The 129,729-nt window shown below is 43.8% G+C and overlaps 8 protein-coding genes across 10 annotated transcripts in view; 4 read left to right on the top strand and 4 right to left on the bottom strand.

Annotated features, from left to right (window-relative positions):
* Positions 1–9,188: 9,188 nt before the first annotated feature.
* Positions 9,189–52,937, top strand: ift140 (intraflagellar transport 140 homolog (Chlamydomonas)). 3 transcript variants are annotated; one of them, XM_041877306.2, is made up of 31 exons: positions 9,189–9,336; positions 9,879–10,044; positions 10,445–10,666; positions 15,489–15,610; positions 16,846–16,988; positions 17,277–17,452; positions 17,528–17,619; positions 17,973–18,079; positions 18,397–18,536; positions 18,829–19,032; positions 19,916–19,988; positions 20,144–20,235; positions 20,734–20,861; positions 21,131–21,248; positions 21,426–21,547; positions 21,634–21,763; positions 22,733–22,864; positions 23,502–23,537; positions 24,405–24,655; positions 44,170–44,347; positions 44,731–44,921; positions 46,761–46,856; positions 47,034–47,166; positions 47,340–47,483; positions 47,728–47,856; positions 48,101–48,283; positions 49,964–50,170; positions 50,615–50,827; positions 51,089–51,255; positions 51,529–51,670; positions 51,883–52,937. In XM_041877306.2, exons 2-31 carry the CDS (start codon positions 9,898–9,900, stop codon positions 52,093–52,095), a joined length of 4,431 nt encoding a protein of 1,476 aa, XP_041733240.2. In that variant the 5' UTR covers positions 9,189–9,336; positions 9,879–9,897; the 3' UTR covers positions 52,096–52,937. The 3 variants fall into 3 exon arrangements, with proteins under 3 accessions (XP_041733240.2, XP_041733223.2, XP_041733232.2); XM_041877289.2 differs by having other exon boundaries at positions 17,277–17,619; XM_041877298.2 differs by lacking the exon at positions 23,502–23,537 and having other exon boundaries at positions 17,277–17,619.
* On the bottom strand, positions 29,450–30,572 carry LOC121567348 (trichohyalin-like). The gene is made up of 2 exons (XM_041877332.1): positions 30,265–30,572; positions 29,450–30,113 (listed from the first exon to the last, which is right to left on the bottom strand). Exons 1-2 carry the CDS (start codon positions 30,523–30,525, stop codon positions 29,547–29,549), a joined length of 828 nt encoding a protein of 275 aa, XP_041733266.1. The 5' UTR covers positions 30,526–30,572; the 3' UTR covers positions 29,450–29,546.
* Positions 34,497–42,702, bottom strand: tmem204 (transmembrane protein 204). Its single transcript, XM_041877345.2, has 3 exons — positions 41,685–42,702; positions 40,820–40,975; positions 34,497–35,086 (listed from the first exon to the last, which is right to left on the bottom strand). The coding sequence occupies exons 1-3, from the start codon at positions 41,977–41,979 to the stop codon at positions 34,842–34,844; spliced, it is 696 nt and encodes a 231-aa protein (XP_041733279.1). The 5' UTR covers positions 41,980–42,702; the 3' UTR covers positions 34,497–34,841.
* A 149-nt stretch (positions 52,938–53,086) lies between the features above and the next one.
* LOC121567359 (dynein light chain Tctex-type protein 2) lies at positions 53,087–53,728 on the bottom strand. The gene has a single exon (XM_041877358.2). It carries the CDS (start codon positions 53,604–53,606, stop codon positions 53,100–53,102), a length of 507 nt encoding a protein of 168 aa, XP_041733292.1. The 5' UTR covers positions 53,607–53,728; the 3' UTR covers positions 53,087–53,099.
* Positions 53,729–53,926: 198 nt separating this feature from the next.
* On the top strand, positions 53,927–66,944 carry ccdc78 (coiled-coil domain containing 78). The gene is made up of 14 exons (XM_041877320.2): positions 53,927–54,082; positions 54,301–54,432; positions 54,551–54,637; positions 54,795–55,166; positions 55,365–55,415; positions 59,344–59,432; positions 59,844–59,922; positions 60,067–60,192; positions 60,436–60,641; positions 65,327–65,501; positions 65,764–65,807; positions 65,894–65,975; positions 66,145–66,245; positions 66,510–66,944. Exons 1-14 carry the CDS (start codon positions 54,011–54,013, stop codon positions 66,649–66,651), a joined length of 1,758 nt encoding a protein of 585 aa, XP_041733254.1. The 5' UTR covers positions 53,927–54,010; the 3' UTR covers positions 66,652–66,944.
* Positions 66,945–69,048: 2,104 nt separating this feature from the next.
* On the top strand, positions 69,049–69,920 carry LOC121584923 (butyrophilin-like protein 1). The gene is made up of 3 exons (XM_041901184.1): positions 69,049–69,197; positions 69,383–69,409; positions 69,589–69,920. The coding sequence occupies exons 2-3, from the start codon at positions 69,388–69,390 to the stop codon at positions 69,918–69,920; spliced, it is 354 nt and encodes a 117-aa protein (XP_041757118.1). The 5' UTR covers positions 69,049–69,197; positions 69,383–69,387.
* An 11,496-nt stretch (positions 69,921–81,416) lies between these two features.
* Positions 81,417–83,898, top strand: LOC121582406 (GTPase IMAP family member 9-like). Its single transcript, XM_041898165.1, has 3 exons — positions 81,417–81,516; positions 81,807–81,881; positions 81,978–83,898. The coding sequence occupies exons 2-3, from the start codon at positions 81,809–81,811 to the stop codon at positions 83,276–83,278; spliced, it is 1,374 nt and encodes a 457-aa protein (XP_041754099.1). The 5' UTR covers positions 81,417–81,516; positions 81,807–81,808; the 3' UTR covers positions 83,279–83,898.
* A 43,426-nt stretch (positions 83,899–127,324) lies between these two features.
* The window catches only part of metrn (meteorin, glial cell differentiation regulator), a 10,997-nt gene continuing 8,592 nt past the window's right edge, over positions 127,325–129,729 (bottom strand). The window contains exon 4 of the mRNA XM_041877276.2: positions 127,325–129,729. This exon is cut by the window's right edge and continues 807 nt beyond it. The gene's annotated coding sequence lies outside the window, so the exon portion shown is untranslated.

The raw sequence follows: 129,729 nt of genomic DNA, 5'->3' as shown, positions 1-129,729 counted from the left end.
TGTGTCACATGATCTGTCACATGATCTCAGTATATATACACCTGTTCTGAAAGGCCCCAGAGTCTGCAACACCACTAAGCAAGAGATCCTTATGGTTCATGTCTACCTGTTTATGGTAATGATGATACTAATGGTCCAACCTGTTGTGCTGTTGACAGATGTAGCTGAAGGGGACCCTGATGCAGACTGCAGAAACCTGGCCGTGCAGAGCCTGGTGCTACTGAATTGGACCCTGCAGCACTGGGCCTGCAGTCATGATCACAACATGATGATACACAGTGGACCTTGGAAGTCCTATCCCTCTGGTGTATAAAGAGCAACAGCCAGTGTATTGGTTGTCACTGACGGTGTACCGGTAGTGACTGCCTTAGGACACTGGTTGTGAGAGGACTACAAATGATGCTTGCCACCAGAAACTGGCTGACAGAGGGCACGAGGATGTTACGGATCCTGGATCCTGGACACTGAAGGATGTCCTTTCAGTTAGAGCTGCAGGTGCTGCTGGCCCACCATATCCTGGAACGAATGAATGCATGCCAAGCCAAAGGAAAGAGGTGTGTGTGTGTGTGTGTGTGTGTGTGTGTGTGTGTGTGTGTGTGTGTGTGTGTGTGTGTGTGTGTAAAGGACATGTATTAAAATGTTTGTGTGGAGGATTACTTTTTTCTCTCTTTCCTGCACAGGAACATCCCTCTGTATTGTAGGCGTTTGTTTACACAGGAAGTCCTGTCAATTATGTTTCCTTATACATGTGTACAACATGCATCCTTACCCCGGAGAAAGACCATGCATGATGTGGACATATTTGTGTACCTCAACAAGAGATTTTTTGGAAGATTAATCTCTGCTGCCTGAAAAGGCAGTATCTTCCATACATGTATCAAAAAAAGAGAAAGCACTAGCTCAGTTGCATGGGTGCCACTATGTTTCTGTTCTCATGTTTGCTGTGACAATGAGTGTCAAGTAGTTGGCAAGACCGCACAAACAGATCTGGGACCAGGCTAGGTAAATTGCTCCTGGCTTCTTTATGTTTCAGGACCATGTAGGGCAGGGGTGTCAAACTCATTTTAGCTCAGGGGCCACATGGAGGAAAATCTATTCCCAAGTGGGCCGGACCGGTAAAATCATGGTATATATAACTTAAAAACAACAACTTCAGATATTTTTCTTTGTTTTAATACTATCAACATAAAACATAAAGCTGGAGCCTGAGGACAGTGTGTCCAAAATAGTACAAGCACAACATCACTATTAATCATAAAACACCTGAAGTTTATTTGAAAATTCTAAAGAAAAAGAACACACAAACACACAATGCCTCAGTGATTCACATAACTGTTTCACAGATCACAGAACTATATCAGGGTGTCATTTCTCAGGCAGAAATGTAGATACAAATAATGAAATCCTGTTCCCCAAACAAGTGCAAGAACCACAGAGTCAAGAATAGGTTAAATATACAAATAAAATAAAATCAATTAAAAACAATAACACATCAACATAAAAACATATAAACATAAAGCTGGAGCCTGAGGACAGTGTGTCCAAAAGCACAACATCACTATTAATCATAAAACACCTCAAGTTATTTGAAATTCTGAGGACAAACAACACACAAACACACAATGCCTCAGTGATTCACAGAAGTATATCACAGATCACAGAACTATATCAGGGTGTCTCATGCAGCACTTTAAGTGGGGTTGCATAGTTTATTTGACTCCTGATACCTGGCATCTTTTAGCTTTCACCAGCGCATCAATATCAGGCGTCACATCCTGAGTGGCAGCCAACTTCAGGATGTGATTCAAGTGCTTGTGCGTGAGCCTTGAGCGCAGCTTTGTTTTATTCATGACGTTATCCATCTTTAATGACTTGCAACACAAAGCCTCCTGGTGCAAAATACAGTGAAAAGTCCAAAAATCACGTCCTCCATTTGCAGATTGCACTTTCTCTCTGAACTTTGTCACAACGCCTGCTTTTTTCCCGATAATTGAGGGCGCACCATCTGTAGCCAGGCTGACAGCGCGGGACCAGTCCACTCCGACCCTGTCCAGCGCGCCGACAAGTGCAGTGAAAATATCAGCTGCTGTCGTTGTATCTGTCATCGGTACCAACTCCACGAACTCCTCGGTGACGGTCAATGTGTCATCAACTCCGCGGATGAAAATGGCCAGTTGTGCAACATCTGTAATGTCCGTGCTTTCATCAATTGCAACCGAAAACGCAATACATGACTTTACTTTTTGCTTCAACTGGCTGTCCAAATCCACTGAAAGATCGGAAATCCTGTCTGCAACTGTGTTTCTTGTCAGGCTGATATTTGCAAAAGCCTGGTGCTTTTCAGGGCACACAATCTCTGCTGCCTTCATCATGCATGTTTTTACAAATTCACCCTCACTAAATGGTTTTGAAGCCACTGCGATTTCATTAGCAATGAGGTAGCTAGCTTTCACTGCAGCGTCACTGATGTCTCGGCTGTGAGTAAACACAGACTACTGTTTCTTCAGACCCACCAACAGTTCATTCACCTCCTCTCTTCTCCGCTGTCCTTGAAAGTTGTCATATTTGTCGGCATGAAGACTCACATAGTGGCGACGAAGGTTATATTCTTTCAGCACTGCAACATGCTGTGAACACACCAAACATACAGCTTTCCCATTCAATTCCGTGAATAAATAGAAGGATGACAATTTTTCTTGGAACACTCTGCACTCTGCGTCCACTTTTCTCTTTTTTGACAGAGACATATTGGGGCAATGAGGGTGCCAAAGCACATAATGTTAAAAGTAGAAGCCGTAATAAATATCGCGGGCAAAACAAAGTAGCTCATCCGGACTGGCTGCACTTGCTTGACCTATTTGCTCTGCCCCGGTATAAACAGTTTGCTTGCTTAACACAATTGCTATTGCGCCATCCAGTGGACACAATTGGAACAGCAGTTTATTTTATTGAAAAATTGCAGCTCATTTTTATACTTTACAAAATCATCTCGCGGGCCGGATTAAACCCGTTTGCGGGCCTGATCCGGCCCGCGGGCCGGACGTTTGACACCCCTGATCTAAACCATGGTTTTTGGGGTCAAGTTTAAGAAGCTCCTTTAGCATCTCAGACTCAGTGACCGCCTGCGGGGAGAAACTTTGTAGCGGGGCAGGGGAAAAAGAGGGAGGAGCATCGGGGCTAGTCACATTAGAAGGGCTGGGACATGAGGAAATGTTGGACGGGCAAGGAGGCATGGCTGAGTCAAAAGGAATCCTGACTTAATGAAGTGGTGATTAAAGAGCTCAGCGATGCACTCCTTGTCAGTAACAACCACATCATCAACATTAAGGGACATGGGTAGCTGTGAGGGGGAAGATTTATTCTCCAGATCTTTCACCGTTTTCCAGAACTTCTTGGGGTTAGACCCACAGCGAGAGAACTGCTCCTTAAAGTAATTAACTTTAGCCTTCCGGATAGCCTGTGCACTTATTTCTCATTTGCCTGAACAAGAGCCAGTCAGCCTGAGTATGCGTGTGCTGAGCCTTTCACCAAATGGAATTCTTGAGGTGGAGTAACTCTGCCAGATCACGGTCGAACTGAAGTTTATTTAGTGCTTTATCCGGGTAGCCGGATAGTAGAGCATTGCAATAGTCTAATCTAAAAGTGACAAAACCCAAAAAGCTGCCCTTTAAATATTATTGATTGGCCTCCTGAGTGGTGCAGCGGTCTAAGGCACTGCATCGCAGTGCTTGAGGCGTCACTACAGACCTGGGTTCGATCCCAGGCTGTGTCACAACCGACCGGGAGTCCCATAGGGCGGCCCGTTGGGGTGTTGCAGCAATGAGACAAGATCGTAATTGATGATAGAGATGGCGTCGGAGAAGATGGCTGCCGTTTTACAGCCCTCTAACCAATTGTACTATTATGTGTGTTTTTTCACGTTATTTGTAATTTATTCTGTACATAATGTTTCTGCCATCGTCTCTTATAACCAAAAAGAGCTTCTGGATATCAGGACAGCGATTACTCACCTCGTATTGGATGAAGATTTTTTCTTCAACGAGTCGGACGCGAAGGATATCCTACGGACACCCGACAAGGCTCAAATCCCTGTCATTCGCAGGAGAAAGAGCCGGAGATATCGTGGACGTAGGTCGGGGTGCCTTGTAAGGATCCGACGGCGAGCGAGTAAACTGCCTCTTCCATCAATCCTATTAGCCAATGTTCAATCATTTGAAAATAAATTAGATGACCTACGATTACTGTTATCCTACCAACGGGACATTAAAAACTGTAATATCTTATGTTTCACCGAGTCGTGGCTGAATGACGACATGGACAACATACAGCTGATGGGATATACGCTACATCGGCTGACTCCGGTAAGACAAGGGGTGGCGGTCTGTGTATATTTGTAAACAACAGCTGGTGCACAAAATCAAATACTAAGGAAGTCTCGAGGTTTTGCTTGCCTGAGGTAGAGTATCTTATGATAAGCTGTAGACCACACTATTTACCAAGAGAGTTTTCATCTATATTTTTCATAGCTGTCTATTTACCACCACAAACCAATGCTGGCATTAAGATTGCACTCAACGAGCTGTATAAGGCCATAAGTAAACAGGAAAATGCTCATCCAGAGGCAGTGCTCCTAGTGGCCGAGGACTTTAATGCAGGGAAACTTAAATCCATTCTACCTCATTTCTACCAGCATGTTAAATGTGCAACTAGAGGAAAAAAAACTTTAGACCACCTTTACTCCACGCACAGAAACGCATAGAAAGCTCTCCCTCGCCCTCCATTTGGCAAATCTGACCATAACTCTATCCTCCTGATTCCTGCTTATAAGCAAAAACTAAAGCAGGAAGCACCAGTGACTCGGTTAATAAAAAAGTGGTCAGATGACGCAGATGCTAAGCTACAGGACTGTTTTGCTAGCACAGACTGGAACATGTTCCGGGATTCTTCAGATAGCATTGAGGAGTACACCACATCAGTCACTGGCTTCATCAATAAGTGCATCGATGACGTCGTCCCCACAGTGACCGTACGTACATACCCCAACCAGAAGCCATGGATTACAGGCAACATCCGCACTGAGCTAAAGGGTAGAGCTGCCACTTTCAAGGAACGGGACTCTAACCCGGACGCTTATAAGAAATCCCGCTATGCCCTCCGACGAACCATCAAACAGGCAAAGAGTCAATACAGGACTAAGACTGAATCTCACTACACCGGCTCTGACGCTCGTCGGATGTGGCAGGGCTTGAAAACTATTACAGACTACGAAGGGAAGCACAGCCGCAAGCTGCCCAATGACACAAGCCTACCAGACGAGCTAAACCACTTCTATGCTCGCTTCGAGGCAAGCAACACTGAAGCATGCATGAGAGCACCAGCTGTTCCGGATGACTATGTGATCACGGTCTCTGTAGCCGATGTAAGTAAGACTTTTAAGCAGGTCAACATTCACAAGGCCGCAGGGCCCGACGGATTACCAGGACGTGTACTCCGAACATGTGCTGACCAACTGGCAAGTGTCTTCACTGACATTTTCAACATGTCCCTGACTGAGTCTGAAATACCAACATGTTTCAAGCAGACCACCATAGTCCCTGTGCCCAAGGACACTAAGATAACCTGCCTAAATGACTACCGACCCGTAGCACTGACGTCTGTAGCCATGAAGTGCTTTGAAAGGCTGGTCATGGCTCACATCAACACCATTATCCCAGAAACCCTAGACCCACTCCAATTTGCATACCGCCCCAACAGATCCACAGATGATGCAATCTCTATTGCACTCCACACTGCCCTTTCCCACCTGGACAAGAGGAACACCTAAGTGAGAATGCTATTCATTGACTACAGCTCAGCATTCAACACCATAGTGCCCTCAAAGCTCATCACTAAGCTAAGGATCCTGGGACTAAACACCTCCCTCTGCAACTGGATCCTGAACTTCCTGACGGGCCGCCCCCAGGTGGTAAGGGTAGGTAACAACACATCTGCCACGCTGATCCTCAACACGGGGGCCCCTCAGGGGTGCGTGATGAGTCCCCTCCTGTACTCCCTGTTCACCTATGACTGCATGGCCAGGCACGACTCCAACACCATCATTACGCTTGCCGACGACACAACAGTAGTAGGCCTGATCACCGACAACGATGAGACAGCCTATAGGGAGGAGGTCAGAGACCTGGCCGTGTGGTGCCAGGATAACAACCTCTCCCTCAACGTGACTAAGACAATGGAGATGATTGTGAACTACTTGTTCTCAACTAGCTTACCTGGTTAAATAAAGGTGAAATAAAACAAAATAAAAAACAGGGAAGAAAAGAGGACTGAGCACGCCCCCATTCTCATCGACAGGGCTGTAGTGGAACAGGTTGAGAGCTTCAAGTTCCTTGGTGTCCACATCACCAACGAACTATCATGGTCCAAACAAACCATGACAGTTGTGAAGAGGGCACGACAAAGCCTATTCCACCTCAGGAGACTGAAAAGATTTGGCATGGGTCCTCAGATCTTCAAAAAGATCTACAGCTGCACCATTGAGAGCATCTGACTGGTTGCATCACCGCCTGGTATGGCAACTGCTCGGCCTCCGACCGCAAGGCACTACAGAGGGTAGTGCGTACGGCCCAGTACATCACTGGGGCCAAGCTTCCTGCCATCCAGGACCTCTATACCAGGCGGTGTCAGAGGAAGGCCCTCAATACTGTCAAAGACTCCAGCCACCCTAGTCATAGACTGTTCTCTCTGCTACCGCACGGCAAGCGGTACCGGAGCGCCAAGTCTAGGTCCAAAAGGCTTCTCAACAGCTTCTACCCCCAAGCCATAAGACTCCTGAACAGCTAATCATGGCTACCCAGACTATTTGCACTGCCCCCCCACCCCATCTTTTTACGCTGCTGCTACTCTGTTAATTATTTATGCATAATCACTTTAACTCTACCCACATGTACATATTACCTCAACTATCTCAACCACCTCAACTAGCCGGTGCCCCTGCACATTGACTCTGCACCGGTACCCCCCTGTATATAGCCTCCTTACTGTTATTTTATTTTATTTCTGCTCTTTTTTTCTCAACACTTTTTTGTTGTTGTTGTTTTATTTTACTTTTTTATAAAACAATTAATGCATTGTTGGTTAAGGGCTGTAAGTAAGCATTTCACGGTAATTGTATTCGGCGAATGTGGCAAATAAAATTTGATTTGATTTGATATCACAAAATTAGGGACAAAAAGGGGGTAAAATACAACAACACAAAGATAAAACAATTATTGATATGTTCGTCAAAAGAGGTCGTCAAAAGAGAGATCAGGGTCCAGAGTAACATCACAGTTTTATTTGAGACGACTGTACAACCATCAAGATTAATTGTCAGATCAAACAGCAGATCTCTTTGTTTCTTGGGACCTAGAACTAGCATCTCTGTAAAATTGTATTTTACTGCTGCTCTTTAATTATTTTTTACTATACATTTTTTACTTAACACTTTTTTTTCTTCTTAAAACTGCATTGTTGGTTAAGGGCTTTTTTTTCTCTTCTTAAAACTGCATTGTTGGTTAAGGGCTTGTAAGTAAGCATTTCACTGTAAGTTCTACACCTGTTGTATTCGGCGCATGTGGCAAATCGAATTTGATTTGATTTGATTTGATTTGTTTTGTCCGAGTTTAAAAGTAAAACATTTGCCGCCATTCCACTTCCTTATGTCTGGATCACAGGCTTCCAGGGTAGGCAATTTTGGGGCTTCACCATGTTTCATCGAAATGTACAGCTGTGTGTCCTCCGCATATTAGTGAAAGTTGACATTGTTTTTCCGAATGACATCACAAAGAGGTAGAATATATAGTGAAAAAATATTGGTCCTAAAATGGACCCTTGAGGAACACCAAAACTTACAATTGATATGTCAGAGGACAAACCATCCACAAAGACAAACTGAAATCTTTCCGACAGATAAGATCTAAACCAGGAAATAACTTGTACGTGTAGACCAATTAGGGTTTCCAATCTCTCCAACATTTTGAGAGGAATGGGAAATTTGACATAGGCCGATTGTTTTTTTATTTTGGGGGGGGTCAAGGTTTGGCTTTTTCAGGATTTATTAGAGCCACTTTTAGTGTGTTTGGTACACATCCGGAGGAGATTGTCGAGTCACGTCGACAATCTACTGGAAAATCCTTTTCAAACCTTGTAATATGAAGATTATTATAGATTAAAAGATGTATCGGTGCTCATCGGCCATTGGACATAAACATTACACAACAAGTTGGAAATCGCAAATTCAACAATGAGTGGTTTGGAAGGAATCAGTGTCTAACTGCAAGCGTTGCAAAGCAATCACTAGCCTGCTATTCAGTGGACAGGGTGTGTGGTCCAAATCTGGGTTTAAGGGTCTCTTTTCCAAGCTTAAAAGGATAAACATTCACATGCAACACCATGGGCCATAAAAGGTTGAATGCATTGGCCATGCTGTCAATCTATGAATGAACTGTTTCGCTGCCAGACAAGGCTCCACTGATTGCCAGGTGTAGCGGTGGTAAGGATTCACTCCATGGTGCTGAAAAGACAGCTTCATGTAGGCCCTAACAGTTTGTGGGCACCGTTTGTCACCGTTATAGTGCAATTAATGTATTGTCTAGCATTGTGTTGTGTAGTGGCTTTGCTGGCATGCATCCAAAAAAAAGTTGAGTTTTCCCCACCAAGATTTACATGCTAAAATCGCCACTGTGTTCAACATAGGAGCAACAAGCACAGGAAGTAGCTCTTTCAGTAGTTTAGGTGGAATAGGGTCCAGTAGGCAGTTGGACCCTATTCCACAGAGCTGTAATCAAACCTGTAAAAAGGTTGTGAGACACATTTGATAACTGAGATTTGCTCTCTGTAATTTCTGTAACTCCTCCTTGAACTGTATGACATAGATGGGGAGAGATTTTGTGAAAGGGTTAGAAAGGCTGGACGGGGTTGGGGTTTGGGTTTGGGTGGTGTAGTGTAGTGGGGGGGGGAAACGGGAGGGAAGTGGTGTCTAGGGCTCTATTTCACTTTCTGAGAGGAACAGGACTAATGAAGATAATTGAATGTAGGTAGGCGGTGACTGGCCTCATATACCAGTACAGTAGGTGGCGGTGTATGCGCCTTAAACTTTGGATGCGATCTGCCAACCCAATATCAAATAAGAAGAAGAACTCTTCTTTGCCCACCCTTTCCGTTGAGGTTGTCGGGGTAACTAGAAGGGACGCTTTTTCACACGGCAGCAGAGCAAAACCACAAAACTGGACTTTTGCCATTTATGTTGTTACGACCATTTTTTTTTTGACTGCACATAGCTAGAAGAAAGCTTTTCAGGTAACTTCTCCATTCTCAGCATTTGGAACTATAAATCCCTCGTAAATTGTAGCAAACCGTTTTAATGCTAACGGGTGCTAACCATGGCATGTAATTTTTTGCAACAGGCCCCAATGGATTAACGTTATTTTACGGTAACTAGCTAATGCTAGCTAGCTGGTAGCCAATGTTGAGTTAGCATGGCGAAGTTACCAAGTTAGCTAGCTTGTCTTTTGCTATAAGCTTTGTCCAATAAATATCCACGTAACATTCACAATTAACTAGGGGACCCAGTTGTTGAATTAGCAGCTAGCTAAGTTGGCTAACGCTAGCTACCCAAATGTCAAGGTGATCATTCCAGCAGTTTCTAGCTAGTGAACGTTAGCTACCTAATTTGCTTGACAGCAGCAGTAGCTAATCTGTTGCTTGTTTATCTGATCAAGTCACTTGATGCAACACATAACTTACACTGTAAAATATAATGTTTCTTGGGACCCCCCTCATCATCATCATCCATTCCTCCTCCTAATGTACCTCTTCCTCTTCTTCTGCCTCCTCTACAGATCAGGAGGCACCGGGGACATGGCGGTGTACTTTGATCACCATATCGAGGCCCCTGAATCTAGCGGGGCCCCCTCTCAGGTGGCATGGCATCCCACTCAGCCTGTACTAGCAGTGGCCTCCAACAGCCCCACCACCGGGGGCAACATCGACCTCTACCTCCAACAGGTGAGCCCCTCACTACAGATAGTCAGAGTTGCACCCATCCTGTCCTCAATCTGCAATTGATCAAATTACGCTGTAGTATGAAAAATGTATACACTCACTAACTGTAAGTCGCTCTGGATAAGAGCGTCTGCTAAATGACTAAAATGTCTAAAATGTAGACTGACTGAATTGCCACAACAGACATCAGTCTATAGCTTCATGTTCATCAATTGCAGAGGGGAAATATAAACCCACTGCACTTTACCTTTTGAAAACTGTTTAACCCCAATAAACACTTGAAGAGTGGAAGGTCCTTGTCCTCCGTTGATGTTGGGTCATGGGCCTTTTCACTGCTTTGATGTAGACAAGTATGGAACTGCTACTAATACATTGATTGAACTGCTCTCCTGTCATCATGTAGGGGGAGCACGTAGGGAGCTGCCACGTGGACCGTCCCTTCCAGCCCACGGTGCTGCGTTGGCACCCCACTAAACCTCTGCTGGCTCTGGGCTGGGAGACAGGCGAGGTGCTGCTGCTCACACACCCCTCTGGGGAGCAGACGCCGCTGCCCGCCACACACACCGCCTGCATCACCCTGCTGGAGTGGAGCAGCTCCGGCAGCCGCCTGGTCACTGGGGATCAGGTGAGTGCGTGTGAACACACAGACAAGCAGACACACACACACAAACCACACACACACACACAGACTACTAAAGCATTTGATACACACGCTAGAATATCCAAAGTAGTGGAGATATTTTCATAGTCTCCTCAGTCTTTGGGTGATTCCGTGTAAAAGTAAACCTGAGTATGCACAAATATAGTTAGTCATTTCCAAAGAAACCACGTTCATAATTATCCCTAAGGTCTATATGTTGAAGTGCAGGCTTTATTTGACAAGTTTAAGGAAATTGCATGAATTTTGATACTTTTCAGTCAATCATATTTCATGGCTCTTACAAAGCTCACAGAGCTTGTTTTTACACTAACAGCTATTATAGTTACACAGATTAGATGTTAATGAAGCAATACAGACCACATTTAAGTGTCTTGAGTTTAGTTTGCGTGTTCTATAGTCTTGTAAAGATTGGAGGGTGACTGAGACAGGCAATGTAACATCCATAATGTTTTTAGGAAAAGTGTTTGTAAAACATGCACCTTACTTTGGATCATCTTAAAACTTTCTCTGTAATGCTAACTTACATTAAGGTTTTATATGGTCTATAATTGGTTTCTCTCTTTTCATTGTCAGTATCCTTTTTCAGCATTATGATATCTGTAACATCCATAACGGTTGTGGATGTGATGGATATTGATGTATTTTTTTTAGCTTTAGAAGCTTGTGCATTCACCACATTTGTGTGCTTGTTCTGGAATGTATTCTTCAGACTTTCCCTAAAGCAATTGTTGCATTTTTGAGAATGATGTGTTCTAGCTACGATTCTTTTGGAAAATACATTCGTGGTCAAAAGTTTTGAGAATGACACAAATACTAATCTTCACAAAGTCTGCTGCCTCAGTTTTGATGATGGCAATTTGCATATACTCCAGAATGTCATGAAGAGTGATCAGATGAATTGCTATTAATTGCAAAGTCCCTCTTTGCCATGAAAATAAACGTAATCCCCCAAAAACATTTCCACTGCATTTCAGCCCTGCCATAAACGGACCAGCTGCCATCATGTCAGTGATTCTCTCATTAACACAGGTGAGAGTGTTGACGAGGACAAGGCTGGAGATCACTCTGTCATGCTGATTGAGTTAGAATAACAGACTGGAAGCTTTAAAAGGAGGGTGGTGCTTGAAATCATTGTTCTTCCTCTGTTAACCATGGTTACCTGCAAGGAAACACGTGCCTTCATCATTGCTTTGCACAAAAAGGGCTTCACAGGCAAGGATATTGCTGCTAGTAAGATTGCACCTAAATCAACCATTTATCGGATCATCAAGAACTTCAAGGAGAGAGGTTCAATTGTTGTGAAGAAGGCGTCAGGGCGCCCAATAAAGTTCTGCAAGCGCCAGGACCGTCTCCTAAAGTTGATTCAGCTGCGGGATCGGGGCACCACCAGTGCAGAGCTTGCTCAGGAATGGCAGCAGGCAGGTGTGAGTGCATCTGCACGCACAGTGAGGCGAATACTTTTGGAGGATGGCCTCGTGTCAAGAAGGGCAGCAAAGAAGCCACTTCTCTCCAGGAAAAACATCAGGGACAGACTGATATTCTGAAAAAGGTACAGGGATTTATTTATTTATTTTTTATTTCACCTTTATTTAACCAGGTAAGCCAGTTGAGAACAAGTTCTCATTTACAACTGCGACCTGGCCAAGATAAAGCAAAGCAGTGCGATAAAAACAACAACACAGAGTTACATATGGGGTAAAACAAAACAAAGTCAAAAATACAACAGAAATGGACTGCTGAGGACTGGGGAAAGTCATTTTCTCTGCTGAATCCCCTTTCCGATTGTTTGGGGCATCCGGAAAACACCTTGTCCGGAGAAGACAAGGTGAGCGCTACCATCAGTCCTGTGTCATGCCAACAGTAAAGCATCCTGAGACCATTCATGTGTGGGATTGCTTCTCAGCCAAGGGAGTGGGCTCACTCACAATTTTGCCTAAGAACACAGCCATGAATAAAGAATGGTAGCAACACATCCTCCGAGAGCAACTTCTCCCAACCATCCAAGAACAGTTTGGTGACGACCAATGCCTTTTCCAGCATGATGGAGCGCCTTGCCATAAGGCAAAAGTGATAACTAAGTGGCTCGGGGAACAAAACATCGACATTTTGGGTCCATGTCCAGGAAACTCCCCAGACCTTAATCCCATTGAGAACTTGTGGTTGATCCTCAAGAGGTGGGTGGACAAACAAAAACCCACAAATTCTGACAAACTCCAAGCATTGATTATGCAAGAATGGGCTGCCATCAGTCAGGATGTGGTCCAGAAGTTAATTGACAGCATGCCAGGGCGGATTGCAGAGGTCTTGAAAAAGAAGGGTCAACACTGCAAAAATGGACTCTTTGCATAAACTTAATGTAATTGTCAATAAAAGCCTTTGACACTTATGGAATGCTTGTAATTATACTTCAGTATACCATAGTAACATCTGACAAAAATACAGTGGGGAAAAAAAGTATTTAGTCAGCCACCAATTGTGCAAGTTCTCCCACTTAAAAATATGAGAGAGGCCTGTAATTTTCATCATAGGTACACGTCAACTATGACAGACAAAATGAGGGGAAAAAAATCCAGAAAATCATATTGTAGGATTTTTAATGAATTTATTAGCAAATTATGGTGGAAAATAAGTATTTGGTCAATAACAAGTCTTCACAAGGTTTTCACAAACTGTTGCTGGTATTTTGGCCCATTCCTCCATGCAGATCTCCTCTAGAGCAGTGATGTTTTGGGGCTGTCGCTGGGCAACACAGACTTTCAACTCCCTCCAAAGATTTTCTATGGGGTTGAGATCTGGAGACTGGCTAGGCCACTCCAGGACCTTGAAATGTTTCTTACGAAGCCACTCCTTCGTTGCCCGGGCGGTGTGTTTGGGATCATTGTCATGCTGAAAGACCCAGCCACATTTCATCTTCAATGCCCTTGCTGATGGAAGGAGGTTTTCACTCAAAATCTCACGATACATGGCCCCATTCATTATTTCCTTTACACGGATCAGTCGTCCTGGTCCCTTTGCAGAAAAACAGCCCCAAAGCATGATGTTTCCACCCCCATGCTTCACAGTAGGTATGGTGTTCTTTGGATGCAACTCAGCATTCTTTGTCCTCCAAACACTGACCTTCATCTGACCATATGACATTCTCCCAATCCTCTTCTGGATCATCCAAATGCACTCTAGCAAACTTCAGACGGGCCTGGACATGTACTGGCTTAAGCAGGGGGACACGTCTGGCACTGCAGGATTTGAGTCCCTGGCGGCGTAGTGTGTTACTGATAGTAGGCTTTGTTACTTTGGTCCCAGCTCTCTGCAGGTCATTCACTAGGTCCCCGTGTGGTTCTGGGATTTTTGCTCACCGTTCTTGTGATCATTTTGACCCCACAGGGTGAGATCTTGCGTGGAGCCCCAGATCGAGGGAGATTATCAGTGGTCTTGTATGTCTTCCATTTCTTAATAATTGCTCCCACAGTTGATTTCTTCAAACCAAGCTGCTTACCTATTGCAGATTCAGTCTTCCCAGCCTGGTGCAGGTCTACAATTTTGTTTCTGGTGTCCTTTGACAGCTCTTTGGTCTTGGCCATAGTGGAGTTTGGAGTGTGACTGTTTGAGGTTGTGGACAGGTGTCTTTTATACTGATAACAAGTTCAAACAGGTGCCATTAATACAGGGAACGAGTGGAGGACAGAGGAGCCTCTTAAAGAAGAAGTTACAGGTCTGTGAGAGCCAGAAATCTTGCTTGTTTGTAGTTGACCAAATACTTAATTTCCACCATAATGTGATTTTCTGGATTTTTTTCCCTCATTTTGTCTGTCATAGTTGACGTGTACCTATGATGAAAATTACAGGCCTCTCTCATCTTTTTAAGTGGGAGAACTTGCACAATTGGTGGCTGACTAAATACTTTTTCCCCCCACTGTATCTCATAACACTGAAGCAGCAAACTTTGTGAAGACCAATACTTGTGTCATTCTCAAAACTTTTGACCACGACTGTATATGCTGAAATGCATTTCTCATACATGGTAGTACTGTTTTTTAGATAGAAAGATGAGATGAGTTTAGTCCTGGAGTGTCTTTTTCAATTGAAAGCCCATCTATTGGTACTATAGGCACATGTATATTGTCTCATTTGCATATTTAGTTACAATATTTCAGGAACAATTTTATACAGAAAAATCGGTGTCTAAATTCAAATGGCACAGGTTAATTTTGATATATAAAGATATAAACATTACTTATTAGGGTGTGGTGCCTGCCCTTGTATATTATTCAGGCTACCTGTAATTATGCAGTCATAAGGCTTCTTCTGACATTTTAAAAACCTTCCAAATGACAACAAATGTATTATGATAGATTTTAACATCTATTTCAGACACTAAATCCATAACGGAGGGTATCACATCCATAAGTAGGTTTTCCTCTAAACTAATAAAGGAAATGACAGTCTTTTCAAAATTATGTTTTTTGTGTTCAGCCAAGTGTTTCCTTCGAAATGGCAATCCATGTTTTGACTTAAGACTTATGCTTGTCCATTTCATGTAACATCCATAACGCTTCTTATTTTTTTTATTTCTTCAACGTCAGTATTTACAAGTCTGCTTTTGGGGGTATACACTCCCCCCCCCCGAAGGGGTACTATAGACACACACATCAAAAGTTTCATTTACATTTTGTTTGTCCATTCTGTGAGACATTTAAAGTTGTGATTTTTCTTGCAAATGTAATGTCCATAACGCTGGAATCGGCCATTGGGCGTGTGTGTGTGAATGAACTGTCGTTGCTCCGTGTAGATGGGAGTTCTGGCGTTATGGAAGGTGGACGCCCGAGGAAGACTACAGGGAAATCACATAGTGAAGCATGACTACACCAAGCCCTTAACCTACTGTATCTTCAGACCAGCACCCCCGGGAGAGTGAGTTACTAGAACCCTATAAGGACCCCAAAAGGTTCTGAGTCAGAGCAGGCTATTGTTCTGCATAAGCTCTTGACAAAGAGATGCCTCAATTGATATACTGCAGGGGTCCCCAATTACATTAACCTGCGGGCAGATTCTTTTCTTGAGTGGATGGACGGGGGACCGGAACATAGTTATAAATAATTTGTACACTGCAAATTGACAACAAGAAGCCCAAACAGATATAGTATTTGACAAAAACAGAATCATTTCAAACCTTGATTACATTGGGATACAATCACATATGCCTCTATATTTATGCGTGGGAATATATTTCCTAAATGAAAATCACTTTGAGCTTAGTTCCTGGTGATTTAACAGTCCTTTATGTCCAACAATGAAAATTATATATAAAGTTTTTATTTTATTGCTCAGAAAACTTGGATGGCCAAATAAAATCAGCATTTGGCCCGCTGGCCGCCTATTGGGGATCCCTGATATACTGTATGTGGATAAATATTTTAGAGTCCAGGTTTTATGCAACTATTCAATGTTATTTTTAGCTAGGACAACAAATTGTATCCATATTATCACTGTTGTGAAGTTATCTTTGGTTGTAAATCAATGGCACTGACACTGTCTCGCCCTGCTATTAAGCATATAAATGCCAAGTGTAAGTTAAGCCAGGAACTGTCTCCCAAATTGTTGGTCGGGACCCAAACCCATTGGTGCGTTGCAGTTGTTTCTCTTGGGTCTTGCTCAAGACTGGGTCCTGGCTAGAAAAATGGTTTGGTCATTCACTGGGTCAGAAAGAGTAACATTTGAAAGACCTTAGCTGTGCTATTTTGCCAACTCCTATGGCCATTGTCAAATCGTATCAAATTTTATTTGCCACATGCGCCGAATACAACAGGTGTAGACCTTACAGTGAAATGCATACTTACAAGCCCTTAACCAACAATGCAGTTTTAAGAAAAAAAGTTAAGTAAAAATAGATAAGTAAAAAATAACTAAAGAGCAGCAGTAAAATAAAATAACAGTAGGGAGGCTATATAGAGGGGGTACCGGTACAGAGTCAATGTGCGGGGGCACCGGTTAGTCATTGTTTGGCGTAACAATGACCATAGGAGTTGGCAAGACCGCACAAACAGATCTGGGATTCAGGCTAGGGTCAGTGTCACAATGCATAGTTTGGAAACCGTTCTACTAAGCTCCTGTCCCAGTGTATAATGCTAACTGTGGTTGGTTCCAAGGGATGTGGCGATGCTGGCGCGGGCGGCAGTGGGCGGGGACGAGAGTGCCCTGGACATGTTCAACTGGAGGAAGGCTGGGAATGGAGCGCCGCTCAAGATGGGCCCTCAGGAGGGACTGGTGTTCTACGTCAGCACGGCAGACGGTTAGACGCTCTCAAACTCTGTGTTTTTACCTGCGTTGTTCCCCTACGTGTGTGTGTGTGTGTTTGTGTGTGTGTGTGTGTGTGTGTGTGTGTGTGTGTGTGTGTGTGTGTGTGAGACCTCTCGCCTCTGGGCCTGTAGAGAAATTCCTCCAAACCAGACCCTCAACGGTTAGAGTGTGTTTAGCTTTGGTGCACTGCCCTGTGTAATTAAGTGAAATCTGAAGCAGTACTGTCACTGTGCGAGCATAGGTGTGTGTGTTTGAGTGTGTGTATTGACTCTGTGTCCAGGCAAGGTGCACTGTGTGGATGAGCATGGCAGGAGTAGCCCAGTGCTCAGTGTGGACGGCTCCATCCAGAAACTCTTCTATCTGAAGAGGAGAGAAGTCCTGGCCGTTGTCACGGAAACCCTTATGCTGTCGCAGTACACTCTGGGACCTGAGGGGGGAGCCCATGAGCTCATGAAGGTACAGTGTCACTGTCAGTTGAATTCAAGTTTGTGTACGTGTGTGACTCTGTGTTTATATGTTCTGTTGTCGCAGGTGAAGCTGAGTGGAAAAAGTGGCCAAAGTGCAGATATCGTTTCAACAGAGACAGGCCTCCTCATCACAGCTACAGGGGAACCGGTCATCAGGTCAGACACACACAAACACACACCAACACACACAAGTAAGCATTTCATGGTAAGGTCTACACATGTTGTATTCGGCACATATGACAAATACAATTTGATTAGATTTGACTATCCTTGTGGGGACCAAACAATTGATTCCCATTAATAATCCTATTTTCCTTAACCGTAACTTTAACTCCTAAACCTAACCCCTAACCCGAATTCTAACCCTAACCCCTAAGCCTAAAATAGCAATTTTCCTTGTAGGGACCAGTGAAATGTCCCCACTTCTGGTCCCCACAAGGATAGTAAAACCAAACACACAAACACACACACACACACTGACTGTGGAGCTGACATACATTGTGTTGTAGGCTCTGGGACTTGGAGAGAGATGACAACTATGTGCTTTCTCTGGATGAGAGCCGGGGCTTTGAGAAAGGAGAGGTGTTGAACTGTGTCTCCTACTGCACAGCCAAAGGTAGGAATGAACAATGGTGTGCTATGGTAGACTTATGTTAAATGGATTACTATTACACAGTATACATCCACTAACCTAGTCCCAGATCTGTTTGTGTTAGCTTGCCAGCAACTCCTATGGTCATTGTCTCCAGTGCACACTGTTTATGACAATGACCACCATAGGAATCGGCAAGATGGAACAAAATTGATCTGGGACCAGGCTATGCATTCACCGCTCTAATAGGCAATTCTTTAAAAAAAATGATATTTAGGCATAGAAATGGTCGTATTTGTATTGTTTCAAGATGTTGCCCTCACTCCCCTGCGTCTTCCCAGAGATCCTAGCTGCAGGCACCAACAGGGGACGTATAGCTCTGTGGAGGATGGTGAGCCAGCCCAACACCAGGACAGACACCAAAGCCCAGTGGAAACTACAGACACCCACGGAGATCGAGGGCAATGTCACCCAGCTCCAGGTATACTACAGTACTACATTATACTGTATTGACACTTGGCGACGACACAGACACAGAGTATTATATCCTCGTCCATCACCTCTCCATCACCTTGTTTTGACAGATCCGATCAAGATTAGTTTACAATGCGCTTTTTTGTTTGTCGACACCTAAACCATTGGATTTCACTGATTGTGGCTACAATACGATCACCGGACTCATAGACAGAGTGCAGTTATATTAGTCAGTGACTATGTTATTACAGTTTTACAATAATGTGTTGTCTGAATGCAATTGTCTTGTGTGTTTCCAGTGGGGCTCCAACCTGAACCTGCTGGCGGCCAACAGTGTGACCACAGTGCTGATCCTCTGTGAGCACGTCATGTCTGCCCACTTCGGCCAGCAGGTGGCAGCGGTGCAGCTGACCCCCTCTCAGCTCAGCCTTACAATGTTCAACACCAACTCCCACCTCACCCTGCGCTCCGACATGCACATCAAGGGCGTCTGCGTCACCAAGGTAACCAGCCCAAAAATGTGTCCCGTGAGCCGTCACCAAGGTAACGAGCTAAAAATGTGCCCTGCTCACCAACTGTGTATGTCTAGCTCAGCGTTTCCAAACTAGGGGTCGCGACCCCATGTGGGCTCGCCTGATTTGAAAATGGGGTCGCGAGAGAAACAAAAAATTATTATATAGAGCTTAGTTCATAGAACCGGGGTTACGTCAGTAACCTCCGGTAGCCGCTAGATGCGGTTGTAATAAACAGAGCCGTTTCTGTTTTCTTTCTACAAATGTGACTATCTTTTATGACCCCATCACTGAAGGAAAAGACTCTCAGGAATACGTATGCGTCTTCTGTTTCCCTCTACAACGCCCACAAGCTGCGCGGGACTTATTAGAACAGAGTGTTCAAGACCAGGCACTAAATCAGACGGGGAGGGAAAGAACCTCAATGAAGATGTTATTTTCTACACAGAAGAGCATACAAAATTATTACCTGATGATCTTCTGAACTTCCAAATACCTTTCTGATGCATTTCAGTCACTTCAAACCATACTTCCTTCAGATTTGAAGTAATGTCAAAAGTACTGTCAGACTGATTTGTTATAGACTGTCATAGCCCCAATTAAAGAAGTGAACATTGGCTGTTGATTACATCACTTTTTTTTACATGGTGGGGTCACGAAAAATGGGGTCACGGGCCAAAAAAGTTTGGGAACCCCTGGTTTAGCTTGACTTAGGAGGCTATCAAATAATTAGTTTTCTGCTCAATGTGACAGTTTTACTGTGTCCGTCTCACACAAGCAGGTGTGTTATCTAAGGAGTATTTGAGGTGTGTTGAGTGGTCTCTTACCATGACTGAGATATTAGGCATCTGATGTTTACGTGATGTGTGTTCAGGACACAGTCACAGTGTGGAACGGGAAGCAGGTCACTGTGTACGAAACCTCAGGGACAACTCTACGCAACACAGGTAAAGTGGCTACACAGCTAAACAGTGACAACAGTACACACCAGCATGGCACTGCATAACACTGTCATAAGCATTGCGTTAAGACCGATGCTTAGTGTTATTAAGCCCTGTGTGAATCCTCCTGTCCCTTCCCCTCCTCTCCTGCTCGTCCCCAGGCTCTTTCCAGTGTGAGTCCCAGGTCTTAGCTGTGCATGATGAGAATATCTACACTGTGGAGCCCAATAGGGTCCAGGTCCGCACACCACAGGTCAGTCCCCTACCTAGAACCCTCTGCCTATCCACACTCACGCAGGCGCAGATACATACAGACGCATGCACGCGCGGACACACAATCAGTATGCATACTGCCTCATACGGCTTCAAGGCTCCTGTCAAATCTATTTCAGTGTTCTTTTTTTGTCTGTATCCTACAGATGTAGGATCTTAATTTTTTGGTAGTTTGCTACAGCAGGCAAATAATCCTGCAGCAACAGGAAATGTAAATTATTATGTGGATTATAATTACTGGACATTTTTTAGGGGTTGATACATTTTTCGTTAGGACAAATTGGTGAAAATTACTACTTTAGAAGACTTTTTAAACCTCAAATACACTACAAGTTTGCATTTCCTGTTGTGCAGGAAAATTCTCAGCGACAAAAGGGTGATCAAATGAAGATCCTACTCTGTATATTATAGATAAGCATTGTGTGTCTTTTGTCTATTGTAAATAAGCAGTGTGTATCTCTCTGACTCTGTCTCCCAGGGCACAGTGAAGCAGCTACTAGCCTTCTCTGAGGCAGAGGGCAACCCTGTGCTGCTCAGTGTATGTCAGGGCTATCTGGTGGTGGGAACAGACACAGCTCACATCAAGGTCTTTGACCTCACCCGCAGGTATACACAAAAACATATAAAAACCCTGATACCTCCGCTCAATTTACATGACTTGTAATGCCACTTTTTCAAATAAGTATCGTTAGCCAGTAAGTGAATGAGCGAGGCCAATTTTGTTTGGTTTTGCAGGTCTCAATTGTGTTGTGTTGCTTTACATAGCTAGCGAAAGACTAACCCCTTTCATTGCATATTGCAGCACAATTTTCAGGGGTCATTGCATACGTCATTGTATAGACTGTATATACGTCTGTTACTGTATGTGTGTATAGAGAAGCCAAGGCCCACTGCAGTGCTAAGAACCTAGTGGACCTGACCCCAAATCTGGGAGCCCTGAGATCGGTCAAGTGTAACGCCAACGGCAACCAAGTCAGCATCCTGGTCACTCTGGTGAGTGGACACTGAGAGACACAGAACCTTGACTTTATTCGGAAGGATCTCATAGATAAACTTTGCTCTTGTTATTTGCAATGAAGTTATTTTAATTACTACACTTCCAACTCTGTTAAATTATATTTCTACCAAGTTGTTCATTGTCTTGTTGCTGATTTTATTTATCTCTCTAAGGTGAATGGGAGACCTGACCACAGAATGTACTTCTATGACGTAGAGATGGACACACTCTCTCACTTTGACTTCTTCACTGGCAGACCGCCTAGTGGCATCTCACAGGCCGACGACACAGAAAGGTGTGTGTGTGTGTACATTCTTTTGACTGTGTGTGTTCCTTTGACTGTGTTTGTGTTTTCTGACTGTGTGTGGGTGTGTGTTCCAGACGGCCAATGACAGAGCTGAGCGAGAGATGTCCTGTGTCTCATTTCTGGGACGAGAACGAGCCTCGTCTGTTTGTGTGTGAGACGGTACTGGTCAACTCTGACTCTCCCCAAATGGACCATCTGGACAGGGTAGGGGTTGCGTCATTGTGCTACTTCTCACCAAACAAAAATGTTACGTACTGTAATGTACAATCACATTGACAAGATTTGACAACAAATAATTTATTATAGGCCTGTTTTCAGAATGAATTGCGATAAAGATAGTGCTCTATTTTGTTAATATCAATTTCAATAACTATTTTGTTTATCGGTAATATCATACATGTCACATGTATACAATACCAGTGTTTCCCCTATATTCATTATTTTTCCTTTGTCATTTTTCTTCTCAATGTTTTTTATTTTTATATATTTTTCTGCGGAGACCAACTTTTAAAGGGATAGTGCGAGATTTTGGCAATTAAGACCTTTTTGTACTTACCCAGTCAGATGAACCCATGGATACCATTTTTATGTGTCTGCGTGCAGTTTGAAGAAAGTTGCTAACTAGAGTTAGCTCAATTGCTAACTAGCATTAGTTAGCAAGGGCTCGCAAAACTACCTTCAACTTCCTTTAAACTGCACACAGAGACATAAACATGGTATTCATGAGTTAATCTGACTCTGGGTAGAAAAAGGGCTTAATTGCCAAAATCTCGTCGCACCATCCCTTTAAGATCAGAGTGACAAGTTACAGCGTATATTCTAGCAAACAGAGCGAGCAGTGGCGCGAATGAGAGCCACGAGCTCTCAGCCACCGCTTGCTCCTCATCATCTCCCTACAGTGCAGTGGCACGCATCAGTTAAATTTAACATGGTGTCAACATAATTACATATTCATGCATTTTAGAATAGAATGTCCTTTTTAAAAAGTCACCAGGAGTGACCTTCTCACAATCATTCTACAAAACCCCCTGAGACCCCCACCCCCTCCCTTTCCCACTGCTGCTGAAAAGAATCCTAGGGGAAACACTGAATACATATTAAGTGTGGATGTGTTCTGAGTCCGCTGTGCTATGACCTATGTAACCTATAGCATGTATTTGCTGTCTCCTGCAGGTGGATGTGCTCGTGGTGACGTTTTTCTGCACTCAGGAACATGGGCTCCTCCTGCAGGACTCTTACCCCAAACCAGCCGGCCTGCAGGCGCTACTGGCCCTGGACGTTCCCTACTACTACTTCACCTGTAAGGTAGGGACAATGACCAATGTACAGTACATTACCTGCAGGGTAGTGAATGGTATCCCTTTACTTAAGGTGAGGCCATTCGTTACTGTATGTCTACTCTTTTGTGTACTCATTTTCTAATTTACAAGGGATGTACTGTTCAAATTATTCATTATGTCATCATGATTTTCAGTAGGACTACAGATGTAGGATCTTAATTTGAGCCAGTTTGCTACAGCAGGAAATAAATCATGTAGCAACAGGAAATGTGAATTATTATATGGATTATAATTCATGGACATTTTTTGTAGTGGTTGATACATTTTACTTTACGGCAAATCAAGTCTGAAATTCTAAATGGAAATTGCAAACTTTAGAAGCCTTTTTAAACCTGCTGTGCAGGCAAATTCTCATCAACAAAAGAGTGATCAAATTAAGATCCTACATCTGTAAATTACTTGTAAGGTAGGGTTGCTCTCTTGCTTCTCTTCCACATCCTGTCCCTCAGAGGTTATTTTCACAAAACTCTGTTGGTCTTTCTCTTCATTTTACCTAATCTTTGCTTGATCTCTTCCTCCCTCTCTTTCTTGAGTGTATGTGAATTTGTCATATTTCATGTGCATGTCTGTCTGTGTTTGTGCTTGGCTTCCATTCACACCAGCTGTTGTTTCGGAGGGGTGGTATCTCTTTACCAGAAGTAAGTATCTACTGCTTCTTCAGTTAGTCAGTGCTTCAAATCTCCTCGGCTTTTCCATAGTCCTGTCCTCTTTTCCTAGGCTAGTGGCATTGTAAAACCTCCATTGGGTTATAATGATTAACAGAACAATGTAATCTAGACCGTTCAAAGTTAAATATGTTTTTACATAGGAAGAATGCACCACAGTATTCAGATGCATAAGTTAGATGTGTAGGGTCCATGTTTTGTAGCTTGTACCATAGAATGACATATAAAATTTAATAGGATATCTGTGGCTTATACACCCTACTCCACTGGTTGGATAGGGTCAATGTCTTCTTAGATGTCTATTTCCACTGCTTTTGTTGCCTGTCTTGTCTGTGTCTCCCTACTAGCCTTAGGTCTCATATCCGAGGACGTTTCCTTTCATTGAGCCTAATCTTTCTATGATAAAGGACTGAGTGCCGCTACAATAGGTGTGTGTGTGTGTGTGTGTGTGTGTGTGTGTGTGTGCGCGTGTCATTTTCCCTTCCTAATCAAGCAGCCTATGTATAATCGAGTCGGCTGCCAGTATTGAACTTTATCACGCTATAATAGAAAAATGCTTCAAGAGACAGATTCTATCTCTGGAGAAAATAAAGTGTTTCCCGAAAGAATATCTTACCCCACTCCAACAATTATGTTGAATTTCGACAATGACACATGGTGTAGTTATACATTAGTATTGTTTGTGTGGGGAATTTTCATATTCAGGTGTGAAGTGTTTGAAACAGAGATGAGGTTGGACAAATCAATGCATTAGGGAACTAGAGCCCATGGAAGCATAACACAACATTTCTGAAGTCACATTGTATTGAAATAGCTAATACTAATCTCATCAACACCCAGCCTGGTGAGAGGGATCCAGAGGCGGAGGAGGCCCCAGCTCCAGACCCCACCCAATCTCCATCCCTGGCCCAGGCCTCAGCCCCGGCCCCGGCTGCCCAGTCCCCCCACATGGTGTCCAGACGAGCCCTCCGGGACTTTCAGGGCCTGGAGAACTGTGAAAAGGCCACCCGCGATGCCATGCTCAACTTCAGCTTCTACCTGACCATCGGTAACATGGACGAGGCCTTCAAGTCCATCAAGCTCATCAAGAGGTAAGAGAACTTGGATAGGCCTAGTTTTAACACTCGCCGACTGATAACTCATCAAGAAGTTAAAAGCAAACCTCCCGAGTGGCGCAGCGGTCTAAGGCACTACAGACCCGGGTTCGATCCCGGGCTGTGTCGCAGCCGGCCGCGACCGGGAGACCCATGAGGCGGCGCACAATTGGCCCAGCGTCGCCCGGGTGAGGGGAGGGTTTGGCTGGCCGGGATGTCCTTGTCCCATCGCACTCTAGTGGCACATGCACGCTGACTTCAGTCGCCAGTTGTACAGTGTTTCCTCCGACACATTGGTGCGGCTTGCTTCCGGGTTAAGCGAGCAATGTGTTAAGAAGCAGTGCGGCTTGGCAGGGTCGTGTTTCGGAGGATGCATGGCTCTCGACCTTCGCCTCTTCCGAGTCTGTACCAATTGGATATCACAAAATTGGGGAGAAAAGGGGTACAAGGTAACAAAAAAAAGTATAATTTAAAAGTAAGATATGTTTACTGTGCGCTGTCTGTGCGGAGAATACAGTATTTAACAGCTGACGGCTTTCTTCAATCATATGCATCACACTGAGTCCAGTAGTGCAGTATGTGTGACGTCTATGTGATTGTATCGGAGTGTGTCTGCACATATGTGTGTGTGTGTGTGTGTACGCCTTAGCTAACGCCCAACGCCTTTGCTTCGCACAATCAGTGGGCAGTGGGGTAGACGTGCAGAATGGCATGCCTGCAGCCGTGCACCATCCATTTGCCACCACTTCCTATCATCATTTCATGGTTCCTGCCCACTCCAGGGCCCCATTAACAGCCAGTAATTGCTAAGCACATCCCAGTTCAAAGGCTTCAGGAAAGGCTATTGGGATGGTATTGTTAGTGTGGCCTTGATTCCTCTCAGGCCCTCTTTCTGAGGGTTTGCAATGGGAGACTTCATTGTGACAGGTTCTTTAGACGAACGCAGAGAATTAGCATTGTTGCCATTTTCTTTTGATCACCCCTTACATAACCCTTTCAACTGTAGTGGTCAAACATGGATGGCCTCAGGGTTAAGATGTTTTATGTGGGCTGGTTGTAGAACTATATCACAATTTTAGCGCAATGGTTCTTAAACTTTTTCAGCTCGAGAGCCAAATGAAAAATGGACCATCCTCCCGTGACCCAAATTGTCCGACCCACCTCTCACATGCCCAGGGCCCAGTTTAAGAAACCCTGCTGTAAAGGAAAGATTCTTGAGTAATGCTCTTTGCTGTTTGAGTGGAAAAACAGACACAATTATTGCTTTGATATAATCAGCAGAGAAAATCCATTGGAAATGAGAGATGGCTAGTGTACGTGTAGCCTAAGCAGGGGGGTTTGACGGAGACAGGAGTGTGTTTTAAAACAAGGATGCTGTGATATGATCTGATTTCGAGGAACAAACCGTTTTCTGCTTATGGTAGCGTAGTATGAAGGGGATTTTTAATCACAGGACATGATTTAGGATGTTTTGTGTGTGTGTGTGTGTGTGTGTGTGTGTGTGTGTGTGTGTGTGTGTACTGTACGTTATGGTGAGGGGATGTGCTTCTCTAAACACACTGTGTCACACAAATCCCTTGTCCTTGTTTGGATCTAAGAGTGCCCTTTCCAGTCATTCAGCCAACCAGAGAAATAGGTCAGAGAGGGGATGTGAGTGTGTGTGACAAAGGGTGTCACCTCAAAGTAGCCTGGATGTCATGTATAGACGAATACGTGACTGGACACTCAATCCTAAATTCCCCAGAAGTAATGCTTTGAGCACGTACAAACATACGCAAATATGTCTGAAAATACAAACAAAAGGGGAAAATAGCCTATCCTAGCTAGCCGGATATCACACTATGTTTAATAGGTTGATGACAGCTTTAGTAAGTTCCACAGTGACAGTTATTTTTTACTGCCAATTCCTTTTTCAAAGCAGTCATTTTAGTCAGTGTTTTCGATTTCCGCTTATCCCCACCAACAGGATGATGCGCTTCTTGTTCTATGTGTGACCAATAACATTTACATCTCTTCTGTCTATCTGCTGGGGCTTGTTGCCATGGAAACGTCCTTTGAACTGCCAAAACATTAATAAACGGAGGGACCCGCATACTGTGCATGTGAACTCCCAGCAGCACTTTACTGATAGACCTATCTCTAAATATAGATGTACAGTGGGGGAAAAAAGTATTTAGTCAGCCACCAATTGTGCAAGTTCTCCCACTTAAAAAGATGAGAGAGGCCTGTAATTTTCATCATAGGTACACGTCAACTATGACAGACAAATTGAGAAAAAAATATCCAGAAAATCACATTGTAGGATTTTTAATGAATTTATTTGCAAATTATGGTGGAAAATAAGTATTTGGTCACTTACAAACAAGCAAGATTTCTGGCTCTCACAGACCTGTAACTTCTTCTTTAAGAGGCTCCTCTGTCCTCCTCTCGTTACCTGTATTAATGGCACCTGTTTGAACTTGTTATCAGTATAAAAGACACCTGTCCACAACCTCAAACAGTCACACTCCAAACTCCACTATGGCCAAGACCAAAGAGCTGTCAAAGGACACCAGAAACAAAATTGTAGACCTGCACCAGGCTGGGAAGACTGAATCTGCAATAGGTAAGCAGCTTGGTTTGAAGAAATCAACTGTGGGAGCAATTATTAAGAAATGGAAGACATACAAGACCACTGATAATCTCCCTCGATCTGGGGCTCCACGCAAGATCTCACCCCGTGGGGTCAAAATGATCACAAGAACGGTGAGCAAAAATCCCAGAACCACACAGGGGGACCTAGTGAATGACCTGCAGAGAGCTGGGACCAAAGTAACAAAGCCTACCATCAGTAACACACTACGCCGCCAGGGACTCAAATCCTGCAGTGCAAGACGTGTCCCCCTGCTTAAGCCAGTACATGTCCAGGCCCGTCTGAAGTTTTCTAGAGTACATTTGGATGATCCAGAAGAGGATTGGGAGAATGTCATATGGTCAGATGAAACCAAAATAGAACTCAACTCAACTCGTCGTGTTTGGAGGACAAAGAATGCTGAGTTGCATCCAAAGAACACCATACCTACTGTGAAGCATGGGGGTGGAAACATCATGCTTTAGGGCTGTTTTTCTGCAAAGGGACCAGGACGACTGATCCGTTTAAAGGAAAGAATGAATGGGGCCATGTATCGTGAGATTTTGAGTGAAAACCTCCTTCCATCAGCAAGGGCATTGAAGATGAAATGTGGCTGGGTCTTTCAGCATGACAATGATCCCAAACACACCGCCCGGGCAACGAAGGAGTGGCTTTGTAAGAAGCATTTCAAGGTCATGGAGTGGCCTAGCCAGTCTCCAGATCTCAACCCCATAGAAAATCTTTGGAGGGAGTTGAAAGTCCGTGTTGCCCAGCGACAGCCCCAAAACATCACTGCTCTAGAGGAGATATGCATGGAGGAATGGGCCAAAATACCAGCAACAGTGTTTGAAAACCTTGTGAAGACTTACAGAAAACGTTTGACCTGTGTCATTGCCAACAAAGGGTATATAACAAAGTTTTGAGAAACTTTTGTTATTGACCAAATACTTATTTTCCACCATAATTTGCAAATAAATTCATAAAAAATCCTACAATGTGATTTTCTGGAATTTTTTTCCTCATTTTGTCTGTCATAGTTGATGTGTACCTATGATGAAAATTACAGGCCTCTCTCATCTTTTTAAGTGGGAGAACTTGCACAATTGGTGGCTGACTAAATACTTTTTTCCCCCACTGTATATGGTTTGATACTACCAACTGTAATCTTAGTCCAAATGCAAAGTGAGCCCTACAGCTCATGAAGCTCTTATAGCTAATGAGATCTGTTGTATAAGTCTTGCTCCAATGCAAATTTAAAGTTGATAAGACTCAACCACAACCTAATATTTATAGTCTAAAACAAAACGAATATCTCTTAACATGCTGCCGCTCTCTTTGAGACATACTGAAGGAGACATACTGAAGCAGTATGTCGGAAACAGTATGTCAGATACAGTGTGGAATGTCTCTGCTCAGTCCAGACCCCCAGTGATATTTCCTGTCATTCATGTTGTCCTTGACTCCAGGTGACACGCTACAGGGCTATCGCTCCATGTGAATACAAGCCTTCACTTAACAAAATGTCCTTTACCATCGGCCATTTATATACAGGGGTAATGCTTAATCTTCATCAATTTCCAAGTCAGACAAAACACTTAAGGAAGTCTCCAGAAGTACAGCTAGACTGATGTATTATGGCAATGGTCAACAGTACAGCGACTATTGTAGTGAAGTCACTTCTGGCGAGTTTTGTACTGTATCTGTGAGAGAAAAGTACAGTAGTCTAACAGTATTTAATAGGTCACACAATATGTCTTAGTATTTTGACAATGCTTATCAGTGCTATCTAAATTTATAGGCTATTTCTTAGTGACACCTCCAAATCATTTTACCCTTCCATATAAGCTTAATTTAGGGGCAACTGTCTCAATATGTAGAAATGTCACTAGATTATAGCAAACACGTTGTTATAGATCAGGAGGAACACTGCATAACATATGCTCATTATTTTGCTTTTACAATGTGTTATGTTCATTGTTCATCAGTAAGCCTTGATGTATTTGTCAGTTGTTTTATATAACCCAGTAACTTAAAGTATTTTCTAACCATTATCCTCCCTCATAGAATTTAATCAAAGTATATGTTTGATGAAATGATGCAAGAACCACCACAAACAGGTACAGGCGGCTTGTATACTTTTAGTTAAACAAAATATGTATTTATTTGCAAACAATCGACGGCAAAGGAATAATGTGGCACTTCCTCTTTTCATCACTTCACTTCTCTTATCGTCAATTCTCGTCTCTGCTCTTCTCTTGAATCTTCTGAGCAAGAACATCACCTGAAGCAGCTGGATTTCTTCTCGGTCTTCTTCTCTTTGGTCACCTCCTCCAAGACCACCTCCTTCTCCTTTTTAGTGTCCCCCTTCAAGACCACCTGCACCTCCTCCTTGGTCTCCTCCTCCAAGATCACCTCCTTCTCCTCCTTGGTCTCCTCCTCCAAGATCACCTCCTTCTCCTCCTTGGTCTTCTCCTCCAGGACCACCTGCACCTTCTCATGCTCCAGGCTGGCATAGTGCTCCTGGTATCCCTGGATAAGCCACTGTGCCTCTTCCTCCTCCACCTTCCAGCGAAGACTCTCCAGGGTGGCTTGCAGCCTCTGGGCTTGGTCAAACACCTCATCCCCCTTGGGCCGCAGCTCCTCTGTCTTATCAATGATTTTCGTCAGTGAGCCAGTGCATTGGTTCAGCCTCTCCTCCTTAGCCAGGAGAATGTTCTCCAGCTTGGGCAGGCTGTCTTGGTTCTCGCGGACCCACTCCTCTGCCCTCTGAACAGCCCTCTCCTCCCTCAGCACCTCAGTGTGGAGCTGGTAGCACTTTATCTTCAGCTCGGCATTCTCCTTCTCCTGAGAGAACAGGAAAACAAGAGCAATATAATGAGACGGATAATCCATTTAGAGATGTGGGAGACGTATTGCAGTAACTATATTTATAAATTTAAGAAGATGCATCAGAATCACACTTCAGTCATATCCAACAAGTATCATGTGTTCTTACCTGGGCGCAGATCCTCAGGTACATGTTGTACAGAATCATGACAAAGGTGTCGTCCATTCCAGGGCCAGCTGTAGAAGCAGCCTCTGGGGCAGCAATGGCTGGTGGTCTTCTGCGAGTCATTCGGGGTATGACCATGGCAGGGGTGGCCACAGCCAGGGCAGTGAAGCCAGGGGGTGGGCGGCAAGGTGTGGCAGGGGCAGCAGTCATTTTACACGTTTTCACTGACAGCTTTTGCTTTGACAGCTGAGTGGTTGACTTCATAGGTTGAACCAAAACAAACCAATCGAACCAAAACAAAACAAAATGTCATTCTTTGACCAAAATTATCTGTCGTCATGGATAGTTGGCAATGCTAGGCAACATAGAATTTTGATAGAAAGCAGACTTAAGTTGGGGTCTGCTGATGACTTACATTGAAAAATCGAATCTCCCTGCTGTCATATCTAACACCAACTTCAATTAAACTCTAAATTATGGTTTGTGGGGTTTGCATGGGTTTTTCACTTGTGTAAAATATTGTGTTGCCACAAATTAATATATATACAGTGGGGAGAACAAGTATTTGATACACTGCCGATTTTGCAGGTTTTCCTACTTACAAAGCATGTAGAGGTCTGTAATTTTTATCATAGGTACACTTCAACTGTGAGGGACGGAATCTAAAACAAAAATCCAGAAAATCACATTGTATGATTTTTAAGTAATTAATTTGCAATTTTATTGCATGACATAAGTATTTGATACATCAGAAAAGCAGAACTTAATATTTGGTACAGAAACCTTTGTTTGCAATTACAGAGATCATATGTTTCCTGTAGGTCTTGATCAGGTTTGCACACACTGCAGCAGGGATTTTGGCCCACTCCTCCATACAGACCTTCTCCAGATCCTTCAGGTTTCGGGGCTGTCGCTGGGCAATACAGACTTTCAGCTCCCTCCAAAGATATTCTATTGGGTTCAGGTCTGGAGACTGGCTAGGCCACTCCAGGACCTTGAGATGCTTCTTACGGAGCCACTCCTTAGTTGCCCTGGCTGTGCGTTTCGGGTCGTTGTCATGCTGGAAGACCCAGCCACGACCCATCTTCAATGCTCTTACTGAGGGAAGGAGGTTGTTGGCCAAGATCTCGCGATACATGGCCCCATCCATCCTCCCCTCAATACGGTGCAGTCGTCCTGTCCCCTTTGCAGAAAAGCATCCCCAAAGAATGATGTTTCCACCTCCATGCTTCACGGTTGGGATGGTGTTCTTGGGGTTGTACTCATCCTTTTTCTTCTTCCAAACACGGTGAGTGGAGTTTAGACCAAAAAGCTCTATTTTTGTCTCATCAGACCACATGACCTTCTCCCATTCCTCCTCTGGATCATCCAGATGGTCATTGGCAAACTTCAGACGGGCCTGGACATGCGCTGGCTTGAGCAGGGGGACCTTGCGTGCGTTGCAGGATTTTAATCCATGACGGCGTAGTGTGTTACTAATGGTTTTCTTTGAGACTGTGGTCCCAGCTCTCTTCAGGTCATTGACCAGGTCCTGCCATGTAGTTCTGGGCTGATCCCTCACCTTCCTCATGATCATTGATGCCCCACGAGGTGAGATCTTGCATGGAGCCCCAGACCGAGGGTGATTGACCGTCATCTTGAACTTCCATTTTCTAATAATTGCGCCAACAGTTGTTGCCTTCTCACCAAGCTGCTTGCCTATTGTCCTGTAGCCCATCCCAGCCTTGTGCAGGTCTACAATTGTATCCCTGATGTCCTTACACAGCTCTCTGGTCTTGGCCATTGTGGAGAGGTTGGAGTCTGTTTGATTGAGTGTGTGGACAGGTGTCTTTTATACAGGTAATGAGTTCAAACAGGTGCAGTTAATACAGGTAATGAGTGGAGAACAGGAGGGCTTCTTAAAGAAAAACTAACAGGTCTGTGAGAGCCGGAATTCTTACTGGTTGGTAGGTGATCAAATACTTATGTCATGCAATAAAATGCAAATTAATTACTTAAAAATCATACAATGTGATTTTCTGGATTTTTGTTTTAGATTCCGTCTCTCACAGTTGAAGTGTACCTATGATAAAAATTACAGACCTCTACATGCTTTGTAAGTAGGAAAACATGCAAAATCGGCAGTGTATTAAATACTTGTTCTCCCCACTGTATATATATACACACAGTATATAAGAATCTTAGACATCACACACAATACAACAGTAATTTAAAAAGACAATACCACACATTATTATAACATTTGTATTATTTATTATTATTTTCATGCACACTCACTGTCTGGCTTGAAAGTGACAACTCCACGAACAGCTGATTTCCTTTCAGCAGTATGATATAATTGCAATATCATATCAATAGTTTAATACACCTGTATAAAATTAATTTAAGTACATGTACCACAAGCGAGCAGATTATCTAATGTTTATGGTATTTACTGTATGTCTGTTGGGCAAATCTGAAATCATCCATGTCCTGAGGTCTGAAGATCTGAAAATAGTCTTATTTTAAGACAATTTGCCATTAAACAACCTTCGGTGATTTGGATAGAATGAATTAATGTGCAATGTTGTGCATACATACACCTCACTTGACAACATTGAGTTCTCAAGATAAATGTAGAAATATGGTACCAAATAGTCAACATTTAAGGATACTTTGGATGGATTGGATGGGGTTAACACATTTTGAAGTCGATGCTGAGTTGTAACCTAAATCGCTTTTAATATTAAGAATAATATAAACAATATGCAGGAAGTATATGTTATTACATGCTGTAAGTGCACATAGAACAAAACATGTCAAGATCCAGCTTGATCTTTTCCTAAACAGGGCGTTTTCAAACAAACCTTCAAGCACACTTTGGAGTAATTGGCTTACTACAACATGTCTACTAAAAGACAAATTCAATACAGCTCAGTGTTTCCCCCAGGAGTGTTTTCAGCAGTGGTGGCAGAGTTACCTGTTTTTTTATGATTTTATTTAATTATAATATAATTTTTGAAGTGGCGGCCACGATTTAGCAGCGGCGGTGCACTGCATATAGGGGAAACACTGCAGTTTATGGTTTTTAAAACTGACTTACATACACTATATATACAAAAGTATGAGGACACCCCTTCAAATTAGTGGATTCGGCTATTTCAGCCACACCTGTTGCCAACAATTGTATAAAATCGAGCACACAATCATGCAATACACAAACATCGGCAGTAGAATGGCCTTACTGAAGAGCTCAGTGACTTTCATCGTGGCACCGTCATAGGATGCCACCTTTCCAACAAGTCAGTTTGTCAAATATTTGCCCCGCTAGAGCTGCCTCGGTCAACTGTAAGTGCTGTTATTGTGAAGTGGAAACGTCTAGGAGCAACAACGGCTCAGCTGCGAAGTGGTAGGCCACACAAGCTCACAGAACGGGACCGCCGAGTGCTGAAGCACGTAGCGTGTAAAAATCGTCTGTCCTCGGTTGCAACACTCACTACCGAGTTCCAAACTGCCTCTGGAAGCAACGTCAGCACAATAACTGTTTTTGTATGGAGCTTCATGAAATGGGTTTCCATGGCCGAGTAGCCGCACACAAGCCTAAGATCAACATGCGCAATGCCAAGTGTCGGCTGGACTGGTGTAAAGCTCGCCGCTATTGGACACTGGAGCAGTGGAAATGCATTCTCTGGAGTGATGAATCACGCTTCACCATCTGGCAGTCCGACGGACGAATCTGGATCTGGATTTGGCAGATGCCAGGAAAACGCTACCTGCCCCAATGCATAGTGTCAACTGTAAAGTTTGGTGGAGGAGGAATAATGGTCTGGGGCTGTTTTTCATGGTTCGGGCTAAGCCCCTTAGTTCCAGTGAATGGACATTTTTACGATACAGCATACAATGACATTCTAGACAATTCTGTGCTTCCAGCTTTGTGGCAACAGTTTGGGGAAGGCCCTTTCCTGTTTCAGCATGTCAATGCCCCCGTGCACAAAGCGAGGTCCATACAGAAATGGTTTTTCGAGATCGGTGTGGAAGAACTTGACTAGCCTGCACAGAGCCCTGACCTCAACTCCATCGAACAACTTTGGGATGAATTGGAACGCCAATTGCGAGCCAGGCCTAATGGCCCAACCTCACTAATGCTCTTGTAGCTGAATGGAAGCAAGTCCCTGCAGCAATGTTCCAACATCTAGTGGAAAGCCTTCCCAGAAGAGTGGAGGCTGTTATAGCAGCAAAGGAAGGACCAACTCCATATTAATGCCCATGATTTTGGAATGAGATGTTCGACGAGCAGGTGTCCAAATACTTTTGGCCATGTAGTGTATCACGCATAATTTTTTGGACATTTAGAGATGTGTTAGCTGGATGTTTTATGGAGCGTTACTCAGTCCAGTGCAACATTTGAGTTCCATAAGTCATTGTACATGATAGCCATCAAGTGAGAGCAGTGAAAGCATGTTAGTTCAGCACTGGTAGAGCTACGACAAAACAAGTGTCTTCTGTAGAGTAATTTATTGAGGCACCTGTTCGGGTGAGAATATGCAGAGACTGTCAGAGCATTGTCTATTCTTCACCCTGTTAGGTTCAAGAGTCCGGGTTCAGCAGGGCGACTCCACATAGTCGTTGTCGAGGCGTGGGTGGAAGTTCGACGCCAGCGAGCGGCTGATGACAATGACGCGGGGTGTGAGGCAGTCGTCGCGGCGATGCAGGATGTTCCAGATGAGCATGGCAGCGGCCAGTGTGGCCAATAAGCAGGCGGCGATGTCCACGTAGCACGAGTAGGACAGGTGTGTGTACGGACCGATCCGGTAGAACGTCACCAAGCCGATCACCAGCACAAAACCTGGGGAGGGAGAGAGTTAGGGAAGGGTTAATTCAATGAGGCCTTAGTCATTCAAACCAGAGATTCCCAAATCTCTGAATTTCGTTCTTCATCTCAAACAATTTAATCAATTGAATTTCTTTAACGGTGACATTGATGGAGAGGGGCGGTAGAATATCATAATCTCACTGTTGCCAACTCCACTAAAATCCTCACGATTCGTTCTAGTCAAGTTAAGCAGTCACAAGTAGAGGGGCAATAAAAATCTATGGGGGATAATCAGTTGCTGGGATGAATAAAGGAAGCCACATGACCCTTGGTCCCAATTATATCCAGTATGGCCACATAATAGTAGGAACATTTTATACAGGTAGATCATGCGGCATATTGGCCTGCTGTGCTTAGAAATTCTCCCAGAGCCTTTCAGCCCAGAAGGAGCTCTGCTTGTGGTCTTTGAATTCTAAAGGTTTCCTCTCTGGGAGGACTACTGAGATTTCAACATCAAAGGACACACGCAAGGAAATATCACCGTCATTCTTCTCAGAAAAGCTATCCAAATCAGTTTGAAAGCCTTTCTAATGTATTATTGATGTAACGTTAAAACATATTGTTGTAGCCTACGTCACCATGATCAGGGAAGATGATCAAAAAGAGAGAAATGTTCAACATGAGTCATTTATATCACTGTTCATCAACAAACTTTCATCAAGATACAGTCTGCATTAGGGGAAACAGCGGCACTGTTCGCCTAATACAGTCTTTGTTGTTTGCAGTAACTTCTTTGTTGTTGTATTATCCCAAACGGACATGGCAGTTTCACCAGTTAAGTATTTCAGCTTTATGGTTTGAATATGAATTGGTGAAAAAACCAAGGTGGGGAATTTACCCATGTTCCCCCAACCAACCCTGTCCCCCCACAAAGTATGATGACAACATTTGATTTGTAACCGAAATGAACTATCACCCACAATGGATTGATCACTAGCCTAGATCTCAAAGAGGAACTCAATTTCCCAGACTTAAGTGATGACTGGAGCCAGTCAATAGTTCAACAATAACACTCGTTTGGGAGCATGTCCGATCAACAGTTGGTATAAATAAAGGGACCAAAAATACTTGCTGGAAAAGGGGATGTTGGTCCATTAGGATATGAAACAGTCAGTTTCCTGTGGCAGGCCAGTAAGCCAGTGACAATGCTGGACAAGCGTTATTTAAATGTTGTGTGAGAGTTTGGCTGTATATGTCTCTCTCTGTATGGGTGATTCCGATCCATAAGCCTGTCTTTGTTTATGGGAGTTTGTCGGTAAGTAATTGTATATGCCTGTGTGTGATTTAAATGTGTGTGTGTGTGTTCCTTATGTGTCTGCATTTGAGTATGTAACTTGCGTGCAAGTGTTTGTCTGTCCAGATGTGTGTGTTTAACCTGCTTGACTCATTTTCTAAAAAATCATAAAGGATCTCTCCTCCCCAGTCCCCGGGCTTCAGGCTATGTGAGCTGTGTGAACAGCTTTTTTTTGGCACAGTCTAATCTGTCGGGCTTCCTTCCTATTTTTTCTCTTTCCATCCTTCCTTCCTTCCCTTCTCGCCACACCCCCCGCTTCAGGTTAGCGAATGGGGATGTTTGACACAGTCAGGCAGTCAACGACCTTTCTGAAAGACACTGACTGAACCCATTCTTATCTCATTGTAATAAAACTAGGTCCTGGAAATTCACTGAGTTTACTGCTTACTGCTTGTCCTTCCAATTAATCTATTATCATTCTTAAACTAGGACAACTAGTAGTCATATCATACCTGAATGACTTAGCACTATTCAATTAATAGAGAATGATTGGTATGACAACCAGCCCACTAAATGCCCTCAGCTTAATCCGCGGTGCACTCAACTGTGCTGTGAAGTCACCCACAAGCCTAAGAGGTCCCGGCGTTCAAATTCCTTGACTTTTTAAGCCTATCGCGTTTGGCTTGCGTTTCTCTTCCTCCAGAAAGAAGCACATATTTCCCTTGGTATTGTTCTTTTTGGAGATGCAATTGCCCCGTTGGGGCGGCAGGTAGCTTAGTGGTTAAGAGCGTTGTGCCAGTAACCGAAAGGTCGCTGGTTCTAATCCCCGAGCCGACTAGGTGAAAAATCTGTCAATGTGCCCTTGAGCAAGGCACTTAACCCTAATTGCTCCTGTAAGTCGCTCTGGATAAGAGCGTCTGCTAAATGACTAAAATGTAAATGTAAATGTGTAGGGGAGACACAATAGCCAAGGCCACAGTTTGGGTGTGGTGCCAGTTGTGCCCACTGCACATTCCCCCCAATAGCAGTGTAAACTGTGGATGTGCATCTCAAACCCACATGAATCTCTAACCCTTTATCTTTGATCCTCTGATCCTCACTCAGAGCTCTCTCCATTCCGTCGCACATTCCTGAGCCTGTCAGTCTCAGGGGTTGAAAACAGGCCAGTGTTACTCTCAGCCACAGCTCAGACCTGCTGCTGAAACCAGTGTTGAGATATCACTGAATGGAATTAGATATTGTTATGATAATATAATATAATAATAAATGTGTGATCCCACTGTCTGCATGTGATAGCTGAGGTGTTTGGCACATCCCGAAAATGAAAACAGAGCATTCTTTCCCGAGAAAGACTGGCTGCTCGTAAAAAATAACTCCCATTCACAGCGGAGAGAGAGTGGGAGAGAGAGGCCCATTCACTGGCTCTCAGTGGGGGAGGAGAGGAACTGCTGAGCGGTGGAGGTCTACATAACTGTCTTGAACTCAGGAAATGGGCCTAGATTAAGTGAAGGCAATGGGGATGATGGGAAATCACTAAGTCTGCTGGTTTTCAATATATTATAAATAATGTCAAGATTTTTTTCAAGTGGTGGAGATGAAGATTATGAATTGCCTGGCTGGGCTGTGGGACAGTGGATGTGCATTGATTATTGAAATGTACCTGTTAACAGACATTGCTCGTGGGTTATTGTGAATAACTAACAGGTAACAACCAATCAGCATCCAGGATCCAAAACATCTGTTTTATAATATACTGTAGGCTAGTCTTGCCTTCACTGTCAAGATCTGTCAAATCAGGTCTTGGCTCTGGCTGTTTGTATTTCCATATAGTCTCTTATTTCATAGTCAATATAGTAAGCCAATGAGAAGCCTTGGGACACTGATACCTAGGAACCATTGTTATCTCTACTGCCTTGAAGTCCTCACCAAGTCATCTATATTCTGCTCACTCTTGTTGACCAAATATGGTGAAGTCTTCATATAGTGGCATATGAGTACAAAGAATAATGCAATTTTTCCAGCTGCGGGTATTTTTATCTGGGGGAAGTAGGTGTGTATGTGTCTCTCACTCATTAGTCATGTCCCTATTCTTACTAATGTCAACATGTGGGTTTATAATAGACGGGCAGTTATTTTTTTTTAACAGCTGAAAACAGCTACCGACAACCGCCCTAAATATCCATCCATACCTAATTATTCTGCCGTTGTATTAACATCTCACACATTGATGAGACAAGTCCTTCTGTGCCAAACAATAGTTTGGCTCGGCACGTTCTTTTGGAAGGGGAATCAGGGATGATTTGGGTGGGTCCCAGCGATGCGGGCCGAAGAAGCTAGCATTTTATCTCATGTCGAGGGAGCGGACCCTTTATTTGCCCCTGTTCCAGGACATTCTTTAAACAAGGGCATAAAAGCTAGGCCAAGCTTATCTGGACAGCAGCTCTTCCCACCCTACAGCGATGTGTATAAAAGGACGTTTTTGTACCGACCAACCCAATACATGCGCACACGCACACACTCAGTCCCTGTCGAACTGTCTTTTGCGTACGCTCCCTTCTCTTTCCTCCTCTGCTAAGGGTTTGCATAACAGGTAGTCGCAGGCATTTCCTTGTCCTGAGCAGGGATATCCTGGCGCCCGACAGTCGCTCCCTGGCTCGCTGCAGCTCCGGCCGGCCCCCCAGCCCGCACCGACCGCCTGCTATATTTAACCATCAGACCCTTGAATGCTGCCCCCGCTGTGCCACAATACTGACCAGGCCTGACATCCCTAAACAACAAGATGTGAGCCCAATACAACGTGACAACGTCACCACCCCCCCCCAACATGGGCACTGGGAAAGGGCCATGCCTACACTACCACACAGCCCTCTGGGATGGATGGCGGGAGGGAGGGAGGGAGGTGGTCTTGGTCTGCCCTCACCCCCCTCTTCCTCTCCTTTCCATTGCTATTCCTGGTTGTCCTTCTCTTTAATTGACTTTTCAAGAAAATTACATCTTGGAACGATAACGGCTGATCCTTGTTTTGGTTTTTAGTTTGTTTAGTCTCTAGATTTGTTTATGTTTTTTGTCCTCTAGCCAAGCCTCAAAGCTCCACGGGTTTCTCTTATGTGTTGCACTGGGTAACGAGGGAATTTTGTTTCTTAGCAACACACTGTGAACATTTTTAGATCTGAGGAACGTTCAGAAAAATCCTGAAGTGATGAACACTATTGAACATTTCAAAGTTGAACTCAAGAGTTAGACACTTGCTCGTTCACTTTAGATTCCCCTGTAGTCTCACTTTCTATCTGGTAGTGCATTGGTGTCTTGCTTTGGGCAGTAGGTGTTTTAAAGTGTGGTTGCCTAACTCAGGGGTTTTCAAACTACGGTACTGCAAGGGGTCCGTCAATTATTATTATACTTTTTTTGGGGGGGGTTTATGTGAAAAATAATTATTTTATGAATATCGCTAGCTGCAACAGAATACCATTGTGGATACAATTTTTATGTCTCTGTGTCCATGCCAAAATCTTGAACTATAGAAAACTCTTAGGCGGGCTGTCTAAGTAGGAATTTTCAGGGTTGAAAAACTGTTTCGGTGTCAACTTAAATGACCAAAACCAGATAGACAGCATGCAGAAAAGATATTGAACTATAACCATTTTTTTAAATAATTCCATCCTTGAGAACTAACAAACAAATATAAACTAGACAATCAGGGAGAATCGAACATTTAAAAATCCGGCATTCAGAGCACATGCCCATTTGATTTTGTTATAATGTTTGAGCAGAGGAACACAGCATTAACCATGGCAAAATGCACAGAATTGCAGGAAATAAGCTTTAAAACTGCAAAATCATTCCATGTGAAAATGAAACAAAAATGTCCATGCATGTTCTATTTCACAGAAAGATCCTTTGAAAAATGATTTTTGACATTGCCTGTGTTTATCATTTGTCTTTTTATTTTCACATAAAATGACCGACTACTTGGCCATCTGCAGTGTTCATGTCCAGGCTTTGTAAGTTTCCGTTTTTTTATCTATTGTAGGTGTTGGACAGCCTGCCACATCTGGTTGCTTGTATTTGTGCACCATCTCAGAGCCACAGATATACATAGAGTATACACTAATCTAGACCAGTGTTTCTCAACCTCTTTTTTTTACAAGGGACTGGCAAGCTAGGGTCCTTTCTGCCTCCTTGAATGACCTCTTACAGTACAACTAGTACCTGACAACTGACAAAATCATATACAGCTAACCATCTCCTAGACCGCAAACCATCATCCCAAGGACCAGTGGCGGTCCGTGAACCAGAGGTTGCAGACACTGGGGTAGGCTACATGTAGCTATAAACACCCTGCCCCATGTTCTGTGGTCAGTGTATTAAAGCCACATTCTTGGATTCGTTATTCTTCAAGAATCAATGACTAAATATAAAACATTTAACAGATTCCCAGACTGTAGCTCTAACTAGGTTGGTGTGGTACTCACTGGCCAGCTGGAACAGTGCGGCGATGGCCTCCTCCCACCACTGGGAGTCCTGGGTGATGAAGGGCAGCTCCATCAGGCCCAGCAGGAAGATGAGCTGCCCGGCCGTCAGCGCCACCGTAGCCATCAGGTTACACGCTCGCATCATGTCAAACTGCACTGATGGGCAGAGAGAGGGGGATACTTTTCTAGGATGATCTCTCTGGCCAAGACGTCAGGTTAACAGTATGTTTACGGACATATTGATACATTGTTATTGATGGATCCATATGAATTGTGCAGATTTTCATCTCAAACTATAGACAAAGACACCTTTTTTTATTTTATTTTATTTTTTTACTTCTGCTTGAACCAATCGTAGTCTACTTGACCAAGTCACTGTGATGACCTGTTGATTTCAGATTGCTGTGTGTCATACTATGATATCAAATGTAAGGCTGTTGTCATAACCTGACATAACCAGTCACTCAAGCCTTGATAGTAAGAATTTGAACTGTCCTTTTTTTATCAGTGTCCTTATCAGTGTATGTTATAAATCAGTCCAATACAGCCCAGGCGGCCATCTCTTCTCACTGATTGAGATTGACTGTTTCTGGTTTGTATGCATCACATTCGTCAACTGTCAACAACTGGGTTTAACATCTTGCTGTGTCTGGTTTGGCAATATACATGATCATTGTTGATCTCCATGCACAAAAAAACGTTATTGCATCGTCAACGATCTGCTGGTCTGAGCTTCATTCCCAGGGCACCTACCTTTTTATATTGCATTGTTCCTAGTTTCTGAACTAGACCTATGTAAAAAAATTATAATAATAATAATCATAATGAGCTAACATTTAAGAAACAGACACGTCATTCCACTTACATTTGACGGTGCTGCGGGACTCCTGGTAGCCTGCATACTCCGAGCCCCAGCCCAAGCCCTCACACGGCCTCTGAGTCCCCTGACCTCTCCTATTGGACCCCCCATCCCCAGGTTCATCCCGGCCACTCTCTCCTCCAGTCATGACGGGACACATCCTCCACAGCCCCACGCTGCGCTTGCGTCCATCCTCCAGGGCCTGCAGCACCCAGCTGGGGGTGAAGGCCGCCACGTTGTTGAGGACCAGGGACAGCAGGGCCACCGCCACTGCTGCCGCCACCAGCCGCTGCACGGCCATGTGCCGCTGCCCGCCTGCCACCTCTCCCTCCCCCACCTCCCTCTCCTCGTCCCTCTGCTCCTCTCCTGCGCTGCCCTGCCTCTCCTGGGCAGCAACACCAGCGGTGCTCGGGGCCCCCCCCTGCTCTCCTCCTCTTCTACTGCCAGTCAGCTAGCGGCTAATGCTAACCCCAGGCAGTAACACTGCTGAAGAAAAACAGGAATGTGTTGTTAGCTCAGCATATTGTTGTGTTGTTAGCTCAGCTCATGTTGTTAGCTTAATCCTCATTGAGGTTTTGGGGGTGGAGGTCAGTTGGTTTAGCTTTCCTCCTCGGAGTCCACGGTGGGCAGGCGTGGGTTAATCCGACCGACATCGAGGTCCATTCCACTGGCTTTAGTGACTGGCTGCAGCTTGGCTCTCGCTCTCGAACCTCGCTCCACTATTGTCTCTTCAACCGTCTTTTTTCCACTGCTTTTGTTACCCCTTTTCTCTCCTCGTCTGATTTGTACTTGCAGCACTCCTCTCCGTTGGTTCTCTGCAGCTGTTTCAAGCTTCTCTCTTCTCTGTGTAGGCGTCTGCCCCCCCCAGTTTCTTTCTTTCTTCTTCTGTGTTTTTTTTTCTCTTCAAACTCTCCAAACAAGGGCTTTGTCAACTGGAAGAGTCTTCTTCCCTAGTCTTCTTCTGACCCTCTCTCTCTCTCTCTCGCTCTCTCTCTCTCTCTCTCTCTCTCGCTCTCTCTCTCTCGCTCTCTCTCTCGCTCTCTCTCTGTCTCTGTCTCTGTCTCTGTCTCTGTCTCTGTCTCTGTCTCTGTCTCTGTCTCTGTCTCTGTCTCTCTCTCTGTCTCTCTCTCTCTGTCTCTCTCTCTCGGGTGGGCGATATTAGTCTGTGGCTGCAACAGGTTTGACCAGACAACTCCCTCCCTCCCTCTGTGTGTGAGAATGTGCGCTCCTGAGACCCACTCAGAGACGACGAATGGGAGTGTTTTCAGCCCTAAGAGCCTAAGGGGAATTCTAGCTGCTGCAGCTCCTCTTCTCTCTGTGTGTGTGTGTGTGTGCTACAATTACAAACACACTGGCCCCCACTGTCCGACCAGCAACAGGATGCGTTTCCTGAGAGGAAAAAGGTCGGAGGGGGGCAAAAGGCAGACTCTGTCCTTCTTTCTCCCAAACCCTGTCTCTCTCTGTCGCCAAACCCTAAGGGTTCCGATTAGTTCTTTTCTGGCTCTGAAACATCTGTGTAAGATGTGTATTCAGAGACTGATAGATCCGTGGGGATTTGAGGGTCTGTGTTTGTATGGTCTGTGACCATAGAAAGCAGACTTTTGCCTGCCAGTGCAGTGCTATATAACATGGGTCTCTGCAAGGCAAGCTTGGCCTCCTTTCTCCCCGCCAGTGAGTCCCAGGGCCCCTAAAAATTCAGGGAATTTCCTGTTGCCTAACTTTAATAAACAGCCCACATCTGTATCAGCTAAAGAGAGAAGATGGAGGGAGGGAGAGGGGGGACAAAAATGTGTGTGTGAGAGCGAGTTGAGTTGGAGCTCCCTGCAACCATTCTCCTATGCGCAATCCCCCGTAAAAAGCATACCTCCCTGGTTTGGCCTCCTGCCCTGAGCTGGTTCTGGATTCCCACACACAGAATACTGCTGTCTGTGATTACATGTTAACGTGTTAAAGGGGTTTAGAAGAAATGTAGAGGAGTTGATTGGATTAGATGTTGAAATTGGAGCATGGGCAGTGTACATGAAGACTAGCTTCTCTTGTGCCAGACATCAATGGCTAACCTGCATATGCAAGAAATGAAATGGCTATAACAAATACTTTCAACTTTTTACTGAATGTCCTTGAATCACAAAGGAAGTGTTTTACAATGTTTTATTTTCTCCTATGCTAATCGAGTGCTTTTCCATTCTCCCTATTGCATTATGGATTCTGATCTTATCTTAGTCATACAATATACTTTATTAAACAAAATGTGTCGCTATCTTGTCTGTGAGAAACACACACACACACACACATATCTTATACGTAATATATGCCATTTAGCAGACGGTTTTATCCAAAGCGACTTACAGTTATGCTTGCATACATTTTACATATGGGTGGTCCCGGGAATCGAACCCACCATCTTGGCGTTACAAGCAGCATGCTCTACCAACTGAGCTACAAAGGACCACATACTCAAACAAAATGTCTCTCTCCTCTCTCTCTGCAGTGAGGCAGTATGGGAGAACATGGCGAGGATGTGTGTGAAGAACCGGCGTCTGGACGTGGCACGGGTGTGTCTGGGCAACATGGGTAATGCCAGGGCGGCGCGGGCACTACGGGAGGCCGAGGCCGAGCCTGAACTGGAGGCCAGGGTAGCAGTACTGGCCCTGCAACTGGGCATGCTGGTAAGGAAGCCAACCAAGCTGTAGGTGATCATAAAAGATAATGGTGGCTTCACTTCACTTTCAATTAGTTTCCTTAGCCAGGTATTGTCATACTTGGTACATAGAGTAAAATAATGGTACATTATAGGTTGTTCAATTCTATCATTACCACATATAGCCACCTAGTACCAGTAGAATTACCTATGTGATTACCCTGTAGTAGTGTAGTTAGTAAGTATGTGCTATTATGGAGTAGTTACCACTTTTGTCTTAGTCATTAGTAGTGTATCTGTCCATACTAACACACTACATGTGTACTGTATGTAAAGTCATCATTACAGAATAACTTCTTGCCCAGGGATAATTCCCCTAATCTTAAGTGTTACTTTTCAATTGGTCCACAGGAGGATGCAGAGAAGCTGTATAAGAGCTGTGGGCGCTTCGACCTCCTGAACAAGTTCTACCAGGCATCAGGCCAGTGGCAGCAGGCCGTGGAGACAGCAGAGACCCACGACCGTATCCACCTCAGGACCAGCTACTACAGCTATGCCAAATACCTGGAGGCCATCGGAGACAAGAGCATGGCCCTCGTGTTGTAAGAGCCAGCTTAGCACTGATGCTATGACTGTTAACATTTGATATGTTAGCATTTAATTTGACACTTAGCATTTGATACAAGCAGCAAATCGGTGCTGGTTCTACAGTGCATTATCATTTTCACTTGAACCTTGTTCTTGTGTATAAAGAATATACGAAATGCATGGTACTGTATGGGTAGATGTATCAAGGCAATAACAGCCTATTGTTGTACTAGATATACAGTGCATCCGGAAAGTATTCAGACCCCTTGACTTTTTCCACATTTTGTTATGTTACAGCCTTATTCTAAAATCTAAACAGGTTTTTAGAAATTTTGGCAAATGTATTAAAAATAAAAAACAGAAATACCTTATTTACATAAGTATTCAGACCGTTTGCTATGAGACTCGAAATTGAGCTCAGGTGCATCCTGTTTCCATTGATCATCCTTGAGATGTTTCTGCAACTTGATTGGAGTCCACCTGTGGTAAATTGAAGTGATTGGACATGACTTGGAAAGGCACACACCTGTCTATATAAGGTCCCACAGTTGACAATGCATGTCAAAGCAAAAACCAAGCCATGAGGTTGAAGGAATTGTCCGTAGAGCTCTGAGACAGGATTGTGTCGAGGCACAGATCTGGTAAGGGTACCAAAAAAATTCTGCAGCATGGAAGGTCCCCAAGAACACAGTGGCCTCCATTATTCTTAAATAGAAGAAGTTTGGAACCACCAAGACTCTTACTAGAGCTGGCCGACCGGCCAGACTGAGCAATTGGAGGAGAGGGGCCTTGGTCAGGGAGGTGACCAAGAACCCGATGGTCACTCTGACAGAGCTCCAGAGTTCCTCTGTGGAGATGGGAGAACCTTCCAGAAGGACAACCATCTCTGCAGCACTCCACCAATCAGGCCTTTATGGTAGAGTGGCCAGACAGAAGCCACTCCTCAGTAAAAGGCACATGACAGCCCGCTTGGAGTTTGCCAAAAGGCACCTAAAGAGACTCAGACCATGAGAAACAGGATTCGCTGGTCTGATGAAACCAAGATTGAACTTTTTGGCCTGAATGCCAAGCGTCACGTCTGGAGGAAACCTGGCACCATCCCTACGGTGAAGCATGGTGGTGGCAGCATCATGCTGTGGGGATGTTTTTCAGCGGCAGGGACTGGGAGACTAGTCAGGACCGAGGGAAAGATTAATGGGGGAAAGATTAATGGAGAAAAGTACAGAGAGATCCTTGATGAAAACCTGCTCCAGAGCACTCAGGACCTCAGACTGGGGTGAAGGTTCACCTTCCAACAGCACAACGGCCCTAAGCACACAGCCAATACAACGCAGGAGTGGCTTCGGGAAAAGTCTCTGAATGTCCTTGAGTGGCCCAGCCAGATCCCGGACTTGAACCCAATCGATTATCTCTGGATAGACCTGAAAATAGCTGTGCAGCAACGCTCCCCATCCAACCTGACAGAGCTTGAGAGGATCTGCAGAGAAGAATGGGAGAAACTCCCCAAATACAGGTGTGCCAAGATTGTAGAGTCATACCCAAGAAGACTCGAGTCTGTAATCGCTGCCAAAGGTGCTTCAACAAAGTACTGAGTAAAGGGTCTGAATAGGTATGTAAATGTGATATATCCGTTTTGTATTTGTAATACATTTGCTAACATTTCTAAAAACCTGTTTTTGCTTTGTCATTAGGGGGTATTGTGTGTAGATTGATGAGGAAAGAAATCTATTCAATCCATTTTAGAATAAGGCTGCAACGTAACAAAATGTGGAAAAAGTAAAGGGGTCTGAATACTTTCTGAATGCACTGTACCCTCAGCTGTGTAATTCCTCACAGTTTTCTGTCTGTTTTAGCTATGAGAGGTCTGACACACACCGGTTCGAGGTACCCAGGATGCTGCTAGATGATGCACTGTCTCTGGAGATTTACGTCAACAAAATGAAGGACAAGTAAGTCTGGGAATGGTGGAATTAGTTTTATTCTGTCCTCAACCCAGACTCAATCTACTACTGATTCTAGACTTTTAATTATTTAAAGTGTATTCAGTTTAAAAAATAAATAAATACAGACAAATGAACATTGTTGAGAGTTGAGTATTTGACATGCAGTTTTCTCTGTTGACCCAGAAACATCTATAAGTGGTGGGCTCAGTACCTGGAGAGCCAGTCAGACATGGAGTCAGCACTACGCTACTACGAATACGCACAGGACTTCCTCTCTCTGGTCCGCGTGCACTGCTACCTGGGGAACATTCAGAAGGTAACACACATTTGTATCAGGGGGGAACATTTATGACGTAGCACACATTTGTGGCAATGAAACGTTTTGAGAAAGGAACTGTTTCTACTCATAAGGAATGTTAAATACCTAAATATGAAAACACAACCTAACCATGAGGTAAATATCCAATGAGAATACTGTATATTTCACAGGCGTCGGAGATAGCCAATGAGACAGGGAACCGTGCTGCCTCGTACCACCTAGCCCGGCAGTATGAGAGTCAGGAGGAGATCAAACAGTCTGTCCACTTCTACACACGAGCCCAGGCCTACAACAATGCCATCCGCCTCTGCAAGGTAACAAATGGACCTCAACCACAATTGAGACTTTCTCCATTCAAATGTGTCCCACTGGCCATAGCAATACATTAATTACCTACCTATCTATAATTATTATATGAAAGATTTATTACAGACTGAGCATATTGTTTCTTATTTATTTCAGAATGCTGTTTGCATTATTGAGGCTATGGATGCGGTTATAATCCAGTGCTGTATTGTCTGTGGGCCATGGATGACTTGTGTTGTGTTTTGTGTTCAGGAGAATGGTCTGGACGACCAGCTGATGAACCTGGCCCTCCTCAGTAACCCAGAGGACATGATGGAGGCTGCTTGTTATTACGAGGAGAAGGGTTCTCATATGGACCGTGCTGTCGTGCTCTACCACAAGGTTAGTATTATACCTCAGACCTCCCTGTTCTTCCCCAATGGCTTATATACATACAGTAGGAAGTAATGCATTCTAAATTGTGCCACAAGGGGGCATTAGCTCACTGATATTTGTATAGGAACGCATTGGCTTCCGAGTCCTTTGATGCTACGGTATGCTCACAAACCCACACACTTGCACACATGATAATACTGTCTCTGATGTTTCTCTTACACGTGGATCTCTGTCTCTCTATTTTTCTCAGGCTGGTCATTTCTCCAAGGCTTTGGAGCTGGCCTTTGCTACAGAGCAGTTCTCTGCACTGCAGCTCATAGCAGAGGACCTGGATGAGACATCTGACCCGGCCCTGCTGTCCCGCTGCTCAGCCTTCTTCATCAAACATGGCCAGTATGAGAAGGCTGTGGAGCTGCTTGTGGCTGCCAAGAAGGTACTTTACCTCATGTCCTCCTGACCTGAAGTGTCCAGGGGGCTGCTTTGGATATCTTCTAAACCACGCTCGGGTCGTTACACCAATTCGGGGCCTTTTGTGTAACTTGGTCCCCAAAAAAGTTTGATTTCACTTAATTTTTACATTCTGTCATGAAGAGCAAATGTTCAACTTCATAAAAAAATATATTTAAAAAATCTCACGAGGTTAAATAAAAGAATTACAATAGTAGTAAGTGCCTATTGAGTGCCAAATAAAGTAACAGGGTTGACCCTAACAGGGTTGACGATTTGTTCTTAAATAAGCCATAAATCCCCATGTGACAGGGGGAATGGAAGCTTGTTGTGTGCAACAGGGATTGGCAAATGAATGCAAGTTTCACAAAAAAAATGAAATCGTTAAAACATTTCTAGCCAGTCTATCAATTGGTAACAGGGTTGCCGTGTTATGCTCGACCCGCTCAGTTTTCCACTACAAAACACCAGAAAATTGCCAAAAAGAGTAGAACCAGCTCACCTGCTTTTACTCTATGATTTTACTATTGGATGTACAATGTTTCTTTAGAATATTTTTTTTTTAAAGGACTAGTTTCACCACATTCAAACGAGAGTTCAGTTTACGTAACAGGGTTGACTTTAAAATGGGGGACAGACGTAAATGAATCGCTAATCACATGAAATAAATAATAATCTTCAGAAATGACTTTGTCAAAGCAACAAAATAACTAGGGCTTTACAATGATGGTGAAACTTGGAGAAATGTGGGGATTAAGTGGGTTAAAATCTTCCTAGAAGTGACACAGGCATGTCAAAAAGCTGAATTTTGGCACTTTAGCAAGCCTTTAGTCATATAAAATATCAGATTAATTGAATTCTCCATGTGGTCTATATTAAAGGGCACTTCATTTAATATAACAGGCAAATTCAATATTGGTGCACAATTTCTACTTAACCCCCTAAAGTCGATTGACGCACCCGTGTAACATAATAAAAAATCCCCATCAAAATGTAATTTTTTTTTGCCTTGGATGTGTCTCAATCCATCGGATCCGCCGATGTCGCACTTCCACAACTACGGTGAAAGGTGGCAGAGCTAGAGCGGTGTTTGTCAGACCATGAGACATCCCGAAAATCGATCTTCTCACGAAAACGTCTGTAGCGTCTGAACGGTTTGGCCTAGAAACTATTATGGAAAGGGGAGACTCTCACAAACACGATGGTGCTCTCCGTTTTGCTCTACGACCCCTACAAGTGTTAGGGGACTCGTCTGAAGGTTACCGGTACCGGTTTTAAGAAATGAATGGAAGTATGACGGTCGTTTTGTGCCTACCTAAAAAAAGGGGTTAAATATGTGTAAAAAAAAAATATATATATAATATATTCCCTGACCTTTCTTATATCGACTATATGGACAAATACTTCAAAACATTGTTTCTTATGTTGTTGTTTTTTTACGTTTAAAATAATAATAATACAAATGTATATATTCCTAAAGGGGTCCTACAATTCTAAATCAAATAGTAAATGATCCATAGTATGACCATCTTAAAACAATTCCATATGTCAGCTTAGAACCCCCCGCTCACATATCATGCACATAACTGGTGTGTGTGTGTGTGTGTGTGTGCGAACTTATGCCGTCATTGCTTTTGTCTATAAATGTGTGTGTGTTTAACCCCAGTACCACGAGGCCCTGCAGCTGTGTCTGGACCAGAGCCTGACCATCACTGAAGACCTGGCTGAGAGTATGACTGTGACCAAGGAGTCCAAAGACCTCTCAGAGGAGGCCCGCAAGGAGCTGCTGGAGAGAATAGCTGACTGCTGCATGCGCCAGGGCAATTATCACCTAGCCACCAAGAAATACACACAGGCTGGCAACAAGCTAAAGGTGAAGAGACTGGGGTCTGGGGTGCATCTCAGTAGTCTGAAGTGGCATCCTCACCTCATCTCCTCTATTTCCTCCTCTTGTTTTTCTTCATCTCCTCTATCCTTCATCTGCTATGATCTGAGGAATCTGATTTAAACAACTGAGATGCACCCCACTTATACACATACTATTAAACAATACTCCTTAAGACACCATTATCATGGTAGCTTGTAGTTATATGGATTTATGTTATCCAAGAAACGTGCGATCCTTCATTTTCTTCATTGTATTTTCTGCTTTACCTTTGTCTTTAGGCAGGTGGATGTTAGTTACAAGCATTAAATACAATGTTTTACTATAATTGTCGCTTAAGTTTGGTCCATGTCTATTGATACAGTACTTAAACGCTCTTGTTGCAGCTATTCTAAAAAGTGACTCCAAACATACCTCCCTTCTGTTCCTCAGGCCATGCGGGCGCTCCTGAAGTCAGGGGACACAGAGAAGATAGTGTTCTTCGCTGGCGTGTCACGTCAGAAGGAGATCTACATCATGGCCGCCAACTACTTGCAGTCTCTGGACTGGCGGAAAGATCCGGAAATCATGAAGAACATTATTAGCTTCTACACCAAAGGCAGGGCTCTGGACCTGCTAGCTGGCTTCTATGAAGCCTGTGCCCAGGTAGGGAACTACTTCATAATATTTAAAGTTCTTGAAAAGGTCCTGCATGTTTATTCGTTTTAACTTCTGTCTGGTAATATATGATGTATTGGGCATATATTACAATTACAGTACATTTCAAGTACAGTTATTCCGACATTTGTAAAAATATGCATGGATATTCAGGTAATGCTAACAGATTCATAACTTTGTCTCATAAACCTAATCTCTAATGTACTTCAATATTGAGGGTGAATGTGTGAATCTGTTTACCTCTGTTAGGTGGAGATAGATGATTACCAGAACTATGAGAAGGCGCTGGGTGCTCTGACGGAGGCCTATAAGTGCCTGTCTAAAGCTAAGGGCCGAAGCCCAGACGAACACGAGGCTCGCATGGCCGAGCTGCAGCACAAGATCACCCTGGTCAAGAGGTTCGTCCAGGCACGCAGGTAAGAATACTGCACTCTCTCTCTTTGTCCGTCTATTTCTCTCTTTCTGTCTCTCGCTCTCTCTCTCTCTGTCTTTCTGTTTCACTTTCTTTTAGTCATACATTGAGTGGCAGTCACAACTACAAGGCTCTTTCATGTAAATGCCATGATCCTCTGATTTAGGTTTGTCTTGATACAAGTAGAGTAGTTACGGAGAGGATATTTTGTGGATCTCACTGAAGGAGATTTGATGTGTAATGTGTGATCCTGTCTGTCCATCCCCCGTCCCTGTAGGTTGTATGAGGAGGACCCAGGTGAGGCGGTGCGTCTGTGCGAGGCCCTGCTAGAGGAGCCAGACCTGGACCCTGCTATCAGGATAGGAGATGCATACGGCTTCCTGGTGGAGCACCACTGTCAGCAGGGCAGCTTCCAGGTGGTGAGTGTCTAGTGATACTAGTGTACACCGTCATCACCATAAACATCAACATTTTCAGCCTCATTTTCATCATTATCATCTTGATCTTGCTTGTGGTCATTACCATTATCGTCACTGTCGTCATGAATCCATGTAGCTGGATACAATATTTATAGACCTATACATACAGCAGTGAGCATCCTAATTCTCAGTCCATAACCTTGGCTCGGCAGGCCTACCGCAAGCTGGAGGAGCTGCAGAAGCTGCTGCCCTCACTGAACATCAGCTACTATGTGAGCCAGGGCAGCCTGGAGGCCCTGCAGAGGGCAGTGGGTTTACCCCTGGGCCGGGGGCAGCTCTCAGGAAAGGGAGACCGCCGCGACAGTGGGGGAGAGGAAGACGAGGTGGAGGAGGACGAAGCCCTGGTGTCCCACCAAGGGGACTGAGGACTGGGACACAACCCTGGTCTTGTGGGGCTAGAGGGTGTGCAGGGTTTTGTTGTAGCCCAACGCTGTCTCACCTGATTCAGCTAATCACGGTCTTGATGAGCAGTTGATTAGTTGAATCAGAGTGCTAGGCTGGGACAAATGCCTGCACATACTGCAGCCCTGCAAGGACAGGAATAAAGAACGCCTCACTAAAGCCACAGAGACTTTTACATTCGGACTAGAGAGACAAGGTGGCCTGATTCTATGGCCATTTCATACAGGGTTAATAACCTAACACATTGCACCCTCCAAGAGGATGGATAGTATGCTCAGTGCAGATTATAATGTTACACCTGATGGATCACTCAGACTAATCACTAATTACACTTTTTATGAGTATAGTTATGGTAGATGAAATTCTAAATATATTTACCATACAAATAGTTGTATTTCAAATATTTTTAACACTAATAAGCCTCTACTTCCATTTGACAGAAAGGAAAAATACATTGCTATACCTCGCACAACTATACAATTTGAAGTTCCTGATAATTTGTTTTGCTGATGCCAATTTGCTTTTTGCCTTATGCAGAATGTCATCTTTCAATGCAAAATAATGCCTCCTTTGGATCTGAAAGTTGTGTGCATCTTGGACCTAAACCGTCCTGAAATTGAAACACACCATATTTTCTTTACCTGAAATGCATTTTGTACTTGTGGTCAGTTTGTACATTACAACTGAATGTGGTTTGTGTTGTGTGTTTTGTACATTTATGTGAGTTTCATTGAAATCCTTGAGATATTTTGTAAAGTAATCTGTATAGTATTTTACACATTTTAAATAAAATGTTTATACCTTTCTTGGGTGATGCCAACAAACCCACACACACACACATCAGAAACACACAGATGGTCACTCACTGATAGTGTTGTTTTATTTTGTCTACAAAAAATGTATTTTCACAAAAACTTGACATCTCATTCATTTATTGGCAGGTAGAGATAAATTGCCATCTGCCTTGTCACTCGAAATAAATGGCAAAAACCATGCCAACAGCGAAAATGTGTCTGTTCTCAAAGTTGAGAGTCAGAAAGTTGTCCTTTTCATCATCCCACAGGGTACGGCTTGCAATCTTCACTGTCTGGCCTTTCTTATCGCCGACGACCACCCTGACCACGTATCTGTAGCGGTCGAACACTTGCTCTTTGCAGAATGCCAGGATATCTGCAGCCACTTTATCAGCCACATCTCGACAGTTGTTGTGGTCGTAGGCAAGCTCACCGAATGCTTGGTTCATCAACTCCTGGCCTTTCTTCTGAATGAAATGGGGAAGAAACTTCTGCTTTGGTCCCAACCTGTAGGTGTTGGCTAGTTTCCCTTTGAACCCTGATTTCCAAACGGAAGACCCTCGTTTCACAGGGTGGGAGTCGTCGTCATGCATATCAACGTCCATGGTTGAGCCTCGGAGTCTGTCAGTATGGCTATCTTTGCGAATCCCTTTCATAATGCTACCCCGACGCTCAGCCATTTCTGGAAAACTTTTTGAAGTTAAAAACAAGTGTATCTTCAAGGACAGATAAACAATTCAGGTGGAGCAGCGAGTTGTGAAATTTTGAACCAGCTGTTCCAACTGTCATCGCACAACACGAGGGCGGTGTTGTGAGACCCTGCTCGAGCTCTGAGAGTTTCTCAAAGGTGGTGAGCTTTGAACTATTTCAGACAAAACATTTTTACCCCAAAACATTAACAAATACATACAATGCGTTACATTTGATAAATGTAGCTCCTATTCGTCGAAAAACAATTTTTTAATGTAGTCTATTTAGGTCAGGGGCCAGTTTAGTGTCCATAGCAACAACCAATGTTGTAGATACAAGACACTTTCTCCTAGCTCTGGAACTTAGAATAATTAATTTGTTTGGCATTAGAAACATGGACTCATGGGACCACCGTCCGTCTTTAAATGAACTACAGGACAAAATTCGTTGTTTGACAGATGAAAATGTAAGTAATTTACTTTGACAATCCTTTTAAACTGGCCTATTTTGGTCAAATTTTTAACATGAACCTTCCAGGTTACCTTGTAGTTGCATCAAGCTTTATTATCTTCAGTAGGCCTATGGTTTGTATATCTGAAAAATGTATAAAACAAATTCTTCATTGTTTAAAAAATAAAATAATAATAAATAAAAAAATATATATATATATACCAACCAATGTAGGTCCAGCTCCGTGACAAAAATGAAAGCCTCTTTACCAAACTGGGCTACCTTGAGAGCAGGTTGGGCTATCTTGCAGGCTCCAAGACTGACCTATCTTCCAAACTGGTCTCAAGTGAAGAGGAAAAACTGAAGGTAGGATACATGAGACTACATTGTGTTTGGACATCTATCAATCACTTATGTATGATGTAGACCTCTTGTCTTTTTGTTAACTGGAATATTTATCCTTTTATATCCCTTTATCCCTCAGATATCTAAGGAGCTTGTCGAGGTACATATACAGACCAACAAAGTGAGGGAGCAGTATGAAAAGGACATTTTTGACCTGAAAATAAAGGTGATGCTCAAATTAATATGTAGTACATAGTCATTACAGACCTCTGGACCCTACTTTACCCACCTGGGCCCTACATAGGCATTACTCACCTTTAATAGAAATGATCCCAACCCTGATGCACAGATAGTACTCTAGTATCTCACCCTTCCCTCCTCAGATCCTATCCCAGGAAGGGGTGGTGGTGGAGATGGAGATGGAGAGGGACAGGCTCTCCATGGAGCTCCAGTCTGTCACCACCCGCCTACAGGTGGCAGAGAGGACAGGAAGTGACCTCACAGAGGAATACGTGACCCTGAAGAGGAACTACCTGGCTCTGACCGAGGCCCACGATAGGGAGGTGGTCCAGAATGACGAGCTGAGCGCTGAGCTGCTAGGGCTGGCCCAGGCTCGTGATGCCCTCTTCAGGCAGACGGAGGAACAGCAGCAGCGTGTTAGGGCCTCTACAGAGGGTTGTGTCAATGGACAGACTGCTCAGGAGCTGGACAGGGTGCGGGCGCTGGTCAGCCGTATGTCTCACAATAGAATAATGGTGAGAGGGAGATTTGGTTGATTGCCACAATGACAATTAGCACTCACTTTTCACATTTCTTTATTCTGTCATTTGACAGAAATCTGTCAAAATACATTTCCTGTAAGGCACAAAAAAATTATATAATACCTTCTGGTCTCCTACCAATGTGGCTATATAACTTCATCATTGCTCAAATTTGTTCTTCTCTTATCACAGCCAGAGGACCTGGCTATGTTGGACCAAGAACGTAAATCTATGGAGAAGAGTGTGAGTATATATCTGAATACAACAAGTCATGTATGAATGTCAGTAATACTTTGAACCTAATAGCTATGGAACTCAGTGCAAGTGAGGCATTATGTAAGAGAAAACTGAATAGTGCCTAACAGTTTCACATCTGATCAGTGATCAGTTTATCATAAATAGTCAACAGAGCCATAATATACAGTGGGGGAAAAAAAGTATTTAGTCAGCCACCAATTGTGCAAGTTCTCCCACTTAAAAAGATGAGAGAGGCCTGTAATTTTCATCATAGGTACACGTCAACTATGACAGACAAATTGAGGGGAAAAAAATCCAGAAAATCACATTGTAGGATTTTTAATGAATTTATTTGCAAATTATGGTGGAAAATAAGTATTTGGTCAATAACAAAAGTTTCTCAATATTTTGTTATATACCCTTTGTTGGCAATGACACAGGTCAAACGTTTTCTGTAAGTCTTCACAAGGTTTTCACACACTGTTGCTGGTATTTTGGCCCATTCCTCCATGCAGATCTCCTCTAGAGCAGTGATGTTTTGGGGGCTGTCGCTGGGCAAAACGGACTTTCAACTCCCTCCAAAGATTTTCTATGGGGTTGAGATCTGGAGACTGGCTAGGCCACTCCAGGACCTTGAAATACTTCTTACGAAGCCACTCCTTCGTTGCCCGGGCGGTGTGTTTGGGATCATTGTCATGCTGAAAGACCCAGCCACGTTTCATCTTCAATGCCCTTGCTGATGGAAGGAGGTTTTCACTCAAAATCTCACGATACATGGCCCCATTCATTCTTTCCTTTACACGGATCAGCCGTCCTGGTCCCTTTGCAGAAAAACAGCCCCAAAGCATGATGTTTCCACCCCCATGCTTCACAGTAGGTATGGTGTTCTTTGGATGCAACTCAGCATTCTTTGTCCTCCAAACACGACGAGTTGAGTTTTTAACAAAAAGTTCTATTTTGGTTTCATCTGACCATATGACATTCTCCCAATCCTCTTCTGGATCATCCAAATGCACTCTAGCAAACTTCAGACGGGCCTGGACATGTACTGGCTTAAGCAGGGGGACACGTCTGGCACTGCAGGATTTGAGTCCCTGGCGGCGTAGTGTGTTACTGATGGTAGGCTTTGTTACTTTGGTCCCAGCTCTCTACAGGTCATTCATTAGGTCCCCCCCGTGTGGTTCTGGGATTTTTGCTCACCGTTCTTGTGATCATTTTGACCCCACGGGGTGAGATCTTGCGTGGAGCCCCAGATCGAGGAGATTATCAGTGGTCTTGTATGTCTTCCATTTCCTAATAATTGCTCCCACAGTTGATTTCTTCAAACCAAGCTGCTTACCTATTGCAGATTCAGTCTTCCCAGCCTGGTGCAGGTCTACAATTTTGTTTCTGGTGTCCTTTGACAGCTCTTTGGTCTTGGCCATAGTGGAGTTTGGAGTGTGACTGTTTGAGGTTGTGGACAGGTGTCTTTTATACTGATAACAAGTTCAAACAGGTGCCATTAATACAGGTAACGAGTGGAGGACAGAGGAGCCTCTTAAAGAAGAAGTTACAGGTCTGTGAGAGCCAGAAATCTTGCTTGTTTGTAGGTGACCAAATGCTTATTTTCCACCATAATTTGCAAATAAATTCATTAAAAATCCTACAATGTGATTGTCTGGATTTTTTTTTCTCAATTTGTCTGTCATAGTTGACGTGTACCTATGATGAAAATTACAGGCCTCTCTCATCTTTTTATGTGGGAGAACTTGTACAATTGGTGGCTGACTAAATACTTTTTTCCCCCACTGTATAAAGAGTACGGCCAGGTTTAAAAACGGCTGCCATATTAGCTCCTTTATTCTCTAAATGTTGACGTAACAATACGAAAGCGCCTATGACAATTCCCTATGAAATGACCAGCTGTAAACAAGCAAAACAGCAGCAAATTTATCAGACATTTTTATTGATTAGCATTCGGAATAATGTGTATCCAAGTCTGTACTGTGTTGTGGTGTCAACAAATCTGGCTTCACTAGACATCTTCATAGGTTTAGAAAACTATCAAAACTAAACAGCACAACACGGAAGTGTGAATTATCACTTAGCAACAGCTATGGAGGAGAAAGTGGCACTCCCGGAACGTTCAGACAGAAACCGCATTGGCCCAACTCTCTCTCTCTCGCTCTCTCTCTCTCTCTCTCTCTCTCTCTCTCTCTCTCTCTCTCTCTCTCTCTCTCTCTCTTATTTATATATATATATATATATATACATACAGTGGGGAGAACAAGTATTTGATACACTGCCGATTTTGCAGGTTTTCCTACTTACAAAGCATGTAGAAGTCTGTAATTTTTATCATAGGTACACTTCAACTGTGAGAGACGGAATCTAAAACAAAAATCCAGAAAATCACATTTGTATGATTTTTAAGTAATTAATTTGCATTTTATTGCATGACATAAGTATTTGATACATCAGAAAAGCAGAGCTTAATATTTGGTACAGAAACCTTTGTTTGCAATTACAGAGATCATACGTTTCCTGTAGGTCTTGACCAGGTTTGCACACACTGCAGCAGGGATTTTGGCCCACTCCTCCATACAGACCTTCTCCAGATCCTTCAGGTTTCGGGGCTGTCGCTGGGCAATACGGACTTTCAGCTCCCCTCCAAAGATTTTCTATTGGGTTCAGGTCTGGAGACTGGCTAGGCCACTCCAGGACCTTGAGATGCTTCTACGGAGCCACTCCTTAGTTGCCCTGGCTGTGTGTTTCGGGTCGTTGTCATGCTGGAAGACCCAGCCACGACCCATCTTCAATGCTCTTACTGAGGGAAGGAGGTTGTTGGCCAAGATCTCGCGATACATGGCCCCATCCATCCTCCCCTCAATACGGTGCAGTCGTCCTTTCCCCTTTGCAGAAAAGCATCCCCAAAGAATGATGTTTCAACCTCCATGCTTCACGGTTGGGATGGTGTTCTTGGGGTTGTACTCATCCTTCTTCTTCCTCCAAACACGGCGAGTGGAGTTTAGACCAAAAAGCTCTATTTTTGTCTCATCAGACCACATGACCTTCTCCCATTCCTCCTCTGGATCATCCAGATGGTCATTGGCAAACTTCAGACGGGCCTGGACATGCGCTGGCTTGAGCAGGGGGGACCTTGCGCGCGCTGCAGGATTTTAATCCATGACGGCGTAGTGTGTTACTAATGGTTTTCTTTGAGACTGTGGTCCCAGCTCTCTTCAGGTCATTGACCAGGTCCTGTCATGTAGTTCTGGGCTGATCCCTCACCTTCCTCATGATCATTGATGCCCCACGAGGTGAGATCTTGCATGGAGCCCCAGACCGAGGGTGATTGACCGTCATCTTGAACTTCTTCCATTTTCTAATAATTGCGCCAACAGCTGTTGCCTTCTCACCAAGCTGCTTGCCTGTTGTCCTGTAGGCCATCCCAGCCTTGTGCAGGTCTACAATTGTATCCCTGACGTCCTTACATAGCTCTCTGGTCTTGGCCATTGTGGAGAGGTTGGAGTCTGTTTGATTGAGTGTGTGGACAGGTGTCTTTTATACAGGTAACGAGTTCAAACAGGTGCAGTTAATACAGGTAATGAGTGGAGAACAGGAGGGCTTCTTAAAGAAAAACTAACAGGTCTGTGAGAGCCAGAATTCTTACTGGTTGGTAGGTGATCAAATACTTATGTCATGCAATAAAATGCAAATTAATTACTTAAAAATCATACAATGTGATTTTCTGGATTTTTGTTTTAGATTCCGTCTCTCACAGTTGAAGTGTACCTATGATAAAAATGACAGACCTCTACATGCTTTGTAAGTAGGACAACCTGCAAAATCGGCAGTGTATCAAATACTTGTTCTCTCCACTGTATATATATATATATATATGACTCTGATAGTCAGTCAATATTCACATCCCTTTTCTCAATGTTTGACATAGCTGCTTGGGAACCAGGATGTGATCAAAGACATGCTGGAGCAGATGAAGAAGAGCTATGAAGAGCAGCAGCACAGACTGGAGGAGAAAGTGTGAGTAGAGAGACACACTAGTCTAGTATGAAACATTTATGCACTCACTAACTGTAAGTCACTCTGGATAAGAGCGTCTGCTAAATGACTAAAATGTAAAATGTAGTCTCACATGTCTTTACATCAAAACCCTGGACCCGCAATAGCCTCTCTGGCTGCTATAAACAGTAGTGATTGAGGAAACAAGGCATCTTGTCATTATCCTTCACTTTCAGTCATCAACTGGTCTAACTTGTCTCAGGCTGTTCACGTTAGCCACTGTAGCCTGTGTCTGCTTTGTGATCTTCTCTTTGATTTGGTTTCTGTTTTACTGTGGTCCACGCTACAATTTTGGGATTCTTTTTTGTGATGTGGTCTTGTCTGGTATGTGGTCTCTGACATGTTTTTACTTCTCCTGTGATGGGTCTTCAGGGTGGCGATGGGCAAGGAGCAACAAGAGACCAAGAGAGCCATCCGCAATACCCAGCAGAAACTAGCCGAACAGAGTGCGGTAAGAAAGAGAGCTTCACCGGTGTCCGGTCTACCAAATTATCGTTTTATACCATAATCGTCTTCAATCAATCAATCTGAATCTGCAACTTGATGGTCTGTAAAAATGTGAGTTGATTTGGTGTGTGTGTGTGTTCCTATTCAGGCCATGTTGAGCTCTCAGTGCCAGCTGAAGGAGGTGGAGGAAGAGAACTCTAAGCTACAGATGCAGGTGAAGGAACTGAATGAGGAGTACCGTGCCAGACTGGTGCGCTACCTACAGGACCTAGCTGTGAGTACACACTAAGACAGATGCATGCACACACGTAAACTACACATACATTATGCACAGTCAAACAGATGCAGGGATTGGCAGCCTAGACATATACAGACAGAAAGACCCCCATTTTCCTACCCCACGTCCTTCCTAACCCACTACCACTAGCCCCCAACCTCCATCACACCACAGTCATCAAAGTGAACCCACACCACCCATGCTGTGGAATCTATTTTGGTCTGTGCCTCTTGTCTCCAGGAGTATGTGGATGGTCTGGTGGAGGGGAAGGGGGTGAAGGGCCCCCCAGAGAGGGTGAAGATGAGGGGCTTTGTGGACAGCATGCTCCAAGAGGTGCGCTCCTCCTACAGGGCCAGAGAGGAGCAGCTAGCCTCTGCCGCACGCTCCTACAAGAAGAGACTGCAGAGGCTCACTAAGATCCACCAAGCCCTGCTTATCGCATACAGGTTAGCCCCTCTCATGCCCTCCATGTTGTATTTCTGTGATTTACTCATTAATGTGGATAGCACATGGATGGTCCTGTCATCCTTGGTTAGGTTTGTGTGTGTGATTAGGAAACTTGACCCCCAACCCATCTCTCCGTAGTCTTTCTTTATTGGCCGAGGCTGGGTGACCGGATCTAACCACCCTGTTCCACTCCCGTCCCGCCCCCAGAACGCCTCTTCCCCAGAGCAAAACAACCCCATCACGCATGTGTGTCTTTACGCACACATTTATAAACAGCTGAAATAAAAACCCTGCTGCGATTTGAACGAGCATTCCCCCGCCCAAAAAATAAAAAATGTTGTGTGTGTAGCTACAACCTTCTCTGTCTGTTTGATTTATTTGATTTGATTTATTAGGATCTCCATTAGCGGACGCCAATAGCGACAGCTAGTCTTACTGGGGTCCGACACATAACGAAAAAGACATTACAGACAAAATACTTTACAATTTACATACATTTTAACATGTAGTGTGTGTGTGCATCTATCAGTTACACATACGTCAGTACAGTACAAGCTGATAGGTCTGCTGTTAGAATCAGTAAAGGCCGCTTTACAACTCTTGGGTAGCAGAATGACTTTGGCTTCCCTCCAGGCCTGAGGACAAAGACTTTCCTCTAGGCTCAGATTAAAGATATGACAGATAGGACTGGCTATAGAGTCAGCTACCATCCTCAGTAGCTTTCCATCTAAGTTGTCAATGCCAGGAGGTTTGTCATTATTGATCAATAACAATAATTTTTCCACCTCTCCCACACTAACTTTACAAAATTCAAACATACAATGCTTTTCTTTCATTATTTGTTTTTTTATGAATGAGTAAGATGGCCCACTGTTTGTTGTTGGCATTTCCTGCCTAAGCTTGCCCACTTTGCCAATGAAGTAATCATTAAAATAATTGGCAACATCAAATGGTTTTGTGATGAATAAGCCATCTGATTCGATGAAAGATGGAGTTGAATTTGACTTTCTGCCATTAATTTCATTTAAAGTACTCCAGCATTTTTTTCCCATCATTCTTTAAATTGTTGATCTTGGCTTCATAATACATTTTCTTCTTCTTTTTGTTGAGTTTAGTCACATCATTTCTCAATTTGTAGTAAGTCAGCCAGTCAGATGTACAGCCAGACTTATTAGCCACTCCTTTTGCCCCATCTCTTTCAACCATACAGTTTTTAAAATTCTCATCAATCCATGGATCCTTAAGTTCTAACAGTCAGTTTCTTAACAGCAGTGATGTAAAGTACTTATGTAAAAATACTTGAAAGTACTACTTAAGTCGTTTTCTGGAGTATCTGTACTCTACTTTACTATTTATATTTTTGACAACTTTATACTTTTACTTCACTACATTCCTAAAGAAAATTATGTACTTTTTACTCCATACATTTTCCCTGACACCCAAAAGTACTTGTTACATTTTGAATGCTTAGCAGGACAGGAAAATTGTCTAATTCACACACTTATCAAGAGAACATCCCTGGTCATCCCTACTGCCTCTGATCTGGCGGACTCACTAAACACATGCTTCATTTGTAATTATGTCTGAGGTTGGAGTGTGCCCCTGGCTAGACATAAATAAAAAAAACAAGAAAATGGTGCCGTCTGGTTTGCTTAATATAAGGAATTTGAAATGATTTATACTTTTACTTTTACTTTCGATACTTAAGTATATTTTAGCAATTACATTTACTTTTGATACTTAAGTATATTTAAAACCAAATACTTTTAGACTTTTACTCAAGTAGGATTTTACTGGGTGACTTTCACTTTTACTTGAGTCATTTTCTATTAAGGTATCTTTACTTTTAAGTAGGACAATTTGGTACTTTTTCCACCACTGCTTAACAGGTGCATGTTTATCAGTAATTGGAAGAAGCAATTTCATAAATTCATCAAGTGCAACGTCTGGATGCTCCTTATTAATCACATCAGACCAACAAATATTTTTAACATCCTCCACTTAAGAGTCACAGCAAAATCATTTGTATGATCTCTTATTCACTATTTTAGGCCAAGCTTTTGGAACTTTGGCTTTCCTGGATATAGCCACTATATATAGCCACTATATGTGATCCATGCATCCAATGGGTACGGATACAGCTTTAGAACAAAGTACTACAGTATTAGTAAAAATGTGATCAATACATTTTTATGATCTTGTTCCTGTAGTGTACATTATGTAAACACCCTGGTAAATTGATTAATAACCTGAACCAGATTACAGGCACTGGTTACAGTGAGAAGCTTCCTCTTGAGCGGACAGCTTGATGAAAACCAGTCAATATTCAGGTCCCCAAGAAAGTAGACATCTCTGTTTACATCACATACACTATCAAGCATTTCACACATTTTATTTAGATACTAACTGTTAGCACTTGGTGGCACTTGGTGCCAGTTGAACCTGCAACCACAACACTTCAATAACACTTGACATAAGATCTTCTCTAAGCATTACAGGGATATCGCTCTGAATATATACAGCAACACCTCCCCCGTAAGCATTCCTGTCTCTTCTATAGATGTTATATCCTTGTATTGCTACTGCTGTATCATCAAATTAATTATCTAAGTGAGTGGCTAATATATTAATGTTATCTGATGTTAGTAAGTTATTGATTTCATGAACCTTATCTCTAAGGCGACATATATTCATATGGTCTATTTTCAGCCCTTTCATGGGTAGCTTATCAGAGATGGACAAATATGGAAAAGAGCAAACGAAGCAAGAGAAAAATATAAATTCAGCAGACCATGAATAAGTTGGTGTGTGTGTGTGTGTGTGTATGCTGTGGGGTTGAAGCTATGAACCGATAGGCTCTCATCCATCCCTTCCAGGCTTTTGGGATGGAGGGTGGACAGTGAGCCTGTCATAGCGGATGTAAGCAATGTCACCATGCGCTCTGGCAGCTTTCATGGCTGGGATAAGTTATTTCCTCTTCTGGCACACAGCTTCAGGATAGTCCTTGTTGAGGAAGATGTACGTTCCTCTCAAGTTCTTGGCTCTTTCCAGAACAGCTACCTTGTCCTTTAACCTCAGGAACTTGACTACTATTGGCCTGGGCCTGTCACCTGGGCCTGTGGTGGGTTTTCCAGTCCTGTGGGTGCGCTCCACGTCAATCTTCCTATGGTCCATCTTCAGTTTCTCCAAGATCGGTCCATCTTCAGTTTCTCCGAGATAATTTCCCTCACTTTGTCCTCAGACTCTGTTCAGGTCTCATGTGGAGATTCTGTAATTTTGTCCACAACCATGTTGTTCCGCCTTGATTGTCCCTCGAGATAATCAGATTTCTCCGTCATTGTTATCATGGATTCACATACAGAACGGATGTCCTCTCTCAATGACTTACAGATTGCTGTCATCTTGCCGTTCTCCTGTTTAAACTCATCGAGCTGACCCTGGGAGAACTGCAAACTGTTCTTCAGGTCCTGGACCTTTCTGGTCAGGTCGTCCGTTCTTTTATTAGTTGACTCCACCAGTATTTTGACACAACATTTGAAGCTGTTGTCTTGTTGTTGTAGCAACTGCTTGTAACTCTTTTTGTTTGTTTAAAAGATCCTTCACCTGTGATAGAGAGACACCACTGTCCTCAATGGTACTCCCGCCGGCTTTGGTCTTTGTCATGGTAGCAACGTAGGTTACGCTGTTATTCCTCGCAGTTCCAGACAGGGCAGGTCGCAGGGAAGATTGGAAACAACAACAACAAATAGCAGGGATGTAGACAGCCACAAGCCCGGGACAATCTGCGGTCCCAACCACAATGGCTAACCGCGTCGTGGACTGCGTTCAAGCCCTCAAGAAAACCCAGCTAGCTTGATAGGCAGCTAGCTAGCAGCTAGACTACCTGCTATGCCAAGCAGCTCCTCAGACCCGGCCTTGGTCGGCAGGATCACTGGACAGCTAGATAGTAGCGGTCCCAGCAACTGATGGCAACTGCGTCGCGGGATGCAAACTCATAAGGTAGCTAGCTAGTAACCAAACCTTTTCAATAGACTTTCAAAACTTTCCAAAACAACAAACCGAGCTCTCCCTCGTTCCGCGTTCAACAGAATGCTTGTGGTCAGAGTGCATGGGTAAAATTGTGAGACAACACATCCACCAGTGACAATAATAAAGCATCATCTTAACTAAGAATATTGCAGTAGCACAAACATAAGCTGGATGCAGACATCATTTTTTGCAATATCCTTATCCTAAATGTGAAACCAAACACATTTAGCCTACATGACAACATCATGTGTAACATGTAGCCTAGCTCTGTCTACACATTGCATTGGGGCAAAATAACTGTTCTTTCGCTTCTCAATGATCATGCAACACCAAACAATTTGATATACAGCACATCATTGCAATTCGCTAGAGTAGCCTGTTCCACCTCTTGGCAGCCGAACTAGCTAAACAACCGTACCTTCTGCGCATGTGCTATCGGGAAGAGGCGTCCAGAGAATCCGGTCAGATAGCCACTCTGTTCTCTATTGCCTTGTCTTTCCACTGACTTTATATCTCCTCTATCACTTTTTCACACTATCACTCTTCATAAACTGGTCCCACGTCCGCAATCTAGAAACTCATAGCCACCAAATGACTATGGCTTCACAATACCAAACACCTTAAGACAGCACTCTTTCCTCTGTATGTGTGTCAGGGTGCAGAGGGAACAGGTCCTGTCCCAGCCAGAGAATGGCCTGGACCCCGGCCCCCCTGAGGCCCACTTCAGCCTGGAGCCCAGTGAGCTGAGGGGAGAGACGGACAGGGAGCTCCAGCTCCTACGCCAGGACAAGGCCAGGCTGGAGGGCCAGCTCCGAGAGGCTCAGGAGCAGGTAGTTATACAGACAAGACTGATTTTAGACTGAGTATTCTAGACCGTGTTTATTGTGTTTTGTGTGTGTTATTCAGTGTTTTGTCTGCATTTATTTTTTGTTTAGTCTGTGTTTACTCTTTGTTTTGTCTGTGTTTTGTCACGTTCCTAAATATAGTCTGCATGCTGCATTTTATGGGGGTTTTGTTGCTGTTTTGTTGTTGTTGTTGCTCAGTCAAATTTTGAAATTACTTGATCATTCATTGATTTGTACCTTTTTTTAGGTGGCTGTCGTAACTAGACCTATTCAAACAGTCAACTTTCAGGAGTGAGTAATATCTTTCAAAATGACATAAAATAATAATCAAATGTATGATTGAAGTAGACCATAAATAATGCTCTAATCTTGTACAGTTTTGGAAAATCAGGGCAGATATCTGAAGAGGCCTGGGCCGACATTAGGAAAGAGTTACGGGAGATCACAAACTCTACTCAAGTAATAACATACCCCTCTACTTACACAAATCACAGATATGAGTCCACTGCTTAACCCTCCCATATTAACTTCTCTTTTAAGAATCAAATTGTTATAACTGTATAACAAAATAATCTGTTTCTATGACATGAGTTAAGTTGAAATGGAAACATTCCTGTTGTCCAAACAGGAGGGCCATGAGAGGGAGCGTGCCCAGCTCATCACCAGGGCTACAGTTGCCGAGGAGCAGGTGTTAGAGCTGCAGGAGTATCTTGACAAGCACCTGGGCAGGTAACAACACCACTATTGTCATGTTTTTGGAGCTGTCTAGTTACTAAAAGGACATAGCAAACTCATAGAGACATGATGTCTGTATTGTCTATTCCATTTTGATACTCAGATCTCATAAATGTACCTGACATTTTCTCCCATAGCTACTGAGTTCATTAAGTGCACTACTCAACAGAGTGGCAGGGTACTGATATCTGGATTTAAGGATAGATTACTACAGTCTGAGTAAAGGGTGTTTTAGATGAGCGTTGTCCCTCTCTACAGGTACAAGCAGGAGATCACGCGGCTACGTAGACTGCTGGGTCTGGAGACGGGGCTTGCCCACAGCGCTGAGGCTCCCAAACCCTGTCAATCCGTCTCTACATCAGGAATCCACGCTATGAAATATAATCTTCCACCCCCCTAAAAAACAAAACAACACATGAACCCTTGCTTTGGTATCTAACCATATATATGAAATCTGTTTTGGCTACAATTACATAATAATGGACTCCATGGAAAGGCATTTGTTTCAATATTGCTTTTTATTATCATTTATAAAATAACAGTTCATCACTTCATTGACATGACTGTAATATTGTATTTATCCTTTATAAAAGGTTTACAAACAACTGATACTCATTTAGGTCAGAGCTTAAAAATGTTTTTACTTTACTATCGTATTGTAACATGACACAGTTATCTTGCCATGTAGAAATAAATGTGCTATGGATAAAATTGCCCACACCATAAGTTTGTCTAACTAGGCCTAGCAAGAATATTATCAGTAGTTTTGCAGTCCAAGAGTTGCAACTTGGTGGACTGCACTTGCAACTCTGCATTATTGACCTTGGATCAAAGATAGAAGGAACACATAGAAATAGGAGAAGTGAAAAGACCAGAAAATAATGTTTTTGTCATTAAACAAAGATGTTTGAAAGGAAAATAAATAGATGTAGTTTGAGGAAAAGAGCACTAGAGAGGGAGCTATGGAGAGGAACTGATAGAATGGAGGAAATTGAGAGAAAGCTGGATATATTTAGAGAGAATGGGAGGAGGGAGAGGGAAGAGAGACAGACAGGAGACTGAGGAGATGAGGGAGAACTATGAAGGAGAGGTCAGAGTTGAAGCAGAGAGAAACCTGATGGTGGTCCTACCTGAGTTACAGAGGAACATCATGATCTCAATGACAACGGTGCAGAGGGAGCTCAGCGGACAGCTGGAGGAGAAGGATTGAGACAGAATTTAAAAGAAATGCAATAGTTTTCAGAAGAGGTCTGCATGACCACTTTGATATTTAGCTTACACATACAGTACCAGTCAGAAGTTTGGACACACCTACTCATTCCAGGGTTTTTCTTTATTTTTACTATTTTCTACATTGTAGAATAATAGTAAAGACATCAAAACTATGAAATAACACATATGGAATCATGTAGTAACCAAATAAGTGTTAAACAAATCAAAATATATGTTATATTTGAGATTCTTCAAATAGCCACCCTTTGCCTTGATGATAGCTTTGCACACTCTTGGCATTCTCTCAACCAGCTTCACCTGGAATGCTTTTCCAACAGTCTTGAAGGAGTTCCCACATATGCTGAGCACTTGTTGTCCTTCATTCTGCGGTCCGACTCATCCCAAACCATCTCAATTGGGTTGAGGTTGGGGGATTGTGGAGGCCAGGTCATCTAATGCTGCACTCCATCACTCTCCTTCTTGGTAAAATAGCCCTTACACAGCCTGGAGGTGTGTGGGTCATTGTCCTGTTGAAAAACAAATGATAGTCCCACTAAGCCCAAACCAGATGGGATGGCATATCACTGCAGAATGCTGGGGTAGCCATGCTGGTTAAGTGTCCCTTGAATTCTAAATGAATCACAGACAGTGTCACCAGCAAAGCACCCCCACACCATCACACCTCCTCCTCCATGCTTTACGGTAGGAAATACACATGCGGAGATCATCCGTTCACCCACATCGCGTCTCACAAAAATCTCCAATTTGGACTCCAGACCCTGGTCATCCCTACTGCCTCTTACTCACTAAACACACATGCTTCGTTTGTAAATGATGTCTGAGAGTTGGAGTGTGCCCCTGGCATCCGTAAATGAAAACAACAAGAAAATTGTGCCGTCTGGTTTGCTTAATATAAGGAATTTGAAATGATTTGTTATTTTACTTTTACTTTTGATACTTAAGCATATTTAAAACCAAATACTTGTAGACTTTTACTCAAGTAGTATTTTACTGGGTGACTTTCACTTTTACTTGAGTCATTTTCTATTAAGGTATCTTTACTTTTACTCAAGTATGACAATTGGGTACTTTTTCCACAACTGGAAATGCATTTATTCATGTCGACATTCGATTTTGACAAGTATATTATATTACAGACACCTTAATGCATACTTTTAAATTATAATAAGTGAACATGAAAAAAATAATATATAAAAACATATTCCTTAAAATATTTGTTTTATAGAGTACTAATGTTACTGTCCCCACTACAACAAAGTAATACTTAAATACATGTTTTTAAGAAATACTTGTAAACATTTAATTAAAATACTGTAGAATTCCATTCATTCCTATGGAGGACTGCTCCTTCTGGGGAGTGCCAAAATGGCGGCTGGTGGCTTTAAAACCTCTCAATGGCCATTACATAGCATCAGCAATCCAGGGTTTATACACATCATTGCAACATGCAGAGAGTGGAAAGGCGGAGTTTACTGAAGTCACCTGTACTGTAAGTTCCAGTGTAAAGGTGAAAGTCTAGTTAATCAACACCGAAGGAGATCTATCACATGCATGCATCTGCAGATGACCTTTGAAAATGCTGTTTGAATTTGTGTATAAAAGGATTATGTGATATAAGTGCACAGTATGGTTTTCACAAACGATGTAGTGACTTTCTGGATTTGAATCAACAATCTTTAAATTAGGTGGGAGACATAACGAAGACCATTAAAGGTAAAAGTGAATGTCTGTATTTTTCACCTTCAAAAATAGACAAGTTCTTGAGGAAGGTAATTTGATAGATGAATAGAGGAATGCATAAGGAATAAAAAAACAACACACTACAATTCTATGAAAATAAACCAATGCAGGTTTTATTACTTGATTATCACTCCCTGATCAAAGTTTTTATTATGCAGGGAAAATGGCAGAGTCCAGAGATCATGGTAAGTCACCACGTTACAGTCTCAGCATTTGAATGGTTAGGCCTATTTTTGCATGAATTTACCTTGAGAAAGAAGCACTTCACAAACGGTTTGTTTGATTCCAAAGTGTGCACGTTTGTCAATGGTCTGCATGTATTTGTGTCAGAGATAACCCAGAATGTTTCTCTTTCCCCAAACAGATGAGTTCAAACTTACCCCCCAAAACAAAGTGGAGACTTATGTTGACCATGAGGTCACCCTCCCCTGTCACTTGTCCCCTGAGATCAGTGCTGTTGCCATGACAATCCGGTGGTTTAAGAAAACACAGTGTATTTACCTGTATAAGAGGGGCCAGGTGACAGAGGTGAGGGGCTACAAGGGAAGACTGAGTCTGATCACCCAGGAGCTGGAAAGAGGCAATGTGTCTCTGAAGCTGGAACGGTTCAGAATGTCAGATAGCGGAGTGTACATATGTCAGGTCATCCATGGGAAGCAGCTGCGGGAGGTTGCAGTGGGGCTCAATGGTAAGTGATCTACTAAAGTACATCATTATGAACTCCTGGAGCCTCATTTATAAACGTTGTATAAGCACAAAATATGCCCCAAAACATGCGTGCGCCAGTTTTCACGCAAAAGGTGGCATTCATAGAAACTCAACTTAACGTGAGAATGTGCTTATCCTCCCGCCAACTTTAGACCACGCGTGTGCAGTTTCTAGTGGTTGAAGTATTGCATTGCAAGAAGGCAAAAGTAGACTAGTAGCCTTGTGCAAATGGGGAATATATGATGACTTATTCATAACAAAAAAACAGGTAGCTAAATACCAAGATGCAATCATTGACTGTTAGTGACAGTTGATCTTTTGCATTGAAGTGTAGTTGTCATCTAAAATAAGGAGGTGCGACAACGAGGTTCTATCTTCAGCATGTTTACTAGCCTAGTCTGCGCATGTCATACATACAGTGAGGGAAAAAAGTATTTGATCCTCTGCTGATTTTGTACGTTTGCCCACTGACAAAGACATGATCAGTCTATAATTTTAATGGTAGGGTTATTTGAACAGTGAGAGACGTAGAAAAAAAAAAAAATCTAGAAAATCGCATGTCAAAAATTTTATAAATTGATTTGCATTTTAATGAGGGAAATAAGTATTTGACCCCTCTGCAAAACATGACTTAGTACTTGGTGGCAAAAACCCTTGTTGGCAATCACAGAGGTCAGACGTTTCTTGTAGTTGGCCACCAGGTTTGCACACATCTCAGGAGGGATTTTGTCCCACTCCTCTTTGCAGATCTTCTCTAAGTCATTAAGGTTTCGAGGCTGACGTTTGGCAACTCGAACCTTCAGCTCCCTCCACAGATTTTCTATGGGATTAAGTTCTGGAGACTGGCTAGGCCACTCCAGGACCTTAATGTGCTTCTTCTTGAGCCACTCCTTTGTTGCCTTGGCCGTGTGTTTTGGGTCATTGTCATGCTGGAATACCCATCCACGACCCATTTTCAATGCCCTGGCTGAGGGAAGGAGGTTCTCACCCAAGATTTGACGGTACATGGCCCCGTCTATCGTCCCTTTGATGCGGTGAAGTTGTCCTGTCCCCTTAGCAGAAAAATACCCCCAAAGCATAATGTTTCCACCTCCATGTTTCACGGTAGGTATGGTGTTCTTGGGGTCATAGGCAGCATTCCTCCTCCTCCAAACACGGCGAGTTGAGTTGATGCCAAAGAGCTCGATTTTGGTCTCATCTGACCACAACACTTTCACCCAGTTCTCCTCTGAATCATTCAGATGTTCATTGGCAAACTTCAGACAGGCCTATATATGTGCTTTCTTGAGCAGGGGGACCTTGTGGGCGCTGCAGGATTTCAGTCCTTCACGGCGTAGTGTGTTACCAATTGTTTTCTTGGTGACTATGGTCCCAGCTGCATTGACAAGATCCTCCTGTGTAGTGCTGGGCTGATTCCTCACCGTTCTCATGATCATTGCAACTCCACAAGGTGAGACTTGCATGGAGCCCCAGGCCGAGGGAGATTGACAGTTCTTTTGTGTTTTTTCCATTTGCGAATAATCGCACCAACTGTTGTCACCTTCTCACCAAGCTGCTTGCCAATGGTCTTGTAGCCCATTCCAGCCGTGTGTAGGTCTACAATCTTGTCCCTGACATCCTTGGAGAGCTCTTTGGTCTTGGCCATGGTGGAGAGTTTGGAATCTGATTGATTGATTGCTTCTGTGGACAGGGGTCTTTTATACAGGTAACAAACTGAGATTAGGAGCACTCCCTTTAAGAGTGTGCTCCTAATCTCAGCTCGTTACCTGTATAAAAGACACCTGGGAGCCAGAAATCTTTCTGATTGAGAGGGGGTCAAATACTTATTTCCCTCATTAAAATGCAAATCAATTTATAACATTTCTGACATGCGTTTTTCTGGATTTTTTTGTTGTTATTCTGTCTCTCACTGTTCAAATAAACCTACCACTAAAATTATAGACTGATAATTTCTTTGTCAGTGGGCTAACGTACAAAATCAGCAGGGGATCAAATACTTTTTTCCCTCACTGTAGGTACGGATACCCACAAGGGCCATCCTACTACATCTTCCCCTCTCCAATGAACAAGAATTCAACATTCATAACCACTGAAGCATAACTGAAATGCAATTCGGAAACCAGTATTATTCTCTTTAACATGCTACTTCACATCCTGAAACAGTATGAAAGCATTCAATTACACAGTCTGAACTCCTATGCATTAACTTAGGTACAGTCTCTTTTTTCTGGGTATGGTCCCCAACAGTATGTATTCTATTCACGCAACATACTCTTTCAGCCACTCTGGTGGCTTCACATCCCTTTTTGGGCGAGCTTGTGGCTCTGTGAGAATGCTTTTTGGGCAAGCTTGTGGCTCTGTGAGCATTCTCTCTCCTTCCCCCTCTTTGTGTGTTGTCTGTGGCCTCTTCAGCCTGTGTGGCTGGTAGATCTGGAAGAGCTCTGAGGTGTGTTTTGTTCCTCCGTACATCCTCTGAGCCTGTGTCCACCACATAGGAGCGTGGGGCATCCGCTTTCCTCAGCACTATTGCTGGTGTCTTTGAGTTTGTAATCCACACACATTGACCTTCTGTCAGCTCTGGCCTCTCCGTAGCACGGTGTCTCCGATGAAAGTCTCCGGTTTGTGTTTGTTTCAGCCGTTTGTCCCTCTCAGCGAAGGCCTTCCTGTTAGGCCATTGGGGTTTAAGCTGAGCCGGCGAGACAGGCAATGGGGAGTGCAGCCTTCTGCCCATCAGGAGCTCGGCAAGCGACGTCCCTCGATGCAGTGGTGTAACTCTGTTAAGATAACAGAGCCCTGTACGGATCCTTGTTCTTTTTAGCAGTCCTTTGACTGTTTTCACAGCTCTTTCTGCCTCACAGTTGCTCTGTGCATGGTAGGGGCTACTGGTCACATGTGTGAAGTCTTATTCTGCGGCAAAAGCAGAAAAGGAGCTTGCGGAGAACTGGGGAGCGTTATCTGTAACCAGGACCTCAGTAATCCATTGATAACACCAGCTGATGTGGTTATGGGTGTCTTTGCTATTTTAATGTATCTTGAATAGTAATCTACCACTAGCAGATAAGTGTCATTTTTCCAATAGAACATATCTGCCCCTACTTTTTGCCATGGCCGTTTTGGCAGCTCCGTTGCCATCATTGGTTCAGGATGGCAAGGTTGACATTTTGCACACACCTCACACTGGGCCACCAGTTTGGCAATCTGAGTACTCAGACCAAGCCACCACACCGACTGTTGAGCCCTCAGTCTGCATTTGGCTATCCCTATGTGTCTCTCATTCACTCTGTCTAGCATTTCCAGTTGTCCTTTCATGAGAAGGTCTCCATTATAGTGGAAGTCACATTGGTGCACCCAATAGTGCTTCAGCAGCTGAGGCAGTTCCTCCTGCCTGGGCCATCCCTTTTTGCACTGCTGTACTATCTGTCGGCAGATGGGGTCTCGCTGTTGCTCATCTGCAATCTGCTGCAGTTTGGTCTGAGATGCAGGCAGGCTGTCTCTTACTGCATTAATGGACACCTGTACCTCACCCTCTAGACATTGCTCTTCCTCTGTTAATGGACGTTTAATTGAGGCCCTAGAGAGTGCGTCTGCTGTGATCAGTGCCTTCCCTGGCACATACACCATCTTGTAGGTGAACCTCAGCAATCTGAGGCGGAAGCTCAGAACTCTGGGAGGCAAGTCGTCCAGTGCTTTTGTCCCTAACAGAGCCAACAGTGGTTTGTGGTCAGTCTCTGCTGTAAACTGCAGGCCAATAAGGTATTGGCTGAGCCTTTCACATGCCCATGTGATAGCCAACGCCTCCTTCTCCACTTGTGCATACCTTTGCTCCGTGTCGGATAAGCTTTGTGAGATGTATGCTATTGGACGCCACTCCATGTTGTCCTGCATCTGTGTGAGGACCGCCCCTAGCCCAAAGGATGATGCATCTGCTGATACCTTTGTCTTAGTGTGGGGACAGTCCTGGGCCAGCACTCTCTGTGAGGCCAGGTCTCCTTTGATCTTGTCAAACGCCACCTGTTGCATGTGACCCCATTACCAGTCATTCTCTTTGGCTAGTAAGACTCTCAGGGGTTTGGTTGTATCTGAAAAATGTGGGAGGAACTTACCCACATATGTGGCCATGCCTAAGAAGGTCCTGACCTCAGCCACGTTCTGGGGGATGGGCATATCTGTGATGGCGTTGATCTTCTCCGGGTCCAGCTCTATTCCAGCTGCACTGATTTTGTGTCCCAAGAACAAGACCTCTGACGGTGCAAAGGTGCATTTTTCATTGAGTGTCAGGCCAGTTTCCTGGAGTCTGGTCAGAACTGCTGTGAGCCTTTCATCATGTTCTGCTCTCACACGAGCACGTCGTCCGCATGGACTATGACGCCACTCAGCCCATCCAACAGCTGGGACATGCGTCTTTGGAAATTTACAGGACCGGAAGCAGTTCCAAATGGCAAAAAGTTAAAACAGTACCAGCCAAATGGTGTTATAAACGTTGTGAGCGCCCTACTCTCTGGTGACAGGGGTATCTGCCAGAAGCCTGAGCGGGCATCCAGCTTTGTGAAGACTTGTGAGCCATCCAGCTGAGCCAGCGACTGCTCCACTGATGGTATGATGTGTCTCTCTCTGCAGAGTGCCTCATTCAAGTTACTCATGTCCACACAGATCCTTATGTCCCCATTTGGTTTTGGGACCACCACCATCCCTGCACACCAGTCAGTGGGACTCTCTATTTTAGACACGACCCAATTTCTTCCATCCTCCCCAACTCTTCCTTTACTTTGGCCAATAAAGGGATAGACACACGGCGGAGGGTGGTGAAGGCATAGGGGACCACATCCTCTTTCAGGCTGATTTTGTAGTCACCTTCTAGCCTTCCTAGGCCAGAAAACACTTTTGGGAATGTATTTTTGAAAACCTCCCCTGGGTCAAATCAAATCAAATCAAATTGTATTGGCCACATGCGCCGAATTCAACAGGTGCAGACATTACAGTGAAATGCTTACTTACAGCCCTTAGCCAATAGTGCATTTATTTTTATAAAAAAGTAAATAAAACAAAAAAGTGTTGAGAAAAAAAGAGCAGAAGTAAAATAAAATAACAGTAGGGAGGCTATATATACAGGGGGGTACCGGTGCAGAGTCAATGTGCGGGGGCACCGGCTAGTTGAGGTAGTTGAAGTAATATGTACATGTGGGTAGAGTTAAAGTGACTATGCATAAATAATTAACAGAGTAGCAGCAGCGTAAAAAGATGGGGTGGGGGAGGGGGGGCAGTGCAAATAGTCCGGGTAGCCATGATTAGCTGTTCAGGAGTCTTATGGCTTGGGGGTAGAAGTTGTTGAGAAGTCTTTTGGACCTAGACTTGGCACTCTGGTACCGCTTGCCGTGCGGTAGCAGAAAGAACAGTCTATGACTAGGGTGGCTGGAGTCTTTGACAATTTTGAGGGCCTTCCTCTGACACCGCCTGGATGGCAGGAAGCTTGGCCCCAGTGATGTACTGGGCCGTACGCACTACCCTCTGTAGTGCCTTGCGGTCGGAGGCCAAGCAGTTGCCATACCAGGCGGTGATGCAACCAGTCAGGATGCTCTTGATGGTGCAGCTGTATAATTTTTTGAGGATCTGAGGACCCATGCCAAATCTTTTCAGTCTCCTGAGAGGGAATAGGCTTTGTCGTGCCCTCTTCACGACTGTCTTGGTGTGTTTGGACCATGATAGTTTGTTGGTGATGTGGACACCAAGGAACTTGAAGCTCTCAACCTGTTCCACTACAGCCCTGTCGATGAGAATGGGGGCGTGCTCAGTCCTCTTTTTTTTTCCTGTAGTCCACAATCATCTCCTTTGTCTTGGTCACGTTGAGGGAGAGGTTGTTATCCTGGCACCACACGGCCAGGTCTCTGACCTCCTCCCTATAGGCTGTCTCATCGTTGTCGGTGATCAGGCCTTGTTGTGTCGTCGGCAAACTTAATGATGGTGTTGGAGTCGTGCTGGCCATGCAGTCATGGGTGAACAGGGAGTACAGGAGGGGACTGAGCACGCACCCCTGAGGGGCCCCCGTCTTGAGGATCAGTGTGGCAGATGTGTTGTTACCTACCCTTACCACCTGGGGGCGGCCCGTCAGAAAGTCCAGGATCCAGTTGCAGAGGGAGGTGTTTAGTCCCAGGATCCTTAGCTTAGTGATGAGCTTTGAGGGCACTATGGTGTTGAACGCTGAGCTGTAGTCAATGAATAGCATTCTCACGTAGGTGTTCTTCTTGTCCAGGTGGGAAAGAGCAGTGTGGAGTGCAATAGAGATTGCATCATCTGTGGATCTGTTGGGGCGGTATGCAAATTGGAGTGGGTCTAGGGTTTCTGGGATAATGGTGTTGATGTGAGCCATGACCAGCCTTTCAAAGCACTTCATGGCTACAGACGTCAGTGCTACGGGTCGGTAGTCATTTAGGCAGGTTATCTTAGTGTCCTTGGGCACGGGGACTATGGTGGTCTGCTTGAAACATGTTGGTATTACAGACTCAGTCAGGGACATGTTGAAAATGTCAGTGAAGACACTTGCCAGTTGGTCAGCACATGCTCGGAGTACACGTCCTGGTAATCCGTCTGGCCCTGCGGCCTTGTGAATGTTGACCTGCTTAAAAGTCTTACTTACATCGGCTACGGAGAGCGTGATCACATAGTCATCCGGAACAGCTGGTGCTCTCATGCATGCTTCAGTGTTGCTTGCCTCGAAGCGAGCATAGAAGTGGTTTAGCTCGTCTGGAAGTCTTGTGTCACTGGGCAGCTCGCGGCTGTGCTTCCCTTTGTAGTCTGTAATAGTTTTCAAGCCCTGCCACATCCGACGAGCATCAGAGCCGGTGTAGTACGATTCAATCTTAGTCCTGTATTGACTCTTTGCCTGTTTGATGGTTCGTCGGAGGGCATAGCGGGATTTCTTATAAGCATCCGGGTTAGAGTCCCGCTCCTTGAAAACGGAAGCTCTACCCTTTAGCTCAGTGCGGATGTTTCCTGTAATCCATGGCTTCTGGTTGGGGTATGTACGTTCGGTCACTGTGGGGACGACATCATCGATGCACTTATTGATGAAGCCAGTGACTGATGTGGTGTACTCCTCAATGCTATCTGAAGAATCCCGGAACATGTTCCAGTGTGTGCTAGCAAAACAGTCCTGTAGCTTAGCATCTGCGTCATCTGACCACTTTTTTATTAACCGAGTCACTAGTGCTTCCTGCTTTAGTTTTTGCTTATAAGCAGGAATCAGGAGGATAGAGTTATGGTCAGATTTGCCAAATGGAGGGCGAGGGAGAGCTTTGTATGCGTCTCTGTGTGTGGAGTAAAGGTGGTCTAGAGTTTTTTTTCCTCTGGTTGCACATTTAACATGCTGGTACAATCCTCCTGTTCGCTCACCCCAGCAACGGTCTGGCCAGAGAGTCGATGACGAAGACAGGCTGGATGGCACTTTTGTCTTTACTCTCAAGTTTACTCACCAACTGCCCTACCACTGGTAATATCTTATTACTGGGCCCGTACAGTTTTTTGTTTGTAGACACCAAACGGCCATCTCTACTATAGCTATACAGCCTAGTGGGGATTGCTGTCACTGCTGCCCCTGTGTCTAGTTTAAATGACACAACCTCCCCATTGAGGTTAATGTCTGAGTGCCAGCCAGCATTGTTTTCCCTTACTTCTCCAAGAAAGATGCTGTCCTGCTGTAGCTGCTGTTCCTCCTCTGAGACCTCATGCATTTGCTTTGATCGAAAGACAGCTGAAAAGTGTCCTCTCCTGTGACATTTCCTGCATTCAGCATCCTTTGCTGCTTTCCAGCTGTGCAAAGGGGATTTCCCACATTTGCGACAAACACTTGAACTCGCTACTGGTGCTGTTTGTGATTGTTTTCGCCACGTCTGTCTCTGTTCTGCGTTCCCCTCCGTTTTTTTAGCACGGTATGAAAACGCATGTATTTCCTCACTCTCTTCACTCTGCAAGGAGCTGCTGCGGCGCAGCATCATCTACTATCTTTTTACTGTCTCACTCTGCCTAACCTGGTTTACAGCTTTGGACAAGGTAAGCTGGGAATCCAACTTTAACTTTTCAGAAAGTGAGATATTTCTTATTCCCACTACAATCCGATCTCGAAACAGTTCCTCCCTGATTGCGCCAAACTGACAATGTTCCGCTAGCTTGTGAACAGCAGTGAGAAAACTGTCTGTGGTTTCACCCTCCTGTTTGCGCACATTAAACCTAGCTCTCTCAAATATAATGTTGTGTCTCCCTACGAAATGCGTTTCAAAACAGTCTTTAACGGCACAGTAGTTACGTTTATCTTCCTCAGTCAACGGTGAAGCATTTAATACATCCTCGGCTTCATCACCCATAGAGTAGATCAGTGTATTAACTTGAAATGCCTCATTTTTCACGTTTAAGCCTGAAGCTACTCTGGACCTTTCAAAGCGCCTGATCCATTTCGGCCAGTTTTGAATGTCCATAAAATCAACATTCTCTGGGGGACTAATGCGAAATCCGTAAGCACTAGCCACTGGCCTGTCCATGTTTGCGCGAGAGCCCGTTAAACTTGGAGTCGCAAACCCTGAAATCCTGCCAGTTTCTTCCTCTTGCAACATGTTGCTAGCAGTAACTTAGTCCTTGCTTGTTAGCTAGCCCAATGATGATCTGCGCTGTTTATCTCCAACACTGTGCCCTCCTTGCTTTGAAACAGCATGGAGGCCTGAAATGTATGATTTACTTGGTAAGTCCTTCACATTTATGTGATTATTAAAACCACTTCTGACAACATGTAGTTGTCATCTAAAATAAGGAGGCACGACAATGAGGTTCTAGCTTCAGCATGTTTACTAACCTAGTCTGCGCATGTCATACATAGGGCGGATACCCACAAGGGCCTTCCTACTACAAAGTGTGTAGGCTACCACTGTAAGTAGGCCTACTGTAGTTTTCTTTTTTTTCAGAGTAGACAATGTTTCAGAATTCATAGACAGTGCAGCATATTTAGGTTTGGGAGAAAGTAAATGCAAAATATTATTGAATTCAAATGATCTGTTTACAGGTCCAAAATAATTTGCAATTGTTTATGTGTTTCAGAAATGGTCAGATACAGCAAATGTCACTGCAAAAAAAATCTTTCTGCCAACACCTCCAAAGACATTTCATCAAGTTCGCCATTGATATTTCCTTTAGATTTACTGTCTTGGCTTAATTCTAATACTTCCAAAGTATACCAATAGTGTGCAACTGCAGCCAGAAATTCGGGGTGTTCCTGCATGTGGGCATTCCTGCATCTGCAGGAACCCCCCCTCTCGAGCATCCCATTGGTTCCGGACATCTTCATGCTTATGACACTTTTGAATGCGAGTCAAAAGGGAAATAAAAGTACAATATTCGTTTTTTTTCGCCCCCACCGCCCTCCTTGCCAGCTAGTCGGAGCTACACCGGTAGACTGTGTCCTTCGCTCCCGCCTGCCGAACACCTGCCTTCACTGTCTTTAATAGAACTGTGCCCGACATGAGAGCGCGAAGTACCGGTCACCCCCGCCTCTCGCTAGCACAGCAGGCGGGCGGCTGGGGAGACGCCATGTGCAGGCTAACTAGCTTGTAACTTTCTAACGCGAGCGGTGTGGTCAGCATGTAACTAGCAAGCTAGCTAGTTAGCTAACACACGGTGTTGCCCCAGCCTCCTGCCTGATGTGCTAGTGAGAGGCGGGGGCGACCGGTAGACAGTGTCCTTTACCCTCGCGAGTCGGGCACGGTTTTCTCCGGTACACTTGCTAGTTAGCGACACTGTGTGCTAGTTTGATAGTTAGTTAATAATAATAATAATAATATGCCATTTAGCAGACACTTTTATCCAAAACGACTTACAGTCATGCGTGCATACATTTTTTGTGTATGGGTGGTCCCGGGGATCGAACCCACTACCTTGGCGTTACAAGCGCCGTGCTCTACCAGCTGAGCTACAGAGGACCACGGTTAGCACACGGCTCCCGCCTGATGTGTACCGGAGAAAACCGTGCTAGCAACAGCAAGCTAGCTAGCTAAATTGCCATGAACGTTTAATGCTTTTCGACCTGTCCCCAAATTAATATAGTTGGTTCAGGGTTCATTTTGATATTTCAACCTGCATGTCCTGATCGCGTCTGGTGTGGATGGACAAAATCAACATGCGCGCGATGGTGCATGCGCGCGCCCGGTCTAGTCAGCATGTTAGGGACACCGTGCGCGAGCTAGCATGCTAGTTAGCTAGCACAAGGTGTCGCCTCCGCCTCCTGCCAGCAGTGTATCGGACTAGCTGGCTAATCAAGCACACAGTGTTCTAGCACACAATGTTCTTTGCTCCCACCTGCCGAAACACCTGCCCTCGCCGTCGTTAACAGAACTGCAGGAAAACAGTACCCGACAGGCTGGGACTAAGGACACTGTCTACCGGTGTACAGGTAGCTAGCTACCATTGTCGCTCCCGCCTTTCTTCTGTGGGGTTAATCGGCGGCTGGCAACCAACGTTATTGTGCATTATAAACTGGGTGGTTCGAGCCCTGAATGCTGATTGGCTGACAGCCGTGGTATTTCAGACCGTATACCACGGGTATGACAAAACATTTATTTTTACTGCTCTAATTACGTTGGTAACGAGTTTATAATAGCAATAAGGCACCTCGGTGGTTTGTGATATATGGCCAATATACCACGGCTGAGGGCTGTGTCCAGGCGTTGCGTCGTGCCTAAGAACAGCCCTTAGCCGTGGTATATTGGCCATATACCACACCTCCTCGGGCCTTATTGCTTAATTAATGCCACAAGCCTGTCCTAGCTTAAACCTGTAGAAGTATAAAGAGGGGTTGCTCACATGCAGGAACGCCCCAAGTTGCAGGCCGCAATTGCACCCTTCTCAAGTATACAGCTAATAAGGGCGTTATTGTCAACATAAAAGGTGAATGACGGGCATTATTCAGTTTTAATGCTTGTTCACGCACGCAGTTTTATGGCAGGTCTGATTTATAACGGGAAACATGCGTATGTGTGGCGTGTGCCAAGGTTAGTCTCAATATTTTGGTGCATTCGCAGTCTTTTCAGATATTTTGGGTAAAATGTACGCGATGGTTATAAATTAGGCCCCTGCTGATTAGACTCTTGTATGATTTTTAAAAAATCAACACTGGTAACATGGTTAAAACAACAACTTTGATTTCATGGATGGTCAGTCCTTGCATCCATACAATAGCTCTGTCTTTGAATTAAAAAGTGGTTACATTTCTCTAGCCTCATTCCTCAAATGTTTACCCAATAAAGTGTCAGGGTGACCGCTTTGTTGTTTGAATCAGATTTCCCTTTATTTGTTATAAAAACTTGTTCAGTCGAAAAGACATAAACTCATGTCATCATCAGTAGCCCTCCTTTTACAGTCAGTATACAACCTGACAGTTACATCAGAATTCCGATTGGCCTGGTTGATCTGTTTTACTGTACATGTTCATTTGCTGTATACTACACCAAATTCACGTTTCAGCTTTCCAAAATAGGTTCATCAGAAGGGTATTTAGAATCAGAGACCAAGGAAGACAAGCTGAAAAGGCAGACATCAGTCTATAAAATTGGTAAGTATGAGAGTCTAGAGGAAAGTGGATTGGTTCAGAGAAGATGATTGATTATTCATAAGAATAAGTGATTTAAATGAATAAATCAAAGATCATGCTATGTTGAACCCAGGTGGTTTATTTTAAGAGTGGCTTGGATATAAGTATTTTCATCATAATTGTAATTTTGTAACTTATTTTTTCTTCTCAAATGTTTTACATTGAATGACTGAATAAATAGATAAGAAAGTCAAGACAATTAGCAAAATAAAAAATCCAATGAGCTAATATCTATCCCCCAACCCCTGCAGAGATGGACATAATACGTCTGGAGGAAAAGTGCAGACTGCTCAGGAGGGGAAACAATATGGTACCTCCTCCAACTAGTGAGTGATCCATTTAGGCTTAAACAATCAGATATTCTCATTCCTATTATCGTTTTTCATTAACTTTATCTTAAATTGCCTTGTGTTGTGATGCAGTGGTAGGAGAAAGCAGCAGTACAGACTCCCTAATGTCTCCCAGTGTGTCTGAGTTGAGACTGATACTGTTGGGGAGGACTGAGGCTGGGAGGAGTACAGCAGGAAACACCATCCTGGGCAGAGAGGAGTTTGGAGCCCAGGCCAGCCCCTCTGCAGAGCCCCAGAGGAGTAGGAGGAGAGAGGGGGACGTGTGTGGGAGACGGCTGTTGCTGGTGAACACTCCAGACTGGTTCAGCCCTGGACTCTCTCTGGAGGAGATGAGACCGGATGTAGGGCTCTGTGTCCAGCTATCTGCCCCAGGACCCCACGCCTTCCTCCTGGTCATACCAGTGGAGCCCTTGAAGTGGGAGGAGAGAGGGATGTTGGAGAGAATGGGGGAGATGTTTGGGGAGGGTTGTTGGGGACACATTGTGATTTTATTCACTCATGCTGACAACCGGAAAGAGCAAAGTATTGAGGAGTTTCTTCAAGCAGGGAGTCAGGAACTCCGGCAGCTTGTAGAAAAATGTGGAAACCGGTACCATGTCCTCAACATTAAGGATCAGGCCCATGACACTCAGGTTCTAGAGCTGCTGGACCAGGTAGAGAAGATGGTGTCAGGAAACATAGAGAGCTTCTACAGCAGTCAGACCTTCCAGGAGTCAGAGGCCCAGGTCAGAGAGATGGAGGGAAAGATCCAGAGGGAAAGAGAGGAGAGGAAACAGAGGGAGGAAAGGGAGACAAGAGAGAGGCATGGGAAGGAGATGCAGGACTCTCTGAAAAAGATAGAAGGAGTAATCCAGGAGTATGACAGAGATATAAAAAAATTAGGTGAACAAACAACTGAACTTGAGATACAGGTTGAAAGAGAGAGGAATGAGGATCAAAAAATAGACCTGGAAAGGGAACTAAAAAGGTTGTCTGATCAAATGGAGGAGGTAAGGAGAAACCAGGAGAAATGTAGAGAGAAGTTAAAAAATGAGAGGCGAGAGAGGGAGGAGAGACACAAGCAAGAGATTGAGAAGATCAGGGAGAACTATGAAGGAGAGGCCATAGTTTTAGCAGAGAGAAACCTGATGAAGATAGTTCTACATGAGTTGCAGAGGAACACCATGATCGTAAAGACCAAGATGCAGAATCAGTTAATCAGACAGATGGGGGAGAAGGACAGAGAGATACAGACGAAGGACAGAGAAATAGAGGAGAAGGCCAAAGAGATAGAGAGACTGAGACAAAGACTGATAGATCTCAGTGTGGCATTTTTAGAGGAGGCCTATGTAGCTAGTAAGAGGAGCGGGTATTTATTGGCGGGTATTTATTAAATTTGCATCAGGGGCAATAAAACATCACACATGTTCAACACTTGATCTGAGAAAATACTGATGGACCATTTAGAGGAGAGACCGAAGCCCAAGTTGTCTCCCTCCATTTATTCAGCTCCATTCCAAAACAGTGACAAACATAAACATGTAATTTGAGTGACAGTTGTTTGAAGGGGTTTGAGCGAGGAGATTCATAGTAATCGTAGGTGATCAGAGCAGGTACAAGAAGAGCACTACAAACGAGTGGGAAAAAGCAAGGGCTGAGGACATAACTTCGCTGACTGGGCTCCATATGAAATATTTGACCCTCAGATGGGAGTGTTGACTCATTTGGTTCTCAATGGATTATCTACGAACTACGAAGGGAACATGAGCAAGTGGTGGAAGAAGTTTTATGAAAAAGGAGAAATTGAATTCAAATTAGTCTGAAGAGAAGAAGAGAGGGAAGGGGAACGTTTAGATTGCCTTTTTGTGAATAGAATTCAAATCACTGATTGGCCTATACCAAATGGTAGATAATTGTATTAATTAATATTAATCGATTGTTTCATTAATATTGCCGACTTATGTAACTTAACTTTCAACTTTGATAACTGATTTCCAATGGAGACCTTTGTCAACCTTTGACCTAATCTTCAGTAATAAAGGAAGTAATCATGCAGATATTGTATAAGTCGTTTTATTTTACAAGCACACAGTGATCATAACCGTCAATCATCAACAGAAATGCAAAAAGAAAGGCATGAAAATCTTCAATTTTATTCAAATTCTACACTCAGTTAGCCTCGTATGAACCATCCTAATTTCCCGAGCTTACAATGTAAGTTTGCGAGATCAGGATGGTTTGTACGTGGCTAACACTGTGGTGTTTTTTCAGAACTTTGTTGTGAGAGCTAATGTTGCTTTCTTGTGATTAAACAACCATATTAGCCTGCAGATAAACAGCTGACATTGCTAGGAAATGGTATTAGACTAACTAAATACTTATTTGGAATGCATGTCTCCATACATTATCACCACAGGGTGGTGCTCCTGCCACTGGTTCCCTGTATAAAGGGTCCAAAGAACTCCGGCCTTGAGAAAAAATGCCAGGAATGTTTGTAAAGCTTATGTCAATTTCACGAGCTGGGGAGAAGAAAGCGTGCTGACAATGAATGATCACCCGGGTGAGAATAATATCATTACATGTTATCCAGACACACACACAACCGTGAATACAGTCCCTCTGAGGGTGAGATCAGATGAGAACTGCGACCCAGACGACCTCGGGCACTCCGAGAATGTAAGCTCGTACTGATGACATAGGCAGCGTTGTTTTGAACAAGGAACAAATCTATACTCCCTTTAAATCCTTTCAACAGTGAAAGGCCTGGTGCATTAGTTCGTTCCACGGCCTTGACACAACTAAGGCCACTGACTGATGTTCATGCCATCGCCCTACAGCTGACATACCAACAGTGGAAAATCAACCTGCCCCTTTTCAACTTGACATAACAGAGTTCTGTGAATGTTTTAGTAACAGTTCTTCAGCCTAAGTGGAATGGTGGACTGTATCAATAACAGCTGGTTTGGACTTAGGAGTGACTCAACTCTGAAACAGAAAACAAACTAAAGAGTGATGGAAAAAGAGAGAGTGAGGAATGGAAAGATGGAGCTAGAGAATGCGAGAGGGAGAGAGGAGGGAGAGTCATATCATGGCCCCAATCCCCATTTTAGGGGGCATGCCAACTGTGGGAGGTGGGAGAGGGGGGTGTGGAGGGGGGAATGGGAAGTGGGATTTTGTTAGTAATGTATTACACTACTAGGACCCCTGGGAATAAAGAGGGGTGTGAGAGGAGGGGGTTCAGGCTGGGTCAGTGCCAACATAGTCACTGTGCCAAAGAGGGGACGATACTCCTCTCTCACCGGCAGATCTGTGGGAAAATCAAAACCAGGTTGCTGGCTATGGGTGAGCCAACAAAGACAGAGGGCTAAGTACTGTACTGTGCTGCTGAGGCCTCCGCAAACAAGGAGCTTGGTAGTGTTCAGTCAATAAGGAAATTAAAAGAGAAAATTAATTTATTTTTAAGATAAGACAGAAAAAATATATATCAGGCTTCTGCAGCAAAGTTGGAGCTAATGAAAGTTGTTATATAAAACATTTACCAGCTTGCTCAGCAAATATTTTATATAGGTTGGCAAATAAGCCCATAGTTCCATTATGTTGAAAGACAATTCTATCCTTTATTTGAGGGTTATCATTTCCAAGGCCTCACATGAAGATGATGCAAGATGCTGGTCCAGACATTTGTGAGCTCATATGAACATATACAGCACTTTTCTTTTCTAGTTAACCACCTCTAGTCTAATGAGTTACCATCCCTCAAATTAATCCAACACTATATTTCACCATAATAACTTAACAAATACAGTTAGATACAGTATGTTGATGTAAGCCTTTTTAGGTTAAATATGCTATCAATGCTACCAGTGGGATATGCTACCAGTGGGAAAAAACATGGATGAATGAGGATGGGAAGCAGGGTGTAGGAAGGCAAGGAAGTACACGGCCCGAACGTGGGCTGCCGGGCCGCTCGTAAAGAGGCTCTTTGTTTTAGGGGGCTAACCCCTAATTGATACGGGCTTAATGAGAACAGGGCTGGGTGGGTGTATGCGTGCGTGCGTGTGTGCGCGGGGTTGTGAGCCGGGGCCTGGAGGCTCGTATCATAATTGGAACGGACAAGCCTTGTGTGGAGGAGCGGAGAGGGAAGGGATTTGTGGGAATGCCAGGAAAAAGAGAAAGAGTGGGAGTGTGGAAGTGAAGGTGACAATGGAGAGGAGGAATGTAGCAGAGGTGGTGAGAGAGGAATTCAGTGTCATAATGACTGGAAGATCATGAGAAAGAAGAGAAGAACAAGTTCAATGAGTGCATTCCTATGGATGTAATGTAAAATGATGTTCCCAAATACATATTCATCACAATCTAAATTAAAACAAAATGAGTAGTTCCGGCTTATAGTTTTCTTATGTTTGTGCTTTCATTCACTAATAATGATCCTCATAAAATTGTAGTTTCACTTAGTGTAATAATTCAGTAATGCCATATTATCACCATCCATAAAAAGCCATTTTGAATGTTTGAATTTGTTAATTTCAACTTCTTGCTCTGTCAGAATTAAGAGAAAGTAACTCACTTTTTGAGGCACCTGTCTTCTCTCCCTCTTTCAGTCCTACAGTTTGAGCCATTCATGTGAGTCTCCAGCACCCCTCCAGACAGCCTTTCAATGTGATCTAGAGAGGGAGAAAAGTGTGTGTGGGGGAGGGGGGACAGAGGAGCTGGTGCACTTCTGAGAGAATGAAGCATGAAAGCTGTGGAGAGAGATGTGAGAGAGAAGCAAGGGAAAATAAAGGGGTGAGAAGAAGGAGGGAGGGGTGTATACAGTATTATAGAATGATGGAGGGGAAGAATTATTAGCGACAATAAAAGAAAGAAAGGTTTTTTAAAAATGAGACAACGAGAGGAGAGAAACGTCCGTGAGCGACAGACAAGGATAGACAGAGAGAGGGCACTGTGAGAGAGAGAGTGAGAGAGAGTGAGGGTAGAGAAGGAGAGTGATGGAGAGAGGGGGACAGGCAGCCCCTCCGTACAGCGTTCCCACACTCTGCCCTGTTCCCACAGTGACCCGGCTAATCCCGGTCTTAATTGGAAGTGAATTCCAGCGCACACGTTTCCCTGGAATGAGAGCAGAGGGACGGACGGGGAAGGCTAGCGGAATGTTAGGGGACCGGGTGCTCCCTAACACATAGGAGATACAGCAGGTCAGAGCCGGCTGGTCTACATGTATGAGTGCACTCTGTTAGAATAACATGCCACCGCACTGTCAACACATAGTCAAATGGCAGTGGCTAGTATCAGTTACTCTCCCCCTCACTCTCTCACCTCCTCGGATTCTAACTTTAAAAGCACTGAATCCATTATTACTCTGAAAGTACCGACTCTACTCAACGTAACTCCTCACATTCTGTCTACTCTGTTGATGGAAGTATTAAAGCTACTAATTTATTGCAGTCCATATGTTGTGACATTAATAAATGCATCAAGTTACTTTCCAAATCCTTTTTCAAAGAGAACGATGCATATCGAGTATCAAATAGTTATATCATGGCTCTCATGGCAAAAAGTTGGCGCTAGACTTTGCTGTTGACGAATCCAAGGTCTTACAGGGAAAGAGAAAGAAGAAGAGGGGGGAGATACTGCCAGGTAAAGAAACAAAAACAAACATGACTGGCAGTTTCATTCTTGCCTCCTTCCTTGCGCTCTCGACCGGGCAAGAACAATGTGAACAACAGAGACAGTGCATCATGTCCCACAGGAGGTAACCTGAAACAACCTCTCTCTGGATAGAGAGAATGAATGAGAAATAAAGCCATGCTTCAGTATTGACAGGATTTAAGGGGGGGTGACATAGGAACGAGTGGTAGAAAGAGAGAGAGAGAGAGAGAGAGAGAGAGTTTTGAGAGGGTTGAACATTCTCTCAGGGTAGTTTCTCTCCTTTGTACAGGCACTATGTTGGGTTTTGTGTGAAAAACACAATCCTGGTAGTTAATTGCTAGGTTTTAGAGCAGAGCAGGGACAGGTGTGTTTTCAGTGGAGTGGATACTGGATAGATTCTCAGCCTGGGGCTTAGCATGGCATCCAGCGGCCTGGGCTGACGTCAGGCAGATAGGAAAAACAAGGACATGAGAGGAGTATTCGGGTGACTAATGCATTGGCCTTGTGGATTAACATGAGTGGAAACAATATTTGCAGCATTATAATACCAATTTAATACTATTTCTTTATATTTTTTTAACTATTGGTGATAAAGCCAAAAAATGCTGAATGTATTCTAATGTACTTAGAATGTATTACCGTCTGTCTGCCCATTTGTAATCTCGGAAACACTTTATTGGACACCTAGCGTCATAACACGTTATGACACGGTCATAACCATGTCATAATATGTCATAACAGCTGACATAACCTGTGATAACATTGTCATAACACTGTCATGACACATATATTTAGATGTGTTGTGACATTTTATAGCTGGTTATGACACCTACTTAAGAGTGTCAAAGCCCACAAATCCTACCACACAAGGCCAACCATTCCATTCTACTTGTAAATAGTACGTTATATAACATTTTCTAAAAGTGGCTATTTTATTACCATTGTAATTGTACAAACATTGATGTCAAACATGCCTAGCCCAATGCTTTGTCGCTGATGACTGGGATGAATGCAGGAGCAGGACAAAACACACTCTTTGGGACTTATGACTGACCTATGGTCATGAACGTGATAGGCCTATCTGGTTTATATTATTACTCTTACAACAACAACAAATGTTCTATGATAGATTTTATAAATGTTTTTTTACAACAATATTATTGTAGTCCTCCATGGTTTTGCTTTAATAAACATGTAGACTTAGTGCTACCACTAGGGGGAGACATTCGAACTGTTAGCTGCAGGCGTGCGCCTCATACATTGGAAGAAAATAAGTAGGAAGAGAAACCCAGTGGAAACATTTCCATAGAGTGCAACAGTATGAGTCATAATACCCATAAAACCTAGCGGTAAAACAGGGAAATGGTTCCAATGGTTTTTCCACCATTCATTTTTCCCATAGGGGATATTCTAAAATGGATTCAATTGTGGCTGCACCACTCAAGGACATTCAGAGACTTGTCCCAAAGCCACTCCTGCGTTGACTTGGATGTGTGCTTAGGGTGGTTGTCCTGTTGGAAGGTGAACCTTCGCCCCAGTCTGAGGTCCTGAGCACTCTGGAGCAGGTTTTCATCAACGATCTCTCTGTTTATATTTCCCTCGAACCTGACTAGTCTCCCAGTCCCTGCCACTGAAAAACATCCCCACAGCATGATGCTGCCACCACCATGCTTCACCGTAGGGATGGTGCCAGGTTTCCTACAGACGTGACGCTTGGCATTCACGTCAAAGAGTTCAAGCTTGGTTTCATCAGACCAGAGAATCTTGTTTCTCATGGTCTGAGTGTCCTTTAGGTGCATTTTGGCAAACTCCAAGCGAGCTGTCATGGCCACTCTACCATAAAGGCCTGATTGGTGAAGTACTGCAGAAATGGTTGTCCTTCTGGAAGGTTCTCCCATCGTCATAGAGGAACTCTGGAGCTTCTTCCATTTAAGAATAATGGAGGCCACTGTGTTCTTGGGGACCTTCAATGCTGCAGAAATGTTTTGGTACCCTTCCCCAGATCTGTGCCTTGACACAATCCTGTCTCGGAGCTCTACGGACAATTCCTCAACCTCATGGCTTGGTTTTTGCTCTGACATGCACTGTCAACTGTGGGACCTTATATAGACAGGTGTGTGCCATTCCAAATAATGTCCAATCAATTGAATTTACCACAGGCGGACTCCAATCAAGTTGTAGAAACATCTCAAGGATGATCAATGGAAACAGGATGCACCTGAGCTCAATTTCGAGTCTCATAGCAAAGGGTGTGAATACTTATGTAAATAAGGTATTTCTGTTGCCAAAATAAAATAAACTGTTTTCGCGTTGTCATTATGGGGTATTGTGTGTAGATTGATGAGGAATGTTTTGTATTTAATCCATTTTAGAATAAGGCTGTAACGTAAAAAAATGTGAAAAAAGTCAAGGGGTCTGAATACTTTCCGAATGCGCTGTATACTGTATTACTGTTACTATTTGATGCACATGCTACTTCACAATATCATACTGGAATTATACTGTAAAAATAACTAACCAAAATATATGTTTAGAGGGTGATGTTGCTTGATGCTGCTGTGAACCATCACAAGTATATCTTTGTTGATGAAGCAGGCTTCAACCTGGCCAAAACTTGGTGCCATGGGCAGAACCTTATCGGCCAATGGGCGACCATCTGCGAGTACATATGAACCACGCTAATGATATGTATTTTAGAAGGTTGCTTTTTATGAAATGCGTATATAACGGTTGCATGCTAACTGCTAATGTTAGCTAGCTAGCCTACCATAGCTAGCTAGTTGTTGTTAGCTGTCCATGGGTTTTTGTTACATTTAATGCACAGGCCTCTTCTATAATTAGTTTGTACAATTAGCACTGTATATATAATGTGAATCAGATGTACTGTTGTTGCCTCAACAATGCATGGGTGTATTTAATTGTTCTGCACACCACCATCTTTAGTGATAGGGTAGCTAACATTAGCTAAATGTATTTGAGAATGTATTTGAGAATGTGTGAACGTGTTTGCTATTGCCATAATATATTTGATATGACATTTTAGTTTTCAGCTTTTCTTTAGTGGTGTCACTGCATTGTAGCGTACTCTATTCTGATTTCTAAGCTTTACTTTTTCGGAGAAAGTAATGAATCTGGTGAAGACCTTGTGGGAGGCTGCAGAAACAAACGAAAGGAAACTTCTTGCCAGGGAAAAACACATTTTAATAAATAATATGATTTAGAGTTACATTTATGAGTCATTTATTAGACTCTCTTATCCAGAGCAACATACAATTAGCACATTCATCTTAAGATAGATGGGTGAGACAACGACACATCACAATCGTGTCAAGTACATTTTCCCTCAACAAAGTATTTATTAGCAAAGTCAGTGCTAGTGGGAAAAGACAAGTGCATTTATTGGGGGGGAGGGCCAAGAGACCAGAGGTGGTGGAACGAAGTGCTCGGGTTGGGAAGTAGGGCTTGCTCCTGAAATCTGCTCCTGCATTCATCCCAGTCATCAGCCACAGAGCATTGGGGTAGGTACATGTCTGACATCAATGTGTGCGGAATTACAATGATACTTTAATATGGTACATTTCTGTTTACAAGTAGGCTATGATGTAATGGAATGGTTTGTCTTGTGTGGTAGATTTTGTGGGTTTTGACACTCTTATGTAGGTGTCATAACCAGCCATAAAATAATGCCATATATGTCACAACAGGTCAAAATATATGTGTCATGGCAGTGTTATGACCATTATGACAGGTTACGCCACGTTTTGTTGGCTGTTATGACATATTATGACATGGTTATGACCGTGTCATAACGTGTTATGATGCTAGGTGTCAAATAAAGTGTTACCGTAATCTCTTGTGGACAGACACATGTAATATTAGTGGTAGTAGCGTCTGTCAACAGACTGTGGGATGCGATGACTAACGAGGAACTTTGGTCCGGTGTGCTGATTTATCGTCAATAATTTCACGGGGGGGATTTGCCACATAGACTTACCTGAAACTAGTAGAGAGTTTCCATTTAGGGGGGTGGAGACTTCGCAAGTTGCGTTAGTATATTTCTCTTAACATCTCCCCCCTTAATCAAGCATCTGATGCAAGTTCAGTGTTTCCGAGATTAGCCCATTTGTACCACCATTAAGCTTTGCTGCCCTTCGTATGGCCATATGAAAGTGTTGCTATGAATAGCATCATGAATTGCCTATACACTGAGTGTCCAACCGTTAGGAACACCTTCCGAATATTGAGTTGATCCACCTTTTTCCGTCAGAACAGCCTCAATTTGTCGGGGCATGGACTCTACAAGATGTCGAAAGCGTTCCACAGGGATGCTGGCCCATGTTGACTTCAATGCTTCCCACAGTTGTGTCAAGTTGGCTGGATGTCCTTTGGGTGGTGGACCATTCTTGATATACACGGGAAACTGTTGAGCGTGAAAAACACAGCAGCGTTGCAGTTCTTAACACACGCAAACAGGTGCACCTGGCACCTACTACCATACCCTGTTCAAAGGCACTTAAATATTTTGTCTTGCCCATTCACACTCTGAATGGCACACATACACAATCCATGTCTCAATCATCTCAAGGCTTAGAAATCCTTCTTTAACCTGTCTCCTCCCCTTCATCTACACTGATTGAAGTGGATTTAACAAGTGACATCAATAAGGGATCATAGCGTTCACCTAGATTCACCTGGTCAGTCTATTTCCTAATTTTTTGTACAGTCAGTGTATAATACACCCTTATTAATTTCATGTAGTCATTGCTTTTTAACCATAGCAAGAGCAAAACATTAAGGCAAAACTACTATACCACTTAGCACATATGCACAGGACTCTCATAGTAGCCACAGAAACCAATAATATAGCAACTCCTATTTTCCTTTGTTCAGAAGCCTAATTCTCAGTATGCTAAATGAACTCTAGCTTGTAGTCCCGTGTTTCTCCCTCCCTCCCTCCCTCCTCCCTCCCTCCTCCCTCCCTCCCTCCCTCCCTCCCTCCTCCCTCCCTCCTCCCTCCCTCCCTCTCTCTCCCTCCATGTGATTGTGATCCCACACACTGTAACACACTGAAAGGCTGCTTTAGGCTGCTTCAAGAGCTTCGTCTCTGATGTCAGTGTTGAACGCTACCACTCTCCAAGGCCTTTTTGACCCCCCCCTGCAGGTTACATCAGCCCAGAGCCGAGGTCCTAGACTAGGCAGCTGTGGCCTTCTAAAATGGGGTGGTGGGAGGGTTGAGAGGAGGGGGTGCCATGGTCGCAATTCACTCTCCTTGTCTTACGTTACAATGCCATTTTTGTCGGGAAACACCCGAAAGAGCTCAAGACACTGGCCTGCCCCACTTCGGAAACTTTGTGTCTTTGGAAACTTTGGAACACCCTCCCCAAGAACTGTCTTTCTCTCTCTCCCGTCTCCCGTCTCCACACACACACACACTCACACACAGACACACCATGTCCACCCTTGTCTTGATTGATTGATTTTCGGTTCCCTTTTTGGATTGGATTATAGCCATCTGCAGACCCTTGAGGAACAAAAGTGTCTCCTTGGTCCCCCTCCACCACCACCACCACCCAGTACTTCAGAAGGATAACACAGACAGATAATCATTATCTTGGCCCAACTCTACCATCGCTCTGCATTGAGAGAGAGAGAGCGAGAGAGAGAGACACAGAGAGAGAGAGAGACACGAGAGAGAGAGAGAGAGAGAGGAGAGAGAGAGAGAGAGAGAGAGAGAGAGAGAGAGAGAGAGAGAGAGAGAGAGAGAGAGAGAGAGAGAGAGAGAGAGAGAGAGAGAGAGAGAGAGAGAGAGAGAGAGAGAGAGAGAGAGAGAGAGAGAGAGAGAGAGAGAGAGAGAGAGAGAGAGAGAGAGAGAGAGAGAGAGAGAGAGAGAGAGAGAGAGAGAGATTCTCACCTAATGTTAAAAGGTCCTGGGCTAACTCTGCTCTAAGTCTTGGCCATGTCTTTCTTGTCATCGCAATGCTATACTGACCGCTTCTCTCTTTCGCTCTCTCTCTCTTGAATTCTAAATGAATCACAGACAGTGTCACCAGCAAAGCACCCCCACACCATAACACCTCCTCCTCCATGCTTTACGGTGGGAAATACAAATGCGGAGATCATCCATTCACCCTCACTGCGTCTCACAAAGACACGGCGGTTGGAACCAAAAATCTCAAATTTGAAAAAAATTTCCACTGGTCTAATGACCATTGCTCATGTTTCTTGGCCCAAGCAAGTCTCTTCTTCTTATTGGTGTTCTTTAGTAGTGGTTTCTTTGCAGTAATTCGACCATGAAGGCCTGATTCACACAGTCTCCTCTGAACAGTTGATGTTGAGATGTGTCTGTTACTTGAACTCTGTGAAGCATTTATTTGGGCTGCAATTTCTGAGGCTGGTAACTCTAATGAACTTATCCTCTGCAGCAGAGGTAACTCTGGGTCTTCCATTCCTGTGGCGGTCCTCATGAGAGTCAGTTTCATCATAGCGCTTGATGGTTTTTGCGACTGCACTTGAAGAAACTTTCAAATTCTTGAAATGTTCTGTATTGACTGACCTTCATGTCTTAAAGTAATGATGGACTGTCGTTCCTCTTTGCGTATTTGAGCTGTTCTTGCCATAATATGGACTTGGTCTTTTACCAAATAGGGCTATCTTCTGTATACCACCCGGGCTACCTTGTCACAACACAATTGATTGGCTCAAATGCATTAAGAAGGAAAGAAATTCCACAAATTATCTTTTAAGAAGGCACACCTGTTAATTGAAATGCATTCCAGGTGACTACCTCATGAAGCTGGTTGAGAGAATGCCAAGAGTGTGCAAAGCAGTCATCAAGGCAAAGGGTGGCTACTTTGAAGAATCTCAAATATAAAATATATTTTGATTTGTTTAACACTTTTTGGGTTACTACATGATTCCATATGTGTTAGTTCATAGTTTTGATGTCTTCACTATTATTCTACAATGTAGAAAATAGTAAAAATAAAGAAAACCCCTTGAATGAGTAGGTGTTCTAAAACTTTTGACCGGTAGTGTACAACTGGCAGCAACAAGCTGAATTGCGAGTACAATGGACTTGCTGTTGGGCAGTCGGCTTGAGCGGATGGGTCATCGATGTTACGGCCAAGAGAAAGTCAGTCAGTCTGACAGTCTCTTCATCAGGGCACCTTGCTGTTTCAGTCATTCACAGTTCCTGTTTAGTAGCCGCTCCTCCATTGGTATCTACCCAGCAAACAGGGCACTTCCTAAGGACATTAGGCAACGTTCCCATAAGGTCCCTTTAAGGGTTTCAGCAAGACGTTATCCCACTGACTTTCTGAGAACGTTCTAGGAACATTAAAACATAACGTTAACCTCAGGACCATAATAGGATGTTCAGTACAGGTCCCGTATAACGTTATAATAAGGTTGCAGTATAATGTTATAATAAGGTATTTGATGTCCATTAGGGAATGTTACGAAAAGGTTCCTATTTGGTTCTGATAGGACGTTATCCATGGAACATTCAATGACCACAAGGGGATGTTTTTCATGATGGTCAAGAGGTTGTCACATGATGGTCCCAAGGGAACGTTTTCTGGGGGATGTCACGCCCTGACTCAGGGGACTTGTATAAGTTGAGTCAGGGTGTGTATGTTCTATGTTGTATATTTCTATGTCGAGATTCTAGTATGTCTATTTCTATGTTGGCCGGTGTGGTTCCCAATCAGAGGCAGCTGTCGCTCGTTGTCTCTGATTGGGGACCATACTTAGGCAGCCTATTGGCACTAGTGGGTTGTGGGATCTTGTTCCGTGTTATGGTATGTTTGTGTGCTACCTTGGACTTCACATTTCATTTGTTGTTTTTGTCGTGTGTTTATTCGTTTAAATAAACATGTATGCTTATCACGCTGCGCCTTGGTCCGTCCAGTCTATAAACGATCGTGACAGAAGATCCCACCAAACGAGGACCAAGCAGCGTGTCCAGGAGCAGACAGCCTGGACCTGGGAGGAGATCCTGGACGGTAAGGGATCCTGGACTTGGGAGGAGATTCAGGCCGGGATGGATCGGCGTCCTTGGGAGGAGACAGTGGAGGCGCGGTATAGAGAGGAGCAGCGGCAACGCAGAAGGTGCCGGCCGATGAAGAAGGCAGAGAGACAGCCCCAATAAATTTTTTTGGGGGGGGCTAAAAGGGTGGTTGGCGGAGCCTAGTGTTAGAGCAGAGCCAACTCCCCGTACTCACGCGAGGAAGCGTGTGACTGGGCAGGCTCCGTATTATGCGGAGCTACGTACTGTGTCGCCAGTGTGCCGGCACAGTCCTGTACGTCCTGTGCTAGCACCACGCACGTGTCGTGCGAAGATGGGCATTCAGCCAGGACGGGGTGTGCCGGCTCAACGCTCCTGGTCTCCAGTACGCCTCCTCGGTCCCGCATATCCTGCGCCTGTTCTACGAGCTGTATCGCCAGTGCGCGTGCACAGCCCAGTGCGTCCTGTGCCAGCGCCCCGCATGTGTAGTGCGAAAGTGGGCAGCCAGCCAGGACGGGTTGTGCCAGCTCTCCGCTCCAGACCTCCAGTCCGCCTTCGCAGTCCGGTCCGGCCCGTTCCTGCTCCTCGCACCAAACCAGTGGTGCGTGTTCCCAGCCCGGCCCGGCCTGTTCCTGCTCCTCGCACCAAGCCAGTGGTGCGCGTCGCCAGCCCGGTCCGGCCTGTTTCTGCTCCTTGCACCAAACCAGTGGTGCGTGTTCCCAGCCCGGCCCGGCCTGTTCCTGCTCCTCGCACCAAGCCAGTGGTGTGCGTCGCCAGCCCGGTCCGGCCTGTTTCTGCTCCTCGCACCAAGCCAGTGGTGCGCGTCGCCAGCCCGGCCCAGCCTGTTCCTGCCCCTCGCACCAAGCCAGTGGTGCGCGTCGCCAGCCCGGCCCGGCCTGTTCCTGCCCCTCGCACCAAGCCATTGTTGCGCGTTGCCAGCCCGGTCCGGCCTGTTCCTGTCCCCCGCACCAAGCCAGTGGTGCGCGTCGCCAGCCCGGCCCGGCCTGTTCCTACCCCTCGCACCAAGCCAGTGGTGCGCATCGCCAGCCCGGCCCGGCCCGTTCCTGCTCCCCGCACCAAGCCAGTGGTGCGCGTCGTCAGCCCGGTCCGGCCCGTTTCTGCTCCCCGCACCAAGCCAGTGGTGCGTGTGTCCAGTCCGGCACGGCCCGTGCCTGTCCCACCGGTGCCTGATCCGGCACCAGTCAGCTGCTCCACTCCGGAGCCAGAGCAGTCCGTTCCATCGGTGCCTGATCCAGCTCCGGTTAGCTACTCCACTCCGGAGCCAGAGCAATCTGCTCCACCGGGGTCCAGTCCAGCTCCGGTCAGCAATCCGCTCCACCGGGGTCTAGTCCAGCTCCGGTCAGCGGCTCCACTCCGGAGCCAGAGCAGTCCGCTCCACCGGTGCCTGATCCAGCTCCGGTCAGCGGCTCCACTCCGGAGCCAGAGCAGTTCGCTCCACCGTCGTCGGGTCCAGCTCCAGTCAGCGGTTCCAGTCTAGACCCAGACGTCAGCCCCTCTCCAGGTTCGGGGTCTCCCACACCAGGGTCCAGACAGGGCTTGGTACTTTGTGGGAAGGAGAGGGGAAGCAGCGCGCCGAGGTCCAGACCAGACCAGGGGCGCAACAGGGAGGTGGAGAGTAAGTGGTGGTCACGCCCGGAGCCAGATCCGCCTCCGAGGTGGAATGCCCACCCGGTCCCTACCTTGTTATGTTTATGTGGCGTGGTCGGAATCCGCACCTTTGGGGGGGGGGTGGTACTGTCACGCCCTGACTCAGGTGACTTGTATAAGTTGAGTCAGGGTGTGTATGTTCTATGTTGTATATTTCTATGTTGAGATTCTAGTATGTCTATTTCTATGTTGGCCGGTGTGGTTCCCAATCAGAGGCAGCTGTCGCTCGTTGTCTCTGATTGGGGACCATACTTAGGGCAGCCTATTGGCACTAGTGGGTTGTGGGATCTTGTTCCGTGTTATGGTATGTTTGTGTGCTACCTTGGACTTCACGTTTCGTTTGTTGTTTTTATCGTGTGTTTATTCGTTTAAATAAACATGTATGCTTATCACGCTGCGCCTTGGTCCGTCCAGTCTATAAACGATCGTGACAGGGGACCTTTGTCTAGTTCCTTGTACGTTACCAGGACGCCACTGAGGACCATGTCAGGACCATTTTAGGACATTTTCAGGACTTTCATTTTACTAGTCCTTAGGACGTCGCGTGATTGTCCCAAGGGAACGTTCTCTGGGGGACCTTTGTCTAGTTCCCTATAAGTTACCGGGATGTCACTGGGACCATGTCAGGACCATGTCAGAACCCTTTTAGGATGTTCTCGGGACCAGGTGTCCCAAACCATAATAGGTAAAGTAATTAAATGGTATGGAGGTTTTAAGGTAAGTGGTACACTGTTCAGCCAAATAAAATCTTTAATCAATTATAATATGATTACATTTGACATGATCACTTAGTATTGACTTTTCAATACAACCACACCTGGGGTACACTGATATTTCTGCTGCGCCACAAAGTCTGAAGCATTCTCAGAAGTCCCCTACAGTATGCGCTTAGTAAAAGAGTGCCATCTGCACTGATATTTTAGTTATTAGTTAATCTGACTATTCTCTCATCATTGATTTAATTTACTTATTTCAGTAATTTGAGGGCTTTCTTTATAGTTGTTTAATGTTGGTGGGGCATATTATTACTGTTGGAATGTTACTCCTGAAAAATATAATAGTTTTTCTTAAAATATAATCGTTTTTCTTAAGCGTATTACCAACAGAGCTGAGATTCACTTTCAAGTGCAAAGTGTAGGAATACAGGTGAAATCAGTCATTAACAAAAACATGGTGGTGTAGCAGGAAGCTCAGAATGCTGTGAATCAAGAGGTTGTGAGTTCAAATCCCAGGTGAGGACATGTTGAAGAATAATTACTGTATAAATAAACATATGTATTTAACATACATGATTTAATTGTGTAAGTTGAAAGCACTGTGTGTGTGGGAGTGTCCCTAACATTGCCAACAGACAAAGCGCTGTGAACGGATCAGTGGTTTACCAAACATGTTGATGGGATTGGCAACAGTAATTAGGGGTGATGTGTAATGAAACTAGGGTGCACTGGGTAGAATGTTTTTTGTTATTGGGGAGAACGTTTCTTTGCAACCATCAGGTGATGTCCCTGGAACAAGCCGGGAACTAGACAAAAACCTCCAGGGGACCATGATACATCATACCAAGAACGTTCTAAAACCGTCTTCGGGATTGGGATGTACCCGGAACAAACCGGGAACTGGACAAAACCTCCAGGGGACCATGACACAACGTCCTGACCACTTTTCGTGACATTCCAAGGATGTCCTAATGACTAATTTTTGTTTGCAGGTATAGTCCTCCATGGCCTAAGTGTAGCACCCACCTGTGTGATGCCTCGGCAGCTGAAGCGCCAAAGCACACCTCCCATCAGCCGTGGTCCAGAAAAGTCGCCAGGAGCCTCTTCAGCCATCACATCTCCGCACACAGAACAATTTTTTTAAAAATCAAAACCCAGCCCAACAAACAGACCTGCCATCACTGTCCTATAACTTAAATAGTCAAGATTGCAGGTTGTATGTAGTCAAAAGTCAGACATACAGTGGGGGAAAAAAGTATTTAGTCAGCCACCAATTGTGGAAGTTCTCCCACTTAAAAAGATGAGAGAGGCCTGTAATTTTCATCATAGGTACACGTCAACTATGACAGACAAAATGAGAAAAAAAATTCCAGAAAATCACATTGTAGGATTTTTAATGAATTTATTTGCAAATTATGGTGGAAAATAAGTATTTGGTCAATAACATAAGTTTCTCAATACTTTGTTATATACCCTTTGTTGGCAATGACACAGGTCAAACGTTTTCTGTAAGTCTTCACAAGGTTTTCACACACTGTTGCTGGTATTTTGGCCCATTCCTCCATGCAGATCTCCTCTAGAGCAGTGATGTTTTGGGGCTGTCGCTGGGCAACACGGACTTTCAACTCCCTCCAAAGATTTTCTATGGGGTTGAGATCTGGAGACTGGCTAGGCCACTCCAGGACCTTGAAATGCTTCTTATGAAGCCACTCCTTTGTTGCCTGGGCGGTGTGTTTGGGATCATTGTCATGCTGAAAGACCCAGCCACGTTTCATCTTCAATGCCCTTGCTGATGGAAGGAGGTTTTCACTCAAAATCTCACGATACATGGCCCCATTCATTCTTTCCTTTACACGGATCAGTCGTCCTGGTCCCTTTGCAGAAAAACAGCCCCAAAGCATGATGTTTCCACCCCATGCTTCACAGTAGGTATGGTGTTCTTTGGATGCAACTCAGCATTCTTTGTCCTCCAAACACGACGAGTTGAGTTTTTACCAAAAATATCTATTTTGGTTTCATCTGACCATATGACATTCTCCCAATCCTCTTCTGGATCATCCAAATGCACTCTAGCAAACTTCAGACGGGCCTGGACATGTACTGGCTTACTGCAGGATTTGAGTCCCTGGCGGCGTAGTGTGTTACTGATGGTAGGCTTTGTTACTTTGGTCCCAGCTCTCTGCAGGTCATTCACTAGGTCCCCCCGTGTGGTTCTGGGATTTTCGCTCACCGTTCTTGTGATCATTTTGACCCCACGGGGTGAGATCTTGCGTGGAGCCCCAGATCAAGGGAGATTATCAGTGGTCTTGTATGTCTTCCATTTCCTAATAATTGCTCCCACAGTTGATTTCTTCAAACCAAGCTGCTTACCTATTGCAGATTCAGTCTTCCCAGCCTGGTGCAGGTCTACAATTTTGTTTCTGGTGTCCTTTGACAGCTCTTTGGTCTTGGCCATAGTGGAGTTTGGAGTGTGACTGTTTGAGCTTGTGGACAGGTGTCTTTTATACTGATAACAAGTTCAAACAGGTGCCATTAATACAGATAACGAGTGGAGGACAGAGGAGCCTCTTAAAGAAGTTGTTACAGGTCTGTGAGAGCCAGAAATCTTGCTTGTTTGTAGGTGACCAAATACTTATTTTCCACCATCATTTGCAAATAAATGTATTAAAAATCCTACAATGTGATTTTCTGGAAAAAAAATTCTCAATTTGTCTGTCATAGTTGACGTGTACCTATGATGAAAATTACAGGCCTCTCTCATCTTTTTAAGTGGGAGAACTTGCACAATTGGTGGCTGACTAAATACTTTTTTTCCCCACTGTATGTAAATACTGGCATTGTGGTGTCATAACAACAACCTCTCCCTAAATGTCAGCAAATCAAAGGAGTTGATTGTTGACTTCAGGAAGCATTGGAGGGAACATGCCCCGATCCACATCAACGGGACTGCAGTAAAGAGAGTCATGAGTTTTAAGTTCCTCTGTGTCCACATCACAGAGGACTTGTCATGGACCAACAACACCACCACTCTTGTCAACATGACGCAACAGCATCTCTACTTCCTAAGGCGGCTGAAGAAATGTGGCATGTCGCCCCGGGTCCTCCCCAAATACTACCGCTGCACCATCGAGAGCATCCTGACCGGTTGCATCACTGTCTGGTACGGGAATTTCTCCATCCACGACCACAAGGCCCTCCAGCGGGTAGTGAAGACGGCCCAGTACATCAGTGGGACCGTGCTCCCACCCATCCAGGATCTCTACTCGAAACGGTGCCTGGGAAGGCACGCAGCATCATTAAGGACCCCACACACCCCAACCACAAGCTGTTCTCCAACTTACCGTCGGGCAGATGGTATCGGAGCATGAGGTCTGATACCAACAGGCTCTGAGACAGTTTCTATCTACAAGCCATCAGACTGCTGAACACTTGAACTGGACTGACCACCTGCTCTGATTCTCCGCACCTTAGCACACATGCACTCACTCATGCACACACACAGACATACACACACATACAGTGGGGGAAAAAAGTATTTAGTCAGCCACCAATTGTGCAAGTTCTCCCACTTAAAAAGATGAGAGAGGCCTGTAATTTTCATCATAGGTACACGTCAACTATGACAGACAAATTGAGGAAAAAAAATCCAGAAAATCACATTGTAGGATTTTTAATGAATTTATTTGCAAATTATGGTGGAAAATAAGTATTTGGTCACCTACAAACAAGCAAGATTTCTGGCTCTCACAGACCTGTAACTTCTTCTTTAAGAGGCTCCTCTGTCCTCCACTCGTTACCTGTATTAATGGCACCTGTTTGAACTTGTTATCAGTATAAAAGACACCTGTCCACAACCTCAAACAGTCACACTCCAAACTCCACTATGGCCAAGACCAAAGAGCTGTCAAAGGACACCAGAAACAAAATTGTAGACCTGCACCAGGCTGGGAAGACTGAATCTGCAATAGGTAAGCAGCTTGGTTTGAAGAAATCAACTGTGGGAGCAATTATTAGGAAATGGAAGACATACAAGACCACTGATAATCTCCCTCGATCTGGGGCTCCACGCAAGATCTCACCCCGTGGGGTCAAAATGATCACAAGAACGGTGAGCAAAAATCCCAGAACCACACGGGGGACCTAGTGAATGACCTGCAGAGAGCTGGGACCAAAGTAACAAAGCCTACCATCAGTAACACACTACGCCGCCAGGGACTCAAATCCTGCAGTGCCAGACGTGTCCCCCTGCTTAAGCCAGTACATGTCCAGGCCCGTCTGAAGTTTGCTAGAGTGCATTTGGATGATCCAGAAGAGGATTGGGAGAATGTCATATGGTCAGATGAAACCAAATAAAAACTGAACTCGGTCGTGTTTGGAGGACAAAGAATGCTGAGTTGCAACCAAAGAACACCATACCTACTGTGAAGCATGGGGGGTGGAAACATCATGCTTTGGGGCTGTTTTTCTGCAAAGGGACCAGGACGACTGATCCGTGTAAAGGAAAGAATGAATGGTGCCATGTATCGTGAGATTTTGAGTGAAAATCTCCTTCCATCAGCAAGGGCATTGAAGATGAAACGTGGCTGGGTCTTTCAGCATGACAATGATCCCAAACACACCGCCCGGGCAATGAAGGAGTGGCTTCGTAAGAAGCATTTCAAGGTCCTGGAGTGGCCTAGCCAGTCTCCAGATCTCAACCCCATAGAAAATCTTTGGAGGGAGTTGAAAGTCTGTGTTGCCCAGCGACAGCCCCAAAACATCACTGCTCTAGAGGAGATCTGCATGGAGGAATGGGCCAAAATACCAGCAACAGTGTGTGAAAACCTTGTGAAGACTTACAGAAAACGTTTGACCTGTGTCATTGCCAACAAAGGGTATATAACAAAGTATTGAGAAACTTTTGTTATTGACCAAATACTTATTTTCCACCATAATTTGCAAATAAATTCATTAAAAATCCTACAATGTGATTTTCTGGATTTTTTTTTCTCATTTCGTCTGTCATTGTTGACGTGTACCTATGATGAAAATTACAGGCCTCTCTCATCTTTTTATGTGGGAGAACTTGCACAATTGGTGGCTGACTAAATACTTTTTTTCCCCACTGTATACATTCATGCTACACACACATCACAACTGCTGCTACCAGACTCTTATTATACTGCTCAGTTTATACACTGCCCCCCACCCCCCCCTTCCCCAATACACATGTAAATGTTGGACTATAAATGGTGCCTTCCTGTATTATACTTATGCTAAAATGTTTATTATATTCTACTGAGCCATTTACTTTATGTTAGTATTCTTATATTTTCTTATTTCTTATTGTTGTTGCATTGTCGAGAAGGAACCTGCGAGTCAGGATTTCATTGGACGATGTATACCATGCGTATCCCGTACATTCAACTAATAAAACTTGAAACTTGAATACAAAGTTAAATAAAAAATGCATTAAAAAAACACAAAACATATGTTAAATATTGTACAAAATATACAGGAGCTCTCTGCCTAGGCAGTCACAGCTCTACCTTGACATGAGACCTCTCAACCCACTACAACTGCCCTCTCAACTGACATACTGGGGGCGGCAGGTAGCTTAGTGGTTAAAAGCATTGTGCCAGTAACCGAAAGGTCTCTGGTTCTAATCCCCGAGCCGACTAGGTGAAAAATCTGTCGATGTGCCTTTGAGCGAGGCACTTAACCCTAATTGCTCCTGTAAGTCGCTCTGGATAAGAGCGTCTGCTAAACGACTTAAATGTAAATACTGAAATACTGCACAGAGGGCTCTATTTTCCTTCCATCACATCTGTGTGTTAAAAGGACTTGCTTGGTACCTTTGCAAAAGTGTTAAATATTGGTCAACAACTCTCAATACGTTTGTGGATGAGCAGGTGTTGCCTTTGTCATTGTGAATCATTACCAATTATGGTAATTATGGTGGATGACTGAAGCTTGAACCATAAATATCTCCTTATGTATTCATTTGGTAAGCCTACTAGTGAATAAGCTTGTTTGGTGGTTACTATGGGGCGTTTTCAGATCGTCCTTGGAAATGATGCACTGTACAAACAGCTGTTTGGGGTTACATCACCACAGCTGTCTGTTCAGAAACACTCTGGGAACCAGACCTTGTCAGCTGGGATGCATGAGTCTAGTGTGGTCATGGTCTTAAGCCCCACTCTCAGCTGGTGCTGAGTTGACCGAGGAGCAGCAGGATGCATGGACAGAATGGGAAGTTGGTACTGAGGAGCAGCAGGATGCATGGACAGAATGGGGAGTTGGTACTGAGGAGCAGCAGGATGCATGGACAGAATGGGAAGTTGGTACTGAGGAGCAGCAGGATGCATGGACAGAATGGGCAGTTGGTACTGAGAGGCAGGGCACTTGCTGACAACTGGTGGTTCTTGGGGCTTTATCCAAAAGGGTTGTGTTCAGTAGCCAGAAAAAGTAATGAAATGGAGTAAAATTAGACGCTGGAATTTACTGGGGGCATTGCACAACCCAGAAGGCATGCCATTGAATACAAACAAGCCAAAGGATATGCAAAAGGCTATCTTTGCTTACCTGAATTACTTAGTCCTATTAGAACACAGATGTTCATTTTTTTGCTATGGTGGGTGCCCTACTGAACACAACCCTGGATTCTACAGTTACTCAACCAACAATTTGCACGTTGCCATCTATTTGCTGTCGTCCTGTGATTTAGCAACTTAACATTACTTTGAAGCATTATGACGTTTGCTGGCTTTCTCCTTGTTTCCTGTCACCAGAGGGAGAAAACATACTCACGCACTGTGCCATAATAATATAACCCACAACCAGCCACAAAGTTTAAGGCTATAGGTTTTCATTGAGCAGACCTAAGCCATCTCTATCAGCTATACCCGCAAAGTTTGGAATATAAAAAAATAACACTATTAGTTGGCACGTCATACACTACATGACCAAAAGTATGTGGACACCTGCTCATCGAACATCTCATTCCAAAATCATGGGCATCATGGTCTGTGTCTATTTGTCAATAACAGCTGGTGCGCAATCTCTAATATTAAAGAAGTCTCAAGGTTTTGCTCGCCTAAGGTAGAGTAGACCACACCATTCACCAAAATAGTGTTCATCTAGATTTTTTGTAGCTGTCTATTTACCACCACAAACTGATGCTGGCACTAAGAGCGCACTCAACGAGCTGTATAAGGCCATAAATAAAATAAAATACAATACAATTTTATTGGTCACATACACATATTTAGCAGATGTTATTGCAGGTGTAGCGAAATGCTTGTGTTCCGAGCTCCAACAGTGCAGTAGTATCTAACAATTCAGAACAATATCTAAAATAAAAAAATTACATGTCTATTTACTTAGGGCATAAGCCTCTAAGGTGCAGGGTTGAGTAACCGGGTGGTAGTGATGGCTATTTAACAGTCTGATAGCCTTGAGATAGAAGCTGTTTTTCAGTCTCTCGGTTCCAGCTTTGATGCACCTGTACTGACCTTGCCTTCTGGATGATAACGGGGTAAACAGGCCGTGGCTCGGGTGGTTGATGTCCTTGATTATCTTTTTGGCCTTCCTGTGACATCGGGTATTGTAGGTGTCCTAGAGGGCAGGCAGTGTGCCCCCGGTGATGCGTTGGGCAGACCGCACCACCCTCTGGAGAGCCCTGCGGTTGCGGTTGGTGCAGTTGCTGTACCAGGCGGTGATACAGCCCGACAGGATGCTTTCAATTGTGCATCTATAAAAGTTTGTGAGGGTCTTAGAGGCCAAGCCAAATTTCTTCAGCCTCCTGAGGTTGTTTCGACTTCTTCACCACACTGTCTGTGTGGGTGGACCATTTAAGATTGTCAGTGATGTGTACTAAAAACTTGAAGCTTTTCACCTTCTCCGCTGTGGTCCTGTCGATGTGGATAGGGGCGTGCTCCCACTGCTGTCCACAATTAGCTCCTTCATTTTGTTGACATTAAGGGAGAGGTTATTTTCCTGGCACCACTATGCCAGGGCCCTCACCTCCTCCCTGTAGGCTGTCTCGTCATTGTTGGTAATCAGGCCTACTACTGTTGTGTCGTCTGCAAACTTGATGATTGAGTTGGAGGAGTGCGTGGCCACGTACTCATGGGTGAACAGGGAGTACAGGAGGGGGCTGAGCACGCACCCTTGTGGGGCCTCTGTGTTGATTATCAGTGTAGTGGAGGTGTTGTTTCCTACCTTCACCACCTGGGGGCGGCCCGTCAGGAAGTCCAGGATCCAGTTGCACAGGGCGGGGTTCAGACCCAGGGCCCCGAGCTTAATGATGAGCTTGGAGGGTACTATGGTGTTGAAGGCTGAGCTATAGTCAATGAACAGCATTCTTACATAGGTATTCCTCTTGTCCAGATGTGATAGGGCAGTGTGCAGTGCGTAGGCGATTGCATCATCTGTGGATCTATTGGGGCGGTATGCAAATTGAAGTGGGTCTAGGGTGTCAGGTAAGGTGGAGGTGATATGATCCTTAACTAGCCTCTCAAAGCACTTCATGATGACAGAAGTGAGTGCTACGGGGTGATAGTAATTTAGTTCAGTTACCTTTGCTTTCTTGGGTACAGGAACAATGGTGGACATCTTGAAGCAAGTGGGGACAGCAGACTGGGATAGGGAGAGATTGAATATGTCCGTAAACACTCCAGCCAGCTGGTCTGCGCATGCTCTGACGATGCGGCTAGGGATGAACGAGAGCCCACAGTCCTTGGGAGCAGGCCGCGTTGGTGGCACTGTGTTATCCTCAAAGCGGGCGAAGAAGGTGTTTAGCTTGTCTGGGAGCAAGACGTCGGTGTCCGCAACGTGGCTGGTTTTCCCTTTGTAATCCGTGATTGTCTGTAGACCCTGCCACATACGTCTTGTGTCTGAGTCATTGAATTGCAACTCCACTTTGTCTCTATACTGACTTTTTCCCTGTTTGATTGCCTTACGGAGGGAATAACTACACTGTTTGCATTCGACCAGTTTTTCAGTTGTATTCAGTTTTGCGCGAATGCCATCTATCCACAGTTTTTGGTTTGGGTAGGTTTTAATAGTCACAGTGGGAACAACATCCCCTATACACTTCCTGATTAACTCAGTCACCGTGTCCGTGTATACGTCAATGTTATTCTCAGAGGCATCCCGGAACATATCCCAGTCCGCGTGATCAAAACCATCTTGAAGCATGGATTCCGATTGGTCAGACCAGCGTTGAATAGACCTTAGCACGGGTACTTCCTGTTTGAGCTTCTGCCTATAGCAAGGGAGGAGCATGATGGAGTTGTGGTCTGATTTGCTGATGGGAGGGCGGGGGAGGGCCTTGTAGCCATCCCGGAAGTGGGAGTAACAATGGTTGAGAGTTTTTGATGCGCGAGTACTACAAGCAATATGTTGATAGAACTTTGGTAGCGTTTTCCTCAAATTTGCTTTGTTACAATCCCCAGCTACAATAAATGTGGCCTCAGGATACGTGTTTTTCAGTGGTTTCCAGTTTGCACAAAGTCTAGTGTAGTTCCTTGAGGGCCGTCGTGGTATCGGCTTGAGAGGGAATATACATGGCTGTGACTATAACCGAAGATAATTCTCTTGGGAGGTGATACGGTCGCCATTTGATTGTGAGGTATTCTAGGTCGGGTGAACAAAAGGACTTGAGTTCCTGTACGTTATCACAATCACACCATGAGTAGTTAGTCATGAAACATACACCACCGCCTTTCTTCTTCCCAGCTGGCTGTATGGACGGGACAGTATATCCGGAGAGAGCCATGATTTCGTGAAACAGATTATGTTCCAGTCCCTGATGTCTCTCTGGAAGGAGATCCTCGCCCTGAGCTCATCTACTTTATTGTCCAGGGACTGAACATTAGCGAGTAATATACTCGGAAGCGGTGGATGGTGTGCACGCCTCCTGAGTCGAACTAGAAGTTCACTCCGAATACCTCTTCTCCGCCGGCATCTTAGAACAGCCTCTGGGATAAGTTCAATTGTCCTGGGGGGTACAAGCAAAGGATACAATTCGGGAAAGTCGTATTTGTGGTCGTAATGCTGGTGAGTTACCGCCACTCTGATACCCGGCTGTACGTAATAACACAAAAAACGTTCTGGGCTAATAATGTAAGAAATAACACACACAAAAACGAAATACTGCAAAGTTGCTTAAATTCTATGAGAAAAAAATATTCAATTTTATTTGGAACGGCAAGCCAGACAAAATTAAACGGGCCTATTTATATAATAAATATGAATTCGGAGGACAAAAAATATTAAATATTAAAGCATTAGACCTATCACTAAAAGCTTCAGTCATACAAAAGTTATACTTAAATCCGAACTGGTTCTCTAGCAAATTAGTCAGATTGTCTCATCCCATGTTCAAGAATGGCCTTTTTCCCTTTATTCAGATTACAACCTCTCACTTTCAGTTATTTGAAAAGGAAATAATCTCCCAAATATCACTATTTCCAAAACAAGCCATAGAAAGTTGGTTGCAATTTCAATTTAATCCTCCAGAAACGACAGAACAAATAATGCAACAAATATTGTGGTTAAACTCAAATATACTAATTGATAAAAAACCATTATTATTTGAAAAAATGTTTAAAAAATGTAATATCTTCATAAATTATATCATAGGTAGGACTGGTGGAGTTATGTCGCACATGCAGCTAACAAAAACATATGGAAATGTCTGCTCTACCCAAAATTACAACCAAATAATTGCAGCATTAAAGCAAAAATGGAAGAGAAAAGTGGAAGGGGGAAAAAGTAAGGAACTTGTCTGTCGGCCTTGCATTAAAGAACATAATTGGTTAAAGAAAATTGTGTTAAATAAAAAGTATACCAGTTTCATTTAAGGACCAAAGGATTGACAGCCGTCCCATATAGATTGCAAAATAGTTGGGAAGAGATTTTTGACGTACCGATTCCATGGCATAGTGTTTATGAACTGATTCGCAAAACGATGCCGGATTCAAAACGTATAATTTTTCAATTTAAATTATTATCCAAAATACCAATAGAATGTTATTTATATGGGGGATACAATCTTCCCAGCTCTGCAGACTTTGCTGTGAAGAGACAGAATCATTAGATCATTTGTTTTGGTACTGTTCATTTGTAGCTTGTTTTTGGTCACAGGTCCAGGAATGGCTGAAGAATTGCAATATTTACCTGGAGTTAACCCTGCAGATAGCACTACTGGGTGATCTGAAAAGTCATAGTCAATCGATCAATAATATAATTATACTTTTAGCAAAACTGTTTATTTTCAATTTGCAATCTGTAGAAACAATGAGAATAGAAAGGTTCAGAACTTTTGTGAAACATCACAGTACAGTTGAAAAATATATGGCAAATAGAAATCCAATATGGATGGTGTTAGGAGATTGATGGGAAGTGTTGAATGGAGCTGAAGGATGGGATTAATAACAACTAACAAAAACTAATAACAACAAGATAACTAATGTAAAGCATACTGTGTCCATAATAAGTATATAGGTTATAGGTTGAGAGCTTTTGTGAAAGAGCACAGTTAGAAAGATATGGCATATAGAAGCAAACTGGATGGACATCATGAAAATGATCGGAGAGGTTGAGGGTAGAGGAAGTTCAGGAGTAAAAACAAACTAAATAGAAATATTGTAAAATTGACTGTGTCCATAAAATGTAATAGTATGTATAAGCTGGAAGTAGAGGCCTAAGCATTGTTGTTCACTAGTTTACTCCAATTAGGGAAGGGGTGGTGGGGTTGGAAAGTAATAAAGGGAAATATATTTTTTTAGAGGATATGTACAGTGGGGAGAACAAGTATTTGATACACTGCCGATTTTGCAGGTTTTCCTACTTACAAAGCATGTAGAGGTCTGTAATTTTTTATCATAGGTACACTTCAACTGTGAGAGACGGAATCTAAAACAAAAATCCAGAAAATCACATTGTATGATTTTTAAGTAATTAATTTGCATTTTATTGCATAACATAAGTATTTGATACATCAGAAAAGCAGAACTTAATATTTGGTACAGAAACCTTTGTTTGCAATTACAGAGATCATACGTTTCCTGTAGGTCTTGACCAGGTTTGCACACACTGCAGCAGGGATTTTGGCCCACTCCTCCATACAGACCTTCTCCAGATCCTTCAGGTTTCGGGGCTGTCGCTGGGCAATACGGACTTTCAGCTCCCTCCAAAGATTTTCTATTGGGTTCAGGTCTGGAGACTGGCTAGGCCACTCCAGGACCTTGAGATGCTTCTTACGGAGCCACTCCTTAGTTGCCCTGGCTGTGTGTTTCGGGTCGTTGTCATGCTGGAAGACCCAGCCACGACCCATCTTCAATGCTCTTACTGAGGGAAGGAGGTTGTTGGCCAAGATCTCGCGATACATGGCCCCATCCATCCTCCCCTCAATACGGTGCAGTCGTCCTGTCCCCTTTGCAGAAAAGCATTCCCAAAGCATGATGTTTCCACCTCCATGCTTCACGGTTGGGATGGTGTTCTTGGTGTTGTACTCATCCTTCTTCTTCCTCCAAACACGGCGAGTGGAGTTTAGACCAAAAAGCTCTATTTTTGTCTCATCAGACCACATGACCTTCTCCCATTCCTCCTCTGGATCATCCAGATGGTCATTGGCAAACTTCAGACGGGCCTGGACATGCGCTGGCTTGAGCAGGGGGACCTTGCGTGCGTTGCAGGATTTTAATCCATGACGGCGTAGTGTGTTACTAATGGTTTTCTTTGAGACTGTGGTCCCAGCTCTCTTCAGGTCATTGACCAGGTCCTGCCGTGTAGTTCTGGGCTGATCCCTCACCTTCCTCATGATCATTGATGCCCCACGAGGTGAGATCTTGCATGGAGCCCCAGACCGAGGGTGATTTACCGTCATCTTGAACTTCTTCCATTTTCTAATAATTGCGCCAACAGTTGTTGCCTTCTCACCAAGCTGCTTGCCTATTGTCCTGTAGCCCATCCCAGCCTTGTGCAGGTCTACAATTTTATCCCTGATGTTCTTACACAGCTCTCTGGTCTTGGCCATTGTGGAGAGGTTGGAGTCTGTTTGATTGAGTGTGTGGACAGGTGTCTTTTATACAGGTAATGAGTTCAAACAGGTGCAGTTAATACAGGTAATGAGTGGAGAACAGGAGGGCTTCTTAAAGAAAAACTAACAGGTCTGTGAGAGCCGGAATTCTTACTGGTTGGTAGGTGATCAAATACTTATGTCATGCAATAAAATGCAAATGCATTGCTTAAAAATCATACAATGTGATTTTCTGGATTTTTTAGATTCCGTCTCTCACAGTTGAAGTGTACCTATGATAACAATTACAGACCTCTACATGCTTTGTAAGTAGGAAAACCTGCAGAATCGGCAGTGTATCAAATACTTGTTCTCCCCACTGTATATATATGTATATACAGTGAGGGAAAAAAGTATTTGATCCCCTGCTGATTTTGTACGTTTGCCCACTGACAAAGAAATGATCAGTCTATAATTTTTATGGTAGGTTTATTTGAACAGTGAGAGACAGAATAACAAAAAACTAATCCAGGAAAACGGATGTCAAAATTGTTATAAATTGATTTGCATTTTAATGAGGGAAATAAGTATTTGACCCCTCTCAATCAGAAAGATTTCTGGCTCCCAGGTGTCTTTTATACAGGTAACGAGCTGAGATTAGGAGCACACTCTTAAAGGGAGTGCTCCTAATCTCAGTTTGTTACCTGTATAAAAGACACCTGTCCACAGAAGCAATCAATCAATCAGATTCCAAACTCTCCACCATGGCCAAGACCAAAGAGCTCTCCAAAGATGTCAGGGACAAGATTGTAGACCTACACAAGGCTGGAATGGGCTACAAGACCATCGCCAAGCTGCTTGGGTGAGAAGGTGACAACAGTTGGTGCGATTATTCGCAAATGGAAGAAACACAAAATAACTGTCAATCTCCCTCGGCCTGGGGCTCCATGCAAGATCTCACCTCGTGGAGTTGCAATGATCATGAGAACGGTGAGGAATCAGCCCAGAACTACACGGGAGGATCTTGTCAATGATCTCAAGGCAGCTGGGACCATAATCACCAAGAAAACAATTGGTAACACACTACGCCGTAAAGGACTGAAATCCTGCAGCGCCCGCAAGGTCCCCCTGCTCAAGAAAGCACATATACAGTGGGGAAAAAAAGTATTTAGTCAGCCACCAATTGTGCAAGTTCTCCCACCTAAAAAGATGAGAGAGGCCTGTAATTTTCATCATAGGTACACGTCAACTATGACAGACAAAATGAGAAAAAAAAATCCAGAAAATCACATTGTAGGTTTTTAATGAATTTATTTGCAAATTATGGTGGAAAATAAGTATTTGGTCACCTACAAACAAGCAAGATTTCTGGCTCTCACAGACCTGTAACTTCTTCTTTAAGAGGCTCCTCTGTCCTCCACTCATTACCAGTATTAATGTCACCTGTTTGAACTTGTTATCGGTATAAAAGACACCTGTCCACAAACTCAAATAGTCACACTCCAAACTTCACTATGGCCAAGACCAAAGAGCTGTCAAAGGACACCAGAAACAAAATTGTAGACCTGCACCAGGCTGGGAAGACTGAATCTGCAATAGGTAAGCAGCTTGGTTTGAAGAAATCAACTGTGGGAGCAATTATTAGGAAATGGAAGACATACAAGACCACTGATAATCTCCCTCGATCTGGGGCTCCACGCAAGATCTCACCCCGTGGGGTCAAAATGATCACAAGAACGGTGAGCAAAAATCCCAGAACCACACAGGGGGACCTAGTGAATGACCTGCAGAGAGCTGGGACCAAAGTAACAAAGCCTACCATCAGTAACACACTACGCCGCCAGGGACTCAAATCCTGCAGTGCCAGACGTGTCCCCCTGCTTAAGCCAGTACATGTCCAGGCCCGTCTGAAGTTTGCTAGAGTGCATTTGGATGATCCAGAAGAGGATTGGGAGAATGTCATATGGTCAGATGAAACCAAAATATAACGTTTTGGTAAAAACTCAACTCGTCGTGTTTGGAGGACAAAGAATGCTGAGTTGCATCCAAAGAACACCATACCTACTGTGAAGCATGGGGGTGGAAACATCATGCTTTGGGGCTGTTTTTCTGCAAAGGGACCAGGACGACTGATCCGTGTAAAGGAAAGAATGAATGGGGCCATGTATCGTGAGATTTTGAGTGAAAACCTCCTTCCATCAGCAAGGGCATTGAAGATGAAACGTGGCTGGGTCTTTCAGCATGACAATGATCCCAAACACAGTGCCCGGGCAACGAAGGAGTGGCTTCGTAAGAAGCATTTCAAGGTCCTGGAGTGGCCTAGCCAGTCTCCAGATCTCAACCCCATAGAAAATCTTTGGAGGGAGTTGAAAGTCTGTGTTGCCCAGCGACAGCCCCAAAACATCACTGCTCTAGAGGAGATCTGCATGGAGGAATGGGCCAAAATACCAGCAACAGTGTGTGAAAACCTTGTGAAGACTTACAGAAAACGTTTGACCTGTGTCATTGCCAACAAAGGGTATATAACAAAGTATTGAGAAACTTTTGTTATTGACCAAATACTTATTTTCCACCATAATTTGCAAATATATTCATTAAAAATCCTACAATGTGATTTTCTGGAATTTTTTTCCTCATTTTGTCTGTCATAGTTGACGTGTACCTATGATGGAAATTACAGGCCTCTCTCATCTTTTTAAGTGGGAGAACTTGCACAATTGGTGGCTGACTAAATACTTTTTTTCCCCACTGTACATGCCCGTCTGAAGTTTGCCAATGAACATCTGAATGATTCAGAGGAGAACTGGGTGACAGTGTTGTGGTCAGATGAGACCAAAATCGAGCTCTTTGGCATCAACTCAACTCGCCGTGTTTGGAGGAGGAGGAATGCTGCCTATGACCCCAAGAACACCATCCCCACCGTCAAACATGGAGGTGGAAACCTTATGCTTTGGGGGTGTTTTTCTGCTAAGGGGACAGGACAACTTCACCGCATCAAAGGAACGATGGACGGGGCCATGTACCGTCAAATCTTGGGTGAGAACCTCCTTCCCTCAGCCAGGGCATTGAAAATGGGTCGTGGATGGGTATTCCAGCATGACAATGACCCAAAACACACGGCCAAGGCAACAAAGGAGTGGCTCAAGAAGAATCACATTAAGATCCTGGAGTGGCCTAGCCAGTCTCCAGACCTTAATCCCATAGAAAATCTGTGGAGGGAGCTGAAGGTTCGAGTTGCCAAACGTCAGCCTCGAAACCTTAATGACTTGGAGAAGATCTGCAAAGAGGAGTGGAACAAAATCCCTCCTGAGATGTGTGCAAACCTGGTGGCCAACTACAAGAAACGTCTGACTTCTGTGATTGCCAACAAGGGTTTTGCCACCAAGTACTAAGTCATGTTTTGCAGAGGGGTCAAATACTTATTTCCCTCATTAAAATGCAAATCAATTTATAACATTTTCGAAATGCGTTTTTCTGGATTTTTTTGTTGTTATTCTGTCTCTCACTGTTCAAATAAACCTACCATTAAAATTATAGACTGATCATTTCTTTGTCAGTGGGCAAACGTATAAAATCAGCAGGGGATCAAATTCTTTTTTCCCTCACTGTATATGTATGTGTATATATATATATATATATATATATATATATATATATATATATATATATATATATATTTGCGAGATTAAAAAAAACCAATGGGGGATTGGAAGTGATGCAGACAATTACATTGATGGAAGTTACAATCTATCTGCAATATTAAAGCTGACCTACCCCTACAATTAAATAAAAAAATAAAAAAAGATTATTTGGCGCTAGAGGCATAGCTGCCATGTCTGGCAAACAAGAAAATGCTTATCCAGAGGCGGCGCTCCTATTGGCCGGGGACTTTAATGCAAGAAAACTTTAATCTGTTTTACCTCATTTCTACCACCTTTACTCCACACACAGAGACGCTTACAAAGCTCTCCTTCGCCCTCCATTTGGCAAACCAGACCATTCTATCCTCCTGATTCTTTCTTACAAGCAAAAACTAAAGCAGGAAGTACCAGTGACTCGTTCAATATAGAAGTAGTCTGATGATGCAGATGCTAAGCTACAGGACTGTTTTGCTAGCACAGACTGGAATATGTTCCGGGATTCATCCGATGGCATTAAGGAGTATACTACATCAGTCACCGGCTTCATCAGTAAGTACATCGATGACATCATCCCCACAGTGACCGTATGTACATATCCCAACCAGAAGCCATGAATTACAGGCAACATCTGCACTGAGCTAAAGGGTAGAGCTGCCGCTTTCTTGGAGTGGGACACTAATCCGGACTCTTATAAGAAATCCTGCTATGCCTGCCGACGAACCATCAAACAGGCAAAATGTCCATACAGGACTAAGACTGAATCCTATTACACCGGCTCTGACGCTTGTCGGATTACAAAGGGAAGCGCAGCCGTGAGCTGCCCAGTGACACGAGCCTACCAGACGAGCTAAATTACTTCTATGCGCGCTTCAAGGCAAGCAACACTGAGCCATGCATGAGAGCACCAGCTGTTCCGGACGACTGGGTGATCCCGCTCTCCGTAGCCAATGTGAGTAAGACCTTTAAACAGGTCAACATATTACAGACTCGGTCAGGGCCAGACGGATTACCAGGACGTGTACTCAGAGCATGCGCTGACCAACTGGCAAGTGTCTTCACTGACATTTTCAACCTGTCCCTGACTGAGTCTGTAATACCTACATATTTCAAGCAGACCCCCATAGTCCCTGTTCCCAAGAATTCCAAGGTAATCTGCCTAAATGACTACCGACCCATAGCACTCACGTCTGTAGCCATGAAGTGCTTTGAAATGCTAGTCATTGCTCACATCAACACCATCATTCCAGAAACCCTTGACCCTCTCCAATTCGCACACCGCCCCAACAGATCCACAGATTACACAATCTCTATTGCACTCCACACTGCCCTTTCCCACCTGGACAAGAAGAACACCTATGTGAGAATGCTGTTCATTGACTACAGCTCAGCGTTCAACACCATAGTGCCCTCAAAGCCCATCACTAAGCTAAGGACCCTGGGACTAAACATTTCCCTCTGCAACTGGATCATGTACTTCCTGGCAGGCCGCCCCCAAGTGGTAAGGGTAGGCAACAACACATATGCCACGCTGATCCTCAACACGGGGGCCCCTCAAGGGTGCGTGCTTAGTCCGCTCCTGTACTCCCTGTTCACCCACAACTGGGTAGCCAAGCACGACTCCAACACCATCATTAAGTTTGCCGACGACACAACGGTGGTAGGCCTGATCACCGACAATGATGAGACAGTCTATACGAAGAGGTCAGAGACCTGGTAGTGTGGTGCCAGGACAACAACCTCTCCCTCAACGTGATCAAGACCAAAGAGCTGATCGTGGACTACGGGAAAAGGAGGGCAGAGTACACCCCCATTTACATCGACAGGGCTGTAGTGGAGCGGGTCGAGAGCTTCAAGTTCCTTGGTGTCCACATCACCAACAAACTATCATGGTCCAAACACACCACGACAACGCTTATTCCCCCTCAGGAGACTGAAAAGATTTGGCATGAGTCCTCAGATCCTCAAAAAGTTCTACAGCTGCACCATCGAGAGCATCCTGACTGGTTGCATCACCGCCTGGTATGGCAATTGCTCGGCATCCGACCGCATCGCGCTACAGAGGGTAGTGCGTACGGCCCATTACATCACTGGGGCCAATCTTCCTGCCATCCAGGACATCTGTACCAGGCGGTGTCAGAGGAAGGCCCTAAACATTTTCAAAGACTCCAGCCACCCTAGTCATAGACTGTTCTCTCTGCTACTGCATGGCAAGCGGTACCGGAGCGCCAAGTCTAGGTCCAAAAGCCTCCTTAACAGCTTCTACCCCCAAGAACAGAAATTTGACAAACATACTTTTTCGGAAAGGTGGCATCTTATAACGGTGCCACGTTGAAAGTCACTTAGCTCTTCAGTAAGGCCATTCTACTGCCAATTTTTGTCTATGGAGATTGCATGGCCGTGTGCTCGGTTTTATACACCTGTCAGCAACGGGTGTGGTTGAAATAGCTGAATCCACTAATTTGAAGGGTGTCCACATACTTTTGAATATATATATATATATATATACACTACCAGTCAAAAGTTTGGACACACCTACTCATTCAAGGGTTTTTCTTTATTTGACTATTTTCTACATTGTAGAATAATAGTGAAGACATCATAGTTTCATCATAGCGCTTGATGGTTTTTGCGACTGCACTTGAAGAAACTTTCAAAGTTCTTGAAATGTTCTGTATTGACTGACCTTCATGTCTTAAAGTAATGATGGACTGTCATTTCTCTTTGCTTATTTGAGCTGTTCTTGCCATAATATGGACTTGGTCTTTTACCAAATAGGACTATCTTCTGTATATCCTCCCTACCTTGTCACAACACAACTGATTAGCTCAAACGCATTAAAAAGGAAAGAAATTCCACAAGTTAACTTTTAAGAAGGCACACCTATTAATTGAAATGCATTCCAGGTGACTACCTCATGAAACTGGTTGAGAGAATGCCAAGAGTGTGCAAAGCTGTCATCAAGGCAAAGGGTGGCTATTTGATTAATCTCAAATATAAAATATATTTTGATTTGTTTAATAGTTTTTTGGTTACTACATGATTCCATATGTGTTATTTCATGTACTAAAGTTGCAGCTTTTCCCAATGAGCCTGAAATGGAGGAGTAATTTAGTGCATCAACCCAGAGACCATTAAGATTCGTCTAGTCTGGAGCTCTTGTCTCACATTCAGTTTACTGGACCTGTTCCCTGGGTGTGTTAATTTGTTGTTGTATTGAACTTCAAGGGTGTATCCTGGAGCACTTTGCTCTCGTCTGCACTCTCCTCTCTGGGGCTTGGGCTCCTGCCGCTTCCCCCAGACTCCCTATGGGGCCCATGGAAGTCCACACCCTGGCGACCCTCTCCCATCCCGCTGGATCCCCCTTCCTGACCGTTTCCTGTTTTCCACCGTCTACACATCACCTCACCTCTGCCATACAGGCAGAGAGAAAAATAGAGAGAGAGAGAAAGGGAGAGAGTGTCCTTTGTTGTAATGTCCCAGCTCACTGGAGTTCTGCAAGGTCACTGACTGCAATGTTAGCCTCTCATGCAGTACCAGTTTAGTTAGAGTGGAAGTATATAGCATGAAGAATGGTATCAGAACTGATCTGTGATAAATTCCCTGTCTTTTGTCTTAGACAGGCAACCGTCCATAATAATAGTATGTTATCAGCAAGAATAATAGCTTGGTTGTGTCCAGCCTCACGAGCCAGACACTCAATACATGCTTATGAAGAACCTCTTTAAATGCTGGAACTCAAGGCTATGGGAGTGTCTAACTGTGGTTGTTCTCTCCAGAAGCGGCTACCAGGAAATGGCACATGATATATTATTTGTAGTGGAGTGGGCATAACTTTAGTGCTCTTTGTTTTGGCTTATCAGTCTTTCAGCAGAAACCTCAGATGGTTGAGATGTAGAGGGAGGGAGGGGTGCTGGGGCGTTTCAGAGGCCCCAGCTGAAGCCTTTAAGGGTGGGGGCAGAGGCTTAATAAATGAGGTGGGACGTTTTAATGGGTTACTGATGCAGAGGCAAACATATTTTTGGGTTTCCAAGGGTTCAGTCTAAGGGAGCTTTTTCCATATAACTTTAACACCATGTAAAATTTCCCAGCTGCTCTTTTTCAAACAGATTTACCGTTTGCAATAAATTTGTGAGATTTTACCGAGGTAGGCATCATTCTCAGAGAAGCATAAAGGTTCAGGATATTGTTGCCATTTACTATGGCTTTACTGGGCTATTCACCGACATTTGCTATCTGAGACAAACAGGTGGTCAATTTAACATAGTGGTTTAGTGTTATCCTTATAGGAGTACCCTTCTACTGAATGTCTGGTAGTCATCAGTTTGAGAGAATACAGCATCTGTCTAGTATTATTGGGTGTCCAGAGGTCCATTCCATGCCAATCAAATAAATTAATAGAAGGACTTAGAAATGCAATTAATTCATAAAAAAAGGCTCATTCTTTTCCATGTGAACCTTTCATCTCATGAATTGAATAGGAATTGAATGGACCATTACCCTGGTGTCCAGTAACCAGCAGGGCTCTAAAGTGTGACCATTTAAACCAGCATTAATATTTTGCTGTGCGACCTGGGATTTTAATATGGGAGCACCAGTGCGCCTAGAAAATCACCCAGATAATAATTGTTGTAATAATAAGGCTTCACTGTACCGTTATTTCCCAATTCGTTAGCGTCATGCTTGCACTATTAATACAGTGAAAACTGCTTGTTTCTAGCCCAAACAGTTCAAAAGATCTGACCCATATTACCGGCGCAACGTTTTTTTTCTTCCTGTCATGTATTGGGGGGAGTTCTAAAACTACTCTTGGGCCGCTAACCATTGGTTTTACCCCTTGTTCAGTCATGTTTGTTACTTCATTAGCTAGCTAGCTAGCTAGCTAACAACCTGGTAACTCCACCAGTATATCCAAACATTTGGGGGCACAGAAAGAAACTAAAAGGGATAGCTTCTTCAGGAGATCAATGATCATACTGTAGCAATGAATTTGGTGCACTTTGAGATGAACATTGAGAGATTAAAACATTGAGAGATTAGACAACAGACATTGCCAGTACTCATTTACCACAGGAGGTTCGTGGCACCTTAATTGAGGAGGACGGGCTCGTGGTAATGGCTGGAGCGGAATTAGTGGAATCGTATCATTCCATTCACTCCGTTCCAGACATTATTATGAGCCGTCCTCCCCTCAGCAGCCTCCACTGTCATTTACAGTTGCTACTGTGGGTCTCTCTACTCTGGAACCTTCTCTACTCTGGAACACATACATCTACAGTGTATTGCCAAAAACTACTCAACAACTTCAAAACATAGACTCTGACCTGTCCAATGAGCCAAACTGATTAAAGAATCCTACAGTACCCAAACATCCTCTCTCTCTCACACACACACACTGTGCAGTAATTAGAATCCATAGAGCAGCTTAAAGCTCCTCTGCCTCTCTCCATCGCTTTCTCTGTGTCATCTGTTGCTGTCTCTCTTCTCTGCCCTCTTCTGTTGCTGTCTCTTAGTATTCTTTGTTGCTGTCTCTTGTCTACCCTTCTCTCCCATCCTGTCCTGGTTGTAAAACGTGTAAAAGTAAACAATTGCTTTAATTGTACTTTCAAAGGCTTTTTCACTCACCAGTGTCTGTTTCACCTCTTATAATTTGTGCAAATAAATACAACTAATTAGAATCTATAGAGCAGCTTGAAGTGATACAGTCTACTGTGTGTTCAACCCACCTCTGTTCTCTCTCCTTCTGCCCTCTTCTGTCACTTTCTCTGTGTCTTGTCTGTTGCTGTCAAAATCAAAATGAAATGAAATGAAATTGTATTGGTCACGTACACATATTTTGCAGATATTATCACAAGTGCAGAGAAATGCTTATGTTTCTAGCTCCAACAGTGCAGTATACCTAACAATATAAAACCATACACACAAATCCCAAAAGCAATGTCAGAGTCCTATAATGGTGTGTATAGACAGTATGGACAGTATATGAACATAAAAGGTGTGTACAGCTCTAGTAATATAGGATGAGCCTTGACTAGAATACAGTATATACATATGAAGTGGTTAAAACAGTATGTAAACATTATTCAACATTATTGTCTCAGGTTCTTGTTTGACTCCTTTGTCTATCCTCTTCTGTTCTGTTCTTCTGGTGTCTCCATCATACCCTTTTATTCTGTTGCTGTCTCCGTGTCTTGTCTGGTGTCTCTCTCCATCACTTATTCTTCTGTTGCTGTCTCCGTGTCTTGTCTGGTGTCTCTCTCCATCACCTATTCTTCTGTTGCTGTCTCCGTGTCTTGTCTGGTGTCTCTCTCCGTCACCTATTATTCTGTTGCTGTCTCCGTGTCTTGTCTGGTGTCTCTCTCCATCACCTATTATTCTGTTGCTGTCTCCGTGTCTTGTCTGGTGTCTTTCTCCATCACCTAGTCTTCTGTTGCTGTCTCCGTGCCTTGTCTGGTGTCTCTCTCCATCACCTATTCTTCTGTTAATGTCTCTGTGTCTTGTCTGATGTCTCTCTCCATCACCTATTATTCTGTTGCTGTCTTGTCTGGTGTCTCTCTCCATCACCTATTCTTCTGTTGCTGTCTCTGTGTCTTGTCTGATGTCTCTCTCCATCACCTATTCTTCTGTTGCTGTCTCTGTGTCTTGTCTGGTGTCTCTCTCCATCACTTATTCTTCTGTTGCTGTCTACGTGTCTTGTCTGGTGTCTCTCTCCATCACCTATTCTTCTGTTGCTGTCTCCGTGTCTTGTCTGGTGTCTCTCTCCATCACCTATTCTTCTGTTGCTGTCTCCGTGTCTTGTCTGGTGTTTTTCTCCATCACCTATTCTTCTGTTGCTGTCTTGTCTGGTGTCTCTTGTCTGGTGTATTGTCTGGTGTCTCTCTCCATCATATACTCTTCTGTTGCTTTCTCTGTGTCTTGTCTGTTGTGTCTCTTTAGTTTTGAAACGGTCAAGGGGATACTGCGGTAGCTTAACATGTTTTGGGACCTATTTACACTTTGTAGTCAATTCTGACAGTAGAATGAAAGTTTCTGACTCATATCGATGCCACATAGGCTGTTTCTAAATGAGAAGTTGGTTTTTAGGGGTCAGTTGCTCTTTAAAGTTACTGTATACTGACACAACCAGGGCAACTCAACTGTAAAGAAAAATTCAACTGTCCGCACAACAGCGCAACACAACTCCAAACATTACAGATAAGAAGCTACATAGTCCCTAGCCTAGGGCCTAGGCTATATGAACATAAAGCCAAAAAAAAATGTACCTGTAGAAATTAAAGAAGTTATAAGACCTCCATGATTCATTTCATTTCGTTTGGTTCTACCAGCTAATGTGAGATTTTTAGATTACATAACATTTGAGGAAACATAACTTAAGGGCCTATGTATTTTCAATGTTTTGTTCACCTACAATCTAACCACAAAGCTGCCCATCCCTCCCCCTTAAGTTAGTTTATTTGTCATACATGATATACAGTGCCTTCAGAAAGTATTCAAACCCCTCGACTTATTCCACATTTTTGTGTTACAGCCTGAATTCAAAATGTATTTTTAAAAAAAATTCTCCCTCACCCATCTACACACAATATACCCCATAATGACAAAGTGAAAACATGTTTTTAAAAATGTTTGCTAATTTATTGAAAATTAAATAGAGAAATATCTCATTTACATATGTATTCACACCCCTGAGTCAATACATGTTAGAATAACATTTGGGAGTGATTACAGCTGTGAGTCTTTCTAGGTCAGTCTCTAAGACCTGGATTGTACGATATTTGCACTTTATTATTATTAAGTCATTACTAGACAGCCATTTTCAAGTCTTGACATAGATTTTCAAGCCAATTTAATTCAAAACTGTAACTAGGCCACCTAGGAACATACAATGTTGTCTTGGTAAGCAGCTTCAGTGTATAGTTGGCCTTGTGTTTTAGGTTATTGTCCTGCTGAAAGGTGAATTTGTCTCCCAGTGTCTGTTGGAAAGCAAACTGAACCAGGTTTTCCTCTAGGACTTTGCCTGTTCTTAGCTCTATTCATTTTATTTTTATCCTAAAACAACTCCCTAGTCCTTGCCGATGACAAGCATACCCATAACATGATGCAGCCACCACCATGCTTGAAAATAAAAAGAGAGGCACTCATTGATGTATTGTGTTAGATTTGCCCTAAACATAACGCTTTGTATTCAGGGCTTAAAGTTAATTTCTTTATCACATTTTTTGCTGTTTTACTTTAGTGCCTTATTGCAAACTGGATGCATGTTTTGGAATATTTTTTATTCTGTATAGGCTTCCTTCTTTTCACTCTGTCATTTAGATTAGTATTGTGGAGTAAGTGCAATGTTGTTGATCCATCCTCAGTTTTCTCCTATCAGAGCCACTAAACTCTGTAACTGTTTTTAAGGCGCCATTGGCCTCATGGAGAAATCCCTGAGCGGTTTCCTTCCTCTCCAGATACTGAGTTAGGAAATAAACCTTTATCTTTGAAGTGACTGGGTGCATTGATACACCATCCAAAGTGTATGAATAACTTCACCATAGTCACAGGGATATTCAATGTCTGCTTTTTTATTTTTACCCATCTACCAATAGGTGTCCTTCTTTGCGAGGCATTGAAAAACCTCCCTGGACTTTGTGGTTGAATCTGTGTTTGAAATTCACTGCTCAACTGAGGGACCTTACAGATAATTGTATGTGTGGGGTACAGATTTGAGGTAGTCATTCAAAAATCATGTTAACCACTAATATTGCACACAGAGTCCATGCAACTTATTATGTGACTTGATAAGCAAATTTTTACTCCAGAACTTACTTAGGCTTGCCATAACAAAGGGGTTGAAAACGTATTGACTCAAGACATTTCAGATTTTCATTTTTAATTAATTTGTAAAAAATTATAAAAACATATAATTCCACTTTGACATTATCGGGTATTGTGTGTAGGCCAGTGACACAAAATGTCAATTTTTAATTCAGGCTGTAACACAACAAAATGTGGAAAAAGTCAAGGGGTGTCAATACTGTCAATACTGTCTGAAGGCACTGTACATGGAGTACACGGTGCATTGAAATGCTTACTTGCAGGTTAACAACTCGACAATGCAACAACAATAGAAAAAGTAAGTAGCTAAGTGAATAAAAAGAGTAATAAAAATAAAAGCTTAATGAAATAATTTCACCAATTTAATAATGTTTTTCTTTTTTAAAGGTAGTTATATAACCTAGCATGTTTACCTGTAGAATGGAATAGGTTATAAGACCGCTATGATTCATTTCATTAAGTCAGTTCTACCAACTCAACATTGCTAATTTTAAACAGGGTTAAATATAGATGGGTTAGCTGATAACGTCACGAAAACGATGCGCACACTTCAATGGGGCAGAAGTCAATGAGTTGTGATTCTGGATGGCCAGAAAGCTCTCAACAATGACAAGAAACTGCTATCTGGGGAATTGTAAATGACTAGTTTCAGCTAGTTTCATCTTGTTCTTGATACCATGTCTTGTTTTGAGGTGTTTTGACTGATTTCATGTCAAATTGCCAATGCTAATTTGGCTCAAATTTGCTAGCTAGCTAACCAACAACTGTAATGATATATTTGAGAGCCAACGTGCTCATTGTGGAAATTTATTTTACATGTTGTCAACAATTTAAGCCAACCCCATCTGTTTTGCCCCATAGTTGTGCACATGTCGGTTTTGTTGCTAATCAACCAACCCATCTATAATGTTATAGTAAAATTCAGCTTCAGTCCACAGGTGGACACTGTATCACTGTCAGAAGATACACTACATTACCAAAAGTATGTGGACATATGCTCGTTGAACATCTCATTCCAAAATCATGGCCATTAATATGGAGTTGGTCCCCCCTTTGCTGCTATAACTGCCTCAACTCTTCTGTGAAGGCTTTCCACTAGATGTTGAAACATTGCTGTGTGGACATGCTTCCATTCAGCCACAAGGGCATTAGTGAGGTCGGGCACTGATTTTGGGTGACTAGGCCTGGCTCGCAGTCGGCATTGCAATTCATCCCAAAGGTGTTAGATGGAGTTGAGGTCATGGCTTTGTGCAGGCCAGTCAAGTTCTTCCACACCGATCTGAAAAAAAAAAAATCTGTATGGACCTTGCTTTGTGCACGGGGGCATTTTCATGCTGAAACAGGAAAGGGCCTTCCCCAAACTGTTACCACAAAGTTGGAAGCACAGAATCGTCTAGAATGTCATTGTACGCTGTAGCATTAAGATTTCCCTTCACTGGAACTAATGGGCCTAGCCCGAACCATGAAAAACAGCCCCAGACCATTATTCCTCCTCCATCAAACTTTACAGTTGGCACTATGCATTCAGGCAGGTAGCGTTCTCCTGGCATCCGCCAAACCCAGATTCGTCCATCGGACTGTCAGATAGTGAAGCGTGATTCATCACTCCAGAGAGCGCGTTTCCACTGCTCCAGAGTCCAATGGCAGCGAGCTTTACACCACTCCAGCCGACACTTGGCATTGCGCATGGTGATCTTAGACTTGTTTGCGGCTGCTCGGCCATGGAAACCCATTTCATTTAAATTTAAATGCCATTTACCAGACGCTTTTATCCAAAGCGACTTACAGTCATGCGTGCATACATTTTTTTGTGTGTGTTTTTTCATGAAGCTCAGATGAACAGTTATTGTGCTGACATTGCTTCCAGAGGCAGTTTGGAACTCGATAGTGAGTGTTACAACCGAGTACAGATGATTGTTACGCGCTGTGCGCTTCAGCACTCGGCGGTCCCGTTCAGTGAGCTTGTGTGGCCTACCAATTCACGGCTGAGCCGTTGTTGCTCCTAGACGTTTCCACTTCACAATAATAGTACTACAGTTGACTGGAGCAGCTCTATCATGGCAGAAATTTGACGAACTGACTTGTTGGAAAGGTGGCATCCTATGACGGTGCCACGTTGAAAGTCACTGAGCTTTTCAGTAAGGCCATTCTACTGCCAATGTGTGTCTATGGAGATTGCATGGCTGTGTGCTCGATTTTATACACCTGTCAGCAATGGGTGTGGCTGAAATAGCCGAATCCACTGGTTTGATGGGGTGTCCACATATTTTTGTATATATAGTGTATATGCTTCTGTCAGAAAATTTTTCTCTCATCCCTTTGGTCTCAGCTAGCTAGCCAGCTAGTAGCTACCGAAGTGGCTAGCTAACCAAGCTAGCTACAAAAACGAAACCCATCAAATACACTCGCTGGAAATAAACACTTTTCCCTAATATCAGGACTTATATCAACATCCTTAGCTTGCCCATTCACAATATACTGTTAAATAACTCTGACTGACACCCAATATCGTTAGGATGCTGAGCGCTAACACTTGCTTATTAGCATTAGCCAACCCTTATGCGGAGGGAGACTGGCTAGTTAGCTACCACCAACCCTGCACAAACCTGTGGCTAACTCTGCTGCTGCTGCTGAACTTGACCTTTCTGGCTGTTCTGCCCCTCACCATCTCATTCACTGCTGCCTCAACCTGCTCAACCTGCTTGTTTTTTTGGCCACTCTTTCAGAAGTTCTGAATATCCATATTTGCTCTGTGCTATGCCACACTCTGACTGAGTGACAGGTGTTTTGCTGAGTGATGTCATTGACATCTAACAGGTGCTGTAGGGGTGGGGGAGGGGTCAAGGGATGTGAGCAGTCCACTGAGTTGTGAAATCTCCACCAATCACAGCAGGCACCGTGCCACTCCAGGGGCTTCTTGCAATACCTGCTACTGCCTGGAGCAGTATATTGTGTTGTTTATTTTTGTGTATTGTATTGTTTATTTTTGTCATAGAAATGTGTAAAAAAATATATATATTATACTGCAAAGCGCAACTGATGTGTGGTTATGGAAACTCATATCAGACATGAAATGGTAAAAAAAATATTATTATAATAATTTACCATCAAAAGGTTCGGGGCTTGATCAAAAACATCCGAGGCTGAAGTGCCGGAAGCCCAGGCCTAATGACACCACTGCTTCAGAAGTACCTAGAATTCATACAGGCTATATCTCAATCAATTTAAAAAAATGTATTTTCTGGTGCTCCTAAATTTTATGTTGTGCTCCTAAGTTGGGCGCACCAGTTCTACCAATGAAAAATGTTAATTTAGAGCCCTGGTAACCAGTAATAATACTCGGAGTGTGACAGTGTATATGTGCTCAGTCTTGTTTTCTGTTGGTTGAGAGGGAGTGTATAGCCCTTTAAACCTGTCAAACTGCCATGAGGACACAGTGAGCGACTGTGTGGCACCTCTGCTCCTCCGGCCCGCTCTGAACACCGCTCCCTTATTGAGAATTTATTGCTTCCTGAATCCTGAAAACGGGAGTCGGAGCACAACAGAATTCCAACTGTCCTTTTCCTTCCTCCCTCCCTCCCTGCAGCCCACAGGGTCTGTTTGCTCTAAATCTCTAGCTCTATCTAGCTTTCATTCAAGCCATTCGTCTTGGGCCCTCAGGGATCGGGGTTAAGGACACTTATAGTGACTTAACATTGTTGGAAAAGTCTCAGACCCTTATCCCAAATATATCTAAGTGACAACTAGAGGTTGGGGTTTAAATCGATGTAATGAAATATAGGGCCATGTTGTTCAACCATGGTCATCTGTAGTGTGACTTGTTTTAAGATGTGTGCATGAGAGAGGACAACTGTAAAACTATATAACTATATAACTTTACTATATAGTTAGTGGAAGAGGCAACCATGCAGAGATAGAAAAAAATCCATAACATTCAAATGTGCTTTTCAGACTTTTTATATCACAGACCACATATAAACACTTTCCTCCATAAGTAGTTTTTTGTTTCTAGAATTTCTTATATACATAATAACATTCACATTGGTATTAACACAAAATTACACATAGAAACAATTGACAATATCAGCAAACATGGCAGTATTGCACTTTTTCTGTACATACCGCTCCAGCACATACATTTAATTTAGTGTTAACTGCTCCCTTCATCGATTTAGCACACATAAGACAACATATTTTGACTGGCCAACATGGCCATGGACATGCATTTTTTGTTCCTCTTGTATGCTAGTCGAGAGATGCTTACTGCTAACCCCAAAGCTGTTTGAAAGAGTATTTAATATTGCTTTAAGAATTCATTATTGATATTTGGACTAAATTGTTTTAGTTTTTTTCCCTTTTTCTCCCCAATTTCAATCTTGTCTCATCGCTACAACTCCCCAATGGGCTCGGGAGGCAAAGGTCGAGTCATGCGTCCTCTGAAACATGACCCGCCAAACCGTGCTTCTTAACACCCGCCAGCTTAACCCGGAAGCCAGCCGCACAAATGTGTTGGAGGAAACACCGTTCACCTGATGACCGAGATCAGCCTGCAGGCATCCGGCCCGCCACAAGGAGTCGCTAGAGCACGATGAGCCAAGTAAAGCCTCCCCGGCCAAACCCTCCCATAACCCGGACAACGCTGGGCCAATTGTGCGCGCTCTATGGGATTCCCGATTCTGGCCGGTTGTGATACAGCCCGGGATCAAACCCGGGTCTGTAGTGACGGACTAAATTGTTTTTAAGGTTTTCACGGCTCAACATCGCTATCAACATTTTGGACGTATGCTTGTTAGGTAGCTACTGGATGCAACTGCTTCTGCCAACTTTGAGACATATCCCATTGGACTTTCACTGAGGGGAATATTGCAGTTGTCAACAGTTGCAGTCCCACAAACTTTAAAACATTTCCAGCCAAACTCCCATAGTCCGCCACAGTGGAAATGGTTATGGTTCAAATGGAATTTCTGCCATTCATTTTTCAATTAATTGTGTGTTTGGTGTAGGCTTACCTTAGCGTAACGTTTTGATAGCTGTGTAATCTCTCCCGGACAAGGTGAGTTTTATCAATATATTTGCCTCAATTTATTCTAAAAAATGCGCAATGCTAATTATTTATAAAAGTTAGATTTGCGCGGTTATCAAAACGTCAAGCCAGGGTAAGCCTACACAAAACACAGACCCTATATCAAGTAGTTCTAAAATTCCAGATGGAAAAATGAATGGTGAAAAAACGATTGGAACCATTTCCAGGTTTTATGACTCATACTGTGGTACTCAATTAATACAATTATTTTACTTTGAACAATGACATAAATCTGGGCCAGTAGACCTTATAGCATCTCATTATCATTATCTGTTTTGGTAGAATTTTGCAGCTTGTTTTTTGCAGACAGCATTTCTCTTAGGCTTACAGTTGGAACATAGGTATGAATAGCTACAAAATGTATGTAACGGGCAACAGTGTTGCAACGTAATTATGGTCAACTCGAAAAAAGGGTTTCAAATTTTTTTTTTTTTCAAAAGTCAGCAAATTAAAATCAATGTTTCCCAGATATTAAAAAGCTACAAAAGTTTCCAACCAAACTGAGATATCACAATGAAGTCTTGAAGTAAACAGTGAACTGTATAATAAAAATCTTCAGAAAATATTTATACAGGGTTCTAAAAGGCATAATTACCCTGTGTGTACTCCGGAAGAAAACAAATCTCAGAGTTGGCTATTGTCGTGAAAGCGCGTTCATCACTAGCTTGCAGAGTTTATCGTGCTTCGAACCTGCTGCGCTAGCCCTAGCCTAGTGCTAACACACGCTAGCCCTAGCCTAGCACTAACATGCGCTAGCCCAAGCCTAGCATTAACATGTGCTAGCCTAGCGTTAACATGTGCTAACCCTAGCCTTGCGCTATCATGCGCTAGCCCAAGCCTAGCATTAACATGTGCTAGCCTAGCGTTAACATGTGCTAACCCTAGCCTAGCACTATCATGCGCTAGCAATATCTGCACATTTATTACGTTCTGATCACTCCTCTTCTACGCTACATATAGTCAGGTTTTCATTTGGTTTTCAGTGCTTGCAGCATCAGACTTTCCAGATCATTCCCTTTCCCTTATCAGTGCAAATTAAGATTTTTGTTTTATCCTTGAAAAAAGAAAGACCCTCCCTAATCTCCAATAAAGAATTGCAACCCTGAGAATAGTCCCCAATTTGTTTCTTTCAACTATAAAATTGTGCGGAATTCTTGGACATAAAAGGATAGATTTCCCCCAGTTTTCCAAAACAAAATATTGAAATAAATGAGTGGCCATTTTGAAGACCACCATAGAAAAACAATACAGCCTTGTGGTTGA

This window comes from Coregonus clupeaformis, chromosome 1 (genome assembly GCF_020615455.1).
Source record: "Coregonus clupeaformis isolate EN_2021a chromosome 1, ASM2061545v1, whole genome shotgun sequence".
Classification (NCBI taxonomy): Eukaryota; Metazoa; Chordata; class Actinopteri; order Salmoniformes; family Salmonidae; genus Coregonus; species Coregonus clupeaformis.
This window is presented reverse-complemented; position numbering and strand designations above follow the sequence as displayed.

Excerpts from the sequence above, each read along its gene's own strand:
- ift140 (XM_041877289.2), top strand. The coding sequence starts at position 9,898 with ATGGCGGTGTACTTTGATCACCATATCGAGGCCCCTGAATCTAGCGGG. Across the intron at positions 20,236-20,733 it reads TCCAGGTCCGCACACCACAG|GGCACAGTGAAGCAGCTACT; the intron begins GTCAGTCCCCTA and ends TCTGTCTCCCAG. Across the intron at positions 21,548-21,633 it reads CAGGCCGACGACACAGAAAG|ACGGCCAATGACAGAGCTGA; the intron begins GTGTGTGTGTGT and ends TGTGTGTTCCAG.
- LOC121567348 (XM_041877332.1), bottom strand. The coding sequence starts at position 30,525 with ATGAAGTCAACCACTCAGCTGTCAAAGCAAAAGCTGTCAGTGAAAACG. Across the intron at positions 30,114-30,264 it reads ACCTGAGGATCTGCGCCCAG|GAGAAGGAGAATGCCGAGCT; the intron begins GTAAGAACACAT and ends CTGTTCTCTCAG.
- tmem204 (XM_041877345.2), bottom strand. The coding sequence starts at position 41,979 with ATGGCCGTGCAGCGGCTGGTGGCGGCAGCAGTGGCGGTGGCCCTGCTG. Across the intron at positions 40,976-41,684 it reads GTCCCGCAGCACCGTCAAAT|TGCAGTTTGACATGATGCGA; the intron begins GTAAGTGGAATG and ends TCTGCCCATCAG. Across the intron at positions 35,087-40,819 it reads CGCACTGTTCCAGCTGGCCA|GTTTTGTGCTGGTGATCGGC; the intron begins GTGAGTACCACA and ends CTCCCTCCCCAG.
- LOC121567359 (XM_041877358.2), bottom strand. The coding sequence starts at position 53,606 with ATGGCTGAGCGTCGGGGTAGCATTATGAAAGGGATTCGCAAAGATAGC.
- ccdc78 (XM_041877320.2), top strand. The coding sequence starts at position 54,011 with ATGGACTCATGGGACCACCGTCCGTCTTTAAATGAACTACAGGACAAA. Across the intron at positions 54,638-54,794 it reads TTTTTGACCTGAAAATAAAG|ATCCTATCCCAGGAAGGGGT; the intron begins GTGATGCTCAAA and ends TTCCCTCCTCAG. Across the intron at positions 65,502-65,763 it reads TCCGAGAGGCTCAGGAGCAG|GTGGCTGTCGTAACTAGACC; the intron begins GTAGTTATACAG and ends ACCTTTTTTTAG.
- LOC121584923 (XM_041901184.1), top strand. The coding sequence starts at position 69,388 with ATGGCAGAGTCCAGAGATCATG. Across the intron at positions 69,410-69,588 it reads GGCAGAGTCCAGAGATCATG|ATGAGTTCAAACTTACCCCC; the intron begins GTAAGTCACCAC and ends TTCCCCAAACAG.
- LOC121582406 (XM_041898165.1), top strand. The coding sequence starts at position 81,809 with ATGGACATAATACGTCTGGAGGAAAAGTGCAGACTGCTCAGGAGGGGA. Across the intron at positions 81,882-81,977 it reads TATGGTACCTCCTCCAACTA|TGGTAGGAGAAAGCAGCAGT; the intron begins GTGAGTGATCCA and ends GTTGTGATGCAG.